General features: G+C 48.5%; 7 protein-coding genes and 1 long non-coding RNA gene across 11 annotated transcripts; 5 read left to right on the top strand and 3 right to left on the bottom strand.

The window, feature by feature from the left end:
• The first annotated feature begins 480 nt into the window (after positions 1–480).
• On the top strand, positions 481–3,277 carry LOC117003968. Its single transcript, XR_004419567.1, has 3 exons — positions 481–813; positions 1,293–1,442; positions 2,621–3,277. It is a non-coding gene; the product is annotated as an uncharacterized LOC117003968 (long non-coding RNA).
• Positions 3,278–10,086: 6,809 nt separating this feature from the next.
• ARPC1A (actin related protein 2/3 complex subunit 1A) lies at positions 10,087–25,569 on the top strand. Of its 2 annotated transcripts, none has more exons than XM_033074417.2 (10): positions 10,087–10,214; positions 13,288–13,392; positions 14,143–14,247; positions 16,690–16,912; positions 18,485–18,592; positions 21,387–21,599; positions 22,735–22,810; positions 22,973–23,166; positions 24,046–24,136; positions 25,179–25,569. In XM_033074417.2, exons 2-10 carry the CDS (start codon positions 13,329–13,331, stop codon positions 25,215–25,217), a joined length of 1,113 nt encoding a protein of 370 aa, XP_032930308.1. In that variant the 5' UTR covers positions 10,087–10,214; positions 13,288–13,328; the 3' UTR covers positions 25,218–25,569. The 2 variants fall into 2 exon arrangements, with proteins under 2 accessions (XP_032930308.1, XP_032930307.1); XM_033074416.2 differs by having other exon boundaries at positions 13,311–13,392.
• Positions 25,570–27,476: 1,907 nt separating this feature from the next.
• Positions 27,477–34,634, top strand: ARPC1B (actin related protein 2/3 complex subunit 1B). 2 transcript variants are annotated; one of them, XM_033074623.2, is made up of 10 exons: positions 27,477–27,606; positions 30,675–30,748; positions 31,335–31,439; positions 31,988–32,210; positions 32,459–32,566; positions 32,674–32,880; positions 33,342–33,417; positions 33,500–33,696; positions 34,149–34,239; positions 34,358–34,634. In XM_033074623.2, the coding sequence occupies exons 2-10, from the start codon at positions 30,685–30,687 to the stop codon at positions 34,394–34,396; spliced, it is 1,110 nt and encodes a 369-aa protein (XP_032930514.1). In that variant the 5' UTR covers positions 27,477–27,606; positions 30,675–30,684; the 3' UTR covers positions 34,397–34,634. The 2 variants fall into 2 exon arrangements, with proteins under 2 accessions (XP_032930514.1, XP_032930513.1); XM_033074622.1 differs by lacking the exon at positions 27,477–27,606 and adding an exon at positions 28,197–28,353.
• Positions 34,635–35,667: 1,033 nt separating this feature from the next.
• Positions 35,668–43,499, bottom strand: PDAP1 (PDGFA associated protein 1). Its single transcript, XM_033074511.2, has 6 exons — positions 43,433–43,499; positions 40,355–40,446; positions 38,494–38,601; positions 38,034–38,155; positions 37,127–37,278; positions 35,668–36,538 (listed from the first exon to the last, which is right to left on the bottom strand). The coding sequence occupies exons 1-6, from the start codon at positions 43,440–43,442 to the stop codon at positions 36,480–36,482; spliced, it is 543 nt and encodes a 180-aa protein (XP_032930402.1). The 5' UTR covers positions 43,443–43,499; the 3' UTR covers positions 35,668–36,479.
• A 165-nt stretch (positions 43,500–43,664) lies between these two features.
• BUD31 (BUD31 homolog) lies at positions 43,665–46,525 on the top strand. 2 transcript variants are annotated; one of them, XM_033074205.1, is made up of 5 exons: positions 43,665–43,748; positions 44,164–44,316; positions 44,756–44,878; positions 45,074–45,240; positions 46,265–46,525. In XM_033074205.1, the coding sequence occupies exons 2-5, from the start codon at positions 44,223–44,225 to the stop codon at positions 46,313–46,315; spliced, it is 435 nt and encodes a 144-aa protein (XP_032930096.1). In that variant the 5' UTR covers positions 43,665–43,748; positions 44,164–44,222; the 3' UTR covers positions 46,316–46,525. The 2 variants fall into 2 exon arrangements, with proteins under 2 accessions (XP_032930096.1, XP_032930097.1); XM_033074206.2 differs by lacking the exon at positions 43,665–43,748 and adding an exon at positions 43,839–44,064.
• Positions 46,526–51,679: 5,154 nt separating this feature from the next.
• PTCD1 (pentatricopeptide repeat domain 1) lies at positions 51,680–56,151 on the bottom strand. Its single transcript, XM_033074281.2, has 8 exons — positions 55,582–56,151; positions 54,913–55,053; positions 54,499–54,717; positions 54,108–54,209; positions 53,054–53,806; positions 52,699–52,815; positions 52,216–52,398; positions 51,680–51,992 (listed from the first exon to the last, which is right to left on the bottom strand). Exons 1-8 carry the CDS (start codon positions 56,038–56,040, stop codon positions 51,813–51,815), a joined length of 2,154 nt encoding a protein of 717 aa, XP_032930172.1. The 5' UTR covers positions 56,041–56,151; the 3' UTR covers positions 51,680–51,812.
• A 175-nt stretch (positions 56,152–56,326) lies between these two features.
• On the top strand, positions 56,327–62,951 carry CPSF4 (cleavage and polyadenylation specific factor 4). The gene is made up of 8 exons (XM_033074282.1): positions 56,327–56,602; positions 57,477–57,527; positions 58,011–58,163; positions 58,909–59,004; positions 59,141–59,234; positions 59,920–59,992; positions 60,546–60,638; positions 61,733–62,951. The coding sequence occupies exons 1-8, from the start codon at positions 56,500–56,502 to the stop codon at positions 61,799–61,801; spliced, it is 732 nt and encodes a 243-aa protein (XP_032930173.1). The 5' UTR covers positions 56,327–56,499; the 3' UTR covers positions 61,802–62,951.
• An 896-nt stretch (positions 62,952–63,847) lies between these two features.
• Positions 63,848–65,528, bottom strand: ATP5MF (ATP synthase membrane subunit f). The gene is made up of 4 exons (XM_033074283.1): positions 65,441–65,528; positions 65,240–65,347; positions 64,326–64,442; positions 63,848–64,002 (listed from the first exon to the last, which is right to left on the bottom strand). The coding sequence occupies exons 1-4, from the start codon at positions 65,454–65,456 to the stop codon at positions 63,974–63,976; spliced, it is 270 nt and encodes an 89-aa protein (XP_032930174.1). The 5' UTR covers positions 65,457–65,528; the 3' UTR covers positions 63,848–63,973.
• Positions 65,529–112,734: the final 47,206 nt, after the last annotated feature.

Genomic DNA, 112,734 nt, shown 5'->3' on the forward strand with positions numbered 1-112,734 from the left:
CAAGTCACTCAGACTCCTCTCAACCTCCCTCTTTGCATCCCTTCTCCCTGCTGGCTCCTCAGTGATACCAGTTCACTCCCCCTCCCCTCTTTTTTTTTTTTACACTTCTGTAAATTACAGAAATTGATCTCTTACAGCAGGCTGGAAGATTGTAAACATTCAGAAGATGCCACAGTCTGCTGTGCTGGTGGCCAAGAGAAAACAGTGATGGACACTCTGGCACACAATCAGCATTTCCTGGGCTCTCCCCCCAGCCCTTTGCTCCAGCCTCCATCAGCTGGCAGAGAGCCCCTCTCTGCTGCAGGGAGGTGATGTGGTGTCCTGTTCCCATTTTGTGAAAGCAACCATCTGAAAGGGGGAAAGGGGAAGGCTGGATGAAAACTGGGAAAAAATCCTCTTTATTTAGTGAGCTTCATTCTTCCACCTCTGTGAACAGCAGGGCTCATTCAGAAATCCAGGATAATATTTAGCAATGAAAGAAAAGGGCAGGTGACATAAAGTGAGTGAAACCATTTCATGCTATTTCCAGTCAAAGGATCTGTCTGGTGCACTCAGTAAAACTCACAGTCCTGAAATAAACCTATCACATGAAATATCTGTTTTCTTCCCTAGAGGAAATGAAGGATCTAATCAATCAGAGGAAGGGAGGGAAGAACAGTCAGGAGCTGCAAAGGCTGAGGCTGGAGAATGAGAAGGACGAACTGCAGGTGGCACTGGAGGAAGCAGAGTCTTCCTTGGAGGTATCAATGCTGCAGATGTGAGAGATTCCTGCCAGCCTGGAGCCTGCTGCCCACATCCCACCAGATGGATTTGGTATGTGTAACTGGATGGATTTTGTATGTATAACCATAATGACATTATGTACAGAATAAGGCTGCAGCATGGAGGTTTTGAGTTAGACATTAGGGAAAGTTTGATAATCGTTAAGGGAAATTGCTGCTTGGAGCAGATTGTCTGGAGGTTACAGTCTGTGTTATTGGAAGTTAAATGCAGTCTGGTCTCACATTAAGTGGGACTGGTGAGGCAGGAGGTGATCCAGATTTTAAGCAGTACATTTTTAAGATGACCTCTTGAAAACTCTCCTGTTTTAAAAGAAGGTATTTGTGAATGGCTCAGTACAAAGTCCGGGTATCTCACTTTTAACAGATTTGAAAAGCTGCTATATTTTTATTACTTGGTGGGCAATAATTTGATACAAGGGCTGGATCACACTCAAGATAACAGACTGCTGTACCATATGCTTCACTGGAGTCCACAGAAACACTCACCAGCATGCAATTGAGTCTCTGCAGGAGAGTCTGGAGACTGAAGGGGAGTGCTGAAGATCTCTGCCTGGAAATGATGGACACTGACCTGAGCAGAATGGAAATGCAGCTGGATTGTGCTAGCAGGAACAACAGTGAGCTTGTCCTGACCTGAACAAACTGCAACAGCATGGCCAGGTAAACTGGAGGGGCTGGATGCAGCTCCTGGAAAATAATTCCAGTTATATTTTATACTTAAGCAACAAAGCAGTAGATTATGTGCTCTTGTTTAGACAGAAATCTTGAACACACTGAGAATTTACATTCAAAAGCCCTGGTTCTCCCACTCACACCAATTTCAATCTGCAGCAGTTTCAACAAATCTTATACAAGACAAGCATTACTATCAGTTTTTGTCAAACTGAAAAACCAAGAACTATTTACATGTAATTTAAACCAAAAAAGTTCTGTGTTTAAGAGAAGTTGTGATTGCAGTTTGGATAGCCAAGAACTGGACTGGAAACTAAGAGAGATGTAAAACTAGAGACTTCTTCAGCTCTTCATTGCTAAAATAAAACTAAGTAAGCAAATTAGGAAAAAGCTGTCTTTTTGTTGGAATAAAGTGATACAATTGCTGCCAAAAATCCAATTCTAGTAACTTAAAGACTAACAACAAAGACTCTATCTCCCTATACACACACACAGACTCAAACTCAACTTGTGCTCAGTTACATCAGCCTCAATCAGAAACAATTCTCTTAAAGTCAGTGTGGTGACAATGAGAGAAAAACATGTACTGAGAGAGCTGGGGTTTTCATGGAGTTTGGTTTTAAGATTTGCTTTTTAAAAAAAAAATTTCTGGCATCACCTTAAAGAGCTTTGCAGAGAGACCTCCTAAAACTTTCAGCATCCTCTCCCTTCATTATTTACATTAATCTTTCACCTGCTTTCAGGACCTTTGGACCCAAAGGGATGAGGATGCTCCCAGCATGAGGAGCTGCAGGAGCTGTAAATGCTCCCTCTCCCCACCTCAGAGAGAACTGAAGAAGTGCAGGCTGACCTGGAGGGCACTGAGCACTCTGGAAAACTCTAGGAGCAGGCAGAGGTCATGGAAAAGGCATGATGAACTCAGTGTCCAGGCACAGAGAAAATAAAACTATTCATGCAACAGCTACCTCATCAGAGAGTTTGTGTGTGTGTGGTTTAACATTAACTCTTAACTCTGGGTAAGAAATGCAGGATTAGGTAAATAATGGATAAATATCAGTGGTCTATAAGGCAAGTCTGATAACTATCAGTCTGATAACTGATAGCTCTGTTTTTAAAAATATTACACTCATAGCAAGATTTTCACAAAAGCTCTGTCTTTGCTCCAGCTTTACTCCTAGCAAGGCTTAAGAAGAGACTTTTAACAAGTTTGGTGGAACAGTTAAGACCCTGCTGAGGGAAAAGCCACCCTGAAATGGACAGCATAAAATTCTGCCTCCACTGAAACCAGAGTTTTACAGTTGTTTCCATGGTGCTCAGATTTCTCCCATGGACTGCAGCCCCCCAGTGAGATCCATTGTAGTGAAATTTGAAGCCTCCTTGCATTACAGAGTGCAGAATGAAATAACATACCTGCCACTTCAGCTTGTGCACAGATTTATGAAGCCACTTTAGCATCCACCATTAGAGTCTGCAGCACTTTTCCATCAAGACCACCCATGATAACATTTCCAAGGAGAAGAGTGTGACTTCTGGAAAGGACTGATAACCCAAGAAGCACTTCTCAGCAGCAATTATGGGACATTGCTTATAAAAACTGAGTTGTAAATGTGGCTTTTATTCAAACAGGATAAAAAATACAACCAATACATTCCCCTCCAATTGACCTATAATAAAAGATACATTTTAAGCAGGTGAGCTGCTATCTCCATACTAAATTGGGGGTTTAAAACTTATTTGTTGTATAAAACCCACATAGCACTGAAGCTGTGCAGCATTGTGGAACACTGTGGCACATTTACATGATGTTGTTTTGCTGAAGAGCAGCCTTTGTTACTAGAATGCCATTTTTCTATTAAAGCCTTTGGAACTCTCCTTCCATAGAGTGTTTTTATTATCATTATTATTATTATTTTTACAGCAGCAACAACAACAGTCCTCCAATGATTCATATCAGTAAACAGTAAGCACTAAATGAGCTGTGGGGCTCATATTTTCCATGAGATAGAAAGACACATCCATATCATAAACTGTGAAGCAGAGACTATGTTTGTTGAGAAAGCAATCAAATACAGCTTCAGTCAGGTCTAAAGCCAGCTGCTGCTACTGCAGCAGAGCTTTGAAATAAATAATATTGGTATATAAACTCAAATCCAGCAGAAATTCAGAAAAATGGATGCGGATTTCAGGCCTTGGTAAACAACAGGGTCTGTTTCTGCCTCAGAGGTGTATCATTGCATCATTCACAAATCATCTCTGGCAGCTGAATTGAAGAGAGGAGCAGATAAGGATGATGTTTTGGGTCTCTAAGACTTCTTTCTGCCCTCTAAAATCAGTTTGTTTACTATTAAATGAAAGCTGGGGCCTGACCTTCAACACTTTGCTAACGAGCACGAGGAAATCATCAGCGACCACCGAGGAGGTGATGAGGGAGCAAAGAAAGCTGTGGCTGATGGAAGTCACCTCCCCACCTTTCTGCCCTTTATGGTGGTAGCTGGAAACTTTCAGGTATACATTCCATTATTTCCCTCCAGTGCTGATTTGAAAGCAGTGTTAATAATAGATGTCAGCACTTGCTCTGTTTTTCATGATCCTGAAAGGCAGGATGCATGTTAGCTCACTGATTGCAGCCTGGCAGAATTAATCCACAAAAGAAGAAATTCACTTTCACTCTGCCTCCCTGGTAATCTGCATCACAGATGGCACCCTGAGGAATTCCTCCATTTCCTCTTGATTTGTCCTTTCTTTCACTTATTACACAACTCCACTCCTCACACCTATCAGCCCTCCAACAAAGAGTAGGCTGGGTTCCCTCTCCAGCGACTCAGTGGCATTTGGAATTGGCAGAGGGGAGCAGAGCTGCCAGCACTGAGCAGATTGCTCCTTTGGCACTGTGCTGACAACTGGCACTTCCCAAATATCACAGCTAGCTGGGGATTTAATGCACAGCATTTCCTCCCAGACTGACACTGAGCCTTCTGCCACCTTTGTGCTTTCTGCATGCTCAGACAATGTCTTCACCCCCCACCTACAGCACACACTCAGCCACCCTCTTTCCACTGGAAATAAAAGCCTGAAGTGTCATTAGAATCAAAACTTCTGATTTAATAACAGGTGGGGATAACATTTAACTAGTCCAATGGTTCAAAACAAGCACCCCATCACCTGGTTTATGGTCTGATCTAGAGTCATCCAAAATGTCAGGGATTACTTCCAATGATTTCAGGGAACTCTGGATCCAGCCTTGAGAAAGGCAGCCTGTGATACACAATGAAATTAAAGATATGGCAAAGTTTCTCAGAAAGTAACACACATTTCAAATCTACATATCCTAGCTTTCCATGATCTGTATAAATAGCTGTGCTCCCAATCTGTTTCATACTTTCCTCACAGGCTTCCTGTGTGGCAAAAGATCTGTGTCAAGAGCAGGATCATTATGTGCACCTGGAAAAGATTAAGAACAACTATTAAATTGCAATAAAAGACCTGTAAGTCAAGATGGAATAGGCAGAAGGGTTAGCCCTGAGAGGAGGGGGAAAAAAACCACCAGTATGAAACTCCAGGGTAAGAAAAACATGTACAAATATATTAAAAAGATTATTTCAACAGAGCAGCTATTAAACTCTTTCCTCCACCTGAGCTTCCACATTCAGCACAAATACCTGAAAAGGAACATTTTCATTTAACAACCCATATGTCCCAAAGGGAATGCACTAATTCAAGGAAATCCAGGCTAGGCAGAAAAGCTGCATGTGGGATACTCTGAACCCACTGGAGCACAAGGGAATTTCAGCACTTTGCACCCCTTGCAGAACTCATCCATCAGAATCTTTATGGTGCCTGAATGCAGCAGTAACAAGCCACTGGTCTCAGCAACTGAACTACACCCACAAAGGAGAATTTGGAAGGTGTGCTGTCATCAGCAGCATGACTTTCATTTTTCAACTGCAACAAAACTCTGAAGCACAAACAACTTCAAATTCCTGGGGTAGGTACCACTGTCCTGTATCTGACCCTCAAAATGACACATCAATTGTGCTTCTGCTCCTCTTCACATGAAGGAACTGCAAACAGAAACACTGTGTGGAGACCAAAAATTCTGCAGAACAACAAGAGGTCTCCAAAGGAGCTGGTCTTCCACAAAAAATGGCTGTAAAACCAAGCAGATGGGACAGATGCAGAATAAACTGTAAATGAGGAGGCTGCAGAGCTCACTGTTCCATCACCTGGGAGTTTGATTGGATGGTTCTTACAGGTCCCTTCCAGCTTGATGTGTTCTGTGATCACACCAGGGGAGTTTTCCCTCTCCAAAACACGTGCTGCAGGAAGAACACATTCCCTGACAGCATCCATAGACATGTGGACCTTTGTAGACTTGGATGCACCTTTTGAGACAGTCACTGGAATGTGTGCATCACTCTCTACAAAGGATTGCTCTCCTCTGCCTTCTGTGCAGCCATTTCCTGCTTTCAATCACAGTCTCTGATATGACAGGCATGAGCACACAATTTATAAAATAATTATTAACTACCACTCTTCAGGGTCATGCCTGTTCTCCTCACCTTGATGTCACTGTGCACGAATATCAGACAAGTTCCAGGTCACTTTTTCCCAGAGCAAAGATTTCTCTGGCTAAATCAAACCATTTCTGGCACAGGAACAGAGCCTGGCCAATTAAAGGGAGTCCATACACAAAGTGGAAGATGTGGAGGAGAGAGAAAGATGGGATGGCTCCACTGAACAAACTTCCACTGTGTCTCAGCCTTTCCTTCCTGGGAGGTTATCCAAGGCCTCAATCCTCTTCCTCTGTGCTCAGGGAAGCTGGAGCTTGCGTGTTTGAATCCACCTGCCATGAATTTATTGGAGCAGAAAAGGGTGTGGGATGGAGATGAGGAAAACATAGGTGTGTTCTCAACACCAGCTGACTCATGCAGTTCCCTGCAAAAGGAAACAGAGATATTCCACAAGTCTCTCTAGGCACAGAGGTGCTCCTGGAACAGCTAATGGATAGTACAGATGTTTTCACTAATGGTAAAACAGAAAGGGAAAAGGAGAAGCATCCTTCTACTCCCCAAATGGATGCACAGTAAAGGCTAAATCCTTTTTTAAAAGAATGCAAGACAGAAAAAGTGAAAGAATCTGCAGACAAAAGAATTACCCGTGTGTCAGACTCAAAATCTTGCAAATAATACATCCCTGGAATGATGGAACACCTCCAACACTATGTGAAGGATCTGTGCTAACAGAGATTTAAGATTTTTCAAGTCAAGGATCCAGGTCATGCAAATAATTCCTCTCATCAATAGCCTTTATTCATAGTCTAATTAAGGTTTATTGTATGGGGAAAAACTTGTCTTTTTCACAGTGAGAAGGTAGAACATCATATTCTGCTCAAACTCAAGATGTGAGGCATCACTACAGGAGGGTAGAGAGCACAGAAAGAGCAAATTCAAATGAGCTGAGAGGCAAAAACAGCTCCTGTGACAATGCACACCTAGAATGCACTCAAAGCATGATTTCTCATCACCAAGTACCTGTTTGTGTATCTAACAGCCTGCTTCCAGAAGGTCTCTTTTTGAATAGCTGCTACCCTGTAGCTGGATGAGGATGTCCCAGCTTTAATCTTTTTTCATATATACCTTAAGGTCAGATTGCATCTAAACCACTTTCACTAAAATCAGTTCAGCCTTGCTTGTGAGGCTTTAATCTCCAAAACATCATTCCTGGATTAGCACAGTGCAATTGTATCAGCACTAGAGCAGGAGCAGTGGTGGAAAATTCTTGGGGAAGTTTCATTGGACACAGGGTCTTAGCTTTTAATGCTTAAAACCTCTGCACAGCTCCTCATTTAGATGCCCTCCCTCCATCTGGTGAAAGTCATTTTGTAAACATAAAACCGTACTTAAAATGTAATTTTGTTGCTGTTACATAACTCTACTCGGCCTAGTTGCATGTCTTTAATCCCTGCAGCTGAGGCAGTTTTGTTGTGAAATCAATGAGGGCTGCACTGATTCCACATCTCACAGCCACAGAGCCACAGGACCACTGACAGAGGCCATCACCTCTCACCTGAACACAAGACCTTGCATTGCCCTTTTGCCATCCTGACAAATATTTCAGATCCATTCCTAAAAACTTCTCAGAACAGCCCTACATCCTGTCAAATCAGTTCCTAACACAGGGCTTCACTACTTCAAAGTAGTGGCTGGCAATTTTGTACCCAGATCTGCCTTGTTGTAATCTTAGCTTATGACTTCTCACCCTACCCTGTGGACATAAGAGAACAAATTGTTCCTTTCCTCAGAGCAGCAGCCTTTCATCTATTCAAAGACTGCACACATCTTCCCTCAGTTTTCTGTGCTCTCAACAGGCTCAGCTGAAGTTATGTGTTCACAGACCCTGATCATTACTGCCACCTTTTTCTCCAAATCATCCACATTTCTCTGGTGCACAGGACTCTAATGCTCATTTAAAGCAGCTTTAGGATTCCTCTGTGTGTGCTATTTGGATGTTCTTACCCACGTGGGCCTGTGTGGTGTTCAGCTCATCTGCAAAAAGATATTTTTTGTTCCTGTTCAGCTTTTGACCCTCCACCCTCCCCTGCAGCACAGCCTTATTCCCAGTAGTGTAAATCTGAAGCTGATGGTGTTGAAGTGAACAGCAGTGCACCTGCTGCTCAACCACATCCCATTTTTACCACAGAGCTCCCATTTTAAATCCTGGTTCTGCCACTGTGTTTATTCTGAACCTGATCTCAGCTTCAGATGCAGTAATTGCATTATTGCATCACAGGTGAGTAATGCACAGGTAATTCTGTACAAGCACTGATATTAAGTACTTCTTCCCTCAACCAGTTTTGCAACTCCTTTAGAGCAGTATCATCTAGACTGGTTTCCCAGTTTATTATTAGAATATCCTGCAAGCCAGTGTCAGAAACTCTACTAAAAATCAAGATATATGACATACATTGCTTTGCCCTTATCTGCAATCCTTGTTATGCTGCCAGAAGAGGAAATTAGATTGGCTCAATTCATTCCTGACAAAGCCATACTGGCCAGCATTCACCTCTTTTTTTCCTTTGAGATGCTTATAAATTGTTTATTTTCTCTTAGAGTCAAAATTAAACTCACTACTCTATTGCTTCTCAGTATATCAGAGAGTCACTTATCTGTCCCCATTCTCCCAGACTTTTTTGTTCATTGTTGTTGTACTTGAGCTCACAAAATCTCACAAGTTTGAAGGAGACAAACAATGAGACCCCCAAAGAGGAGGCAATTCCTCAAGAGGATTAAGAGCAGGGCAAATTATTGCTTGTGAACTTATTTTTGATATTCCAACCCTCAATCACAGCATCATGGAATGGTTTTGGTTGGAAGGTTTCTTAAAGATCATCCAGTTCCATCCTCTGACATGGGCAGGGACACCTTCCACTAGCCCAGGTTGCTCCAAGCCCCATCCAGCCTGGCCTTGGACACTTCCAGGGATGAAGGGGCAGCCACAGCTTCTCTGGGCAACCTGTGCCAGGGCCTCCCCACCCTCACAGGGAAGAATTTCTCTCCAATATCTCATCTAACCCTGCTCTCTGGCAGTTTGAAGCCATTCCCACTTGCCCTTTTCCTCCAGGTCCTTGTCCAAAGCTCCTCTCCAGCTGTTTTGGAGCCCTTTTATGCCCTGGAAGGGGCTCTAATGTGTCTGCCTGGATCTTCCCTTCTCCAGGCTGAACATCCCCAGCTGTCCCAGCCTGGCTCCAGAGCAGCCCTGTCCCCTCCAGTGCCACCTTTCCCTGTATCAGGGACAGTGTGGCCAGCAGGACCAGGGCAGTGATTGTCCCCTGTACTCAGCATTGGTGACACCACACCGTGAGTGCTGTGTGCAGATTTGGGTCCCTCATTTCAAAAATGACATTGAGGTGCTGCAGCGTGTCCAGAGGAGGGCAAAAGGTTCATGAAAGGTTTGGAAAACCTTATGAGCCATGGCTGAGGGAACTGGGTTTGGTTAGTCCTGAGGAGACTCAGTGTGGATTATTTGCTCTCATATTTATGGAATTATCTCCATTACACCGGTGATACCTCACCTGCAGTACAGACTCTGTGGTGTATTCTGTAGGATTGTTGGTACCTAATTTCATATACGTGTGCAGCACTGTGGCATCTTTGTATTTTGGGAACAATAAATAATCACACCTTTGTTTTTTCTCCTCACAAAAATAACCGGGAAAGGGGGAAATACCTTCCTTTTATTTTTTTTTTTTCTTTGTCCTCCCGGCTGCCTACAGTAGTAGATCTAAAAGGAGAATGTATTGAGATGGGATCCAGCCTCTTCCACTGTGCCTGACTGAAGGAAATGGCCTTGAGACACTTCAGAGTCACGTTACACGTTATAAATCTTTTTTTTTCACTGTTTGTGTGCTCAGACATTGGACCAGCTCCAGCTACGTGGTGGACTCACCACTGCAGGCATTTCAAAGGCGGCCGGGCGATGCGGCTGAGGGCTCACAGCAGCACAGGGGCTGCACTGACAATACCATTTTATGACTTTAAATCCCTCTCCTCACCTCGCCAGCTCCGCTCGCAGGGGCCGCCCCGCCCTGAGGGGCCGCGCAGGCGCCGCTCCGCCCTTTGTGAGGGCCAGGCCGCGCAGGCGCCGTGCGCGTTTCCTGCCGCCCGTGTCCGAGCCGGGCCCGCTCGGCCTCTGCCGCCGCCGGAGCGGAGTCGCGTTGACTGCCCAGAGTCCGCGAGTCCCGCTCCGCCCCCGCCGCCTCAGGTGAGTCCCGGCCACGGCAGCGGTGAGCAGTGAGCGATGTGGCCCCGCCGGTGTGAGGGGAGGGCAGGGGGAGGCACCGCAGCATCGCTGCGCTGAGGGGACGCCCTGCTGAGGGTGAGGCGATGGGCGCTGCGCCCTGAGGGGCCGGAGAGGCGGGGTTGTGGAGGTGCTCCCCATTTTCCTCGCTGTGCACCCCAGTTTTCCCCGCTGTGCCCCTCACGGCCGTGCCCCTGTGTTGGCAGGGCCGCAGCCCGCAATCCGTGCCCATCCCCAGGTTTTATCCTGTTAATGGTGTCTTGTGTCAGGAGTGACCCCCCTGGGAAATCCGCGCTGGGTGGCTCGGGAGGGAGTGACAGTGCTGGGGCTGTCCTTCATCGCAGGTGTTCGGGAATTGTGTAGGTGCTCCGAGAACAGGCAAGGATTCCAAAGATCCTTTTCTCGCTGTCACACACCTTCCATCTCCATTCTGAGTCCCTATCCAGGCTGTTGTTTGTTCAGGGATGGGCTCTCACCACGTATTTCTCACCCCACTGGGAACTGACATCCCAACCTCGATCCTTTCAGGCCTTGTACTGAAAGAACTCCTCTTCGAACGTGCAAGATTTTTTTTCCTCCGTTTTAAAATATTTTGTTGAAAATCAGTTGCTTTCCATTTGAATTAAATCTCAGGGAGGGCTGCATTAAGTGCTTGGTAACAAAGTCATAGCAGCATCTTCCCCATGTGAGATTCTGAGGTTGGATGGAAGGAAGGCATTGAGGTTGTTAATTTGTGAAGAATCATAAAGCCAGCAGCATTTTTCTCAGTGAAATGTGAGTTGGATTTTGTCTGTGTATTACTAAGGAATAAATATATCTGGAAAACTTCTTTAAGATTTGTCTTCCCAAAGAAAAATATCACTGTACCTATCAGGAGACAGAAATAGCACTGCTTTTTGAGGTTGTCATCATTGTTGTGTTTTATGGGTTTGTAACCAAACCAAAATGAAAAAAGGTCACTTGCAGCCAGTTATGGAGCTCAAGCAACTCAATCAATGGGAAGGGATGGACCATACAACTTTGGGTTAGTTTTGGGAACAACAAAGTAAAAATAACTGAGCTAGGAGGCAGGGTCAGACCATATTTTATATGTAATGCCAATCTGTGAATAAAATACTACAGTTGTATTAGAAAGTACTTCAAAATAGCTGCATTCCTTGGGGAGAGGAGTGTGGATATTTTTACATTTTATTTCGGAAAGAGTAGCAAAGGCTGAGCATTCCTTGGTGGTGGAACAGCTCTTGAACTTTTTCTGTATATGGAAATGTGCTGCTACTGAACGTTGGCAGGAGCTGAAGCAAGATCCTGGAAAAAGCACTTTGCAGTTGTGTTTTGCTTATGTTCACACGTGGGTTCTCAAGTGATGGGTGTCCAAGGGCAGAGTTAACCCAGATTATGGCAACATTTTCACATTAACAAAAAATAATTAATTATTCTGCCTAGGACTGTGTGTATTTAATACTTCAGTTGGTTGGTAGAATGTGATTTTTGTAAGAACCATGAAAATCATGCTGGTTAAAATTGTGAGATGGACTAAAAGCTCAAATTGTTAGAAGCTGTGTTTCAAGTACATTTGAAATGCACGCATAATTTGCATGTTTTTAGAATAACAGTGCTCAATTTCCTTAAACAAAATACTAAATAAAATAAAATACCTCTCCAATTACTTGCATTGGTGAAATACTATCTCACCTCTGCTCCAAGATCCAGCACTTCCAAGGTGTTTGGTAGTGTGGTAGTCATTCCTGGGGCTCTGTAAGAGCATTCTCATCCTTCTTTCACTCCTAAGTTTCTGTTGGATTACCATTCATTTCCTGTTTGCTTCCAAATTCCTACCTTGTCCTGAAGTCTCCACCCTCTGCTAACATGGCCATACTTGGGTATGTTGTAATTCCAGGCTCTGATGGGTGTGGATGTCTTGGAATGACATCAGGGAGATAGTTCTTTTAAGATGGATATGTGGGGGTAAAAATGCTTTGATCCATCAGGCAGTGATGAATTGCTGTGGAAATTAGTGGCACATACAAAAGGAATTGACAAATCCAAGTTGGTTCTATTGAGCTGTGCACATTTTTATTATTACAGGTGACCTTGGGTTTTTGTGGTGTTATCCTCCATCCATTCATGCTGCTCTGGTTAATACAGCACATAGAATATTGTATTTTAATACTTAAAATATTTGGATGTCTAAAATATTTAAATTTCAAAAATACACTCTTCCATGTCCTGTATTAACCAAAGGCAGCATAAATGGATGGGAGATAATGAAATAAAAACATTTTAAACAACTTTGTGTCTGCTGATGGATTTGCCTCCAATTGCAGATTTTCAGCACTGTCTCTTGTAGTAGCCATTAGTTTAAAAAGTAGGTATTTTGCCTTTTTTTAAACAAAATACTCACAAACTACAACCATTCAACTTGTTTTAGTATTTGAATTTCATGGGGCAGAACCTGATTATTGAACAGTTCAATGCTGGAATTAATTTGATGAAATTGCTAATTAGTTAATTACTAATCTTAGTAATTTTTCCCTAGGATGCATATAAAGGGTTTTATCAAATAATATATCAGCAGATCACAGTTACACATCAGTTTGGCTTCCTGAAAAAAAGATTTTGTTGTAGTGCTGCCTTTGAGCCTGGATACAAGTCAGGCTTTAGAACCAGTTCACTGAGCTATGTCCCAGATATTAATTTTTCTAATTATTCTATTTCCATAGTAAAATTAATAGGTTTATTAGATTCCTTGAGGACCTGCTGTCTTGTCTGTGATGATACACAAAGAAACAAGTGTATCTGGCTTTTAGGGCAACTGCAATGAGCTGGCATGAGCAGGACAATGAAAATCCATCATCCTGCTGAAAATATCTGGGGGTGTGACACAGGCAGCTCTTCAGCAGCCTTATCATATTTATTAAATTGTGATCTGTAAATAAATTGTAACACTGCACTGAAAGATGGTAAATGTTGAAGGTTAACTTTGTTTTATTAATTCTGTGATTTTGAAGCGGTTTATTTTCAATTTTACACCTTTCAGCCTTTTCACTTTTTACAACATAGGAATCTCCTTAGCTCGGAATGTCTCTGCACCAGTTCCTGCTGGAGCCAATCACCTGCCATGCCTGGAACAGAGACCGGACTCGTAAGGAATTCATTCATTTTTATTTTTATTTTTATTTTTATTTTATTGCTGTTTTCTTTCTGCTCTCAGTTTATGATCTTGTGATGTTCTGGGTCACATTTATGGAAGGGGTGATCAGATACATAGTTCTACCTGTTAAATGTTCTGTTTATGATCCAAAAAGCTCATGTCTTCCAAATCTGAGCTTTTCTAAACCTGTTGTTGGAACTCTGGCATGGGAGGTAATTGAGTCTTGCTGGTGTTCCACAAAGCTTTGCCTCTTGGCCAAGTTTTCTGTATAATGTGGATTGTTGTGTTCCTGTGCAGAGTGACCATGATATGAGCACCAATATCAACCTGACAGAGGGCAGGGTTAGATGGGATTTTGGGAAGAAATTCCTCCCTGTGAGGGTGGGGAGGCCCTGGCACAGGTTACCCAGAGAAGCTGTGGCTGCCCCTGCATCCCTGGAAGTGTCCAAGGCCAGGCTGGACGGGGCTTGGAGCAACCTGGGACAGTGGAAGGTGTCCCTGCCCATGGCAGAGGATGGAACTGGATGATCTTTAAGATGCCTTCCCACCCAAACCATTCCATGATTCTCTGTCCATAATTATTGGAGATTTTCCAGGGATTTTGGCCCTTCATTTACAAAGCCCATGTAACCCTCTCAAAGTTGTGAGTAGAGGTTTTAGGTGGGAAAAATCTTTCCAAATACAGCATTTGCTATTAAAAAGCCTTCTGTACAACTGGATTGTTTTATTTCTTCTTTCAAGAGATTGCCATTAGCCCTAACAACCATGAAGTGCACATCTACAAGAAGAGTGGGAACCAGTGGGTGAAGGCTCATGAGCTGAAGGAACACAATGGACACATTACAGGTGAGATTGGGCTGAGCCAGACATGAAGTTTTCCAGCCCCTCCTGTTTTCCCCAGTTGAGATTCTGAGCAGGAAATCTGCAAGTGTTGAGTAAATAGATCTTTTTATAGGTTGGCATTCCCACTTAGAGAGAGCCTTGCAGCAGTTTTCTGAACTGCATGCAGTGAATGTTAGGAAGAAAAGCCCTATCTTATTTCCAGACATTTCAGTGGAGTTACTGAGCCATTTGTTCTTATCTCTGGCTTATTTTTCATCCCTAATGACATAATGAGAACACATTCTCAGTCTACTGAAGTAATCTGCTTGTGTCACAGTGATGCATGCTGCTCCTTTTCAAGTGCTAGTACTAAAATTTCATCAAGTATACGACTGTAGCATTGCTTTGTGTTTCCAACAACAATAAATAGCCTTTTTTAGGACTGTGTAAACATTTGAAGTGGTCAGTCCTGGACTTGGACCATCAGTGAGCACATTGATTTCAGGCTCAGTGTATCTGTATACATCCACAATGAAAATTAACAGGAGCTGCCATGTTGAGTCACAAGGTGTTATTTAAAAAAATGTGGTTGTCCTGTGGCAGTCTTTTATATTACAAGATTTTTTTTCCATGGTGATATTTTTAAAAGGGCTTTATTCTCTTAAGGAAATGAAAATAATTTATACAATCACTTGCCCAAAGCAGCAAATTCTGTTCTCACCTCACTAATGGGCAGAAGTATCTGTCCAACAGCATTCTGCAGGATCTTTATTCAATTTTTCCAATTCTTGCTGTCCCAGAGCACAACTGTATGTGCTTCTTTATGAAGAGTCACTTGGGCTGCATTTCCAAATGAACTCTGTCCCCCCAAGACATTTTACTTGTACCTGTTAGTGTTAGAAGCCAAATATTCATGACTTGGGAGAAGAGCTCTCCCTGCTTTCCTGCACAGTGTGTACCTTTGGAATACAAAGTGGTGGCTGTAAAGAGTGGAGTTGAGCTGTGCTTACACACAGGAGATCCACTGATCAAACTGCTTGTAACCCTGACAGGAGTGAGTCAGCTCCTGATCACAGGGGACAAGGTCCTTCCCTTGACTCAGGTTTGTGGTCAGCTGTGTCTGCTCACTCACAGGAAGAGCTTTCTTCACTCTCTTGGCTTGGTTTTCTGCTAAGCTAAAAATCTGAACTTGGCATAAGTCAGAACAGCACCAGGGCTGGTGAGAGGAGGTGGTGAGCAGGAGAAGGAAAGAGAGGGAGGATGGTCCCTCTTTCAAAGGCAGTGCTAGAACTGTAACTGTAGTTTCAGACTACCAAGCTCTTTACTTTTTAACCTATCTTGAAGTAAACAATGTATTAATAATATGGTAACATTAGTACAAATTATGCTTTTATCCCACTTTCAGTTTGTGAGCTTAAGAGATGTTTTTAATGCTGAATGTAATAATGGAAAACCTGATGTAATATTTGTGGCAGGAGAGTTGAGGACTGCATCCCAAAGGATGCTAGAGAAAAGATGAAAAATAATGTTCCCATAAGACTTTCCAGTTGGGAAAATCCTTCATTGCCTTGGAGGGTAAAGAAGCAATGGCAACCTTATCAAAGGTTTTATTTTATTCTTTGAATTTGTCATTTTTTTATTGGTAAACCTTTCTTGTGGCACTGCTTAAATGGGCATGGAAAAATGTAAGGATTGTGTCAGTGCATAAAAATTGATAATGTCTAACCAAAAAGCCCTGTTATCTAAACTTTAGATCATGGCTGCAGTCTGGCTGCAAGCACAAAATGTTGTTAGAGGTTGTGCAGTTTTAGAATTGCTGAGTTTCAGCTGTTGAGAGGGATCTTGCAGAAGTCAGAGGTTTGGAGGGTGCTGGTGGACAGGCCGTGGCCGCTCTGCAGAGCTCCACCTGTTGGCCAGCCCTCGGAGCAAATCCCTGGGATCTGGGAATTTGGAATCTGCACTTTTGGTTAAAGCTAGAGGGAGAAACAAGTATCCCTAACAGCTTGAAATAGCTCCTGCAGAATAAGGGATGAAGGAGAATGACATAACAGTAATGACTGTCTTGGTGATCAGTTGTTAGGAACTGCAGTGACAGGGCAAGGAGGAATGGCAGAGGGGAAGTTTAGGTTAGATACATGGCAAAATTCTTCCTTGTGAGGGTGGTGAGGTCCTGGCTTAGATCCTGAATCCCTGAAAGTGTCCAAGGCCAGGCTGGACAGGGCTTGGAGCAGCCTGGGAGTTAGCAGAGTTGTGAGGGTGATGATCCTGGATCCCTGGAAGTGTCCAAGGCCAGGCTGGACAGGGCTTGGAGCAGCCTGGGATAGCGAATGGGAGTTGGCAGAGCTGAAACCGGATGATCTCTAAGGTGCTTTCCTGTAACAGAGTGCTGTGAGGTGATCTCTGTTTTACTTTTTAAAGCAAACAGCACGAGGGGAAAATGAATTCCTGTGAACTCCTCACTTGCAGGTATCGACTGGGCTCCCAAAAGCGACCGCATCGTGACGTGCGGCGCCGACCGCAACGCCTACGTGTGGAGCCAGAAGGACGGCGTGTGGAAACCCACCCTCGTCATCCTCCGCATCAACCGCGCCGCCACCTTCGTCAAGTGGTCTCCCTTGGAGAACAAATTCGCTGTGGGAAGTGGAGCTCGACTCATATCTGTGTGCTACTTTGAGTCTGAAAATGACTGGTGAGCTGGTTTTGTATCTTTAAGGTTTGCATGGGAAAGCTGAAGCTGTTTAGTGTTTTACTCACAGAAAATGTAGAGCCTCATCAGTTCTTCTGTGGACTTCAATGTTTGGGGAAAAAGGTTTTCTCTCTTCTTCACTCTGCTGTAAAGGCCTTTGACTTTGCCTATTTTCACACAGTACAAGTTGGTATGGATGTGTTCTGCCTGACTGCCATAAACATATGTTGCTTTTCTAAAAGTGCAAGAATTTCTGCAGAGTAAAGCTTTCATTACTACAACTATATGGTTGAAAAAAGAGAAATATTTCCTTCCCCTTTTTTGTGCCAGAATGAATTAAGAAGTCTTCACTCGAGTCTTTCTTCCATGGACAATTTTTTGTCATTGAAGGTTTGAGTGTCACATCTCCAGGGTGATGTTAGAAGATGTTTGAGCTTGTTATCAACCTCTTCTGCATTTTGTCATGTACTTCTATCACAATTTACAGATTTCACATAGGAATATCACAAAGATATTTCCACCATTAACATTTTTTCTCATTTTAGCATCTAAACTTAGTGCTTCTGATCTTCTCCCTTGATAGCTGTTGGAGCTACATGTGCTGTCTCATCTGTAGCTGAAATTAGTGTGTGAAATATCTCTTACTTTGAGTTGCATAAACAGGCACAAAAACACAGGTGTCCTGTGTGCAGTCTGCCATGTGGAGATGAAAAACAACGACACCATCTGCAGAATACATTTTAAAGATGTTTTGAACTTTTATGCTTTCCAGCATGTTCACTTACCAATATTTTTTCTCTGCCTCATTTGTCTGTAAAAGAATCAAGACTCCATATGCTAAAGAAATGTAATTTGTAAATTGTGAGCCTTAAAACTTGTGCCTGATGGAAGTAAAATCAAAGAAAAAGCACCATCATCTCAAAGGCCATCAAGTGAATAATAGATTTCATTACTAGTTCATAAATAGTTCAGATAAACCAAATCTGCTGAGACATATTTAGGCCACTATTGATGCATTCAGCAGCAGGACCACTTTGCACTGCACTGCAGATAATTGAGATGAATGCACTGGTTGGGTCATTGGCAGTCCCCCCATTTTTTTGTGGTGTTTTATAGTTATTGTATTTTTAAACAGTAGAAAAGTCAATAGGCAAGAGATGTGACTATAAAACTTGTTGGTAGGACTGGAGAAGGACTTGTCCTTGGTGATCCATGGGAACAGAGCTGATTAGCTCAGTGTTCACTGGGGGAAGAGACCTGGCAATTCCTGTGCAGAATTCACATCAGGAGTTCCATTATAAAAATTAGTTTGAAGGGGAATAGGACTTAGCTGAGGAGATACATATTTAATGAGTTTGTTCATAATATTTGAAAGTTTAATTAAGCTAACCATAAAGTTCCCAGATTGCACAAGAGAATGTGAAAGATTTGGACATGAATTTTTTTTCCAAAACTGATGTGTTTAGTCACTGACAAGGAGTGATCTTTTTGAGGAGTGCTTAATGGATTTGTGGGAATCAGGTAAAATGTATTAATGTAAATTTTATGGCTTATTTTGGTTTGGTTTTATTTTAGGTGGGTGAGCAAACACATTAAAAAGCCCATTCGTTCCACTGTCCTGAGCCTGGACTGGCACCCCAACAATGTCCTGCTGGCTGCAGGATCCTGTGACTTCAAGTGCAGGTGAGAAACTAAAACCTCTATCTACAGGTTGGGTTACTGGATCAAATCAGTAGCTTGAGCATGTTGATCAGGTGTTTGCACTTGCTATTAGAATAAAAGGTGGCTCATTGTGTACTGTTGTTGGTACCAAAATAAAATATCCAGTTTGACAAACATTGGCTTTGGTGCTGCTGTGTCCTGACTTTGGACAGGCAGCATGGATGTGCTGAGGGACACACCTGAATTTGGGGAATTGGTCACAGAGGCTGTGAGCTGGTCATTAGGCTGAAGTTGGATTAACAGGTGTCATTTTGTAGAATACCAACACTGCTAGTTAAGAGTTTAAAAAGCAATATCCTAATGGTGCAGTTCCAAAATTCAAAGTAACTGGCCATTTCCAAAGATGTTATCCCATCTTTTTGTTACCTGAGTTTCCTTGTTTCCTCCCCTTTGCCTGTGGGGAGCAGAGTCAAGGAATTGATCCACCTGCAACTCCACACAATAGAAGAGATTTAGAGATTTTTTTTTTAAGACCATAAAAAAAAAAAGGCTGTTAAAGGCAGATTGGCTGAGAGATGGATGGGAGAGACTTTGCAGCTGATTGTGAAATTACAGGGTGAGGGATGGGCCCTGCAAACTGCTCTGTGCTGAGTGATTGGGGTCACTGCAGGGAAGTCTGCAAGGCCTGACTTGAATCCACATTGACTTAATCACTTGTACCTTGAATGATAATGAAAGCTTCTTTTCTTAAATTCTTTATGTAATAGGGTAATTTTTAAGCTTCAAAGTGTGTACTAAAAATGACTAAGGAGGAGTGGGAGGGGGAGGTGGGACTGGGTATTATATTCCTTATTTCAGAATGAAACCCTTGCATCTAAACCCCATCCTTTGAAGGCTTTTCATGTAAGGAGAAATGTTAAATGGAAGCTGGGAAAGAGAGGGGAGAGTTGTTTCTCCTTTCCTGCTTTATTTCCAGTTGTAATTAGATAAACTGAATGTATTCACTTCCTGTCACAAAACAAGTGATGTGAAACAGAAGCAGCTACTTTTCATATGTGGAATTTTAAAAATTTTGGTTTCATAAAGGACCTCAGGACTTTGACAAAAGTCACCTGAAATTTGTGTGCATGTGTGTGTCCAACCCAAACCATTCTGGGATTCTAGGATTCTGTTTCTTCCCCAAATCTCTTTTGTAAATGATGAGTACAGATCTCTAGAATTCCAGTTCTCCCTTCAGTTCCATATTAAAAAAAATAAAGATACCTGTAGTGTGAACCTGTTCTGATGGAAATTAGGAAACATCTGCCAGAGCCACTGCCACATAATAAGCAGCTAAGTGGGAAACATTTTGGGGAAGGAATGGAGAGCAGGAGGCTGCAAATTGCTGAGTATTCAGCAGAGTTTTTTGGTGCTTGGCCAAGATAAATGAGCTTCTCTTATATTTATCTGAAATATGTATGTATATATATATCACATTAGTATGATTTGATGTTCTTGCTGAGGGAATGAAAGCAATTTCCCATCATTCTTTGAAGGTTGGGGATTTAAGCTGAGGTGATTTTGGTTTTAAAAGACAGGGAGACTTTAATAAGGTTAAAAGACTTCTTATATTTTTAACTAACAGTTAAATTCAAGGTCTTCCCTACTTAGGTGTGATTTTCCTGCCTTGTGTCAAAGGCTGTTGCTTTAAACATCTTGTCCTACTTCCATACATTAAGGGACCATCCTTTTAGGTGGCTCTATAAAAATCGGTTTTTTAAAGGATTATCATTAGATTCTATTTAAACTGATAGAGCCAAATATATATCCATACTTAATTCCCTGAAAATCTGTACCTAATATAGCTGCAGTTAAACCCTTCTCATTCCAAATGAGCAGCTTTATTGAAATAAGCTGAGTATAGATACCTTTGGAAGCGCTTACCCCACACATACAAAAGATATAAAAAACAGGGAAGGGGGAGCTACATTTCCTTAAACTCACTATAAAATAATTCCTCTTTGTTTGTGACTGCAACCATGAATATTTGATCACAGTTTTTCATTTATACTGATTTTTTTTCCCTCTGGTAGTAGCATGGTGTAGCTGCCTTGCCCCTCCTGTTCAATGGACTCAAATCCTATGGTTGTGACGTCCCATTAAATTCCATGGTAACAGTCAAGAACACCATACTGTGGCATGTCTGAATCATGCAGAAGGAATTTGAGGAAAGGGGGAGGCTTTCTATTTAAACATATCTTGAAAATTGTAGTGCTGGGAGATAAAAAAAACCTATGAAAACATTGCAGTATTTCAGGTTTTCAAGGCATTTTTGCAATAATGAGCCGGAAGAAGGTGGCTCAGAGCTCTTTTGGTGGCATTAGAACATCACATTTCTTTCTTTGAAATCCTGCTAAAACAGGAATGTTCTTAAAAAGTGGGTAATTTTGTAGGTGTTTGTATTAGCTTCTAATTATACAGTGCCATTCCTGGGTTTTCTCTAGCTGAAGGATTGACTCAGGAGAGCTGTTAGCACTGCAAAAGGATGAAAGGGAAATCTTGGCACGGGGAAAAAATGCACTGACAACGTGTATTTTTGTGCCATCTTCTGGAAAAAAGGGAGAGGGCTACAAGAACAGCATTTATGAGAAACCTGTGTGCTTTACACCCTTTGTAGTGCTGCTTTCTCCCTGCACACTGCTGCTTCCAGGCTTGTTTAAAAACACCAAAATATTTTATTTTGGGAGAACCGCGACACATCTCAACTTCCAACACGAAACACGCTCCCAGGAGCTTTGTCCTCTCTTTGTTCACACCAAAATCTTTTTATTTGCAGGGTGTTCTCTGCTTACATTAAGGAAGTGGATGAAAAGCCAGCCAGCACACCCTGGGGCTCCAAGATGCCTTTTGGGCAGCTGATGTCAGAGTTTGGGGGCGCAGGCAGCGGAGGGTGGGTGCACAGCGTCAGCTTCTCCGCCAGCGGCAACCGCCTGGCCTGGGTCAGCCATGACAGCACCGTGTCAGTGGCTGATGCCTCCAAAAACATGATGTGAGTATCCCCTTGCCTCCAAAACCATGATTTGAGTATCCCCTTGATGATCCTAAAAGGTCTTTTCCAACCTTAATGATGACATGATTCTGGGTGGAATGTTGGGCTCGCAAGCTGTGTTGCTGTTTTACTGTAGGTTCCAGGAGTCTCTTCGAGGCTTGTATAAATATTTTATAAATAAGGTTGTTTCTGTGAATTTTAGATTGTGTAATTTAAATTCTTGGTAAGAATCCTTTGGTGAGGGTATAGCACATTTATTTTTGGGGAAAAAATAGGCATTTGGGAAAAAAAAGGTATGTTCCACTGAGTAACCAGGGAAACAATATTTCCTTTTCCAAAACAATATTTGGAGTCCAAAATACTCCAAACAATATTCCCAACTCAAAGAAAATCCAGAAACATGCTTACTCCATAACTAAGACCCCATCCCCAACCAGGATCTGGAAGATAAGTTGTCCATGAAATATTAATTCCAACCTCTGTCCTTAAGATGATGCTGATGCAAGGTTTCAACTTCCAATCCAACAAAATACTTTACTAACAATTGCTCCTTCTGCTCCTCCTCTTGATCTGCATAACTTTGCAGTGTCCTTGGCATTCCAACCAGGAAGGATGAGATTCTCCATATGTTTTGGTGGCAGAAGTCTCTGAGGTGATCCAGGCATTGCTGGGATTCATTTTGAATAGTTGCACAAGTACCTGGCAGGGAATACCATTCATTATGAAGTGTTTAAAAATTATCTTTGTCATTAAATGGCAAATGAACATTAAGGTTTTTTCCCCAGATGTCAAGCATCAAAACTTGAAGTGTTTTTAATATTCAAATGAAATTAATATCTTCATCAATCCAGACATTTTTGGGGGTATTCCTTTTAAGCTCTTGGCCCTGTTTACACACAATTTGGTCAACATTAGCCTTTCACCTGGAATACTTGATTTTGTCATAAATCCTCCAGCACACTTTCATTAGGCTGTAACTTTTCATTACAAATTCCAACCCTCTGTTGTCACCACAGGACAACCAAGCCACCCTGACTTTTCCAACCATCCTTGTGTGGGAACGGTGCCTATTTTTTGTTAGAGCCGAAAACGAGCGGTTTCACTGAATCCCTCTAACAATTGTCCTTGTGCTCAGGGTTTCACAGCTGAAAACAGAGTTCCTCCCACTCCTGAGCGTGTCCTTTGTCTCCGAGAACAGCGTGGTGGCAGCTGTAAGTGTTTGCTATTCCTCCTTGTCGTGTTTTGGAGGGGGAGGAAACCCCATGTTTTGCACATAATAATAACCGAGCTGTGCCCTGGTGTCAGGGTTTGCATGGTGGAAGGGCAGGGTGGGAATGCTGATGTGATATTTCCTGATGGGTTTTTACTTGCAGGGCCACGACTGCTGCCCGATGCTCTTCAACTGTGACGACCGTGGCTTGCTGAGCTTCGTTTCCAAACTCGACATTCCCAAACAGAGCATCCAGCGCAACATCTCAGCCATGGAGCGCTTCAGGAACATGGATAAAAGAGCCACCACAGAGGATCGTAACACCACCCTGGAGACCCTGCACCAAAACAGTATAACGTGAGTGTCCTGCTGCCAGCAGGGCAGGCAGTGTTCTCCCTGCTCACTGCATTTCCCAGGCTGTTCTGCAAATCCTCAGAAGGGTGGAGCTGGTGTCGCTTTTTCCTTGTGGTTTTTCTCTAGCAGCTCTCTGTTTCTGGGATTTATGTGCTGGTGAGGTTAATTATTGACATCAATGCTCATGGTTAATGTGTTGTGTACCTTGGACACAGCTTATCTTATCAAATATGTGGGTAGTTCTCAAGAGGCTGGTAGCACTGTGCAAAATCCCCTCAGCAAAATCCACCTGAAGTTCACATCCCAAGCTTCCTGTTTTGGATGTTACTGCCATGTGTATTTATTTATTATGTATCACTGTTTTCAGACTGGAAGAAGGGAGATTTGGCTTAAACATACAGAAAAATCCTTCCCTGTGAGGGTGAGGAGGCCCTGACACAGGTTGCCCAGAGAAGCTGTGGCTGCTCCATCCTGGAAGCTTCCAAGGCCAGGTTGGAGCAACCTGGGGTAGTAGAAAGTGTAGGAGTGGGACTGGATGAGCTTTAAGGTCTCTTCCACCCCAAACCATTCCACCATTCTGTTAATTAAAAGGATTCATTCAGGTTAATTGGGTAAAATATCTTTGCATTAAAAAAAAAATTTTTATCCCAGGGGATGTAGAGCAATTTCTCTTTATTCAACATTAAGTCTCACCAAGCCATTAAAGAGCTTTCAGTATCTTTTTCTTGGCTTATTTCTCTGAGGCATTCTACCAAGAATCTAGTGTAGGCTCTGGTTATAGTCATGTCTCCATCTGAAAGAGTAGGAGTAGAATTCAACCCAAATTTCCCAGTTTTCTGGCTCTGTGGAATGGGTGTTGGAGCTCTCACTCTCTGTTTGCAGCCAAGTGTCTATTTATGAGATAGACAAACGGGATTGTCGGAAATTCTGCACCACCGGCATCGATGGAGCAATGACCATCTGGGATTTTAAGGTAAAAATGTGCTTTCACTACCATGTTTATGTGAGCTAGCTGGGGAGGTGGGGTTTTTTATTTTTTTAATCTCTAGTATCAACTCCTAGGGCTGAGCCTCAAGCCAGGATTTAGTAGCAGCAGGAAATCCAAACTGGAATATCCAAAACCATTAGTGAAGTCCATAAAAAAACTGATCCAAGAATCTGCATAAATGCAGATGCAGTTTGTTAAGCAGATGGTGCTAATACAGACTTTTTTTTAAAATAATTACTTAATGTCTCTGTAGGAATCTGTAATTCTTTCACTCTCCAACCTCAGCTTGAACAATTCATACAACACAACCCCTGCCTCTTCCTTCTCCCGTCCCTCATTGTGCTGCTGCACAACATGGTCCTGTTCTCTCAGAATTAACTTACCCAACTAGTAAGAAGCTGTCTCTAATAGCTGGAAAATACAATATTGAAAATCCTAGAAGGTTGTATCAATGCCCATGCTTGCTTTGCTCAACCTGGCCAACAGAGGTCCCTGTTGGTCTTCCCAAAACGGATATGGGATCTGATTTAGGGAAAGAATACACTGTGGGTGTTCTGGTGGGGACAGGAGTCAAACAAGAAGTTGAGGTGCTCTCTAAGCTGCTTTAGTGCAGTTTCAGGTCTGTATCATTAGCCTGTACATGCCTGAGTTTGAAAGGAATGACTGCTGTGGTCCCTGCCTCTTGCATTAGGAAGAAATCCTTTACTTACAGGAGAAATTCTTCCCTATGAAAGTGGTGAGGCACAGGTAGCCCAGAGAAGCTGTGGCTATGCCTGGAGGTGTCCCAGGCCAGGTTGGACAGGACTTGCAGCAGCCTGGGACAGTGGAAGGTGTCCCTGGCCATGGCAGGGGCTGGAACTGGATGATCTTTAAGGTCTCTTCCAACCCAAACCATTCTGGGATTCTATGGCTGTTTCTGATTTCAAATATTCATGTTTTTTACTTGATTTTGTTAGCATTTACAATGAATTATTCAACCCAAGCTACAGCAGCAGATTGTAATTATGTTTTTTTTCTCTCCTTCAAGACTTTAGAGTCCTCCATCCAAGGGCTACGAATCATGTAAAGATGGATTTCCATGATCTAGCAGGACAAACTGCTTGACAGAATGCAGCTCCCACATCTGCACAAACCTGAAAAGGGAGGAGGAGGAAGGTGAAATATTTGGAAACACTGAGAAAATACAGCTTGGCAGATTTTCTTTTGAATCTAAATTTGGTGAATTGTGTTGGTTTCAAAATCAGCTGTGATTGTTCTTTTTTTTTTTTTTCGGTTGGTTGTTTCATTCCATTCTTTACCAAAGCTGCTCCTTAAGTAGTTTATTGCAGGAAGTTATGAATCACTAACTTAAAAGGGGAATTTTATGTAAATTGTCTGCTAGAAATAATAATAATAATAATAAAAAAGAGAAAAACTGATTCTTTGGTTTGATGCTTATTGATTTAAAAAGGGCTATTAAGGAAATTGGGAAAGAGAATGGGGAAAGCCCTGCACTGGTATTTTACAGCCTTAAAACAGGAGGAGTTCATCTTAACTGAAAGATTCCAAAATTGACAGATCTGGAGTTTTCATAATTTGGATGTGAAGATTCAGATGAGCTTCTTCCAGGGGAATTCTCCCCTTGAGGTGATGATTTTGGAGGATGAATGAATTTATCCTACTTCTCTTCATTCTGTCTGCCTTGCATTTAATCTATAACAACAGCAAATTAACCTGAATATCATTTTTGTTATCTGCTCAGTGGGTCACATTTTTCCTAAGGTGAGTGACCAGAATTATTTGTAGTTGCCTTTGGGACTGGTCCCAGGGCAGTGCCCAGGGGACGGGATGGAAAGCTCTGTGTGGAAGGTGAGCCAAAAATCTGCTGAGCCTCATCTGAGGAAGACAAATTAAAAGCAAACTACTTGGTAAGTCTGGGAACTTCAAGGCTGGGGAGTCACCACCCCTGGAGGTGTTCAGGGAACAGCTGGACGTGGCACTCAGGGCTCTGAGCTGGTTGGCAAGGTTGGGGATTGGACTTGATGAACCTTGGAGGTTTTTTCCACCTTCAATGGTTCTGGGATTGTGTCCTGTTAGAGCTGAGCTCTCAGCCTGTAAAATCCTGTATTTATAACAACTGGTGGGCAAATGAAGCTCCAGCCAGAGGTGTCAGTGTGGTCTGGCTTCTGTGCCTGATCTTTTGTTCCCAGGAACCTTTTGCAGTTCAGCTCCAGCCCCAGGAGCTCCTGGAGGCATTTGCACACAATGTATTTGCAGGGTGTAGCTCCTCCCTGTGCTGCTGCCTTGCTGTGGGATTAGCTGACTCGTGGCATTGCTTTGCAAAGTTTAAATGATCATTTCTGCAAAAAATGCAGAAGTGTCTTTAAAAAAATCTCGCTGACTAAATTTACCACTTCCTCTGGAACCTGAGTTGTTTCATACCCTGCTCGTTTCTCAGCTCTGGGGGTGAAAGGGGAGGGTGGAAGATCAGCTCTGAGTGGCAGCCCCTGTTCTCCATCACAGAGCTGGATCTTTCTCTGGTTCCCTTGTGTCTCCCACCTTCTCCCCTGGCAATCGGGCTTGGCTTTGCGATTTCCTCTCCCTTCTAAACATCAAATAATGAGTGTTTTATTTCTTGCAGTCAGGGGATCTGGGGGATAGCATGGCTGGGATGGATGGGTGGGAAGCAGGGAATGCTGACTGGAACCTGCCTGCAGCACTCCCCAAACCCAGAATTGCTGCTGCTCATTGTCTGCACTGCCCCAACCCCAGAGAAAACCCCACCAGAAGTGTCCCCAAGTCCCCAGTGTCTGTGCAGTGGGACAGTTCCTCTACAGCATCTTTGAGGATGTGACGTGCTGTGGGGGCAGGAGGATCTTCCCACTTGAGAAACGGAAGAAAAAGCAGGTAAAGGGTTTGGGCAAACATGAACGGGGTCTGGCAGAGGCCCAGCAGGGCAGAGCCCCCATCCCTGACTTTTACAGAGCCAGATTTTCCCCCCGTGGAGCCTTTGGAGAGCAGGGTTCACAAGCATGGAGGCAGCTCATGGCACTCCAAGCAGAAGCAGCCTGGGGGAAAAAGGGGTAAAGGGCATGGCAGGCACAGAGCAGGGATCACACTGTCCTCTCCCTTCCCTTGGAAATGTACCCCAAATCTTCCTGCAGAAGTTAAAACTGACCCACAGCTCAATCCCATCCCTGCCTGGGAGACATCTGGGATGTCCCTGTGATCACGGCAACACACAGGACATTAACCCCAGCTCTGGATGAGGATCAGGAGCAGGGGCTGCCTGCTCTGTGCCCCTCTTTTACCTACAGGGGATCGATTCTGCAGCTCAGCCAATGCCAGGTTATTGTATCCCTGAATTCCAGGATATTCTATCCAAATCCTGCAGCTGAGAAGAGCTCCTGCCCTCCCTGCACAGAACCCCAGCGTGCTGCTGTCCCAGTGCTGCGACAATCACTGAGAGGGAAGGGGTGAGTGCATCCAGGCGGGAATGGGATACAAATGAGTTGCTCTGAAGCAGGAGGTGATAAAAGCAGAGGGCTGGGTGTCTGGTGCGTGGGGACACAGGCACGGTGCCCGCAGCCAGCCTGGGCCCGGGTCCCGCCGGGCTCTGTGGGATGCAGGAACCAGCAGCAGCTGCTGCCGAGGGCGGCCGGATCCAGGCTCCGCGGGGTCCTGCGGATCTCCCCGGCCGTGGGAGGCGATGCCGAGGGCGTCTCGCCCCGGGTGGGCTCCAGGCTCGGCTGTTCCCTGCTGGGGGCCAGCAGAGACATCGGGGAGTCCCCAGTCCTCCAAAACGCATCGGGGGCCGGGGGTGCGCAACACTCTGCCAGGGGGAGACGGCGGGGATCCCTCCCTTCTGCTTTCCCGGCTGTGTCCTTCTCTGGAGCACCCAGGGCGAGTTCCCCCCGTCCCACCGAGCTGCCGGGAGCATCCCGGGGCCGGGGTCCGTCCACGTGCGGCGGGGCTGGAGCGGCCCGGCCCGCAGGCACAGGGGCAGGGCGGCCGCAGAGCTGCTCTGCGCTCCCCCAACGCCCACGTAAGGAAGTGGTTGCATTTCTCGGAGAGGAAAAGGGAAGTCAGGCTGCCTCGGCGGGGCAGGCACAGCTCCAGCCGCTCGCTCCGGGCTCCGTTCGTGTTGACTGCCCAGAGTCCATGAACGAGCCCCGCCGTCCAGGAACCGAGCCCAGCCCGTCCTGCCCGCGCTGCCCGGCAAGGTAAGGACGGGCAGGCAGCTCTGCCACCCTGCCAGGACCTGGGGCTGTGCTGTGGGGCTGTGGCTGTCACCGCTGCTGGGCTCACACCCCGCTCCAGGGCTCGGGGGATCCCCCGGGCTGGGTCAGGGGGGTGCAGGCAGCCCCTTCCCCTCCGAGTTTCGCTCTCGCTGCTTTCGGGTGTTCGGGGGTTTTCTCCCAGCTTTGGCAGCAAGTTTGAGGTTTTTTTTTTTTCTCTAGCCGGCGGTCTGATAGCTCTGGGGGGTGGCAAGAGTCCTTCTGGGGGGGGTCCCGTCGGGGTTGGTGCCGGCAGAGGCAGAGCTGCCGCAATCTGCCCTCTCCTCCTCGGCATCAGCAGCTTCCCGCTTTGCCCGGGGCGAGGAAGAGGAGGGACAGAGCCGCCCTCCTCTGCCCTGGGACCGGGGCTGTCCCCTCAGGGCCAGGCTGGCTCATGGGGCACCCCCACCAGCCCCGGGGTGTGAGGACGGGTGTCCCCAAGCTGGCTGGCAGGAGCACGGGGGTGACACCTTCAGGGAGCAGAGGGGCTCCCTGGGGTCGGAATTGGGATCTTGGTGGTGCAGGGGAGAATTTCAGGGGCTCGCAGCTCCCAGCAGGATCCTCACTGGGTGCAAACCCTCCTCCGGCCACCTCGCCACGCTCGTAAAAACCCAAAGTGCAGCTCCTCTGGTGCGCCGCTTCCTCCCGGGACTGGGAGGAGCCGCCGGCGCTCGGCTCTGCCAAGCTTTGGTTATCTCCTCCGAGGATGTTTCCGAACTGCTTGGACTGGCCGCGGAGATAACGGAGCTGTTCCAGCTCCCAATCCCGCCCTGTCTGGCCTTCGGAAAATTCCCGTTTTTCTCCCTCGAGAGCCCCTGGGTTGTGGGAGGGGTTGGGGAGATGTAACCACAGCTCCTCTGGTGCTGTTCCCGGCTGGGGAAGGGGCGGCCGAGCCCCCGTGGGTCACTCCCGGACCTGGCTGCGGAGGGGCTGTGGGGGAAATCAAATCCCACCCTGCAGGGAGCGGCCGAGGCTCTCGCAGCCCTCACTCCTGGCCGTGCCTGGCAAAGGTTTCCGTCCCTGGCACGGCTCTGAACTCATCCCTTCGGGATGGCGCTCAGCAAGGGACCCCAGGAAGGGGGGTTTAAGCCTCTGAGCTCCCAAACCACCTGGAAAAAGAAAAAGTATTGCTGTTTTCTTAGTGTTGAAGCCAGAAAGCACCTCGGGGTGTCCTTCCTTCCTCCCATCCCTCCTCCAGGGAGCCCTTTCAGCCGTGTACCCATTTCAGCCAAATCCCTTTCGCACACATTTTTCCTTCTCCTGATCTCTTGCCATGCCGACAGCAGTGTCCCTGTGGCTGATGATTTTATCACAGCACCTCGGGGTGCTGCTCCATCCCCAGGGCTCGAGGGAGGAGCTGCTGGTGGCAGCAGCTTTGTACCGTCCTTGGGACACGCTGTGCTGTGTCTCGGGGGGATCGGTGGGGCTGGAGAGGGCAGCTGCCTCCTCATCCATGGCCACGTCCCTGGCCAGGGCGTGTGGGACAGCAGGGCTCTGCATCAAGAAATCAGAGATTCACTGGGATTTCTCCACATGCAGAAGGCAGGTCATGGACCGCCTCAGATTTTCTTTTCCCCAGCCCAGGGATGGAGCTTTGCTAAGAGAGACTTTTTTCCTTCCCCTGTAACGTTTTTAGCTGCCAAAGAAAACGGGACGTGTTCAGGGAGTTCCCAAAATAGCCGAGAGCAGGCTGTGAGTAATTCCCCGGTCTGCCACGCCCTGGCGAGGTGTTTCCCTACATCCCTGAGGATGGCCAAGGGGCTGTGACGCTGCTGGAGCCCTTCCCAGTCCCGTGGCACCTTTGGGACAAACTGCTCCATCCCATGACAACTGGGGACCGGCAGGAATGTGGGAGTTCAGCCAGGAGAAGGGATTGGTCCTGAGGGCTGAGATGGATGGGATGGAAGTGCCTCCATAGGGGTTTTTGGCTCTTCCTAAATGAGAGGTGTGAAGGAGTGAGTGGATCTGGCCCTGTTGGGGTGGAGAGAGGAGGTGCTGCCCGTGGTGGGACTCCAGGGCTGCACATGGGGCTGCTGGCACCAGGGTCCCTGTGTCCCAGCCAGCTCCTGCCCAGAAAGATCCAGCCAGCAGGGTTTAGAAATTCAGGGAAATGGAAAAAACTCTCCCCGCAGAGGAGAGGCATGGTGGGCAGCAACACGGGGCTGATCCCAGTGGGAGGGATCATTCTGTGGAATGGGAGCTGGGATCTCATCCCTGTGGCTGCAGCAGCGTGTCCTGACAGCCTGGGGGTCTCTCCCTGTCCCCAGCCCGTGAGCCATGGCCTACCACAGCTTCCTGCTGGAGCCCATCAGCTGCCACGCCTGGAACAAGGACCGCACCCGTGAGTACCCCCGGGGCACCCGAAATTGCCAAGGACATCCCTCCGTGGTGGGGGATGCTCTGGGCAGAGCTGGGCTGGGTTTGGGGGAGCAGATCTGGGGGCTGGGACAGCACATCCCCCGTGTCCCCGGTCCCCCTGCAGTGACAGAGCCCGGCACAGCGGTGCCAGCGCAGCGCCCGGCCCCGAGGCACCGGCGGGAAGGGTCGGGCACGGGGCAGAGCCGGGTGATTCACGGGCGATGGCATTTCCCGACCGCGGCCCGGGGGACGTGGGAGAACAAAAAGGGCTTTCTCTGCCTCCGCCGGGCAGGCGGGGCGGGATGGGGCTGGATTTGGGAGCTGTGCACCCGCAGCCGTCCCGTCCCATCCCATCCCATCCCATCCCATCCTGTCTCATCCCTGCAGGGATGGGAGGACCCTGGGCTGTGGGGTGCGGGGTTCTCCCTTCCCATAGGGACAATTTGCAGCATCAGGGCAGTGCAGGACCAGGGCTGGGGGGCTTGGTGGGGAGCTGGAGATAGGAAGGGGTGTGTGGGTGCTGGTTGTGACCCTGGGGAGGGCTCTGCCCTGGCCACTGTCACCCCCAGAGATCGCCCTGTGCCCCAACAACCACGAGGTTCACATCTACCGCAAGGACGGGGCCAAGTGGAGCAAAGTCCACGAGCTGAAGGAGCACAACGGGCAGGTGACAGGTGAGGGGACAGGGACATGGAGGAGGAGGGGTGGGCCTGTCCCAGAGCTCCTTGTGGCACTGGCACCCAGTGGATGGGGGTTATGCAGAGGGGGATGAGAATGGAGCAGCTTGTGTCAGCTGAAGGCAGCCAGGGGTGGGATGGATGGGTGGGAGAGATGGAGAGGGATGAGGTGGGATGAGGTAGAGGGAAGGAGGGAGGGAGGGAGAGTGGGAAGGGACATGGATGGATGGGAGAAACGGGGTGAGATGGATTGGGATGATGTGGGATGGATGGATGATGGATATATAGGAGAGATGGGTTTGGGTTGGGATGGAATGGAATGGGGTGGGAGGCATGGGAAGGGATGGGATGGAATGACAGGGATGGGCTGGGATGGGTTAACACGGAATGCTTTGAGGTGGGAAGGATGGGAATGGATGATGTGGGGAACTGCAGAGCAGAGACCACCCAGAACAACCTTCAGCCATCCCCCAGCCCTGAGTGCCACCTCCCCATTGCCATTCCTGTGGCTCCCTGGGCCACCATCCTCCCTCTCTCCCTTCCAGGCATCGACTGGGCCCCTGAGAGCAACCGGCTGGTGACGTGCGGCACCGACCGCAACGCCTACGTGTGGACCCTCAAGGGCAACGTCTGGAAGCCCACCCTGGTGATCCTGCGCATCAACCGCGCCGCCCGCTGCGTCAAGTGGTCCCCCAAGGAGAACAAATTCGCTGTGGGCAGCGGCTCCCGCCTCATCTCCATCTGCTACTTTGAGCAGGAGAACGACTGGTGAGGCTCTGGCACAGCCCTGGTGGGTCTGTCCTGGGGGAATAGAGGGGGGATGGATGGGTGGGAGTTTTATTGGAAATAAAAGACTGGAGGATCTGGAGATGGAGACAGATGGCAAAACAGAGGGATGGACTCCCCACGCCCAAGCTGCTCCTGCAGGATGGTGACCCAGGGCAGCTCCCCAAAATCCCAGGGGGGCTCTGGGGATGGTGGTGCTGCCCCTCTGCTGCCACCCCCTCTCCACACAGGTGGGTTTGCAAGCACATCAAGAAGCCCATCCGCTCCACAGTGCTCAGCCTTGACTGGCACCCCAACAACGTTCTCCTGGCTGCTGGCTCCTGTGACTTCAAGTGCAGGTGAGGAGCAGGGGTTGGGTGACTGGGGGGCCTCATGAAGGTGGCAGCAATGAAGGTGGCACAGGTCCTGCATCCAGGGACACATGGCACGGTTTTCCCCCTCACAGGATCTTCTCAGCCTACATCAAGGAGGTGGAGGAGAGGCCCAGCCCCACACCCTGGGGCTCCAAGATGCCCTTTGGGGAGCTGATGTTCGAGTCCAGCAGCAGCTGTGGGTGGGTGCACAGCATCTGCTTCTCAGCCAGTGGCTCCCGTGTGGCCTGGGTGAGCCATGACAGCACCCTGTGCCTCGCTGATGCTGGCAAGAAGATGGCGTAAGCAGGGCTGGGGACAGGAGGGGCTGGGGGGACAGGGGAGGCTGTGCTGGGGGTGGCAGCAGGGGGGTTGACCCCCAAACCAACACGGGGATGGAGGTATCTGGGATGGGTTGGGCCAAGAGCAATCCCAGAGTGTGGGAGATGGAAGGGTTCAGCCCTAGAGCATCCCCTGAGCATCTCTAAGCATCTGTAGTATCCCCTGAGCATCTCTATATTTGGGTGGGGGAGGTAGAGGGGCTCAGCCTCAGGAGCTGAAATAGCCCTGGAGCAGCCCTGGGTATCCCTGAGCATCCCTGAAGTATCTCTGCCCATCTCTGAGTATCCCATGTGTGGTACATAGAGGGCTCAGCTCCAGGAGCTGGGACACCCCTGGAACATCCCCAGATCACCAGGGGTGGAGGAGCTGTGCCAGTCTCAGCCCTGAGGCTGAAGCTCAGCTCGTTGTTCACTCCTGGCAGCGTTGCCTCCCTGTGCACCGAGACGCTGCCCCTGCTGGCTGTCACCTTCATCACCGAGAACAGCCTGGTGGCCGCGGTGAGTCTGGGGGGAGGCACGGGCTGCCTGCTGTGGCTGGAGCTGCCTGCAGGGTGCTGAGCAGGCCAGGTTTGTTCCCCAGGGCCACGACTGCTGCCCCATGCTGTTCACCTACGAGGAGAGCCAGGGCACCCTGACCTTTGGGGGGAAGCTGGATGTCCCCAAGCAGAGCTCCCAGCGTGGCCTCACCGCCCGCGAGCGCTTCCAGAACCTGGACAAGAAGGCGAGCTCGGACACGGCCAACGCCACCCTGGACACCCTGCACAAGAACAGCATCAGGTGTGGGCTGGGGAGGGACAGGCTTGGGGGTGATGATCCCTGAGCATCCCCTGGGTGTGCTGCTGTCCAGCCCAGGAGCTGGGACAGCTCTGGAGAATTCTTGGATGTCCCCAGAATGTCCCTGAGCATCCAGGCAAGTGGGAGGGAGAGACTGAGGCTCCAGCACCACGAGCTGTGACAGCACTGGCTGTCCCTGAGCTTCCCAGGGTATTCCCAAGCATCCCTGGGTATCCCCAGAGCATCCTTGCATGTGGGGAGGGGAGGCAGACAGGTCTAGTCCCAAAAGCTGGGATGGTCCTGGAGCATCCTTGGAGCATCCCTGGGTATCCCCAAGCATCCCTGTCTATCCCAGTGCCTTCCTGGTGGGGGGGATGAAGGGTCCAGCCCCACTCCCAGCCCTGGCTGCCAGAGAGCTCCAAGGGCTGATTCCTGCTCCCTCTTTGCACCCACAGCCAGATCTCAGTGCTGACAGGAGGGAAGGACAAGTGCTCCCAGTTCTGTACCACGGGGATGGACGGGGGCATGAGCATCTGGGATGTCAAGGTAAGGAATCCCCATGGACTCCCAGCATTGAACCATCTTCCCTCTCAGCTCCCAGCCACCTCCAGTTTCTTTGGGAAGCAAAGAGGTGATGAACACCCTCCCTCCTGTTTCATTTCAGAGCCTGGAGTCAGCGCTGAAGGATCTCAAGATCAAATGAAGGAGCCATCCAGGAAGGGCATCCCGGCTTCCAGCTGTCCCTGCTCTGCCCCCTGCCTGCTGCCCTCTGCCACCCCCTGCCACCCATGATGCCACCAGTGCCTGTCCCCGCTGCCAGCCAGCCCTGGTGGCTGCTTCCAGACAAAGAAAACCATTTTTCTTATTTTTCTTACTATTTTTGTTACCATCCTTCCTGATGCTGGTCATACATTGCTTGGAGAAATTGCAAATAAAGGATTTTCCTGGATAAATAAATTTTTTTTTTTTTGGCTTAGGGAAAAAGGAGGGCAGAGGAGGGAAGTGGCCAGGGAAGCACAGGTTTCCCATTCTCTGAGTTCCCTGGTGAAGTCCCAGCAGGTGGGCAATTCCCAAACCTGGAGCCAGCTCAGAGACCTTGGGCTGCCCAACTAATCCTGGGCCTGGGAGGGGAGCACTGGCTGCCAGAGGGACAGTGACATTGGAGTTCTGCTCCAGCCCTCACTTAGAGGGAGGTGCTACCTGGAGAAGATTTTTCCACCTGTTTCAGGTGTCTCAAACCTCAACCCTGCTCCATCTCAGGCATCCACCCAACACCTCCCCCTGTCCTGCCCCCTCCAGCTCCCTGGGATCACCCAAACTTCCCTTGGCTGTCCCCAGCACATCAGTCCCTCCCTCTTGGAGCTGACAGCACAGGCACCACTCCTGGCAGCACCTGCTCACCTTCCACAGCTCCCTGAGGATATTTCCTATCCCAATCTTGGCTTGGTCTGAGCTGTGGTTTGAGCCAGCAGCTGTGACATTCCCTGGGGGCACAGTCCTGTGTCACAGCTCTGTGCCCAAGTCCCTGCAGCCAGGCCTGGCCAGGGTGACAGGGAACAAATCCCATTTGTCACCCTTCATCTCCACAGCTGCAACCCCTCTCCCAGTGCTCCAAGCCCTGGGGCTGGATCTCCTCCAACCTTTGGGAATCGAGTCTGGGAAGCACTGGTGTCCCTGAACAGAACTCCCAGCCCCCCTGGGGCACAGCAGAGAGGTGACAGAGAGGTGACTGCCCTTCTGACAGGGGACTAGGCCAGACAGTGGCCTGAGGGTTATTGTTTCCTGCACCGTGGTAAACAGATTGTGCAAGACATCCATCAGAATCAGCAGGAAAAGCTTTTTCCCTGCAGGCTGTGTGTGAGCTGCTGAACCCAGAGCCAAACTCCACACCAGAACCAGCAGCCTCCAGCTGCAGCTGTGCCTCCCCCAGGACCCCCCAGCTGTGCCCTTCCCACACACACAAGGCCACAGCAGTTCTGATAACTTACAGTTTAATCAGCCAAATATACAAGTTCTCTTGGTGGTTTTTAAACTTGATCAAGTTTTTTTTTCTTTTTTTTTGCTTTTTGGTTTTTTTTTTTTTACTTTTCCAACTGGATCTGACACAATAAATGTTGTTTGTTTTTCTCCTTTAAACAAAGGATGATGTGGTTAAAAACTGGCACTATCCCTAATAAGGAGGAGAAAAAATAAAATGAAGAGGAGGGAAAAGGGGAGACTGGCTGCAAGAAAGGAGGGATGAATCTGGGAAGGAACAGCACTCCAGATGTCCATGAAGTCAGGCTCCCAGCTTATACTGCAACGCCCTGCAGCAAAATTTGATGGGCTCTTTGCCAACTGGATTCCTCAGATACATTATCCTTTGGGATTTCAAACCAAGTCAGTTCCCCACCCCATGCCCCACCCCAAAACGACCCCACAATCTATTTCCTTGCAATCTAGTATTTGAAGCACCTCCCCTCCCACACAGCTCCCTCCCCCCCTGCCCCCCTCCCACCATCTACGAGTTCTTGATCCTAAAAACAGCAAAAACATTCATGTTTCCAAACTGTTACAGGGAATTGCTGTCCAGCACAGCTCTGCACTGCAGAGAGCAGCTGCCCCTAACCCCAAATGGAAATCTGTGCCAGGATGAGGACAAACACAGCATCAGTGTCTCTTGGAGGTGGAGGTGAGGTCAATGCTGCAGGGTGCCCTGCGTGGCATCGATGGAAGGCGACACGGCAGAGCTGCCAGCAGGACCAGGCACAGTTCCCTGGTGTTTCCTCCTCTTGCATGGCCTGTGCTTACTTGTTAAGGGATAGTGACTGCAGTCTTTTACCTGCCATGGCCGCTTCGTCTTTTGCTGGGGAGGAAAACAACAGAGTTTGATCATTGCATGGGGCAGATCAGGGACTGGGGGTGGGTTTGGTAGTGCCAGCAATCAGAATCCTGCTAGCTGGGTAATGGAAAAAATCCCACCCTTCCCACCAGTTTCTCAGAGGTAAGAGGCAGAGCTCCAGGTGTCCACAAATCACCCTGATGCCCAAATTTCTGTGTGGCAGCCACGTTCAGAGTGCTGGTTCATACCTTCCAGGAAGGGAAGGAGTGCTGTCAACTCCCTTGGCAGGAGTGCTGTCCACTCCCTTGGCAGTTCAGATCCCCACATGCAAAGCAGATAAATCACCCAGCACAAGCCCTCAAACTGGAGGCAGCCCTGCCTTGGAGGCAGGGGACAAGGTGGGTATCAAGGACAGTTCCCTCCTCTCTTTTCCTGCTCATCCAAGCTCTTGTTTATAAAGCAAGAACTTTATGAGAGGGAAACAGCTGAGCCTGGCTTTGAGCCTGAGGAGAGTTGATGACACTCAGCAACACCACCCAGGCTCAGATGAGGGATGTGTGACTCTCAGCACTGCATGGAGAGGTAGAAGAATATGATTAATTATTCTCTAACCTTTTCTTTCTTCTTCCTTCTTTCTGGCAGCTTCTTCCCTTTGCTTCCGGATGATGGCTAATCGGGCAAGGTCTGCCTTGGCTTGCTCTGTTTTCCCAGCTAGGTGCATTTTCATGTATCTTTCTTTTGCCTTTTGCTTCTCTATTTCCTCTCTACCCAAAGGAAACACACCAGTCACCAGAAAATCCAGGCAAGCCCACAGGAACAGGAAGAGTGGGGCTTTCCAGCCAGAAAAAAAACCCCAAAACTGGGGGCCCTTCATCACTTTTCAAGCACAGGTTCTGTCTGTTGGCAGGGTTTGAACAGGGGTGAGGTGAGAGATTCCTTCTACCCTCCTTCAGCTAAGTAAGGACACAGACACACAAGGAGGTCACATGAATTAGCCCCACACCACAAGAACTGTGACATCTTTTTCCCAGCCTTACCCTCAAGGGTGTCCTTCTGCTGAAGCAATCTATCCTGAATAAAAAAGATTAAACCTTCCCTTCCAAACCTCACCATGGCTAAATGAAACCAGAAGATTAAACTTTGGTTTTCAAGTTATTCAGCTGCCCAGATAAATATTTCACCACAGTACCTGGAATCTGGGAAACTGCTACCTGTCACCAGGACACCTTCTGAAGCCAGATTAAAGTGGATCCAAGGTGACCTCTGGTTAATGGACTTCTGTTCTGAATTCTGACATAAAACTTCAGAAAAGGAATGGCCTAAATCCCTTTCTGTCAGAGCACCAGGCCTGACTCCAGGAGAGCCACAGCTGCTCCCAGAGGACACACAGCTCCTGTGAAGTTTCTAAGGAATCACATTTTGAAGCACAGTGAGCCCAGTTTGCTGCTCAGGGCCTCCCTGAAACACTGACACTGAGCAGGGGAAACACCTGGAAATCCAGGGTGCAGCAGGAACTCACCTCTCTCGCCGTGAGAGCTCCTTGGGTCCATCCAGGTCCAGCTGAGTGACCTTTTTGGTTGTCTGAATGACACGGTTGGGGTTCTCTATGTCTATCAACCCCTCCACTCCTTTGCGCTTTTGCTGCGGGTCAACAACAAGAGGAGGAACCTCAGAGGTTGAGGAGCTCCCCAAACACACTGCAAAGCACCCCAAAAGCACAAACCAACATTTTACTACTAGCCAGTAAAACCATTTATGAATCAAGGCACCTTCAGACTTTTTAAAAAATCTTGTTGCCTTTGTATTTCATTTGTAAATATTCACAAGTTTTCATTCTGAGGGCAAAATGCTGTCAAGTGAGTTTTCGGCTTCTGTAAAAAATAAAGAATGCACTCTAGGTAGCTCTGCCTAGAATCAGAGTGTGCATCTTCCCCCCAGCCCAAGTATTAGGTGCACAAAGTGCCCTGAGAATGCAGTACCTGATAATCCTCATCATCTTCATCACTCTCATCCGAATCTAAAGATTTCTTCTCCTTTTTAGGGTCCCCTGTTGCTCCTTCCCCTCCTTCTTCTTGCTCTTCCTCTTCCTACAAAATCAGAGGAAATTAGAGGAAATGGATGCCACTAAAAATCCCAAACCCAGCTCCCAAATAAGATTTTGGAGGGATGAGAGACAACTCTGAGCACTTGTGGCCTTGTGGCACCAAGGGGGTGTGGCTGTCACAGAATGAGAGCTCCTCCTCAGCAACAGCATCCCCTCCAAACAACTCTGCTGCTCCCTCTAACAGGAAAATTACTCTAAAAGACACCACTGGCACTTTATTTTGCCCAAATGAAAGCTCTCCAGAAGAATTTTGGCTTGAGTTTCCAGTGCACACCACCTCAGACACTACATGGATGCAGCTTAGAGCTGGATCCCATCCTGGGTCTGGATAAATAAAAACAGAAAATGAACAACCATCAACCAGAATTATCATCCAAGGAATTACAGCCTTTTAAGCTTCCAGCCACAAACCTGGGAATTAATTTCTGAATCATAAGAAGAAGTAGCATAGGTGTGAACAGCTTGTTTCACATTACCAACATCTCTCATCAAGCAACCCACAAAGGGGATGAGCAAGGAACAGCAAGAGGAGTCATTTTGTTAATTGTGGGGGGCTTTTTTAAGTTTTCCTTAATAAATCAGTGTTAGATATAACCACCACTATGTGATATGGATTATCAGAAAAAAGAAATCCTTCTCAAAGAGCAGTTCCCTGGTTTGCTGTGAAACAAGACACACATTTCAAGTGGGTCCTGCTCTTCTGCTCCATTTCCAGCCAGTATTTTTATTACAAACATGGAAGCAGAGAACACTTACACAGTTTGTGAATGACATCACATTAGTAGGAGTTGGAATTATTTTGGAAAACAGGATGAGACTCATAAGTGGTTTCAGAGTGTGGAAATATGGCATGAAACCAAGAAGGTGGAATCAGAAACTAAGAGTTACACTTTGGAAGAAGAAATCCAACACAAAGCTGGAATATGTGGCTAAGCAGCAAACCAAACAATCATCTTGAGTTCCAGCTGGGCAAAACATTAAAAAGAACTCAACACTATGGCTCAGAACTGCTTGAGAGAGTCATCTCAGAGGTATTCACCAGCATTTCCTACACAGGGTGTAATTATCCTCCTGTGGTCAGTGCTGGGAGGCCTCAGCTGGAATTGTGTATTTGGGCTGAGGCAGCACTTTCAGAGAGTCACAGAAAAATATTTAAGAGTATCACCAGAGCTGTGATAAGTTGGGAATAAAGAGAGAAAGAGCCCCAAAAAGCAGCCAAGGCTTTTATGACAGGAGTCAGGTTCTGGTGGAAGTGGGGGGAGCTGTTACAGTCCAGTGCTGGGACACAGAAATACACCCAAAAGAGGCCCCACACCACAAAACTCTGTTATCTCCCCCTACAAGTCAGAGGCAAAGAAAATCGTGTGCAGGAAGAAGTCAAAGGAGTTTGGTCCATAAATCTACAATCGGAAGAGGGCAAATACAGTAATTCCAACACACAGTAACATGTCAAAATGTGGCCCTTGTTCTCCAAAGCCAAGATGCAGAACAAATGAGCTGACACTGGAAACTGGAATGATGAAATATGAGAGAAAAGATCTGCTGTGTAAGCCTCAGGAACCAGACTGGGTGACACCCTGGAGTCTCCCTAGCTGGAGATATTTGGGATCCATACTGTGATCAGTGCTGGAATGATCTGCAGCACTTGGCTAAGCTGCCATTGCTCCAGAACAGAGAACAGCCAGGCTGGATAAGACAGGAATTAGGACAGAAAGTACACAGAGGAGTAAACATACCCTTGCCTTTTGCTTTTCTGCTTGGAGCTGGGCATCAATCTCCTCAGGACTCGTGTACTGCCTTGCTCGGCCTTTGTGGCCTCCTTTTCTACCTGCACAAAATAATAAAAATAACAAATGGTTATTGGTAACTTCCAGAAAGGTCTGTTCCTCCTGCAGCACTCTGTGAATTTTAGGTGTAGATAGGATAAATCAAAACAGCTTCTCTGATAGACCCCAAGCAACAAAACCCCCCCACTGAACTGGTGAAATGCTCCAAGGTTTTTTGGTGAAACACAGAGAGAATTGGGATTATTGATGTCACCCTTCCCTGCCTGTGCTTGTGGCCTCTCCAATTCCCTTCCCAGGCTGGCAAGGGACAGTCCCACAGCAGATCCCAGTTCCCTGCACAGGAGGAATCACAGTGTGTTCCTGTGGTTACAACCAACATTCCAACTTGGCTCCTTAACCCTTCCCACTGTGCCAGGAAAAAATAGGAAGCTAATTGGAGAAAAGCTTTGGGAATTACAATGGGAGCTGAAGTACCACTAAAAGGAGTCTCCATGTTTTACTGCTTTATGAGGAAAAATAAAAATAAGCTCCAGGAACCAAGAAGGGGAGTTGCTGTGGTTGGCACTGCCCCAAGTTCCAAATTCTGTTGATTAATGAACTGCTGAAGCCATTAATGCTTCCCCCAGGCCACTGCTCTGGTTATGTTCTTCCACCCCAAAGAATTGGGAAGCAAGTTGGACAGAGCCAATCCACAGCCCTGAGTGAGAGAGACTGGCAAAAAGCAAACAACTCTGGCAAGGCAGCTCTCTGCCACTGAGAGAAGCTCCATGGAAGGAGCAGGAAACTCTGGATGTCTCTCATCCTCCCTGAGAAGCTCACAGTGATGGGGAGGGATGAGGAATCATCCCTCCCTCCTTGGCATGGTGTGGGATCCCTGGGAGATCTGCCACTGCTCTCTGTGTGCTGCGGGAGCTGTAGAGATCCAACATCTTCTGACCAATTCTCCTGGCTCAGCACAAATTCTCACAATGCCCCAAACCCCCCTGTGAAACCTTACAAAAACCCCTGAGATATTTTTCCAAAAGAAATGGGAAAGAGAGACCAAATTTTTCTCCCTGGATTCAGCTGGGGAAGCTCTCAAACCCTAAGCACAACCGAAAGCTTTGGTGCAGCCAGACAGGTGTTTGCTGTTTGCTCCCAGCCATCCCACGTGGGAACACTGACACCCTCTGGAAAATCTGCCATGGGAATGCTCCTGAGAAGACATTACCTCACTGCCCAGCACATGACATCACCCCAAAGGGACCAACAGTGACATCTGTGACACACCAAGCCCCAAATAACCAAACTGTGCTCTCAGCCTGGCTCCTCATCCAGCTGCTCCAGAATCCCACACTGGGCTCAGGACCAAGGAACACAAACTGCTCATTACTGCAAATAAACAGTGGTGATAAGGGGGGGTGAAGCAACTAAAGAGAAATTATTTTACATGAAAAGCCTAAAAAGAAGCAAATGGAAGAATGAAGCCCATGGGAACTCAGCACAGTGCAGGGATGGGGCTCTGCTCCCACAGGGAGATCAAACCTCACATCAGACACAGGGAATTCATCCAACACCTGCCACTGACCAGCCCTGTGCCTCAGTTTCCCCACCTGAAAACAGGAATAACACTTCTTTTCCACCTGTTTAAAACAGAATCACCTGCAGACTTCACCTGCAGCAAAGCCCAGTGGTGCCCAGGCAGGCCCAGGTTCACACATCTTCAGCTTTAAACAGCCTAACTAAGGAGTTTAGATGGAAGAGAATGGAATGATATTGATGGAATCTCTTCTTTTTAAAATCAAAGTATTAGGGAAAAAAAAAAAGGAAATGAATCTGAAATACTCCTGCAAAAATTTATTAGTAGCTGGTTACTGCCCCTCCCTTTTATATTAACAGTGAGTGCCAAAATCCACTCTTCTGCCAACAATCCAGCAACTCCCACTGACTCGGGGGAAAACGACCAAGGACTTCTCCCAAAAAGCAAAAGGTTTGAATCAAACATTTAAATCTGTACAATGAAATAAAGAGCAGGAAATCCTGAAATTACATGGCATTTAAATATGAAAAATGAGGTTCTTTGCCTTCACAAAAACCATGTAAAAGCTTCAGCCCCATCTCCCTATCACTGTGCAAATGGACCCAAAATGAAGCAGTTAAATAAAATCCAAGAAAGGAATCGGTTTGGTGCTAAAGGCTGGGAAATGCTGATGAAATAAAGCGCAGCAAACTGCAGGGAAGAGGAATGAGGAGGGCTGGTGTGTGACCGGGGTTTGCAAGAGCCAATTATGCAGATGGTGCATGTGGAGAAGGTTCTGGGTGGATCCTGCAGAGCCGTGACAGCCCGGCAGAGCCTCATCCCCGCTCCTGAATCACACGAGGAGCAAGTCGGTGCCCGCTCCGGAACACCCAAAACGCGGCGCTGCCGGAGCCACATCAAAGCAGCCGCGTGTGGAGCCCCTGAACCCCTCGGGCCGGGCCCCTCCGCGCCCGCTCGGCTCCCCCAGGCCCGCCAGCCCCCGCTGCGGCTGCACCCACCTCCCCCGGGGCTCCCACAGCCCCACTGCCCGTCCCGGGGGAACCGGCCGCGGTTCCCGTTCCAGTGGGAGCACATGGAGCCCAGCCCGGCCCCACAGGGGCCCGCACACCCCCGGGGGTTGCTGCGCTGCCGCGGAGGGGGCACAGAACGGGCCCCGGCTCGGTGAAGGGCGGGGGGAACGCGCCGTCTCTCGAGGGGCGGGGAGGGGGCGAGGCACCCTCGGAACCCGGTGGGGGGAAAGAGAACCCGAGACCCCCCCAAGCCCAAACACAAGCGCGGGGGCCGCCGGTGAGGGGGAAAGGGATCCCCGCAGGCTCCCGCAAGGCCGCGGAGAGCGGCGAGAACGGACCCGCCGCGGCATCTTCACAGCCGGGGGCGAACACGAGCCCTGCCCGCGCCGGGGCCGGGCGGCCCACACACCCCCTCAGCCCCCTCCTCTCTCTCTCTCCCGTTTCCCCCCGCCGCCGCTCCCCGCGGGGGAACCCTCGGCCCGGCCCGGCCCCCACCACCTTTCGGCATCGCGGCGATGGCGGCACGGCCCCCCCGGCCCGAGCGGCGCCCGGAACCGGAACCGCCCCCCCGCCAGGCCCCCGCCCCGGGGCTGCCCACAGCGCCGCCGGTCCCGGCGCTCCCGCGGGGGCAGCGAGGGCAGCGCGGAGCGGGGCCGGTTCCCCCGGGGGGTTTCTCTGTTCTCTGGGGACGGCAGCGCGGGCGGTGGGCAGCGTTTTGGTCAGGCAGTATTCTGGACAGCTCGGGGGCGGGGCTACAGGCGGCGCGACTGCGTGAGGTCCCCGCGTGACGGCGGCGGCGCGACCGGAGCGGGCGGTGAGCGGGGCCGGGGTCGGTATCGGGACCGGGACAGGGTCGGGAGCAGGACGGGGACCGGGACCAGGATCGGGATTTGGGTCGGGATCAGGATCGGGACCCAGGACAAGAATCGGAACCAGGACCTGCGGTCTCCCCTCACCCCGCCAGCCCCGGCTTCCGCTGTGGGGCGGTCGGGGCCGGGCCGGGCGGCCTCTCTATCAGCGGGATCTGACTGGAGTTGTCACCTCGGAGGAGTGGCTGCTGTGCTTTGCTGAGGAGAAGAATTGATTTATCGTACAGCAGTCACAGAGTTTTCATCTCTTTCACGAGCTCCGTAAAGCTCATTTTTATCCTTGAAGTTGAAAACGGGAAGGAGGCACAGAAACCTGAGGAGAAATATATCTGACAGCTGTTTTCCTTTCGTTTCTCCCAGTGATTCTGAGGGAGTGCTGGCAGTTCCCTTGGCCTTTTGCCCCTCTCGTTCCCGAGGCAATGCCCAAAGTGAAAAGGAGCAGGAAGCCTCCCCCAGATGGCTGGGAGCTGATTGAGCCCACACTGGACGAGCTGGATCAGAAGATGAGAGAAGGTGAGTGGTGTTCTCAGGGATGGGACCCCAAAACGAGCTCACAAGAGCTGCTTCACACATTCAGGTGGACATTGTTTGTGTCTGTGCCTCCAGTGGTGCTGCAGGATGATCCTGGGCCATGCTAATTTTGGGGTTATGGAGCACAGAGCTTTGGTTACAGCTGGTTTAGGAATGAAGCTCATTGGTGTGTGGAAGAACTGGTAGTTCCTGTCCATGTTGTTGCTGTGGGCATGAAGTCACCCCCAATCCCATTTGTGGGTTGTCATCCCATTACCACTGGTTTTGTATCGTGAAGGAGCTGTTCCAGGTCAGGTCCCTCTTTCATTAATCTCAGTTTTACCCCTGTCACATATTAAATTTAGAAAAGTTCTTGGAACAGCTCATTGCAAAGTGATTGAGGGAAGCACTTGGTCACCTGGTTGTTTGTGTTCCCTCCCAGCGGAGACGGAGCCACACGAAGGGAAGAGGAAAGTGGAGTCGCTCTGGCCCATCTTCAGGATCCACCACCAGAAAACACGTTATATCTTTGATCTCTTCTACAAGAGGAAAGCAATCAGCAGAGGTGAGGAGGGCAGGGGAAAACTGGAGTGAGTGAGGTGTTCATCTGTGGATGCCACTGAACTGGGAGTTGGTGGGATCAGGTTCCTGGGGAAGGAGGGTGGAGGGAATGCTTGGCAGCTGCCTGGCTTTACCTGCTGGTTATTACAGCTGGTAACTCCTGATAGTGAGATTTGTGACAGTGTCTGCTCCTCCCCAGAGCTCTATGAGTACTGCATCAAGGAGGGCTATGCTGACAAAAACCTGATTGCCAAGTGGAAGAAGCAGGGCTATGAGAACCTCTGCTGCCTGCGCTGCATCCAGACCCGGGACACCAACTTTGGGACAAACTGCATCTGCAGGGTTCCCAAAAGCAAGCTGGAAGTGGTGAGTGTCCAGCTTGTTCCTCTGCTCTGCAGTAGCTCTTCTGGGTTCTCCCAGCTCATAGACAGCTGAGGGAGTAATGCTGTCCTTCCTGGTAGTTTCCTGTGCCTTTGCTGGTAAATTGGTGTCCAGTTGGTACTAAAGTTACTGTCAGCTTTGGCATTCATTTAAAGTTGTTAGAAGTATGGGAAATAACACCAAACTGTGGAAACCTTTCCCACCCAGGGCCATTCCCTGCCTCGAGGTCTGAGCTTGCTGCTCTGGCTGTGGCTTGGCTCTGTGTCCTAGTTTGGAGGACAGGTGTCTGCTAAGAAAGGCAGGAGCCTCTCTTTGAAATGGAGAATGTAAACCTCCTCCCTCCAAATTATTATAATTTTGAAATTAAGAGGCTTTTAGGCAAAGATATGGGAATTAGGAATAACAGTTCTTTTCTAGGGAAATTAAAATAGAAATACAGTACTACAAGAGACAAACCCCAAACCCTGACACAGTCAGAGTACAGCCTGACACCCCATCAGGCAGGGTGTTGGCAGCAGTCCCATTCCATGGTGGCTGCATCCTCCTGCAGTGACAGATGTGGCTCAGTTGAAGCAGTGGTTCTGTAGAAAGTGCAGTTTCCCTCTGGAGGTTTAGTGGTGATGAGGAGAAGTTCAGTTTCCCTCTGGAGTCCAGTGGAGAAAGGGCTACTTTAGTGTCTTAAAATCTCTGGTTTTATCTTGGTAAGAAATGTTGGGCTTGTCCCTCTGGCTGGAGCAACTTTTAATGGGATGAAGTAATTTTATCAGTCCCACAGTGGGACTCAATGGCCATTAGCAGAAAATGACTGGCTGGAGGAAGGATGGGTTATGAAAAGATAAAGAACAATGCCCTGCCTGGTTTCAGTGGATGGCCCATTAGCAGAATATCACCAGCAGAGATAAGGATCACTGCCCCACCCTCAACAGATGGTGATAGAACAGATACCTTTTATCACACTCTCTATTGTAACCCAAGACACTCTAACACCCTCCTCATGTTTGTTTTTCAGGGCAGAATAATCGAGTGCACTCACTGTGGATGCAGAGGCTGCTCTGGGTGAAGCCTTTTGCCATCAAACTTGTATTTTGAACTCTGAGGGATATCCTCCTTAATGGACTATCAGTGCAATTACAGCCACTTTTGTTGATGGGATGTTTCTGTATTATAATTAAAGCAACAGCATGATCACCTGGATCGTGCATAAATGGGGGGCTTTGGAGTAGGGTTTTGTGTAGCCATTTATTTTAAAATAAAGCTTGACTACCTGAGAGTGGTGTGATCTACTGGTGAAACATTCCTGTGCCCCTCTTCTTTTTCCTGTGGAAAAATCTCACGTGGAAAAAACACGTGTGGAATAATCTCACATGGAAAAAACACGCGAGGAAAAATCACGCGTGGAAAAAACACGCGTGGAATAATCTCACGTGGAAAAAACACGTGTGGAATAATCCCGCGTGGAAAAAACATGCGTGAAAAAAACACGCGTGGAAAAAACACACGTGGAATAATCTCACATGGAAAAAACACGCGTGGAAAAAGTCTCGTGTGGAAAAAACACGCGTGGAAAAAAACACGTGTGGAATAATCTCACATGGAAAAAACGCGTGGAAAAAACACGTGTGGAAAAAACACGCGTAAAAAGAACACGTGTGGAAAAAAACTCGTGTGGAAAAAACACGCGTGGAATAATCCCGCGTGGAAAAAACACGTGTGGAAAAAAAGCGTGAAAAAAACACGTGTGGAAAAAACACGTTTAAAAAAAACACGCATGAAAAAAACACGCGTGGAATAATCTCACATGGAAAAAACACACAAGGAAAAATCGCGTGGAAAAAACACGTGGAAAAACACACGTGCAAAAAAACACGCGTGGAAAAAACGCGTGAAAAAAACACGCTTAAAAAAATGCGTGGAAAAATCTCGCGTGAAAAAATCTCGCATGGAAAAAACTCACGTGGAAAAAACATACTTGAAAAAAACACGCTTGAAAAAACCACGCATGAATAAAACACGCGTGGAATAATCTCACATGGAAAAAACACGCGAGGAAAAATCACACGTGGAAAAAACTCACGTGGAGAAAACACGCGTGGAAAAAACACGCGTGGAAAAAACTCGCGTGGAAAAAACACGCGTTAAAAAGAACACGTGTGGAAAAAAACTCGTGTGGAAAAAACACGCGTGGAAAAAACACGTGTGGAAAAAAGCGTGAAAAAAACACGTGTGGAAAAAACACGTTTAAAAAAAACACGCATGAAAAAAACACGCGTGGAATAATCTCACATGGAAAAAACACACAAGGAAAAATCGCGTGGAAAAAACACGTGGAAAAACACACGTGCAAAAAAACACGCGTGGAAAAAACGCGTGAAAAAAACACGCTTAAAAAAACACGCGTGGAAAAAGTCTCGTGTGGAAAAAACACGCGTGGAAAAAACACGCGTGGAATAATCTCACATGGAAAAAACACGCGTGGAAAAATTTCGCGTGGAAAAATCTCGCGTGGAAAAATCTCGCGTGGAAAAAACTCACGTGGAGAAAAAACATGCTTGAAAAAACACGCTTGAAAAAACCACGCATGAATAAAACACGCGTGGAATAATCTCACATGGAAAAAACACGCGAGGAAAAATCACACGTGGAAAAAACTCACGTGGAAAAAACACGCGTGGAAAAATCTCGCGTGGAAAAAACACGCGTGGAAAAAACACGCGTAAAAAGAACACGTGTGGAAAAAAACTCGTGTGGAAAAAACACGCGTGGAATAATCCCGCGTGGAAAAAACACGTGTGGAAAAAAAGCGTGAAAAAAACACGTGTGGAAAAAACACGCTTGAAAAAAACACGCATAAAAAAACACGCGTGGAATAATCTCACATGGAAAAAACACGCAAGGAAAAATCGCGTGGAAAAAACACGTGGAAAAACACGCATGAAAAAAACACGCTTGAAAAAAACACGCGTGGAAAAAGTCTCGTGTGGAAAAAACACGCGTGGAAAAAACACGTGTGAAAAACACGCTTGAATAAAACACGCATAAAAAACTCGCGTGGAAAAATCTCGCGTGGAAAAAACTCGCGTGGAAAAAACACGCGTGGAAAAAACTCGCGTGGAAAAAACACGCGTGGAAAAAACTCGCGTGGAAAAATCTCGCGTGGAAAAACTCGCGTGAAAAAAAACACGCGTGGAAAAAACTCGCGTGGAAAAAACTCGCGTGGAAAAAACTCGCGTGAAAAAACTCGCGTGAAAAAACTCGCGTGTCAGTCGCGTGCCGGTCGCGTGGCGGTCGCGTGCCGGTCGCGTGTCAGTCGCGTGCCGGGCACGTGCCGGTCGCGTGTCGGGCACGTGCCGGTCGCGTGGCGGTCGCGTGCCGGGCACGTGTCAGTCGCGTGGCGGTCGCGTGCCCGGCACGTGCCGGTCGCGTGTCGGGCACGTGCCGGTCGCGTGCCGGTCGCGTGGCGGTCGCGTGCCGGGCACGTGTCAGTCGCGTGGCGGTCGCGTGCCGGTCGCGTGGCGGTCGCGTGCCAGTCGCGTGCCGGTCGCGTGTCAGTCGCGTGCCGGTCGCGTGCCGGTCGCGTGTCAGTCGCGTGGCGGTCGCGTGCCGGGCACGTGCCGGGCACGTGTCAGTCGCGTGGCGGTCGCGTGCCGGGCACGTGTCGGTCGCGTGTCGGTCGCGTGCCGGTCGCGTGTCGGTCGCGTGTCAGTCGCGTGGCGGTCGCGTGCCGGGCACGTGCCGGGCGCGTGGCGGTCGCGTGCCGGTCGCGTGCCGGTCGCGTGTCAGTCGCGTGCCGGTCGCGTGCCGGTCGCGTGTCAGTCGCGTGTCGGTCGCGTGCCGGGCGCGTGCCGGGCGCGTGGCGGTCGCGTGGCGGTCGCGTGGCGGTCGCGTGCCGGTCGCGTGTCAGTCGCGTGTCGGTCGCGTGCCGGGCGCGTGTCAGCCCGCGGGACCCCGCGGTGACACCCCCCGCCCCCCCCCCCCCCCGTGTGTCCCGGTCGCTGCTGGAGACCCACGACGAGAACCACGAGCAGACAAACGTGTGTTTGTTGTCTTACACTCGTGTTGTGGGCTGGGAGGTTTAGAAGTTTTTCCCATTATTATGTTAAGCTGCCCAGGGTGGCTCCCCTATTAGCCGTGAAGTGCTCAAGACAAAGGAATGCCTGGAGCACCCTGATCGCTCCATTAGGGAAAGGTGGGGTTCTGCTTTGTCCTTCACTCCACCTGGGGCGCTGCCCTCTCGCCGCGCTGCTCCTGCAGCCACTGAGAGCCTGCCCTGCCCTGCCCTGCTCCACCGGACTGTAAAAAAAAAGGGGACTGGGACTGAGTTCCGTTCTGTTCTGTCACTGTTTTTTTTTTTTTCTTTCATATAGCTGATGCTGTTTTTGTTTGTCTTATAAATATATCAGTAAAGAACTGTTATTCCCAACCCATACTTTTTTGCCTGAGAGTTCCTGAATTTCCTTTTCCTGGCAATACTGCCCCTTTAAACCAGGACAACTCCCCCTAAGAATGAAAACCCAAAGCAGCTGCACCGACCTGCCCGAGGCTGGAAGGCGATGGGCAGAGCCCGGCTGGGATGAGGATTCCCGAGTGCAGCGTCTCCACCCGCTCCCTGTCCGTGGGCAGCACGCGGTACTCACGGACCAGCTGGAACACAACATCCCTGTCAGTGTGCTGGGATCTGGGGCTGACCAGCTAGAGAGGTAAAACCCCCCAAAAAGTGAAGCTGTTGGAAAAGAAAGAGTGTAAAAGTGAAAAGTTGTTTTCAACACAGCTCCAGATCTGGTTTATTTCCTATGGAAAGGTGGGACCTCAGTAAATAATTCATGTGAACGTCTGGAAATGCAAAGAGAGATTCAGACAAAGTCCTGCTCACCTGGTTCATGAGAGATACTCCACAGGGTCGAAGCAGCTGATTTTTGGGAGTATATTACAGTTTCTTTGGAAAATTAATTAGAAGCCTGAATTAATGCTTTTATATCATGATTCATTTAAAATAAATATTTAGTTAGATATAAGCTTTAATGGCCTTTTTGTGAAGTTACAGCTTGGCTTTTTGGCCCTTTTTGCGATTCATCACTTATTCCATACATGCTACCTTGGCCAAGAGCCGGACAATGGGGCTCGCTGTGTCAGGTTTTGTTATGGAGCAGCCGGAATGGCTTTTAACTAAAACAACGTATCTGAAGGAGAAAAATGTATTCACCTTGAATTCCCAACGGCTTCGACTTACTGAAGGCAGCTCTGCAGACACTGGTGTGTGCAATCAATGAAATCAAAACTGCAGCCGTGTAAGGATGGCAGAAAGGAGTAAGAATGTAAATGTATATGCCTTTGCATGTATAAAATAGGAGGGAGGAAATGCAGAGGGAGGGAGGAAGGAAGCAGCTGTCCTTGCAGCTAGGTCTGGAAAAGAGCATTTTTCTGATATGAAATTTTTCATGATCAAATATAAAGGTGTATGAGATTGTTAGGGAAGGACTGTGTAACAGTCCTGAAAACAGCTGGGGGTCTTCAAAAATAATGTCTCTTCTGGTACAGATCAATCCTAGAATCCATTTGTCAGTTCCCTTTTGAATGGGAGCTGAAAAGAGTGTAAAATTGATGCCCTCCACCAGACTTCCAATGCTGCTGCACAAAGAACACACGGTTTGCTTTGGAACATGTAAGCCCAGGGTATTGTGGTGGCAAAACAGGGCCAGCTCAAACCTGCTGAGACTTGGAGTACATCAAAATAAACCTGCTTAACTCTCCCAGTGCAGCACTTCCAGGTACAGAGGGAAGAGGTGGATACCTTTATTTGGGGGGAAAGGGGAAGGACTCCTCTAGGCACCAGGAAGTGGGGGATTGCATTCTAGCACTGCTGTCAACCCTTCATAGATCAGTAATCCTCTATCACAGAATGGTCTGGGTTGGAAGGGACCTTAAAGATCCTCCAGTTCCATCCCCCTGCCGTGGGCACGGGACCTTCCACCAGCCCAGGTTGTTCAGAGTTCCACCCATTCCTTGACAGAAGTCCTTGGCTGCAGGAGGGAAAATCCACTTGTGATCCTTCACATGCTTCCTCTTTCCAGGGTGCTGGCTATGTGAATCCAGTGGGAGCAGGGACACTTGGTATGGGGAAGGATTGGGCTTCAGCGTCGTGGAGGGACAGCGGTATCCATATTATCACCTTTTGGCTCAGGTAGCCTGGGGATTTGTCACTTCAAGGGGGACCAGTTGGCAAAGGGTAATCTTTATTTTCCCTCCAGAGGCACGCCCGGGTCCCGTGGGGGCGGCACGGAGGGGTGGCGGCCACAGCCCGGCCCCTGCCGGGTACAGGCGGGTCCCGGGGCCAATGGCTGCCGGCTTGAGGCGGAACCTCGGCCAGCAACCACGCGGAGGGAGCTGGGGGTGGAGCCTCGCTGCAAAAAAATAGTGCGCCCTATGGTCGTGAAATTACTGTACTTTATTATGTAACTACTGCAAGAACTGGGGGTTGGGGATACACAAAGCAGCTTTACTTCAAGCCAGCTTCAAGAAGCAAGTCATGCATCTTCCTTGTGCTGGAAGAACTTGAAACTTCAGCATCCTGCTCCCTTTTCCTGCACAGCCTCTGCCTCACTGTCCTGCCCCTGAGGCTTTGCTGTCCTGTACTTGGCCCAGGGGTGGGGGGTCTCCTCTCCAGCCATAACTTTTAACCAGCGGTAGTAGTAGCCACGGAAACCATCAATCTTCTCCAGGTATGGGTTTTTGTACTTATACTGCAAAGAGAAAAGCAACAGAACAAGTTTCCCTTAGATGAGAGCTCACTTCAGCACCGGCCTGCAGGAGCTACGAGAGAAGAAACCAATCAAGTAATCATCAGCCAGACCAGACAAACCCAAAGGAAACTCAGGCAGACATTAAATCATCATATTTATGATGCCCCTCCCTTATTGGTGTCCTTTGTGATGCCTTCACAGCCTGGCAGTCCTGGCTCCTTACCCTGTCGAATTTGGGAGGGTACCGTGCTGCGAACTCCAGCTGCCGAATGATCACTTCATTGGGAGGCACCTGGTTATTCCTCATGTCCCGCAGGATCTCTGTCAGGTAACTGTAATCCAGCTGCCTCACAGCAGCAGCAATGAGGGTGCTGTAGATGTGCTTGTTTGGAGTTATTCCAGACCTCTGGAAAGAAAAAATGCTACAGTTAAACAAGTTTATCTGCTCACTAGCGCAGGATTTGCAGAAGGCAGAGGCACTTTTTACACAAGGAGCACAGCTCTCATCAGAGGAGCTGTGAAGCAGCTTGTGCAGTGCCAGCACACGTGCAGGACAGACCACCAGCTACTCTGGAGCTGCATGTTTTTGGGAAGACAAAACCACTCATCAGAAAAACCTCAGCAGGTCTTTAAAAAGCATCAACACTTCACTTTGCCTCTTCCAGCAGCTCAGAGCCCAAGCAGCAGAGGATTTTTGTTTGATTACCTTCAAATCTGAGAGCAGCTGCAGTCCATCCTGCTGTTTGTGGCAGGCAATTGCCAAGTTACAAAATGTCTGGAGGTTAGGTGACAGTCCCCTCTTCACCAGAGCTGGCAGCACGCTCTGCAAGATACAAGTGCTGGCATCACTTCCCAAAAATTCTTACTGCAGCTTTTCAGACCAGGAGCTGGATGTGCTAGAACAGAATCCGTAAATACTCAGAAATCAACCCAAACACCACCTTGTGGGAAACAGTGTGAGATCCCAGTTTCTACTGTGGACAGAGAAATGGGTCTCAGCAAAAGAGAGGCCTGAGAACAAGGAGGTGCTGATGGGGCTGGTTCTGCGGTTTTTCTCTCACCTTTGCTCCCTCCAGGTCTCCCTGTTTACTTCTCTTCCTCATTAAAGTGTTAAAGAAGGTCACGTCCACTTTTACTTTATGATCATCCAGCAGTGCCAGCAAAGAGGACTCTGAGGGGCTTTGGGGTTCCACCAGCTCAGCCAGTAATGTGAATGTTTTAATGTTGGGCTCTGCATTGTCCTCCTTCATTTTGTTCAAGAATCCCTCCACATCCCCCATCAGAGCCAGTCTATGGGATGGAGTGGCCACTGTCCCCAGGGAAACCACGGCTGTGTCAGCCATCCTGGAATCCAACAAGTTGGGCAGGTTGCAGAAAGGCAGCTTTTGGCTTAGGTGTGGCTGTTTCCATTCCATCTCACTCTGGGCTCTCCTCATCAAGGCTCCAGCCCTGCTGTGAGGGACACTGGGGCTGTCAGGAGCAGCTGGTTCTCTCTCAGCCTGAGCCATGTCTTTATTTTGTTGCTGGATTTGTTCCTCAGGCTGCAGCAAACTCTCCTGAAATAATTGCTTCTCCATAGCTTCCACATCAAACTGGACAGCAGCACTCTTTGATCCCTTCTTCCTCTGATTGTTCACCTTTTCCTTCTGCCTGCCAGGTGGCAGCTTTAGCTGAGGTGAGCTCTCAGGAGGATTGAGCAGGAGTTGAGAGGCCACAGCAGGATTGCCGATCCCACAGTCTCTGGCTGCGCGCAGCATCAGGTTGTAGGTGTGGCTGTCTGCCTTGATTCCCAGCTTGTTCATTTGCTGCCAGACCTGAAGAGGGGAACATGGATATTAAATAACAGGAGCATCTCCAGCAGCCTCTAAGCACATCTGTTAATGGGATCTGTGTGAGGAGTGAATTTACAGCATGACAAGGACAGTGACCTTGAGCTGGAGATGATCCAGGGTTATTTATCAGTGTATGAGATATCCTGAGCAGTCTGGTTTTCAGAACTTGTGCTAGGAGGAGCTGAGCTCCTCCCATTTCACCACCCCACTCCTTTCCATGTGTAACAAGGTGATGAGTTACAATGCAGCACAACTTTCCCCCTCTCAGAACACCAGGACAAACCTGCAAGGCAAATCGGAAGCCGTTTTCGCTGTCTTTTATGCAGCTCATGAGAAGGAAGCTGAAGGTCTCAGCTGTGAGGACATGGCCCTTCTGCACAATTTCCTGAAAAGAGCAGAGAGAGCATTAAACTTCCAGGTTACGCTGTGTGGTGAAGCTCAAATATCACTGTCATCAAGTTTTGGACAAATTAAAGCCAAAGCTGCCTCTTTTCAGAAAAATTAAGCTTAGAGTTTGGCACATACAATTTCACTGTATAACAATAAGGATCAATGAAATATAAACACATGATCTGTAATTATCTCTGCTGGAAATTAAATTAAAGCCCGACAACTTGCAGGAGATTTAACCACAGCACAGAATATATTTAATAGGAGAAAAGCAACCAATTTACCTTGAGTACATCCAAGCACATCCTGAGGTCTGAGCAGAGGGCACAGACCTTGAGCAGGGCGTGGTAGGTGATGAGGTTCAGCTCCTGGTTTTTGCTCTGCAGCTGCTGCCGCAGTTTCAGGGCGCTCTGCAGCCCCGAGTCCTTCCAGGGAGACTCAGCACAGGCATTGAACAGGGCTGTGTAAGTGGCCTCTGTGGGGATTAACCCTCGTTTTTTCATCTATAGGAAGAGAAAAAGGATCTGAACTGGCATTTTTGCAAAAGGACAGCTTGAATTTTTTAACTGTTTCTTAAGAGTTTCGGGCTAAAAAGCTGTCAACACTAATGCAAAGGCGTTTTGGAGACAAAGTAACATGACTGAATGCTTGAAATGCTTTTAGCTTAGGAAAAGCTTTGAGGGAGAATTCAAACTTACATCATTGTAGAGCCTGAATGCCTTTTTCACGTAGCCAACCCTGCCACAGCCACCAATGAGAACGGTGTAATTGCTTTCTTCTGGCTGGACACGCTCCTCCTTCAGCATCTGCACCTCAAACAGCTCCAGAGCCTCTGCCAGCTACAGGATGAGAAAAACCCATCATGAGGCAGCAAAAGAATCAACTACAACAGATATTAATACATGCAGCTGTAGGCAGATTGTAGTGCAAGTCCTGCAAAGTGTGGGGTTCCTCACAGGAAGGCTGGAGAGGGTCCTTACAGGAGGAGGTGGCAACAGGATGGGAGGGAATGGTTTTAAGCTGACAGAGGGGAGATTTAGGTTGGATATTGGGAAGAAATCCTTTACTGCAAGGGAAGTGAAGCATTAGCACAGATTACCCAGAGAAGCTGTGGCTGCCCATCCCTGGAAGTGTTCAAGGCCAGGTTGGACAGGGCTTGGAGCAACCCGGGGTAGGAGAAGCTGTCCCTGCCCATGGCAGAGAACTGGATGATCTTTACGGTCACTTCCAACCCAAACTATTTTATTCTGATTCTACAAGAAACCCTTATTTTAATTCTTTTTGTAAAGATACCAAGTGATAGAGACTGGTCAGAGCTGCATCTTTCATCAGTTCTATTAAAAACAAGAGAAGAGCTGGGCTCAAACCTTGTCCTCTTTGATGAGGGCCTTGCACCGTAGGAAGTACCAGTATGGAGTGTTCTTAGGGCCACGTCGAGGTTTTCTTTCTGGTTCTTCTTCGCCTTCTCCTTGAAGCTTTAAATCCCGAAAGCGTGCTCTGGTTTTGTGGTAATATTTTCTAGAGGAAAATTTATCAGACAGCGTCCCGAACTCCACACCTTCATCATCATCTTCATCATCCTTCTGCTCCTCGGTAGCTGCAGCCGAGCTGCCAGCACTGTTCTCTCTCGGGTCGCTGCCGGGCAGTTTGCAGGAGGCCTGGGAGGAGCTGCACGTTCTCCAGCCCGGCAGCGAGCCCTGACCTGAGGGTCGGGACAGGAGCGGCGCCGGCCCGGATCCAACCCCGGGGGCTGCGCACCGCGCCCGCAGCAAAGCAGGGGAGGCGTAGCGGCACCAGCGGGGGACGAGGAGCCGCAGCGAGCCCATGATGTGCCCGCTGTCCCTGGAAGCGAGCGGGCGCGGAGGGGAAACAGGACTGGGATCGGAACCGGGATCGGAACCCACTCCCAGCCCCACTCGCACCGTCCCTCACGCCGCCCCTGCCCCGCGGCGCCTGCGCGCACGGAAGGGCCGTGACCCGGGAGGTCTCTGATTGGCCGGAGCCCGCGCGCTGCCCGCCGGGCGGCGAATCCCCGGCCGCTGATTGGCCGGAGCGCGCGCGCTGCCCGCCGGGCGGCCGTGCCCGCCCTGGGTCCCGTCATTCCGCGGGCGGGCGGCGCGGGGCGGCCACGGGGCTGCCGCCGCCGCCTCCCCTCACTGCAGGCGCTGCCGGCACGGAGCGGAGCGGGCCGGGCCGGGCCCGCCCGGGCCCGCCCGGCCGCCGCCACCAACACCGCCACCATTCCGCCCCTACCTTCCCGTTGCCGGCGGCCCCCAGCTGCCACCATGCAAGAGCTCATCGCCAGCGTGGACCACATCACGTTCGACCTGGAGCTGGCCGTGGAGCAGCAGCTGGGGGCACAGCCGCTCCCCTTCCCTGGCATGGACAGTGCGTGTGGGCTCTTCCTCCGCGGGGTGCTCGGGCCGGGGTCGTGGGGCCGAGGAGGGTGGGCTGGGCTGGGCCTGGCCGGGTGTCTGAGAGGTTTCCAGGGATCTGAGCGTCTTTCTCAGGTCTTATCCACCCAACTTCTGCTTTCCCCGTGAGGTGTCTGTCATAACCCAGGTGATTTTCTTTTCTGCTTAGTGAAATCCGTAGTTACTGCCAGCCAGGCTGAAAAACTAAAGTTGTTACCGTGAATAAAGATCACTCTCCTGCACAGTGCTTTATATTTCCTATTCCCTTTCCTTTTACTAGATGAGGCATTTTGATGGGAAGAGTCACCATCTTTAGGTATATCCATGGCTGACTCACTAAATCTTTTCCTTCATTCTGGCACAGACTCAGGACACTCATAGTTTCTGATTTTTTCTGGCTGGGCTACTGAACTTGTGTTTAAATCCCTTGAATGTTCCTCTTCATCAGGATCAGCCAGGGATAGCATGCTAATGTTTCAGGCAGTTGTGAAGGAATAGAAGACTTTAAATGCCGTGGTTACAAATACAAGGTTCAGGAGTTGGACTTTTGTTGATGATATGACTGATTTAACAGCAGAAAATAACCCAGTTAAAAACTTAAATAGCTGAAAAGCAAAACAAGCACCTCCAAATCTGCAAATTCCCCTTGGTGTCATTTAAGAACTAAACAGATATTTTTGAGTGCCTGGCTTTAACAAGGAGCTCCTGCAGGAAAGCAAATTCCCCAAACCAAAGTGTTACTTTCTTCTTGATGCTGGAGATGAGATTTCTTCCTAGGGCAGGAAATATTGTAAAAGTTGTCATGAAGCTTTGTTAAAATAATTAATGTTTCCCTGTTCTCTCCACAGAATCAGGCGCAGCTGTCTGTGAGTTTTTTTTAAAGGCGGCATGTGGAAAAGGCAAGTTGTGGGAATATTGGAAAAGGCAATTATTTGCACAGGATGGAGAGGTGAAAACAGATTTTCCAGCATTGTTTACAGTGCTTTTGTTTTACAAGGCTGATAGATAGAAGACTGAAGGATTGTTGGAATATCTGCAGCAATTGGGAAATAATTGTATTTTTTAAGAGAGCTGAGAAGTAAATAAGTAAAGCTACTGTTAAAGGAAGGTGTGAACTCACCACAAGCAGACTTTGCTGTGGATCTGCCTCTTACTTGCTGTGGTTTGTAGTTGCCAGGATTAAGAGCTGGAGACTTTGTTGTGAAGCTCATTAGAGGGTATCACAAAACTATTTTGGAACTCCCTATTTTGCTGTTGCCCCTTAGGGCTGAAATCATAGATGATATCTTCTGAAACCCCTCTTGCAGAGGGGCTGCTGTTGCCCTGTGTGACACATTTTAATTGTTCTTTTTTCCCTTCTTGCCCCACCCACCCCTCCACAGGAGGCATGTGTCCATTCAGACACATCAGTGGGGAAAAGACAGTTGTTTGTAAACACTGGCTACGAGGACTGTGCAAAAAGGGAGACCAGTGCGAGTTCCTGCACGAGTATGACATGACCAAGATGCCTGAGTGTTACTTCTACTCCAAATTTGGTAAGCAGCTCCTGCTTAACCTTGCAGGTGTGGGAGTCTGAAGGAGATCCCTCCTCAGAGCATTACATTCTTCTGTATCTGATGTTAGATTGACATTTTTCCAGATCTACTTCACCTTATTATCCACATAAATTTGTGATGTATTGTAGATGGCTTCACTTGACTGCTTGTCCCTTGCAGGAAGAGGGGGGAGACTGCTGTTTTTACTGCTTTTTTTTTTTGCCTTGAGTTTATTTTTTGGGGTATGAGATGAATAGGCTGAGCAGCTGATCTTTGCATGACTCTGATTTTGGGGAGCTGATGAGCAGCAGAGGGCATGGGGGTGCAAAACTTTTGTGCACTTGCTTTCCAGCTCTGGAGATCTGGACATAATGAGGCAACTTGGTGCCAGAAACTTACAGTCTTGTAGTTTTCCTTGGATTGAGGTTAGTGTGCAATTTGTAGTTTCTCCACACTTCTGGTGCACTAAATATTTGGGTTTTGTTACCATGACTGCTCTTTCAAATTTAGTTCCCCCATTGTTTTTGAAAACATAAATAATCCAGACTGGTAGAACTTGGCTCAGCAGGGGTGAGTCCTTGGAGCTCTTCATGGAGGTTAAGGCAGGCAGTGAGACTGTTGTGCCTGAACTTAAAAATATTGGTAACAGCTCTATGGGAGCTACATGATCCAGGTAATGTTTTGAAAGTCATTTTGATCTCAGTCCTGCATAATTGACTGAGAAGTGTGTTTGCCTTTGGTACAGGGGAATGCAGTAACAAGGAATGTCCATTCTTGCACATTGACCCGGAGTCCAAGATCAAAGACTGTCCCTGGTATGACAGAGGCTTCTGCAAACACGGTATGTGCTCCCCACAGTTGCTGTTCTGTGGCTGGGGATCAAGGGGGGAATGTTGCTGTTCCATCCTTGCATGATGTGATGGGGTCTGCTGGGATTTGGATGGATGGAGTGTGAACTGCTGAGCTTTGTGTTGCAGGTCCCCTCTGCAGACATCGGCACACCCGGAGAGTCATTTGTGTGAATTACCTGGTAGGATTCTGTCCAGAGGGGCCTGCCTGTAAATTCATGCAGTGAGTATGCTCCAGGCCTGCCCTGCAGCTTTGTGGTCTGGTACATGTCAATTGAGGGTGCTCCTGTGCTTTCCAATGCTTTGGAGATTTGCCAGTGCTTAGTTAGGCCAAAGTTTTACAGATTTGAGGATGGGGAAAGTATTTACAAGAGCATGTAGTGATAGGACTGGGGGGAATGGTTCCAAGCTGAAAGTGAGTAGGTTTAGATTAGGCATTAGGAAAAAATCCTTCCCTGTGAGGATGGAGAGGCCCTGGCACAGGCTGCCCACAGAAGCTGTGGCTGCTCCATCCCTGAAGTGTCCAAGGCCGGGTTGGATGGAGCTTGGAACAACCTGGCATAGTGCAAAGTGTTCCTGCCTGTGGCTGGGGGGTTGGAACTGTATGAGCTTTGAGATCCCTTCCCACCCAAACCAGTCTATGGTAAGGGGCAGGGCCTCTCAGGGAGTTCCAGTAAGACTGGCACAGTGATTAGGTGCCATCAGTGCAATGGAATCACATGGATTTATATTCCAGGAGACAGAGGGATATGCTACACATATGTAAAGAGAAGTGGGGAAGGGGAGGTTTCCTGTGAGCCAGATTTAACTGGCTTAATGTTTTGTTGTTTGGAGCTACTTGACTGAGATGATGATAAAATGTTGGCATATGATTTGAAAATCAATTTTCTTGTTTCCATCTAAACCAGCCCTCGGTTTGAACTGCCAATGGGAACCACAGAGCAACCACCACTGCCTCAGCCAACACAAACACAGCAAAAGGTACCCAGATCCCCTGCCTCCCCACACAGCCACCCTCAAACTCCTCCCACAGTGCTTTAAAATAGAATAGATTGTCAAGTGGTCAAAACTGGGCACCCAGGCTCTTGGGTCTGGAAGGGAGAATTAAGCAGTGAGCAACTCTGAGTGCCATTATAGTGATGAAACCCCACAATTGTTCCAGCTTCACATGGAGATCATGTCACAGAACACTCCCACACTAGACAGAAGCACATCATATGTGCTTGTGCAGCAGTCTGCCAGCCTTTGTAATCAGAGTGACATCCCTCTGTGATGGCAGTGATATTTTAGCAGCCTAAACCTACTCTCCAAATCTGCTTTCCAGAGAAAAACAGGATCACTGGGCTTTGTAAGGCTCAGTGCTTGATTTCTTCTCTCTGGTGCTCCAGCTGGCAGAGCACCCACACACAGATTTGGAGGAAAATTGATCATTTGACATATGGGGTACTCTTTTCCCTTCTCAACAAAACAACAGCCACAAAGATCTTTATCCTGGATGCACTTAACGAGTCAGAACTCTTCTCCTACCCAACAGAGAACACCCCAAGTCATTGGAGTCATGCAATCTCAAAATAACAACAGTGGGAACAGAGGACCCCGGCCGTTGGAGCAGGTCACCTGCTACAAGGTAATGCTGAGGAGGGAAAGCAAAAGGTTTTTTCACAGTGTAAAAAGGTTCATGAATTCTGAGCTCTGCTCAGTAGACATTGTGTGGTGCCTGGATACAGCTGTGGGAATTGCCCTTGACTCTGAGGTCGCTGCCTTGCCAGTCCTGGACTTGCTGGGACAATGACAAATTCTGTAGGACTTTGCTGTCTGCTAATAAACAGGAAAACCCTGCCCCAAAGACAGCAAGGAGACTGCCAAACTGCACATTTCAAAATAAGAGTTAATAGTCATTTTTTGTCTCATAAGCTGATTTGCTTACACTGGTGGGTGTAGATTCTCTTTTCCTGTTTCCTGGAAGGTCATTGAAAGTAACAGAAATTAGGTTTGCAAAGCTTGCTCAGTATGTGAGCTGTAAATGCACCCTGTGGTGTCAAACCAAGGAATGAGTTGTTCACCTTGATTGCTCATTGAGGAGCATCAGGAAAATTTGGATACAATCAAATTTCCATCCCCTTATTTTTCCACAAAAGCCCCAGTCACTAGAAAAGGACAAAGAATGTTCCTGTCTCTTTAGCCCTGACAGTTACAACATTTTACATGTCAACTCTGAGCCTTAGGTGCTTGTTTGGCTGAAAACCACTGTGATTGGGCAGGGATATTAAATAGCTGAATCCATTTTACTGAAAAACTCTATTTTATCTGCAAGTAAATTACAGTTCTGGAGAAGGCTGTTGCACCAATACTGGCATTTCTCTGTGTTTGAGTAGCTTTAAGATGCAAAGTCACAAATCTGTGACTTTCTCAAGTTCAGAGGTGCTTTTCTATGTTTATTCATGAAGATCAGGAGAGTCCCCATGGATGTGGTGCATATCAGATGGGGTTCTCTCCTTTGAAATGCCTTAGACTAACATGGCATCAGGTTACTCCCAGCATAGAAGCAGCTTTTGCTCCAAGGAGCCCATAAATCCTGTCCCTCCTGACACCCTGTTTCACTTCACCTTCCATGTGTGGAAAAGCTTCCAAATGGCAGCAGTTGCTGTGTGCCTTAACAAAGGCAGCTAGGAGGGAAAAGCTGGAGCTCTGCAATAATTCCTGTCTCTTTTTCTCTTTCAGTGTGGTGAAAAAGGTCACTATGCCAACAGATGCACCAAAGGACACCTGGCCTTTCTCAGTGGACAGTGAAGGAGCAGCAGGAGGGTGCAAGGGAGCTGTTCCCACTGAGGAAAGGTTTCTGCCTAGCACAATGTCTGGAGCTATTAATCAGGTTGTTTTTTTAATGCCATTACTGAAAGAACTGGTCAGAGGCTGGCTGCTGCTAAGCAACATTTTTGTAATTGTCCCCAACTTTTTTAAGTTTTAACCTTTTTAAAATCGATTTTGGCCTCCGCCTGTTTTCATTGAGCCCTTATGAAAGGTAGATCTAAAAGCCAGGAGATAAACCAAGCCTTACTGGTGCAGCACTCCATGTAAACACATCTTAGGCCAGTGTTTCTTTAAAGTATTTTCCTTCTGCCACTTCTCTTTGGAGAATTTGCAGCGTTTCAGCCCTCCCTGTGGAAGCAGGAAGACTGACTGGGAAAACTTAAACACTTGCAATGCCTTCTCCTCAGTGAGGAAGCAGGGATTCTGCTGTCCTGTAGCTCTTGAAAAGCAAAATCCTGTTTCCAGGTCAGCCTGGTGAGCTTGTCCTGGTGGCTGACACAACCCCTCACGCACATCAGGCAGTAAAACCCGTGTCCACTTGGTTTGTTTCTGTGCTTCTTGCTGTACTGAAGGTTAGAAACCAATCTTCTGGGAGAGAACTGATCAAGGGGAGAATAAATTAGCATCTCTGGTTAGCCAGACAGTAAGGAACAATGATTATAGGAAAGCTGCATCTGTGCCCAGTTCCCACTTGCAGAAAGGAGGGAAATGAGCACGGCTTGGAGTAGGAATAGAAGAGCTTTGTCTGAGCCCCCATCACCCAGCTCACACTGAGCAGGTATTCCCACTCTAGAGACCAGCAAGTGGAGCTGTACATTCTTATGGAACACTGCTTTTAAAGTGTTGGTAGATATTCTTTCTGAGAGCAGGGTTGTTGTTTTTTTTTTCAACCCAAACCCCATTTATTTTGAGATGACTATTTCAAAAGGGCCAATGACAAAATATGAATTAAAAGAAAAAAAGTATCCACAATGTGAGCCTTATTGATTCTACCCTATCTCTTCATTTGCTGCCTGCCTTTATACTTTGTTTTTATTGAAATGTACTGATGGCAAAAGCTGGCTGTGAATTTATTTTTCTTTAAGAGCAAGGTAAATGTGGCTGGATTAAGAGAATTGACTAGAGCCTGTGTTGGTGTCAATGACTGCAGTTATTTCACTGTGGAAGTTTCAAGTCTGAAGTGACAAACCAGAACATTCTGTGCCCCCCTGAGACTGAGCTGTGTGATCTGTGTGTAACTGGGCCTGTAAAAAGGGAACTAAAACACTCATGTCTGATCACCTTCCCCAGTGAGTTCAGTTTTTGGACTTCAGTCAGTAGCAGTGAAAGCCTTCCTGTAACCACCAGAGCTCTTGGGAGTTTCTTCATGTCCCTCAAGGAGTGGTTTTCACTCTCCCTGCTGCTCAGACAAGGATGGTTCAGGTGGGCAGCAGTGCCCAGCTCCAGGTGTGACTGTGGGACATGAGGAAACTCAGACCTGGGGCCAAATTCACAGATGCTCCTTTAAATTGCATGTAAGTCAAGAAGGAAAGTTTTCTTTATTTGGGTGGATTAAAAGTCTGAAACTTACTCCCACTCAGAATGACTTCCCAGCTTTGGCAGTGAAAGAAGGTAAGAGTTTTGATGGAAATTCTGGGTTATCTGAGGCAGTGACAGAGGAGAGTTGCAGACCTGTGTCCTCTCAGTGCTCTGCAATGACGGAAAACTGCCCAAAACACCTCCAGTCCCTGGTGACAGCCTGACTGAGAACCAGAAACACCAACAGGGCACACACAGCTCAGATATTCTTTCAAATCAAAGCACATCCTCTCAGCCCCTTGTCCAGCCTGTCCATAATGGCCAGGAAGAAGCAATCCAATGCTGTCATTTTTATCAAACAGGAATCAGTTGCCAACAGTTTCCCCAATTCAAATACAACCCAAGGAGCAGCTGCTTTCCCTCTGAACTTACCCTGAGGGGTGAAACTCTCAGGAGACAGATTTATTTGCACAGTACAATTACCAACTCAATTAGGAGAGTGTCAGCTCAGGAAATGTAAAGTGTATGCACTTTATTATTGGTCACAAGAGTACAGATTTAATATCCATAGTTCTGATGTCTTCTGTCAGGGTAGCTGTGCCAGGAGCTGCACCTTCCCCTTCTGATGGTGTTTCAGTGGTACTTCCTCCTGCGGTCGTGCTCTGCAGCAAAGCACAGCAAGTTAATTCTGTTCAACTCACAAGAAAAAATCCCACCACACCTGAAATTACAGGCAAGAAAGCACTCTGGAAAACCCCACAGTATGTATTTTCTGAGTGCTGTCAAGTCAGACAGGCACCAAGGTCTAAATATTCCTCATTGCCAAGAAAATATTCAGTAAGCATTTGAGTTTTCTACAGCTAAAAAAAGTTTGTTTGCCAAGAACTTTTCATTTTATTTTTAAAAGCAGCAGCAGGTAAGGTTTTTATTCCCCAGGCAACCTTCCAAGCTGCCCTGCACACACTGAGCCATGGTTTTTACTTACTGATGTGACTGTAGCTCCACATGTAGCTGAGGGCAATGTACCCAGCCAGCAGCATGGAGATACCCCCGAGGCCCCCCTTCCTCACATTGATGTATTTGTTGTAGTATCTGGTGTAACCTGTGGAGGAGGAAAATTTTTCAGAGGAGCAGATGATTTGTGTGTTACCCTGTGAGCAGTCTGGATTCACAAAACTTTAGGAAATTGGTTCTGATGAAACATCTGAAGGTCTCAGAAGCAAATCTGAGAGGAGGCAACCTGTGTTAGTTGATTGAGCAAGGTGATCCCAAGTTAATACACCTCAGCCTTATAAAAAAAAAAAAAGGAGGAAAAACCCCAATTTTTCATTTTTTTCCTAAATATTATTGTGACTTTCACGAGCTCAGGCTGCTTTGGAATTATCTAACTCTTCCATATATTATATACATGCACACGTATTATCAAAGGCAGACACTTGCATTTCACATTTTGTGTTTAAATCTACCTGAATGACATTTATATCTGCAGCAAAGGACATTGATCCAAAGTGATCCATAAGAGCTCTATTTCCTCTTTTACCATCTAATGCCTTTTAATTTTTTGTTTACTTCTGATGTGAAACCCCAAGATTTTCAGCCAACGGGTTCAGGACTAAGGGCACCCCATTTTCCCTTTATACAAAAAGGAGTACTGAGAACAAACATCAGGTGGATAAAGCCCACACGAAAAATAAATCTACAGATAGAAAAACGAGATGTTACAGGGGAAACTACTCAGGGAAGGCAAAGCTCGCCACGGAACAGCTCCTGCGCTGCCAGACACCCCCCCCAAGCAACATCGACTGCGGCAGCCAAGGATTCTCGAGCGTTACTCCCTGGCTCGGTCAGGAGAAGGAATCAGGGACCCGCACCCTCCGGGCCTCCCCGCAGCGCCCTCACCTCTCTTCACGGCCCCCAAGATGCCGCCGGGGGTGAAGTCTCTCATGGCCAGCCAGGTGCCCAGCTGGCCCAGCTTCACGTCCATCAGCTTGGTGTCCTTGAGGAGAACTGCGGCAGGGAGAGGGAGAGAGCCCGGTCAGCGCGGGGCTGAGGGAAGGCGGGAAGGGGGCACCGCGGTCACCTTGATCCCCCCACACTCACCCGGCGGCTGCGCCATCTTGATGTGCCGGAAGGGACGGGCCGCGGGGGCTCATGGGAGGAGGGAAGGGCGGGAATCCGGGCGGTGGGAGGGGCGGGGCTGACGCCATGTTGGGTGTGTCACGGCGCCATGTTGGGTGTGTCACTGCACCCTGTTGGGTGTGTCACGGCGCCATGTTGGGTGTGTCATGGCGCCATGTTGGGTGTGTCATGGCGCCATGTTGGGTGTGTCACTGCCCCCTCAGGAGGGACCATGGCTGTCCCGATCTCTCCTTGAGCCCGTCCAGCCTGTCCTGGGGACAGGACAAGGAGTAATGAATACTAATTGGGAGTGGGGGAAATTTGGATTAGATATACAGAAGTAATTCCGCCCTGTGAGGATGGGGATGCCCTGGCAGAGGTTGCCCAGAGAAGCTGTGGCTGTCCCATCCCTGGCAGTGTCTAAGGCCAGGTTGGACAGCGATTGGAGCGACGTGATCTAGTGGAAGGATCCTTACCCATGGCAGAGGGTTGATCTTTAAGGTCTTCCCAATCCCTTAACCTTCCACGGTTCTGTGATCTCTCTCTGGGGGCCAATTCCCCAGTGGGGGCTGCACACGCTGCCCCAGGTGCCACAGGCACTGCCAGCCTGGTGGAGGGCTGGGCCACCTGAGGGATTTTCCCTCCATTTCCAGTCCAACATGTTCCCTTCATCAGCTGTGCCTTTCCTCAGGGGATGGTAAACAACTCCTGAGATGTCCTGCAATCCCCCAGGGCAGTGCCTCGCACCGTCCCACGTTACAGGATGTCAGGTGCCCTCCTTGCAGTGCTTCAGATGGTGAGAAAATATAGAAAAATTCACAAGTTGTCATCAGCATCTTCACACGTCTCCATCAGCAATCTTGCCGATGTCCCACAAATGAACCTTTCCCAACTGTGGTGCTCCAAGCTGCAGCTCTAACACGGTAAATGTGTGCTCACAGACAGTATATACTGCAACATACATTGAAATTGTTGCTTATTGTACTGTAAGAAGTCCCTTTTCAGTGCCCACTGAGGACTTTTCCCTGTGGGAATATGCTATGTTCTACTCCAGCTCCACTGGGAGGGTGTCAAAGGCAAAAGAGGAGGCTGGGTTGGGGTATACAGTGTAAATAAACCTTCAAAACCAGAGTGGTGGAGCAGTTAATGTGCAGATAAAGAAAAAATTTACCTTCCTGAAACAGGAATTGCAGAATATTCTGAGCTGGAAGGGACTCACGAGGATCAGAGTCAAACTCCTGGCCCTGCATGGAACAGCCTGTGCATCCCTGAGAGCATTGTCCAAGCACTCCTGGAGCTCTGGCAGCCTTGGGGCTGTGACCATTTCCTGGGGAGCCTGGTGAGTGCCCCACTATCCTCTGATATTCCCCCTGACATCCCAGCCTTTCCTGTCCCTGGTCACAGAGAGCAGAGGTTGGAGCTGCAGCCCCTGATGAATCTCCCCTCAGTCTCCTCCAGCAGAACAAACCAAGTGACCTCAACCACTCCTTGTTTTACTTCTGCCCTAGACCTTTCCCTATCTTTGTAGCCCTAATTTTAATTGCTTTTATCTTGTATTGTAGTGCCCAAAGCTGCATTCAGAACTTGAGTTGAGACTGCACCAGCTCAGAGTGATAAAAAAAGAGCCACCCATATTTATTTCCCTTTCTCCAGAGCCTTTCTGGGGGGTTTGGCCCACCCTGAGCACACCTGCAGCCCTGGGTGGTGGCACCAGGTGTGACTCCAGCAGGTGTCACTCGCAGGCAGTGGCTGCGGCTGATGGTCCCCGTGTAGTGACCTCTAGAGGCTTCAAATCCTCTCGTGCAGGTTCACAGCAGTGTCAGGGTTTGTTGTTGTTTATTGTGCTGAAGATGAAAAGCAAAGTGCTGCAGCGCTAAACCGGGAGCAGCCGTTCTCCCGCTGCTCCTGACAGGTCAAACAGCGCCCCGGGATTCCTGGATATGAAATCTCCATCCCACAGAGGACTGGTAGAGCAGATCAGAGATGAAAACTGAATTAAGGACGCTGAAAGGAGCCCACAGGACTCCTACATAAACACTAATCTCTGCAGCTTTTACTTCTCTTAGCTCACAGAGTCTTAGTCCATACTCCTCCCTCCTGCCACTGCAGGATTCTTGGAGTCTGCAGGGTTGTGTTACCTGGTATTAAATGAGGCGAGGGACTCGTGCTGTCTGAAGATACATGGAACTGTGTCACACATCCATGTCTAGCTTCACCTTCAATTTTACCAAAATTAATTTATTTATATTGAGTACTTCTATAGCATAGCATAACATAACAAACATAACACAACATCAACATAAAATAACATACATAGCACAACATCAACATAAAATAAACATAACATTAACATAACATAACATAACATAACATAACACAACATTAACATAAACATAACGTAACATTAACATAAACATAACATTAAAATAACATAACATTAGCATAACATAACATTAACACATAACATGACATAATATTATATAACATTAAAAACAAGGCAGAAGGAATACATTGCTGCCTGATTTTTAATTTTTTTTTTCTTCCTTATTAAAAGAAAGATTAGGAAAGTATAGTGTGTCTGATCACCTGAAGAAAGGGTTCCAAATTTAGACCCTGCTAAATGGGTTTAAAATACTCTTATTAAATTATCCTTTATTTTATTATTGGACTTTACCGGTAACTGTCATTTTATGGCTGAAGTGTCCCCTGATGAACTCCTATGTGCCCTTTTTACTGTACTTGCAGAAAAACATGCTCCAAACTTGCTTCCCTCATTCTTGCACGGCAACCTATTGTTTTAAATAGGATTACTCATGCAAGGCAGATTAATTCACCTGCAGGAAGAAAGCCAGTGGCGGGGGCCTTGTTTTAAGGAGTTCCCTGCAGAGTAGAAGAGCACATAAAGCTGCTCCAACTGCTTATTGCAAGATCTGAGGAAATTTGGATTGTTAGGGTAAGAATGGAAATCCTTAATGAGGATCCAGTTCCAATTCAATTAGAGGCAGCAGTGACTCAAGCCTTGGCCTGAGCTGCCCGTGCTGGCAGGGTGAGAGGAACAGGGCTGTTCTCTTTATGCCACCTTAACCTGACCCAGCAGGAAGAGTGGAATGGTACAGATGTGCAGGAGGTTTTGCTGCACATTTCCTGCTTTTGGCCTCTGCTGCTGGCCAAAAATCAAGGTCTTGTTGGTTGATCCAGATGATATCTGTGACAAAGAAAGATGTTTCTGATGTGTTTCTGTTTGCTTATAAGAATTCTCTCAGCCCTTCTTTCCTGACCACAGAAGAGCTCACACACCAAGAGCCTTCCTTAGAGCTGCAGACCTGCTCCAGGCAGCAATGTGACCCCAAATCCCTGTATTTAGTCCAGATTTTATATCAATGATTGTTCAGGCTCTTCGAAGTTTCCGTTCTCTGCTTGTTTCCATACTCTGCCTTTCTGTCTCTTCCTCCACCTGAACTGTAGCATCCACATGTAACCTTTTTTCCTTTTAATATCCTACTCCAAGCTGTCCTCCCAGAGCCTTCAGGTTCTTGAGCAATCTTGTATTGTGGGTGGCAACAGACTTAATGTCTCCTTCAGCTACCCTAAATAAAGGAATGCAGTTAAACCCACCAATTTCAAGAAGGTTTAGCCCAGCCTCTAAATATAAAAGCCTAATGGAGTGTTGCCCTGAGGTTTTCATCTTAGTGAAGACCTCTCTAGAAAATGCTGTGAAGTTTGTAAATAATGGCATAGAAATAATAGAAGTAGAAATAGAAATAAATTCAAAAAACACAGAGTATTTTTCAAAATACATCAATGGATACAAAAGAGATTTCCTTTCTCCACTAACAAGGGTAACACATAATATTGCAGATTTTGGTCCAAAGATTCAATTGTGGCCCAAAAAGTTAAGCTCACACTTCAGCTGAGCTGCTGAAAAGGAGAAGTAAAAAGCAGAACAGCCTCCCCTGGAAGTTGGGATCATTTTTCCTGTTCTGTGTGCCACCATTTGAAGACTCAGGGTCTCACCTGGGTGGTCAGTGGTCCTGTAGGAATATACAGACACAGTGTCTGCAGGTGTGTGAGGTAGAACAGAGTGGCCTTCAAGAAGGTCAAGAAACGAGGATTTACCTAAATGATCCCGTGCCCACTGAAACTGATGACAAAGCACCCAGTGCTTTTAATAAAGGATCAAACCTTCAGTGGTTTGTGGACCAGATACGGTTCTGAAACGTGTGGTTTGGCACAGGATGCCTCTTGGCTCCAAAGCACTCATTTCAATCTGATGAATTCCCACCAGCACAGGTTAAGGAGCTGCAGCCATCAAGGAGAAAGAGAAATCACAGGCTACCAGCTCTTGCAGAAGCTCAACAGAGAGATGCACATTCTATCAGCCAGTAATTTGGAGAGAAGTTATGGCCCCAGGTTGCTTCATCCAGTCAATTATTTTTTAATTGTATGAACAGTCTGGTGTGGTGAGAGCAGAGCAGCTGCTGAAGTCTCAGCATCGTTCATCTAAAATTGTGCTTGCAGTGGAAACCAGACTCCAGCGTTGAATAGGATAAGAAAAGGGTGTGGAGTTTGAAATCTCTTCCATGGCCAGACTTCCTCAGGAAAATGGTGAATTGCCTTGCAGAGATAATAATACCTAGGGATTGACATGGCAAAAGCAGTTGAGAGAATGAACCTGTGATTACAAGCAGATTGCTTGTTCTGTGTTATTACAGAGCCATTTTCCTTCATCAACCTCAAAACACTTTGCAGAGGAGATCACTTACCAATGATTAATAGTTTAGCATGTACATAGTTCTTTTCTCCTTCGCAGCACTGGAGTGTTGATGCATCTTCATGCTCCTCGGATAAAATGTATACGTTAATGTTATGATCATCTTTTTAAGTGGTGAAATTTGAGCCCTGGGTTTAGGAGTGGGGAGGGGGAATTCCTCCCTCCTCCTTTGGTCCTGTCTTGCTGGTCTTTGCTTGTATCTGGTGTCAGTTGCAAAAGTACCTTATTTTATAAGTCCTTGATCAGCCTGGTGGTTAGCTAAATATATACCTGTGGGGAGATAATTACATGCTATCAGTAGTAAAGTGTACTAAAATAATGTACGTTAATTAAAACACTTGCAAAACCAAAGCAGGAATTTTCACAGAGATAAATCTGCTGCAGCAACAGCTGTATTTGAGGCTGCTTCCCAGAGACAAACATGAGAATAAAACCAGGGACCAGTAAAACAGTTTCTTCATGCTAAAAAGAGGAAAGACAGTGGGAATGGCGTGGTGGTATCAGTCTAGGAGGGCAGGGTGATCTGCCTTCATTAGTGGGGGAAGATTGGTGTGATAAATTCTATCTTATCCATGTGTCTGTTTGGCTAAGTGTGAGTGGCCCAGCAGGAGGGATGTACAAATGGGCCTCATATTATCAGGGGAGGATTTGGAGACTAATTAAATGATGTGACAGAGGCTTAAAATGAATCACCTTGTTACCATCTCTGAACCACTGTCAGGTCCTCCAGCACAATCTTTGTACTTCTCTCTTCCCATATTTATGTCTGATGAAAATAAATGTAAAAATTGTCTCTCTGACCTTCCCAGCTGAAGCAGCTGATGGCTGTTCTCCCTCTCCTACCCTGTTTCTTGGAAGAACCTCAGCTGCTGACACTGAGCCTTACTCAGACCAGACACTTTGGGACATTTTTTCTGTTTAAACAACCTGTTGATGTTGTTTCCTGCAGATCCCAGACCACAGCCAGTTTCAACCCAGCACATTTTCCTATTGAGAGCTGGAAGGGTTTGTGTCCCAGGCTTTCTCTTCCTGAAAGCTGAAGTAATTTCCCATGGGACAGCAAGGAAACACGAGGCTGAAGCAAGTGCCAAGGAGCCAAGAACAGCTGTGCCAGTGAGATCTCAGGCTTGTACCCATGGGTGAGCTGAGAATCTTCTTGGAAGACACAGAGGGATCAGAAGGTTTGTAGGGCTGCAGTGGGAGAGCCACAGCTCAGCTCCCACTGGCCAGTTGTGTCTCACCACAGGTAGCCCAGGCCTTCCAGTGTGGTCCTTGCACATCTGGAGGGTTAGATGAAGGCAGTTTCTCTAATCCATACATGCAGTTTCCATTGGATTCATGGCTGTGTTGGTCACTGCTGAATGAGTTGGTGCTGCTCTTTCTATCCTCCCCATGTGTTTGTTTGCATCATTCTCTCCTGGCACCTATCCCTGTGGTTTTGTTGTCACACCTTCTTACAAAAGTGATCTTTTGCATTCCCTCCCCAACCTGCACCTAGCAGTTTACTAGGTAGTGAAAGTAGCATAACAGATTTGTCTGATCAGGCTTGCCCCATGGCCATGTTCCCTATGTGCTCCTAAAGCTGGGGTGAGAGGGAGATTCCTCTCTAAAGATCACCTAAGAGTTGAGTGGGATTGCAGCCATGAGACTCTGACATTCAAACAGGGCACGTGGGCACCCCCCTTCCCTCTGCTCCACAGTGTGGACTAGGAGGGATCACAGGGGACCAGGACAGGGGAGCCAAGCAGCAGCAGGAAGCATTTAAATGTATTTCATTTCAGGGTGACCTTTAACAGGTGTGGATTTGCGGATGGGGAGGGGAGAGGGAAGTAAGCGAGGGATTAAAGGGACTTTACCCTCCCTCCACTTTAAGCCCCAGCTTGCACAACATTCCAGGACTGTGAGATGCAATTTCTGGCTGTGAGGCTTTATATCTTCTGCCTCCTGGGCTCCAGGCAGAGGTCCTGGCTGCCCCTGGGCTTTAGAACTGCTGGGGATTCAGTGGAAGGCATTGTGCTGCCAGGTGCCTCAGATACAAACCTGGGGAGCAGGGAGGGGGTGAAAAATCCCCCTCTTCTCTGCAAGAATTGGCATTTGACCTTTAGTGGAAGTGCACAGTTTAGGCAAACACAAGGTGTGCGGTATATTCCCTGGGTGACTTTGCCTGGAGATGTTCTCTCCTTGATCCTGTGCTGCTGTGTGCTGTTGAAAAGCTGCTTTCCTCTAGCCCAGCGCCTGCTGCAGTTCAGTGATGGATTAAAGCAACTCTCCATTTTCCTTATCCCTCTCCGGGGGGAGTTGTAAAGTTTAATTAATTACATTTTGTAAAACATGATGAGATTCTTGGATGATAAATGCTACACAAATGTAGAGTATTTTTTAATGAGCACTGTATGACGGCTGCAACAAAATGCTTGTTTAATCAAACTGATCTGAGCTGCAAAAAAATCCTCACCCTGCTGCTATCAAACAGAAATCAAGTACTCTGTCTTCCATGGGCTATTGGTTTTGAGGATCCCAAGGCATTTTTCAAAACTTTAGCAAAATAAAAAAGGCAAGGAGCATATTTGTCTCTCTATATTTTATAGATCCTTCCCTTTATGTGTGCAGTTTAGATTATATAACAAACCACTTGGCAACAGGGAAGGGAAAGCTCAGAATGGTGTGGTTGGATGTCATGGCTGTGTGACAGGAGCCTGATGTGGCCCAGTAAGAGTGGAGCAGGTACACACATCCTGGCACTGTATATTTTATGTCTTAAATATTTTCCAGTTGTAGTCATGTGAGATCATCCAGGCTGCAGCATCTCTGGTTCTCTTTCCTAAGCAAACCAGGATAAAATGAAGCCTGGAAATGTTGGTCTTCACTGCACACACAATGTAAACCTGCCCAGGGAACCAGTAGTTGCCATGCTGGAAACTGCAGCCTGGTGTAAGGACAAGCAGGGTGCCATTTCATTTTCTGGAATTCAGTCAGGAAAAGAGAGAATAACTTCTCAAGCTGAAAGACCAGCCTTGGGCCATTCAGTGGGTAGAACTTCAGCCATACACTTCTTGTGGAAAGGACCTTCTGTTACTGAAACGCTGAAGGTCAGATCACCAGTGAACAGAGGAGATATGACTTGAAGCAGCCCTTAGAGCACAGCCTGGAAGGAGCAATCTAAGATTTCCGTCTAAGATGACCAGCCCAATCCCACAGCCTCTGGGATCCAGGGATGCTCCCAGCAGAGGTTATTATGATTTCTGGCACTGGTGTTGTGGGACTGAAGTGATGGCAGCAGCTAGGCCCTCTGTACTTCATCCTCACTGCAGTTTCCTTAAAGTTGCTGCTTTCCAAAATTTGCCTTTTCTGGACCTTTTATAATCTCTGCTGCTTTTGACCAGATGGATTTTTCCTTAAGGGGAAAAGAACAGGAGGAGAATGGCCTTGATATAGATATTGTCTGGCTGTGCTGGGAAGGAAAACGAAGACAGAAGAAATGAGCTGTTGAACCCATGGTGTTATGAGAGGGATGAGTGAGACATTTTAGGGAATAACCAACCAATCAGCCAATCTAACAAGCAATTTGTCTTTCCTCATTAAAAGGCAACACCATAGTGGGAGAAATGTAGAGCCATTCTTCAGAAGATTTATTGCCCTGTAGCATCTGCGCGAGAAAACTCTAAGTGCTGAGCAGAGCAGGAAATTGGAAGTAGATTGCACAACTTGCAATTCAACAAAGTTCTTGGATCTTCTGTGGAAAGAAAGTACTGGGATTTCAGAGCTGTTTCTAGCTTGCAAGGCTTGTTCAGTCCTGGGAGAGGAACCAGTGCACGTTTGGTTAAAGCTGATGGAAGCTTTCTTATTTACTGGTCTAGCTAATAAGAGCATCCTGGAGTGCTGCTTTAACCAGAACAGATGGAAATACTTCCCAGTGCTGTGATGGATCTAACTGTGCCTATGATTAGTGAACCAAATACACTGATATGAGCTACTGGAGTTTGCTGGACCTCTGACAAGAGAGGGGTGCCTGTGTTCCCTGCTGTGAACATATCTCTTTACAGCCCTCTGTATGTACAGCATTTTCTCAGAAACCAGCCTCAGGGACAATTATACATTAATAGCTACTTCTTTCAGAAGCAGCCAGCCCTGCTCCTGAGAAACAGCTATTTTCAGGCAGTCTTGTTCCTGTGGAACTGCTATTTTTAGTGAGTTCTATTTCTGAGGCCAAAAAAAGAAGAAGAAGCCATTTCTGTATCCCTCCACCATGGCCCAGACCCACTGGCTGTGGTTGACTTGCATTTTGCAATAAACATTTCCTCTTTACATCTCAGTAGCCTGAAGAAAGTGGTTCTCCAGCCATTACAGAAAGCAGCAATCTGAGCTGGGGATAATTATGCAGGGAGGGCTTGTGGGAGGCAAAGCCGTGCTCACATACTATAGATTCCATTAGAAGGAGTAGGGAGATGTAATGGGGCTCTCCTGGGAGATGCAGGACTTTTAGATACCTAATTTGGAAGTCCGTTCTGGTATCCATTTTCAACATCCCAAGAGTAATGATTAATCCTGTACTCCAGGTTTCTCTGAATCAGTTTGTAGCTGTAGTAAATATGGGCTGAACACGATAACGTCACTGGTGCTCTGGGTAAACGACTTGAGGCAAGAGGAGCTCAGGGTCCGTGGCCATTAACTCACTGTGCACCCTCATCTGGCAGCAACTGCAACTCAGGAATCTGCCACGGAGATAAAAGAGGCTCTGTCAGAGCTGAGGAATGCGGTGTTTTGCAATAAAAGTATCTCATGTGCTGAAGGCCCCATAAATGCACCCCAGCAGTGCTGTGTTCTCATTCCTGCAGCATCCCAAGAGCTGGGAGCCGGAGATCTTCCGTATGTTCTTGTGGCCGTGGCCTTTTGAGGGGCATTTCGTAGATGCAACCGCATGAAAATTCCAGTAATACCTTTTTGTTATTTGTGGGTTTAATGCAAATGCTGGTGTCCTGACACAAGGGTGAAGTGAGTCTCACAATGCTGAATCTGTCCTGAATTTCAGCAGTGCAAAGTTCATTTCAGGTGCGTTGTGATCTCTTCCCTACAGCTGCTTCTGCCTCTGATCAGTGTGTGGCTGAAGGTAAAAGGTTTAGATTAATTTTGTTGCCCAGCATGGCTGCCCCAGGCTTGGAAGTGTTCAAGGCCAGGTTTGGCTTGGAGCAACCTGGGATAGTGGAAGGTGTCCTCACCCATGGCAGGGGCTGGAACAAGGTGAGCTTAAGGTCCCTCCCAACCCAAACCATTCTATGATTCTGTGAACAGTGACATCAGCAGAGAACATAGACTGGAACCACAGCTTGCAGGATTGTATACACTGGTAGATCTTTTCCTGGCAGGGTGTTGCTTTCTGGATTCAGCAGAATCAGCAGCTTTAGTCTTTGCACAGGGTCACAGCAGTACTGAAAAAACCCCGCCCGTCCTTGCTCCAGCACCGTTCGCTCAGGGGCTGCTCTCAGAAGACACCGGGGGTGTGTGTGTGGTCTGAAGGTCACTCTTCTCGGGAAGAGGCTCTTCTTTCCTGTCTCAATGAGAAGGGGAGGCTGTTGGCAGTTCAGCCTTGTAAGCAGTTTCCCTTCTCTTTTGTGCAGGCAATACTGATGAACTTGGTCTCTAAGCGAAGAATATTTATCTTGTTTTTAACCCTCTGCAGGACAGGAACTTGGCTGTGTTTGTTCTGCAAAACCAGACACTTCTCCCGCCTCTCTTTTTATAAAATATTCCTCCTATCCTCCCATCTACAGGAAAAGTCATTATCTCTGGACAGTTTCTTGAAACCCAATTGCCTTTATATTCTGGTCATAAGCAGAGCATTGTTCAAAGCGTGAGCGAGTCGTGGCTGCTTTTATCACAACGAGAGCCCATTATTGGCACTTTTCCCTTTTTACTGCTTCACTAGAGAAAGGCAGGCAAAAAATGGGACAGAAATCTAGGAAATGAAGGGTAATTTACAGTTCACAAAGGAGCAGTAAAAATTAATTAGCTGTCTGAGGATCCGTTCCGACCTGGGCCACGGAGTTTGTGCCAGTTCTTTGCGTTGCATAAACTGGCTGTGCTGTGCTGGGCTGCTGAGATCAGGCTTGTGCTGTGAAATTAAGGCTCGTTGCTGAGGTAGAAGTCCTTCAGGGCATGCAAAATGTGTATGCACACCTAATTTGGTGTGCCAAAGAGACATGATGGTGCATATAACTCAGGTCATTACATGCTCAACTGGCTACTTAAGTTGTTCACTATTAGTTGTCACAGTAACTGCTCATGTAAATTACTGATGCAGTTATTCACATAATTTAGCGCTGAGCTCCTTTGGAAATCCAGGCCTAATTCCTCCTCTTTTTTCCAAGATGGTGTCTGCACAAATGAAACACACTTTACACACCATATCCATATGGTCCAAGTCCAACAAGGGACAGAGCCCCAGAAGGATCAGAGAAGTGACAAGACACTGTCCCAGCTGGGCTCTGGGCCAGTCTGGTCCTGCTGTGGGATGCAAGAACTGAGCAACTCCAGCATCTTGCCAATCATGTTGCCAGCCCTCCAGTCAAGCCTGAGATCCCCACCTGGAGAAAGAACTTCACAAATCAGAAATGTCCTAATTTGGATCCTTTTTTGGTACATAATTTTCAAAACTGTAATTTCCATTTGAGAACTATTTGTCCTGATCCTGAGCGTCAGCTGAACTCTTTTTTTTTTTTTCCCTGTAGTTTAATTTAGGCAGCAGATGCCATCAGAATGTTAATGCCTTCTTAATTCTCACCTACATGCTTTTATTCTTATTAATTTGTTATCTGGGGCTTTAATATTCTATTTTTTTCCCTGCTTTGATCAGTTGAAATAATTTGATGGCAGCATTTCAACAGGGCTTGCACTGGGGAAGTGTGTAATGGTGCATCACCAATGTGTGTTCTGTGTATCCTGCAGCGTGCTCAGCTGTTGTACTGCCAGAGCAGGAATCATGTGATGGTTTTAGGTGATTATGGATGAGGCCTTACTTATCCCTGCTGTGAACAACTAGAGAGGGAACAAGCTTTAAGGGCAGTTTCTCTGCTTTAGGATTTTGCCCGCTGCAGTCGGGGTTGGCGATCCAGGAGCTGGTGATCCCTGTGGAAGTGCAACTGAGCTTGGATCCAACGTGCTTGGACAGCTGCCCGGCCACAGCGGATGCTTTCAGTCAGCACCCTTAAACCACTGCTATGGGGAGGCCACAGAGGTGTCCCCACAGCATTCCCTGTGCCCCTGTGAGGCAGGGATCATTCCCAGCTGGAGGATGGCACCTCCCAGATCCAGGGGGCAGAGAAATGGAGCTGGGTGGGTTCTTTGGTGCTCCCCAGGTGATGCCAGATCGTGTCTCTGTCACTTGGGTGCAGGTTTGGCTTCTGAGACAGATTTAGTGAATGTTACCTAGGAAAGGGTGTTCCAAGCTGTCTAGAAGTAACAAAAATAAATTTGAGGAGTGATAGAGAGAATGAATGGTTTTACTAGTTTAATCAAAACACTTCTGAGAGGAAGAGGAAGGGAAGTGCCCAAGTCCCAGACAGTTTCTCAGTCAGTGTGGTTCCCTCCCTCCTAGCAGAGGACAAACTTTACTGGCTGCTTTGTTCAGCCTCAATAGGCAGAGAAGCCCTTGTGCCCATTAGAGGTTGGGAACGACCCAAATTTACCTACCATGGGGTAAATGAGTAAAGGGAAGGAGGAACTATTTGGCTCTTTACCTTATGACAAAACTCTGCTCTTAAAGCACTCAGACATGGGTTTGGGGTGGGCAGCAAGGTTCTTTTATCAGGACTGAAAGATTCAGTGAAGTTTTTCTAAAGAGACTACTCCCATCATGAGAAAAAAGACAGAAGAGAAGGAAAGGGGTGAGGATGAATCAACATTTAACTGTGGGGCTTTTCAAGCCCAGTTTTTACAGTGTTTTCCCACATGTGCTCCCAGCTGGCTTGTTTACCCTTTTAACTCTTCAATGTGTCCTAACAAATCTAATTTCTGTGGGTTTGCAAATGCACCTTTTCCTAATGCCCCTGCCTCAGTTTTGGGAGACAGGAATAAGGATGTGACTTTGTGTTCTTGTTGTTGCTTGTTATTTGGGGAATGAAATACAGAATGATAGAATTGGGGAATGATGTGGACTGGAAGGTGCTTTAACCTCATCTTATTCCAATCCCTGCCGTGGACAGGGACACCTTCCACTATCCCAGGATGCTCCAACCTGATCTTGGACAATTCCAGGAATGGAGCAGCCACAGCTTCTCTGGGCAGCTTGTGCCAGTGCCTCACATATATCTTGGGTTTTCCCTTTTCTGGGAAAAGCATGGGACCAGGTTCCATTTTATCTCTCCAATGCTCTTTTCAGGTACCAGAGGGTCAGAGCAAACATGTCTTTTCATTGAATATTACCCTACAGCATGAGGGGTGTGTGAATTTGCCAAAATCACAGGGTTGGCTTTTAAAAGGATTTTAAGTAAGTTTTTAAAGTTGATGTTTGTGTTCAAGCAAGCAGTGGCTGCTTTTCCAGCCAGTGCTGTGTGCTGGAAGTGCTGATGGAATTTATTGGAGCACAGTGACTGCAGACCAGAGCTCCCTCATGTCCAGGCAGCTTCAAGGGTGACTGCAATGGTAACTATCTTGTGCAGGAAAACCTCTGCATTCAGAGCAAGGGCTGCATAAGGCAGGGGCCTGGGTAACAGCTGCATCCAGCAGTTTGGTGGGAAAACTCTGAGCAGGGTGAAGCTTTCATTTGGGCAGATGGAGTCCATCTGTTGATGGGATCAGGGATGGGACAGCATCCTCTGGAAAGCTGGGATTAGGATACACAAGCAGTACATGCAAATTAGGCATCAGATTATGCACATGAGAAGCACAACGATCTTCTGGTATTTTGGTTGGCTTCCAGGTTCGGATTTGGAGTCCTTTATTTGTGGTGCATGAAGGCAGCAGCTGAGTGCTGAGCCTCAAGAGATGCCTCTGCCCGCAATGTCCGGATTCCAGCAGGACCCGCTGAAATGGCAGCACACACCCTGCTCAAGCTGTTCCCTTCCCTCTCTCCTCCTTCCATGGGACACTGGATCCTTCTGCAAACCATTCCCAGCTTGGACAGAGGTGCCAAAGGACCTTGCACAGGCTTTGCCCTGCCCATCAGGCTGGCAAGGCAGGCCATTAAGAGGTGACAGCTTTCTGGCTGCTGTGAGGTGCTGCATGACACATCAGGTATTGTGTGTAGGACTCAAATGGGTCGGTGAGAGCTGTCTGAGTCATTTATTACCCACCAGAGTAGGTGAGTGACTGCTGTTGTCCTTATCCTTTTAGAGAAGGATGCTCAGGCACAAACAGGTTGGGATATTTAGTGAAAGTCCCAAAGAAGGAAGTATCACAGCTCAGAAATAATGCTTGGTGCCATGCTCAGACAATTATTCTTCACTTGTTTCTCTCTGAAAGTCATGTACTAAGCATTAGTGTTATTAAGGCTGGTCAGCTCATGCTGCATAAACACCATTATGTGAATTTAGTGTTTTCTGCTGGTTTTGGGCTGTCCATGAATCAATCCCAGTTCACCAAGCAGCTCCTGCTGTGTCTGCATGATGAGCTTCCTCTCTTGGTGTTCTGTGTGCTTGGTTCATCCAATTCACATGGGGCTTTTTTCTGATTCCTGTTCAGAGGAACAAGCCTTGATTTAAAAACAAAGAAACCCTAAATATTTGCTGCTAGCATTCCCTAGGGCTGCATTGGAAGGATTTGTTCTTTAGGCTTCCTGAATGGTTTCTTTGGTTTGCAGAAGCACACCAGTCCTGAACAATGTTGTTATTTGTGTCATTATTGCATCCAGACATTGGCTTGGGCACCAGTGGTGCAGGTGCTGGATAAACACCAAGCACCTGGGTGGTCCTTGTCCCAAGGAACTTAGGAGATCAAGATTTGCAATGTGCTGCAAGTCAGATCTGTCTTCATCCTTCTGACTCCAGTGCCTTGTAAGAGGTGAAAATCAGAAAGAATTGAGTGAGAGGGTCTGAGATGTGTGTCTGGGTAATCCCAGGATAATAGGGAATAGAGGAATTCATATACATACACTGGAAATATGTGTAAATGAGGAATTTGAAGGGACCTTCTGTCTGTTTGGGAGCAACTAAAATTCCTGCTAAATAAGACTCAGTAAATTGTGTGACAGCTAGGGTGGTATTGATTTTTAACCAATAAAAGAACCAGCCTCTTGATCCTCAGCTTTTCTGCAGTATATTTCTTTTTCTCCTTCCTTTTCCCAGCCAAATCCTCCAACATACCCAGAAAAGCCTGTTCTTTTCCCAGCTGGCTGCATCTCAGCGGGCAGAATCTGTGGCCCTCTCCATTTCAGGCCCGTTTGACCTTGCCTTGTAACCAGATGTTTCACTGGAGAACGTTCACTTGGGAGAGCCTGGGTTGCACTCAGCTGCTGGTGAACTCTCTGCCTCGGTCAAGCAGCTGTAAACAAAACCAGCCCAAGAAAAACAAAATCTTTTCTAAACTGAGTTGGCCAAGGATGGAGCTGAATCCAGAGATGCAGATGGCCATTAGCATGTTGATGAGGCTGCAGAGAGAAGCTCATCTGCCATTCCTCTTCTTCCACCATGGGTTTCACTCAGCTAAGGAGTTCTTTTTTTGGAGCTTACAGGTATTGTTCCCCTGATTCCCAGGAGTTTGGAGGTACCTGACACACAGACCCTTTCCAATGATGCCCAAGCCACATTGTACTGTCTGCAGCTGTGCATTCATTTGAGTGAGTTTGGGCCAAGAGTGTTTCAAAAGTGGTGGCTTGGTGGCCTGAAAGTCTCAGAAGAAGGACTCACAAGAACACCATAGTAAAATGATGCATTAGGGATATCCTTTCTTTTAGAGGTGTGTTGGGATTATTCCCCTGGCATTTTTAGACAGGTTCTCTGCAGAAGTGGTTCTGTCTTCTTCACTTAATCAGGAGAACACGTGAGGAATGTCTTTTGGGGTTTAAACAGGAGTTTAGATTGTCAGAATGTTCAAATTCTTCAAAACTGTGAAGTAGCCAACTCTTGGAGCTGCCATTTTGCACAAGAGACAGTGGGATGCTCATTAGCTGAAATGTGGGGAGAGCCTCACTTGCAAAGGGGCCTCTAGAACAGCATGGGGTCCCCTCATCCTGTAGTGAGAAGTTACAGGGGTTGGGGGCAGCTTTGTTTGGACCTGGGGTTCAGATCTGAGGTGGCTTTTTCCATTTGAGTTGTGCTTGGCCAGGTTAGGGGATGCAGGCAAGATTTGCCCCATCATCTCTGAAAGGACTCAGCTGAGCCAGAGCCATTCTCCAGTGAAAGGGTGAATTATCCTGAGCTGAGATCTCTCAAGAGGGATTGTTTGGCACACAGATCCCTGCTGTACCAGGGGGATGGATGCCTGTGACTGAGCACTGTACACACAGAATTCTGTTGATATCCACATCAGTGATTTCTCCTCCACAAGGGTCAGGCTTGCCTGTCCCTGAACATCTGCTACCACTCAGCAGACATCCACCACTGTGTTATTTATCCAATATTCAATCTTTTTTCAGAGGAAAATTTGCCATCTCCTGCTCCTATTTGTATACTACTCCACTTTCTACAGCCAAGTACCAGATTGCTGTAGGAAATGTCAAGGTTATGTGCCTACAGCCCATGGACGGTTTCTCCTCTGATCCATCTCTGGACCCACAAATAATTTTTAATAACCAGAATGCTCTTAATCCACTTCTAAAGTGGGCTAGATCTGTTTAACCTAATCTGACTATTTAAACTGGTCACAGTGATATCTGAGCACCTGTGACTTCCTCAGACCAGCTAGAATTCAGGACTCAGGTGCCAATGGCTTTTCCTGTCCATGCTGTACTGACACATCCCTTCTGGGGTGATTGATGCCTTCCAGAGATGGCATTAGGGTCAGTTACACCAAGCTAAGAAGTGATGAATGGGGCCACAGGGCCAATATTCCCTTCAGATTCCCAAATAAAAGGGTTTTCAGACTCTCAGACCTTGGCTTCAGCATCTCAGGGAGCCATTGTTTTGTAAGAGGCTCTGGGAATTGCATTGCTCAGCCAGCTGGGAACAAGGAGAGAGTGGAAAGAGGAAGGGATCTGCTAACAGTGTTTTGCCCTCTGTGCTTAGATCGACACTTTGCTATGTTTCAAACATCCGCTCCATCATTCCTGCTGTCCAACATCCCACTATGGCCCCAGCAAGAGCTATTTTAATCCCTCATCATTCATCAGGAGGCCCCTTCCTGTTCCCTTTCTATCTGCTCCTGCATGCATGTGTGTGCATCTCTCCACCAAGAAATCCCCTGGGGTGGCTGTTGTCGGAAAGGTCACTCAGGGATATTCACAAACAGCAGGTGTAAAATTAACAACTGGTGCAATTCCAATCATCTGGCAGGAAGGAAAACATTGGACAATAGGTAGAGCCAGGGTAAAGTTTCCAGCTGAGGGCTCATTGCCTGATATAGGATGGCAGATTGGTGGGCTGGGAACTCTCCTAGGAATGTGAAACTGATAGGGTATTAGCAGCCCCCCTGCCCCTCCAACACAATTGTTTTCAGCTTGCTCAAAAATATTTGGAAATGTTACCGAGTGGGACGTGTGGGCGAGAAGGCATCCTCCAGCCAATCAGCCAGGGAGATTCCAGCCCTCCCCTTGCATTTCAAGCTTTTGTTTTCCCTCATGGAAGGGAAGGTGAATCCTCCATGGTTAATTTAGGGATCTTAAAGCATTTCGGATGAGTTCCTGCAGTGCACTAGCGAGTGGTGCTCTCCAGGATTGCGGAAATTGCGGAGAGATGGCAAGAGAGATGGGTGGATATGGGATCGATACGGATTCTGACACCTTATCATTTTTGTTAGTGGAACTGATTTCAGCTGCATGAAACAATGGGAGTTTCACTCAGTGAGGACATCTGGATTGCATAAATCTTCTGGAGGCGTGAATGGAATGGTAGATCCTGTTAGACCTTGACTAATGCCAGCAACCAGAACGGTGGCTTGAGTCAAGGAGCACGGGAGGAAGATTTACTGTGCTGTGGGTGTGTTCAAGAAAAGCTGGCAGCACTGAACACAGGGAAGACAATGGGGAATGGCAAAGTTTATTGAGAAGTTTGGTTTAAACCATGGTGAGAAGAGTTGTTCTGCAAGTATTGAAATGAGTGTTACAGCCATTCCCTGCATTGGAGGAAGTTTGGATGGAGGTTTTACCCAACACATGGCATTTCCTCTGCTGGAATTCAGCATGGAGTTCTGGCCTACATGGTGTAAAAGTAAATGTACAAGGTTGCTGCAGCTCACAAGCTCATGCCTACAGCTCTGTGGCTTCTTCAGTCTCCTCTGCCCCTCTCCTTCCCCACCCTCAAAGCTCTCAGCATGACGTGACACCAGGAATCCTTTGGCAAAATGCTACCACACCACAACCAGAACTTCTAGGCTCCTGTCTGGCTCCCACAGTGTCCATCCTCTGTGTAAATGGTTTGGTACAAGCTCTGTCCACACAACACAATCAGTGCTGGGAAAGTTCTCTGGTGGCTCTCTGAGCCTACGTTGGGATCCCGTTGCTCTGGCTTAGCTGGGATGGCGCACGTGGACTGTGCTGACGAAGGGTGCTGGGCTCAGAGGGGCCTGATGAGGCACTGTGACCCTGACATACGTTGTCAGCAGCGCTGCCATCGCCAGCGAGAGCAGGGGGAGGACTGAAATTCTCCCGTTCAATTGGGCGAATTTGATACCTTCTCGTTCTTGTGTCCTCGTGGCTCGGCCACTTGACATTTCTAAACATTCTCAAGCAAGTTCACTGGAAAACTATCCCATGTCAGGAACCGGTGATGTCAAGGCTAATAACAGTCCTGGGGTCAAATCCTTCTGATCCTTCAGGCAAGGACCTCAAGATTTGGCTCCGAGTCAACAACAAGGTCTGTCACGTCAATGATGGCTTATTATGAATCCCAGCGCAAGCCTTTCCCAAACAAAGTGCTCTCGTTTGGTTTTCCATGCAGGAAAAGGTTAGCAGTTTCCAAAGGCGGGTTCTTGCTTCCTTCTGTGGAGTGGAGAGCAAAGCCAGTGAGCTTGGAACGGGCCTTAGAGCAGGAGACAGGTAAATCTTTATCTGGGAAATTCTCTTCCCATATGGAATGGCACAAGATTATTGTTTTCATCTCTAGAGGTGCTGGGAGCTTTTTCTCTGTCTCTGTCCGTCATTTGGATGTAACAATATCACTGGGCTGCCTTTGTTAATGTTACAATGGGCCTCAGAGAGCGGAATGAGCCGTACGGGGAAATGCACGGCTGGATGTCGGGGAAGGAGATAGCAGGGATCGTACTGGCTCACACTCGTGCTGCACTGAAAAAAGAAATGGTAAATTGACATTCCCTTGGCTATTACTTTATAATCCTGGCACTGTGTTGAGAACGATGCCACTGGAATGGTGTCCAAAATGATAATTATAACCACTTCCTATTTTTAATTTCCTCTTAATAAGGGACACAGTGGTCACCATCCGAACAATAACGATTCTGCTCTGCCCTTCCAGATGTCAGAACATTACAAAGCATGGATTAACCAACACTGATGTCTCTCTGCAGACCTTCCTTGTGAACTGAAAACTCTGGTGCTCCCCAGCTGACACACACACACCACCAGGTACAAACCATAGCTGGACCTGCTTTGCTGTTGGCCTCATTTTGCAAGGGGGTATTTGAATCATGGAAAAATAAAGTGATTTGCTCCATGTCCCTTGGTGAGTCAGTGGCAGAGAACAGATTCAGCTGTTCACATCTCTCCATTTTTCTCTGTCAAATGGCCTTTTCTTTTTTTTTTTTTTTCTGTATTTTAGGATGCATTTGACATGAGGTTCCTAAATATGTAGGCTGGTGCTCAGAATTGCTGAGTTCTCACTAGTTGCCCTCCAGGCAGTACCCAAACAAGATATCCATGGGGAAATCTGTCTTGTCTTGAATATCAGCAACTACTAATAGTTATTTCTCTTTATAGAGTCATCTGTGTTTTTCAGGTGGCCTCCAGCTCTGCACACTCATTCAAGGTGATGCACACAGAATAAGCACAAGGCAATGAGCACAGCAGATAGACCCAATTTCCTAAAGGTGACTATTTCACAGCTATTTCCCTCCTAAAAACATACCTGGTGATAAGAAGTGTGTTGGCTGGGAGGGTTTGAGCTCTGGTTGTCAAAACTCTTAGCTAAGGGAAAGCTGGTCCATGTGGTTGGCTGAGTGACCCTGTGCTTCCAAAAAACTCCTGACTCCAAAGAAGGTGTGTTGCTCATTTTGCAAAGCACTTTTCTCCTGCTGGCTTCTAGGAAGTGTAAGTAGGATCTTTTTCCACTGAAGGTCAGATTTCACGTATCTCCTGAGATCTTAGAACCAGGGTGCTTCTGAAGGAGAAGCAGAAAGGAGAAGACTATCTGGGGTTAGGAACATCTGAGCAAAACTGCCTTTTATGGCTCAGACAGCAATTCCAATTATCCAGCACTTAGGCATTGGGAAGATTCAGATAAGAGGTCTCAGATTTAGCTCCTTTCTTCTCTTTGCAAGTTAATGTGCCACTTTTCTTCTTCTTCTTCTCTCTCTTTTTTTTTTTTTTTTTTTTTTTAAGCAGACAATCAAGTCTATGATAGCAAATTTAAAGTTAAAAGGAAAAAATTGTCTCTACAGAGAATGGAAAGAACCATTTTGGTTCTAGGGTGAAGTATGGGTAGCTGTCATTGCACACACTTTAAACAGAAGCTGGTGAGCTTCTTGCAGGAGTAACTGGATAGAATTCTGTGGATTTTTTTGTAAAATTATTTGAGTGCACGATACATACCAAATTAAGCTGCTGTTATGTTTCCATCAGGCTATTTATACACTGTGACAGGAACCTCGTTTTTGACTTCTGCCTTAAATTTGAAAAGAGTCATTTGAAAATCATATAGTTCCTTCAATCCTATGAAATCCTTCACAAAACATCTGCTCCAGAGCCCCATCCATTTCTTCTCCACTGCAAGGGGCCAGGTTTCCAAAGAAAGAGGTGCCATCACCAAGCTGTGAGGAGCTGTCTCCCTTCCTTCCCTGGAGTATTTGTACAGGTCAATCCTTCTCATCTCCTGACAGATTTCTCAAAAGAGAGCTTCCCAATTTTCCATCTCTCCTCACTGCACAGTCACTCACAAACAGCTTCTGAGTGCTCGTAGGTCAGTAGCATATAGCAAAGATTTATGGAGCATGTGCAACCTATACTCTAATCCAACAGCACTGTGTGAAGCTTGTATTTGTTTTCTGAGGTGGATAATCACCAACTTTTGAAGAGCTTCTTCATGAACACCTTGCTCCTAGAAGGCCATCAGTCCAACCCAGCCCTGATTCTACCAAAAACTATGGAACCCTGTTATCCTTCTGTGTGGTGTCTGTGTCTTTCTCACCCCTTCTGGCTACTTCTGGTCACCTGGATATGTCAGCAAAATCTGCAGAGTCCCGACAGCTGCTGTGAGGGTGAGACAGCAGGAAAGCTCTGCTTCTCAGAGCCTTTTCTATCTACCCCAGAGCTGATTGAATCTCTCCCCCTGTTTGCCCTTTGTGTCACACCATGGACTGGAGAGAAGCAAGCCTCTGGATCCAACACTCTCCCTTCCCTTCTTTTCCTGCACAAGTTAACTCCCAGCCCTTGCTGCTTCTGCTCCAGCCCCCTTCTGAGCGTGCTCTCATTAAGACCCCAGAGGGAGGAGGTGATGCTCTGAAATTGTCTTAATTGCTCTTGTTTATGCTGGTTACGATGGCAATAAGTTGCCATGCAGAGGAGGCTTTATTCAGATGTGCAGGTTCTCCATTGTTCTGCACTCTGAAGGATTGTCTGTAGGCAGCTCCAAGTCATTTACAACAATAGATTAATGTGAAGATCAGTAATCCTGGGTGACTCACAGTCACACACATGCCAGACCCGCCAATCGCTGTGACCTGCCACTGGATTTGAGGGGAGGTTGAATGTTGCTGGCATGTTCTTGCAGGATGCTGAGGAGATAATGTTCTGTACTTGCACAGCTTCTGCTCTCCAGGAGCTTCCCAAACATGAATGGAGAATGCACTCTTTCTAGGGCAAGCAAGGACTCTTACACTTGCTAGAAAGCAGGGAACTGGGGCAGAGTGTGTCTTTTGTCCAGTGTAAGTTAACATGTGCCAAAGTTTAGTCATGGGTCAGGAATCCTGACTTTTAGTCCCTGATCTATCATCCAGGCACTCTATCACCCAGGTCCTGAGGAGCTTCTTTTATGCATGTTGTGTGTTGCTTGTGCTATGTCCCATTTATCACCCCTGGACTCCTCTGTCTCACTGGTTCCTCTCCAGACCTCTGCAGTTCATTTGGCAGAGACTCACTGGAGACAATGCTGAGACACCTCAGCTGTGGGTTTGTCCCTTCTGTCACACTGTTCACACTCAGAGCTTGTGCTGGGACTGACTGCACTGGACTAGGAGCACTTTGCTTTCCATTCTTACTTTTCTGGATAATCCCAGCCTGCATCCCACTCTACCTCCCTGATCCACCCCTTGACTCAAGACATGTGTGCCAATTCCCCCACTAAACCCTTCTCTCAGGGATATTTGTCCTCAGTATTCTGTAACTCCCCCTGGACCCACCATTCTCCCTCCATGTGCCAGGCACTCCACACATCCCCTGTCTCCCTCATCCATCACTCTCCCTGCTGTCAGGGTCACATCATTCCCCATCTTTCCTTTCCCCCATGCTGGGTGAAACAGGAGATGCCCGTTCCTATTTTTTCCCTGTTTGGGAGATAACATTATTTAACAGCAGGGAACACAGGCAGAGCTGTGAGGGAGGCTTGTGCTAGAAGGGATTAACAGCTGTCATCAACCTGCTCTTGACTCTAAAGTCCATTACAGAGCCAGGTCAAGCTGTTGAAACTCCTCACCAGATTCCTATTTGCTGCCTATTTTCAGTCCTTGGATGCTGACAACAGCCCCATAATTTCCAGTGTCAGGTTTGGTTCTCTGTGTTACCATATTGCATGAACTCCAGCAGACAGACAAGTGCAGAAATTCTTTCCAGCTGAGTGTGAAAAATTGCCTTGCTCAGTCCATAAGTAATGTGCCTTGTTGAGCTGGGCTAATTTTCCTCCCTGTACAAAACAGTGAGGTTTCTGCATAATTTTGTGCATTACAAAAACACCAGATCTCAAGGGCTCCATGGTGGGCCAGGCCCCAAGTGTGCTACTGAGCAATTACTGAGTCTTCACCTCTTTCAAGCTGAATAAAACCTTGAGGGAGCAGCTGAGGACCTGACCCCTGCTTTTCCATATTCATACAAAAAGGAGTGAGTTACACTGGGTCAGCAAAGGGCTGATTCAGGATCATGTCCTGTGACACCTAAAGAAGATACCTAGCATAGACTAGGAAACCTTTTCTTCCATAAGTATGTATTTCATGTAGAAATATAACTTATATAAATGGTTGGAAGTTCTGTGTAATTAGTAACCCTCACTGGATTTCTCTTCCACAAACTTTTCCAGGTTCTTAAGTTCATATATATTTTTAGCCTTTTCAGCATCCTGTGGCAAGGAGTTCTTTAGCTTAACCACATCTCCTTTCTTTTGAACCTGAGATCCTCCCATTCCTGGGAGGTTTTGAACCACCCACCTTTCACAGTGGTACACATTCCCAAAGATCCTGAATTAGTCATATATTTAGTGTTAATTTGTTTTCTAATATCTCCTTCCCTTTGAATCCACCATCTGCTCTAAATCTGCCCTGCAGCATCATTCTGGAAGGAGAAACACGAAATAACTTGAAGCTCTTGGATTCAAATAGTGCAAAGCACCTGCATGAGGTACCAGTGGCCACTTCTGAAACAGTTCCCCTGGAGTCACCACGTGTTGCCATCACTGAGCAGTGACATCTCCCAAGCTTTGGAGCAGGCTTGGCTGTGGATCCAGAAGAGGGCAATGGTGACACATCCTCACCGAGGCTCTGAGCACCAAATCCTCTGAGGGCAGCCACTGCAGGAGTGGAGCCAATAGCCAGAGCACCTTGGCTAGTGGATCTGCCTGTTCCTGGCTGTTCCATGGCAAGCAGATTGAAGTGGGAGGCAGCTTTCAGCTACTGTCTCAGGTCAGATGGGACTGTCAGTCAATTGTTAATTATGACTCTTCTTCTTACTAATTTCTCTAACTTCTATCACCATGGCAGCTAACTGCCGTGGAAAGACTCAGCCAGAAAAAGGAGAAGACAACCAAACTTTTCATAGCAAGGGAACAGGAACGAGCTACAGAGGAAAGGGGGTGGAGGAAGAGATCTGTAAATTGTTTTCCATGAGAGTCTAACACAATGTTCTGAATCCTAAAATGGCTTTTATTGAAGGAACCTTAAAGATCATCCTGTTCCAATCTCCCTTCCATGGGCAGGGACACCTCCCACTATCCCAGGTTGCTCCAAGCCCTGTCCAAGCTGGCCCTGGACACTTCCAGGGATGGGGCAGCTACAGCTTCTCTGGCCAGCCTGTGCCAGGGCCTCCCCAGCCTCACAGGGAATAATTTCTTCACAATATCCCATCCAACCCTGCCCTCTGATAGTTTGAAGTCATTCCCTTTTTTCCTATTATCACATCTGCTCTGCCCTGACCTGGTCAGTCGATCAGTTTTAATCTTTGTTGATGGCTGTGTGTCCAGAAAGGGCAAGAGGAGGAAAAAATTGACAGCACTTTAAGATCTGATTAATTTTTAAACTTCCTCCCTTTCTGCTTATTTGGTAGCTTTTGTCCTGGTGCTGAATGTGTTCTTTTCCCCATGTGTCACTTCCCGAGGAATACTGTGGAGATGAAATGCCAGTTGGTCATCACAGGGCATTTCACCTGTGGGGGCTGGATGGAAACTCAGGCTGGGGCCCAGGGACAAGTGGTGACTTCTGTCACTGCAGCAGCTCTCAGGAAAGCAGTGACACAGTGCCTGAGTACATCAGAGAATGGGCAGAGCAGGTTGTGTGGGATCAATAAAACAACAGCCATTTTGTTGCTGTTTTGCAGCAACACCACATAATAGTCGCTGAAATTACTGGCTGGTCCATTCAGCAACTTTCATTTCTGATTAAGCTTTCCAGCCTGTGGGTATCTTCTCTCACACCTGTCTTACCATTTCCATTTACAAGGGCTTAATTTAGAAACCCATTGTACCTGGGCCTGCACAGACCAAGCTAATTTATTTTACATAATGCCTCAGCACTTTAGGAAACAGTCTTGTTTTAAGTCCATCCTGGAGGGAAGGATGGACTTCTGCTTCAGGTTTTGGATTGAGTTTTGAGAGAAGTAGACCCTGTCCTAACAGTGTTCACAGATTTTCCTAGACCTTTTTCAAATCACTTACCCTGCTTTGAACCTTACCTTTGAGTCTGGAAAATAATCAATATAACACTTTCCTTAGCTCTGGTTTTAGGATAAACATCGTATTTAGATGGCATCAAAGCCCTTTTGTCCTGTGCAGAATAAAAATCTGATTTCCATGCTGGGGGACTTCGGTGCATAAGTGCAAGACGAGGACAACAGGCAGGTGCAAATCTGCTGAGAGGGAATGAAACAAGGCAGAGCTGACAGGCAAATAGACCCTGGGCATTGCTGCTGTCAGCTTTTCCATCAGCATCTCACCAGGGACGTGCAGGGAGAGAACGAATCTCTCCGTGGGCGTTGGCAGGAAGCGGCCCCCGAGCGCGAGGGAGAGGCACGGGACAAGGGCGGCTCTGGAATCCACGTGGGTGATCCTCCAGCAAACCTGGGTGACAGGAGACTCCGTGATGTGTCTGAAGGAGGCACAAACACCCCCCTCCTCTTGGCAGAGGACTCAGCTGGCAAGATCCCATCTTTTTGTTCGCTTGAGGCTTTTGTTTGTTCACTAAATGCCCCTGGACTTTGCTTTTCAAGTCTCTTCCTTCTCTGTCATCACTGCCACAGCAACAGGTGAGTTTGAGAAGTTACACGTGGGGAAGATGAGCTGCACTGAGGAAATAAATGACTCAAATCCTCCTCAGATCCCACTGCAGCCAGTAGATCAGAAGACAGGTGCCCTCCATCCACAGAGCTGTGAGCATGGATGAACCACCCAGTGCCCTCCAGAGCTCTCATCACCATCAGTCGAGCTCTTCCCCACAGAGCAGCAGTGGAGGAAGCTCCAGAAGTATCATTTCTTTATTTCAGTGCTGCCACACTCACTGACGTCCTCGCTGAGCCTCTTGCGGCAGCAGGCTGCTAATCAAAAACTCTGCTGCTGCTGCTAATCAAAACCTCTTTGCTCGCCACTTTGGCATCATTCTGGGAAGCCAGCAGAGCGCAGAGATGCTCAATTCCTCCCCCTCCACACACCTTCCATTGTCTTCAGGACTGACAGCTCTGATGTGGAGCAGTGATAAAAGCCAGCTGATGCTGTCAGGGCCTGGTACAATTGCACTGCAGGGAAAAAGGCGACTGGCTCTGAGTCATCGTAGCCGCCTGGAGCTCAGGATGCCTCGCACACGTGCTGTCTCCTGGCACGGCTCATCACACAGCAAGGCACCTCTGGATGCTCCCTCTGAGGAGGGATTGACCAGAGGACTTGAGAAGGGCCAGGACTGGTGGCCAACTGCATGGCCAGCCATCCTTTGAGATGCTAAGAAAACTCAGGGATTTAAAAAAACACTTTTTTTGTAGAATCATAGAGTATCCTGAGTTGGAAGGGACTCACAAGGATTGTCAGTCCAACTCCTGGCCCTGCACAGATATTACAACAATTCCACCCTATCCCTGAAAGAATTGTCCAAACATTCCTGGAGCTCTGGCAGCCTTGAGGCTGTGAGCATTCTCTGGGGAGCCTGGGCAGTGAATCTTTTCCTAATATCCAACTGGGTCCTGTCCCTGCTCCCAGAGAGCAGAGAGTGGAGCTGCCCCTGTGCTGCCCCTTGGGAGGAGCTGCAGCCCTGATGAGATCTGGCCTCTGCTGAAACTTTTGTGTGTAAGGAGCAATAAAGGTGGTTGGTTGGATGTTCTTCTACTTGACCTGTGTTCAGGGATGTTTAGCAAAGCATTTGTGCAACTCCTGAGTGGCAATCTATGAAACAACACCTCTCCTTCAGCTTCTCACATTCCCATCCTTATGGAATGGGCTGAGTTGCCGTTGAATTTCTGGAAGGTTCCAAAATGCAAGGGATCCAGACTTGAAAATGGATCAGGAATGCCAAGCTAAGTCAGGAAGGACATTCAAAGAGGAGAAATTGGAATGTGATGTGAACTTCTCAGTGACCTTGAGTAAACTGGCTCAGTGCTGCTCATCCTGCCCAGGTCAGCAGCTGAAATTTCCATTACTGAAAGTAGAAACTCAGGGGTCATTTCTGTTTCATTTCTCACTTTTTCCCAAACATGACATTGAATGAGAGGCATTAGGAGCTCCTCCTATAAATAGGATCACCCCTGTCAAAGCTGGTTAAGTCATACCCAGTGTCAAGCCCATAAACAAGGTGCCTCTCATGCACTGTCTGGAGGGTGCAGAGGGGGCAAAGGGAAGTTTGACAGCTCCTTGTTTGACCACTTTGCACAGGGACATTGCTGTTCGCAAACATAATCATCCCCAGCTCCCATCTGGAGGATTTTTGGAAGTGATGCAGAGGCAGAGTGCTTGAGGACCACTGCTCTGTGTTGTAGCAGAAGTGAACCCTCCCAGCTCCCAACCTCACAGGTGCTGGGCCCTCCATGGCTGCTGGCATGGCAAGGGTTAAACACCCTGATTTCATCTCTTCCTTCAAGGTCTTTCCCCAGTTTTGCCTGGAATGGGCATGGGGGTCATCCTGGGATGACCTGGAAACTCTGCACTGCCACGTGTCTCTGTTTGCCCTGGAGGGAGCTGCAGTTTCCTCCTCCTTTAGAACTTCCCAGTTCCTCTTTAGCTGCACAAGGAGCAGCAGTTCCAGTGACATCCATGAGAAGCAGCAGTTCCAGTGACATCCGTGACAAAGCTGCTTTGCCTCGTGGGAAGTCAGCTGGGGCATGGCAGTGAAGCCAGAGACACAAAGCAAAGAAGCATCTTTGAAACAAGAGAGTTGTAAGTGTCCCCTGTGCCAGCTGCAGGGACATCTGGATGGAGCTGGCTTGGCAGAGCTGCAGGGTCAGCAGGGTTGTGTGTGGCCGTGGTGGCTCCAGAGCAGAGCACCTCAGGATAGCAGGAGCTGATGGAGGCACCTGAAGCTCCTGGGAGCTTCTTTCCACCTCTTCACCAAACTTTGTGTTGCTCTGAGACTGGGGGTTGCTCTGCTGAAGTGATGCAAGTGAATATGTCTTAAAAAAACAAAAAAGAATAATTAAAAAAAAATAGATAATTTCTGTGGTCTCATTTCCCCATAGATCCACAAGCAGTTGCATCACTACAGCTGAGGGGGTGGAAAACTGAAGTGGGGGCAGAAAAGAACAAAAAACTTTCTAAGTCAGCTTTGAAAATGTTCAGTAACTATATGGAGACCTCCAGCCCCTCGTCCCCTCCAGACGTGAAGAGCTGTCTGGTGCTCGTGTGTGGAGACACAGCCAGGGAGCAGAGATGATTTGTTTGAAGCTGAACTGAGAGCAGCTTAGCAGGGGAGGAATTGCTACTTGTTCTGAGATAGGCTAATTATATTCTGTGTCCTTGGAAGCCAACCCTTTCCTACTCTGCTTGCATAATAGAGATCCTATAGCTTTGTACAGAAGCACCAGGGTTCCCTCCCATCCCCACTGCACACAGCAGCCGGTCCCACTGCCAGCCTCCACCCCAGAAGGATCTGGATGTCAGTCCTGCATTCCCTGGAGGGCTGCTGAAGCACTTTGGATTCCTGGGAGATGGAAACCCTTCTAAAAACGCAGGGTAGAGTTACTCTAATTCCTTGCTGTTGGGGATCAAGCTGAAGCCTGCTGCTTAATGGGGGATAAGTGGATGTAATGCAGTCAGTCAATAACTTTATGCACACATGCAGAGCCCTTTGGATTACTGATTTCCAAAAGGCAGAGTCTCCCTCACAAACCCTGCACCACACTGAGTCAGCCCTGAGTCTTTTGACTTTGTATTTCCTTCTTCACCTGCGCTTTTATTCTTCCTCCCCTTATTCATTTTTTTTCCCCACTTATTCATTTCCCAACCCCAGAGAAGTTTTCAGCTTGTCAAACGACTCTCCCTCTCCCTGTCTTTTTTTCTCTTTGCCTTTTGCAGTGGGAGGAAATATAATAATAAAAGGAGCAGTTTTCAAATAAGAAGCCCCACGTGTTACCTGGGAACTGTCTCTGAGCATCCGAATACCTGCTGGGGCAAAGAGCAATGAGATCCTGCTGCTGTTTTGTACCCACCAGACACTGTTTGTATTTTGTCACATGTTCCTGTCAGGTCTGTCACTGGGCCCTTGTAAAGTAGGATTTCCCTTTACACCTCCCTGCTAAGCACTCCTCACTCCTTCCCTTCCTCCTCACAGGGGAAATTGCTGCTCCAGCTGCTGCCATGGCAGTTCCCAGGCTGGGGGAATGGGTTTGGGACTGTTTGTGCTCTTTGCCTTGTTACTCCAAAATTCTCATCTTTGGGAACCCTTTAGTCCTGGCTTGTGTCTCTGTGGGGAGGGAAGGCTGAGATGAAGGAGTTGCTGAACCTCTCTCTGTCCTCAGTCCCTGCTCAGCTTCAGGCTGAGCCCTTCACAGGTCCAGCCCTTTTTATGGCCTTACAGAACTGCTCCTAAAAGGAGAAATTTGCAGGGGAAGGAGCTCCAGACCAAGGAATTCCTGTAAGACCAAAGGACCTGAAATGGCTCCCTTGGGCCCCCCCAGATGGGGAAGTGCAGGAGGGAATGGCCCACACTGCTGCACTTATCCCAGACCTCTCTGTTCCTCCCCAGGCTCCTGGCTAAAAGGCTCATCTGACTTTTATAGGGCTGGAGAGACCAAGCAAACAAAGCCTGAGGGTTTAGTCAGCGCCGGCGGGTACAGCACGTGCCTTTTCCTCCTCTCCCTCCTTTCTTTCCTGCTTTCCCCAACTCCTGCGGCGCCTGCTCGGCTCGGGAGCCTCTCCTCAGGAATGAGCCCCAGCACTGAGAGCATTTCTCACCACCCCGAGTGGAGGCTGCTCTCTCTTTCACCTCCAGGACTTCTCAATGCCTTCTGAGGAAGCTGAGAAAGGCAGGAAAGAAGGGGAGAGGTCCTGGAGGTATCTTGGAGCATGAAGATGCTCTGTTGGATGGAGAAGGGACTCAGGCATGAGCCCAAAGGCTTACAGGCAGAAGGACAGGACACTTTCCCTCCCTGCTCTTCCCAGAGCTCTGACTTACAGCCTGTTCCTTCCACACCACCAGTGCTGGGGGTCACAGGGATTCACAGACCTCAACTTGTGATCCCCACACCCTCAGGGTCGCCCTGAGCTGAGGAGCTGCAGCAGAAAAGCTGCTTTCCCTACACACTGCTGGGTTTGTTGACACTAATAAACCTCTCCCTTTGCTGCTGGGACTTGTGCTCTGGGTCTGGGAATGAAACATTGCTCATCCTGCTCATCCGTTCCTTACAGGAGTTTTGGGAATCTTTGTAAATAAGCCAAGAACACGAGAAAGAGAAATTCCTCCCGTTCCAGGCCCTGCCTGACACTGCACAGATCCTTTGTTCTTGGCTTCTTTCTCCCTCCCCAGGCCTCAGAGAAGTTCTTCCAACAGCACAGCCCCCCTGCTCTGCCTCTTCCACCAATTAGCTGCTATCCATTAACCGACCAGGAATAATTCCATCAATTAGCCCATCTCTTGAGGATCTCTTTCCCCAAGTGCTGGCAATGCCACTTAAGCACCAACAGGAAAGGAGCATTCAGGAGCTATAAATATATAGAGATGTTTGTATAGAACCTCTTTGTTCTTCTTAACTTTGTGGTACTCCTGGTTTCAGCTGGTTCACAGAGAGCTCAGGCTCAGCCCTTATCCCCTATTCCTTGGAATCCTGAATTCTGGGCTGTGCTCCCAGAGTGGAATCAGACCTTTCTGGCATCCATTTTCTGACTTTTTTTTTTTTCCCCCTGAGGAATTGTGTGAAGATGCCCAGGAGGCTTTGAAGCCACCCATGGTATCCTGTGATCAGGCCAGGCGTGATGGATCCAGGATGGGAAGAAATGGGCTGCATGTGTTGCAAAGGAGACTGTTCAATAAAATAAATATCTTCAAAGGAGAAGGAAAGTAGCAGGAACAAGTAGAAGAAAGGATGTTTTCAACCCTTGAAGGGGAATCTGGAGAAAGAGAGATCCTTTTTAAGGTGTAAAATGGTGTCAGTAGGAACATAGTACTGTTACTCCTTTGAAGAGAGTAGTTAGCTGAAAATGGGAGGATGTGCAGGTTATCCCAGGAAGAGCAGAAAGTGTGATGGAGCTGAGGGAGGTTCCTTTGAAGTTTTCTGATCCTACAAAGGAAGGACACGCTCCTGCCCCCCTAAACCCAGCAGGAATCAAAGCATAGAATCCTAGAATGGAAGTGGCCTTAAAGCTCATCTGTTTCCAACCCCTGCCATGAGCAGGGACACCTTCCATTAGAGCAGGGTGCAGGGAATGTGACCATGCTCTGCCCCATCTCTTATCTGGGCCATATTCTCACAGCCCTGCCCAGCTGAGCCTTGCTGCAGGGGAAATGATGGAAATTTGGAAATTAGGGATATCCAAACCTAGCCTAAAGTGGAGGACAGTGAAGGGAAAAGGATGTGATTTTCTACTGACATCTACTTTTTTGCTGTGGTCCAGGGACTGAAAGCTGGAGGGTTCAAGCTGTGCAGCCCCAGGTGGTCTGAGGGGAGCTGCTTCCATCAGTCAGGGAAGGAGTGTGATTTGGTGCAGAGCTTTTAGTGCCCAGATACCTTTTGAAAGCTTTTCTGTCCTTTCCCTCTTGACATGGCCAGTTATTTCCTCATTCCCTAAGGGAAATGCTAAAGAGAGACCCAAAATCTGGTGAGGGAGCTGCTGGCTCAGTGACGCCGTGCTCGGTTCTGCTCAGGTAGCACCGTGGCTGCAAATTAATTACTGTTAACAATGCCACCTTCCTGCAGAGAACAGCAATTCCTACAGTGGCTTGGTTTTGCCAAGGCCTTCTGGCATCCCTGCACTGCCCATGAGCCCATCTGTTCCCAGTGGGAGCCACGGGGCCATCAGGCAGTGCCGGATGGAAGCTTGTTTTGACTCATGGCTCAGAGAAGTCTATCGTTCCCAGTCGCTTCTTTAATTGACACAGTGAAAGAAGCCACATCTTCCTGCCTGATTCTGACCAGGTCTGTAATTGAATTCAGCTCAACATCTCCGTTTCAGCCCCTCAGGGACTTGTCAATTAATGATGGAATTTTTTTTTCTCGCCTTGGGAATTTCTTCTTGCTCCCATTCTTTTTAGTTAATAGGATCTGGTGCTAAACCCAGTAGTAGTAAATCTCCATCCCCCATTTCCTACCTTTCCTGAAGGTGCCTCGAGAAGAAAAGGGCTTGGGCATGAAAAGAGAGATGAGTGAACTTCAGGGACTGAAAACACGTGCAGCCTTCCTGTCTTTTGTTCATTCATCCTTCCTCTCGCTCCTCTCAGGTCTTTTGTTTCTCCTTGCCAAAACTGCTTGCGCACTCTTCACTGAGGATCTCGTGAGACTGTTTTAGAAACTGCAAAGCTGAATTGGATCCTTCTTTTCCCCCTCTTGGAGCACAATGTCTGTTTAACCTTTCTCCCTTGGCATCTGTCTCTCTCAGCAATCTATTTGCAACTCCTGGTTGCAGAGGAATCCCAGTGCTGGCTGGGTTTGAACTGGGGGTTGCTGGGGGCATGGGCAGGAGTTTGTGACGTGCTGTAGGGTACAATTTCAGGCTGGCTGCAGGAGTTATTCCATGGATCTGCCTCAGCCTCATCTCTCCCAGCCCTGCCAAGACATCGAGGTTTCTCATTGCTCTTAGAAAGGCAAATTTGATTTGCATGTCAAAGGGTGAGAAAGGACAGGGGTCCTCAGTTCTCCAGCTTCTTTCTCCTCCCCTATCCCTCTGCCTCTCCCCACACTCCCTCCCCAGCCTTCCTTTTGGCATTCCTAACGCGTGGTCGCTGCACTAACGCACCCAGTCACCATGGCAGAGATCTTGGGGTTTCTGGAGCTGTTGCATCCCCTTGAACATCCTCGTTAAACTTCGCCCTTGCTGCTGCGTGCGGGAGCTGCCCACGCAGACCAAAGTTCGGTCCCCAGCCCCCGGGTTCTCCCCCACAGGCGCTGACGTTCGAGGCTCTGCAGGAGGCGTTGAGGGAGGGAGGCTGTTTGGGAGAACGTGTCTCTGAGCAGTGACTGCTTGGTGAATGTGCACAGACAACTGGGGTTGGCAGGGAACCAGGTGAGAGCACAGCGTGTCCCCACTCTCAAGGGAAGCCCACTGACCCTGCTCCTCATCCTCACCAGCTGCTGATGGGTGGGAGGAAGGAGTGCAGGGGGAAATCCCTGCCTGACCTCCCCTTGGATGGATGGACCTCTTGTGCTGCTTTTTTGTGGGAAAGGATGAAGTTGCCCAGGTTTAGAGGAGATCTGAATCAGTTGGGCTTGAGGCCTGTCTGAAGAACTAGAAGGCAAAGAGCTTTTTCCTCTCCTTCCTATTACTCTGTGATTCTTTCTCAGTTTCTAAAAGCTTTTCTGGTTTGTTATTAGGCTTGTTTAGTTCTTTGATGGTTTTTTCACATGTGGGTCAGACCACACTTGTCTGTGGGGATCCACATTGGCTGCCTGGATCTTCTGGAGTGGGAGAATGAGGAAGATGCTCATACAAAACTGGGAGGAGTGTATAATAAACACATCAGGGTGTTGCTTCCAGCCACCTGCTCCTGACACCATCAGGACAGTACCTTCACCTGCTGCTGAGGCTGGTTACACCAAGAGCTCACAGGAGAGTTCAGCTCTGCAGAGACTCCAGTGCCTGCCACACTGGCCAGAGGAACAGAATCACTGACTGGTTTGGGTTGGAAGGGACCCTAAAGCTCCTCTCATTCCTACCCCTGCCATGGGCAGGGACACCTTCCACCAGACAAATTGCTCCAAGGCCCATCTAATACCCTCCTCTCTGTGTCTGAGACCCTCTTTTAGCTGGAAACAACAGTCCTGCATGCAGGGACAGTCATTCCACCATGTGCTTGTGTCCTGCCTCCACCAGCTGTGAGGAGGAGGAGATCCTCGTTGTTAGGGTGTGCTGAGACATCACTGGGATCACTGGCTTAGGGACATTTAAGCCTTTGTTTTCTATTCACAGTGTCTCACTTTCCCAGGGCTGGCAGAGAGCAGGGAAGAGTCATCTGCAGCCCAGGCTGAGATCAGTGGGAGCAGGGCTGTCATCCTGCTCCTGTCCAGGGCTGTTCTCACGCCCCATTTCCTTTGTGGACAGAAAGAAGAGTTATCAGGAGCCTGCACCTGCTTCCAGCTGAGGAGAGGAAACACTTCTGGAGGGAGCAGAGGATGGTGGTGGTATCCCAGGAATCCAGGAAGGATCAGGGCTCTGTTTGGCTCAGCACAGCAGAGGTTGATGCTGTGAGCTTGTGGTCAGGGTGGTTGGAAAAATCATTGCTGTGTGCAGGAGAGGACTGGAATTAAAGTCATCCCCTGATGGTTTGTAACACTGAGCTGCTGGTGTGAGTGAGAGCTGCCCCAGGCCACAGAGGACACGTTCCCCAGCCCATGGGTCAGTGAGGGCTGTACCTTCCCTCCTGCTCTCTCTGTGCCTGCCTGTTCATGGGTGAGGAGCAACTCGGGTGCTCAGCTGCCCCATCACCCTCCTGGCTGGGGCTCTCTGCTCCATCCCACAGCACTGATTTAGTCCTGGGGACTCACAGTTCTGTCCTGGCTGTGTCCCAAAGGCCCTGGAGAGCCAAAGATGTCCAGGCAGCTAAGCCTGATGGAAGGAAGAGCAAATACATCCGAGTTAAGGAGTGATCATGTTAATGTGGTGCATTAATGAGGAAATTGGAATAAAGGACTTCATCAGAGATGTAAAGTGGATTGGTGGCAGGCTGGAAGTCTCCTAATGAGTGTTGTCCCCTGAGTTTTCTACCCTTTTGTGAAGCCAGGACAAGCTGTTTTGAAATAGCACATTAACTCAAGGCACTAAGAGGCTTCCAAGAGGTGGGAGGGGAGGAAGGAGCCCGGAGATGGGAAGGAAGGAGCCAGGAGATGGGAAGGAAGGAGCCCGGAGATGGGAAGGAAGGAGCCAGGAGATGGGAAGGAAGGAGCCAGGAGATGGAGGGAGGCACTAGAAACAGAGATGCTGAGAGATGCAGCTCAGAGCTTATCTGGGATCTGAACTCCCCTGTGACTTTGGGCAGGACCAGGAGCCTCTACACCCCAGCACAACGAGATGTTCACTCAGTTCTGGACACAAGTCCAGCCCTTCCCTAACACCAACATGTCCTTGGAGGCTCCTTCCCACATTAGGAGCTGGGCAACAGCACCACCAGGTCCCCTCCAGCTCCACTTACCTTTGTGAAATGAGGTTAAATCACTGCCTCATTAGAGCCCTCAAATTAAGTCCCCACCTTGGTGGATCGATAGCATTTTCCATGATGTGCTTGTGACACTCAGCCCAGCAGATGGATTGATGCTGAGAGCCTGGAGGGGAGCAGAGTCAGACCCAGAGCTGGGCAGGGATTGTTGTCAGGGGGGAAAAAGGGCAAATTTCCATGGAGAGCAGCAGCTGATGGCAGGGGCAGGAGGTGTGGGGGAGTGGGGGCACAAGGACAGTGCTCATGTCCCTGGCACCTCGTGGGCTTGGTGCTGGTTCCCAGTTTAGACTCCCAGGGCTGTTACAGGAAAAAGGTTCTTGTCTGTGAGAAGCCTGTGGCAGAAATGGTCTCCTCCAGATGTGTCTGCACTGGGATTATGCTCTAAAATAGACTCTTATTTCTACTCCCCATTCTCCTTCCCTCTGAGCAGGGTCTGGGAGAGGAAAGGCTGAAGGAGCAACCCCCATGGGATGGTTGCAGTGACTTGGGGGTGCCTGGGGGTGCCCAGTGCCAGGCTGACCCTTCTGCACAGGGGCACAGCCTTCCCAGCCCAGCAGCCACATCACACTGACTCCCTGTCCCACTGTCCCCAGGAACTGCCACCATGCACTGACTGGGATGGGACCAGAAGGACCCTCCAGCTGCCTTGAGCCTTCTGGAAAAATCTTAACAGGTGTCTCCAGTAGCTCAGCTAGGACTGGATCCAAGAGAGAGTCCCCAGGGCTGGGTGTGAGGTGAGGTGAGGTGAGCTGGGGCAGTTTGGGATCCCAGGTGCCAGATCACTTTTCTCTGAGCTCCAGCCAGGCCAGGAAAATCTGTGGCCAAAGGTGAATCCTGGCAGTCCCAAATCCCAGCTCTGGGATGTTTGTAGTTCTGCCAGCTCCCCACACATGGAGGCAGAGAAGCCTCTGATGAGGATCAGAGACCACCCAGCCCATCCCAGCCACCTGCCCCTCTCCAGGTGCCAGGGTTAAGGTCACCCCTTCATCTCTCATCCCCATCTCCCTCACCCAGTGCCTTTCCCACCTCTCTCACCCCTCCTTGCCCCTCAGGACCACCAAGCTCACAATCCCCCAGTGCTGGGTGCTTGTTCAGCTGGCTGGAGGGGCAGGCAGGGCAGCTGCTGGGTGGTCAGAGCAGGGACTTCAACCCCTTCTTGCTGCTGCTGCAGCTGGACACCACAGGGCTGGGTGATGGGGAGGGGAGTGGGACCAGTCTGCTGCATGAACTGGGTGAATTTAACCCTTCCAGGTCAAGCCTGACTCTCTAGAATAGCTCTGTGCAAAATCAGAGCCAGCCTTTCCCAGCCCCCTCCCTGGGAGCAGGGGGTAATTCAGAGGAGAAATCACAGCCCTAAAACCATTCCTCACCCTCCAAACCCAAACACCTCCTGCCTGCAGGATGCCCACATTGCTGCCAAACCAGAACTCCTGGGTGCTGGCTGTATTTCCTTTCTAAATCTGTAACAGCACAATTTATTCAGTATATTTGGCATTTAAAAAGTGGGATTCCTCCTGTTAATCCCTGTGCAGACAGGCCTGGAGGTGACAGGGGGCTGTACTCAGGCAGAGGTGGAGGAGTGGGTTCCAGGCAGAGGCTGCTGCCCACCCCAAGGTGTGAGGGGTGAGTGGGTGCCTCAGAATAAAACACAAAAGCAACAGGAGGAGGGCAAAGCTGATAAAAATGCCCAGAGCAGCTGTGGCAATGTGGGCAATGTGGTGACACCGCAGTTGGCTGTCACTTATTTTGTAAGAAACCTTTTTTTTCTGTCCTGAGAGCCCTCTGAGGAGCTGAGGTATTTGTGCAGCCCAAAAGCCTCTGAGCTGCTTCCAGCAGGATGCAGGAGGAATCCCAGGGAGCAGGACAGACCCCTTGTGAGGAGTGGGGGCTGCTGGCCATTTGGGCTAAAAACTCTGATTTAAAGGTGAGAGGAAGGAAGAGACTTTCCTGTGTCTCTGGCTCATACAGGGAGCAGTTCATGAGCTGATCCCCACTCTTGGGAGCTCATCCCTGGCCTGGAGAGCAGGGAGAGGAGAGGAGAGGGCACACAGCTCGTGTGGGTGCTGCCAGGGCAGTGGGGCTGTCTCTGAGCAGGCAGAGCTGAGCTCTTTGTTCATCCCTGCTACGAAGCAAGAGAAAAACACTCCTGCCGAGTGCATCCAGAAATAACCCAGGCCTCCAGCAGCCAAAAAGCTTCCAAGGGGGAATTTTAAAGTGCTGGGAATTTGGCCTCTCAGCCTTGTGCTTGGGGCTCCTCTGCTGTTACAGCGTCCCAGGCAGGGAAAGGCAGATCCTGAACAGAGCCCTGTTCCTGAGGAACCCTCATCTCAACAGGGAACAGAGAATATTTCACTCCTGGATCACCCCTCTCAAGGTCCTCCTTTCACCCCAGGCTTTTCCAGCACCACCATCACAGCTCCTGCCTTGAAAGGACACTGGTGATGGGCACTTTGCAAAATTCCTCAAGAGCCCCCACTTTGTATCCCTGAAATGAGAACTCCTTGCAGGGACAGCCCTCTTGCTGGTGTGGCCAGGATTTGGGAATCTGAAAAGGGAATGTAATAAGGATGAGAGGTTCCATTGCCTGCAGAAGGGAGGAGCTGGGGGCATTTAAAAACAGGCCTTTCCCTGCCTCTGGAAAGGACAGCAGACTCCTGCACTATCCATATGGGATTCGAGTCACCTCGTGAAGAGAGCCGTCCCTCCCGTGACACATGTCAGAGGCTGCAGGGAAGATAATGTTGCTTCATTGCTCTGGCCCCACTGTTTGTTCACCCACAGGGATCTCCTGGCCAGCTTTTCCATGTGTCAGCATCTCCTCAGCACCCCAGAGCAAGGACATCATGTGGCAGATGCTCCACGGAGGGACAGACACCTTGTGACAGAGCAGCAGCTCCTGGGGCGGCTCAGGGCTGCTCCATCCCTTCATCTGGGGCTGTCACACAGCACATCACTCAGCTTCCAGCCTCCACGGGCAGGCTGCAACTTCTGGAAACCTCCTGATCTGCTCCTGCATCCCCAACTGCCCCTCTGGGGTAGAGCACCCACAGGGGGTGACCTGAGTGGTCTGGGCACACGCAGGAGGTCGCTGAAGATGCATTGGCTGTGCAGGGCAGATCCCATGATGGATACAGGATCATCTGTTTATTTTAAGTTTTACAGGGGGCATTTTCCCTTGCCAGGAGTTGGAGAATAGAGGGCCCGGGTACCATCTGCCCAGGGGACTGGTGAATCATCCTATTTTCCAGTTAACAGCACTTGTTTGCTTTGGGAGATCTCCAAGTTAAGGGGGAAGAAAAAGAAAACCCAGCCCATGGATCTTTTCCCACACAATAAGAAAAATGCCTTGTTTTCTTTTTTTTTTCATCTTTTTTTTTTTGTTTCTTTCCAAAAAACCAGTGTCAACTCTGCTTTTACTTAGCAGTGGGCTGGATATAAATAGACAGTGAAATCATGACGCCTTCGGAAGAACCAGGTATGGCCTGGGGAGAGGGGATGAGAGGAGACAGGCTTTGGGGACAGGGACAAAATCCAGCATGATGCAGGCAGGCAGGGTCTGTCCCCAGAGAGCTGCTGGTTACCCCAGAGTCTTGTGATTTCCCTGGCACGTTGCTGGGAGGAGCAGGAGCCTGTTTGGTGGATGCTCCAGAGTTCAAGCTGCTGCGGATGGGGCTGCAGCCCAGAGAACACCAGGAGATCAGCTCTGTGCAAAGCCGAGGCATTCAGAGCTGGAGGCACTCTGGGCAGCAAGGGGAAGCAGCAGGCAGTGGAAGCCAAGGGGTTGTGCTCCTGCTTGCTCCAGGACCATATTGCTGCTGCCTTCTCTCTTAGTTTTCTGCTCAGATCTATCTTTTCCTCCTGTTTGATCGCCTTGCCAGGCTGAGAGCACGCTGGGCTCCTTGGAAGGAGCGTGCCTGGGAGAGACTTTGATGTCTCCTGCTCAGGGCTGGAAGCCACCTGGAGCACAAGGAGATGCAGCTGGTGCCCATATTTTGGTTCTGCTGGTGGGTTCTCCTGTGGCAAAACCTTCCTGGGGCTGCTTATGCAGAGCTGGGGCACGTCCTGAGCTTGGCCAGGCTCAGGGCTGGAGTGGCTGCAAGTAAAGATCCTCTGAGGCAGAGTCTGGTATTTCTGCACCACAGGACAAATCAGGGGTGTGAGGGAAACTTTCCAGCCATACAAATGGATGTGAAAGCCCAGGACACAGCACAGAAATGTTGAGTCCCTCCACAGTCCTGCTTTGTCTCACTGTGTCTTGGCTGAGTGCTGATGCAGACCCCGAATCGCTGACTGTGGTGTTCCCTCTGTCACCACAGCTCCAGTGCTGTCCTGCCAAAGCCACTGCCCCAGCTTTGGACCTTTCCAACCAAGCACCTGCTTAGGTCACGACTGAAATGAGTTTGGCTGGCCCCAGCAAACCCTTCCACAGGTATTTCTGCACATGCCTGGAAGCTCCATGGAAGCTGCAAGAAGATGCCAATTTTACAGAGCAAAAGGCTGCTGCCCAGCAGGAGCACTGGGCCCTGCCAGGACCGGGGGAGCTGGAGCTTTAGGCTTTATATTTTCAGGATATAATGTGAGGGGACTTTTTTTCCCTCTTTCTTAAACAAATTAAAACTTCCAAGGGAAAAAAAGTAATTCCGTGGAAACTTTAGGATAGAACCTTCTATCAACAAGAAAATTTACATGATGGGGAAAAAACAAAACATGTCCTTTCTCTTCCACCTGCTCCTGAGCCATGGTTTCTGTGCAGCAGGAGGCTGGAGAGGCGGATATCCCCCTGGAGAGGGGAATATCTGCATTTCTCGGGGATCAGTCCCTGGAACCAGCATCATCACTGGAACAATGGGCTCAGCCCGGGCTGCCCGTGCCAGGGCGGCTCCACTGCAGCGCTCCCGGGTTTATTTTTGTCCGGGCTTGGAGCGGGGGTGGCGGAGATCAGGTGACAGTGCCCGAGGAGCGCTGGCATCGCCTGTCCTGCCACCGAGAGTGCACATGGCAGAGGGAGCAGGGAGCGGGCACGGATGGGGGAGCGGGGCTGGGCGGGCAGGGTGGGATCCTCCTCATGGGATCCCTGCTCTTGGATGCCCTGGAGACCCCTGGATACCCTGCAGACCTGGGAGAGGGGATGTTCTCTCAGTCTGGAAACCACCTGACCTGGTTAGAGCTTTGCAGTCCAGTCTGGGGGATCAAAACAGTGACTGTGCTTTGGTGCTGGGATTAGGAGCTGGAAACCAGTTTTGTTAGAATTGAGTCATGGGCATGCAGGAGGTGACCAAGGAGACACAGAGAGCACCGTGGTGGAGCCAGGGAAGCCCAGCTTCCCAAGAACCACTTCAATATTTCCATCTCTGAGCTTGCCTCTTTTTCCATAAGGTTTCCATACTGGGTTGTGTTTGAACAGTACCAGAGACCCCAGCCCATTCCTGGTGCCCCCATGCTGTCCCAGGAGAACAGTCAGCCCAGCAGATGTGGCTGTGATAAACTTTGAGTTAACTAATCAAATCTGCCAGCATCCTTGGCCACCCAGGAACACCTTCCTGACAAGAATCCACCCTGGATCCATCCCCAGCCTCAGCAGAGATGAGTGCGAGGGTTCAGCCCCTGCTTTCTCCATCACCTGAAAACAATCTGCAGCACTGGAGAGTTTTATTTCCCAAGGGGCTGAGAAAGGAGCCTGGAGTGAATCAAAGTCTGGGAAGTGGATGGGAGCAGCTGTGAGTGGAGGAAGCTCCAGCTCTGTGCTGGAGAGGGAGCAGAGCTGCCCTGGGGTCTGGGACAGGGGGTGCAGAGGGATGGGGTCTGTTCAGTGAGTGGCCCTGTGGGAACACAGGAACAGGACATTAATTTCTCAGGAATGGGATGAGGAAGAGGGCCCAGGGTGCTGTGCCCCATCTGGGGGTGCAGGGATGTGTGGATCACTGTTCAGAGGCCTGAGCAGCATCACACAGCCCAGAGCTCTGTGCTGTGACTCAACACACAAGTCCAGCCTGACCTTAACAGGAGCCAAGTGCTCTGTGGCAGAGGCTGGGGCTCTCCCTGATCCCAGAGGTGTTCCAGCTGTGTTCCAGCGAGCATTCCCCTCCATGGGTCAGGCTGTCCTGCAAAGAATCCCCTTTTATATAAATCCCAGCACATGATGTGAGAGTGGAAGGAGCCTACCCTGCCCCAGCAGGTCATTTCAGGCTTGGCTGAGCTCCTTTCCTCTCGAGGGGACGTTTGCCAGCATCTCGGAAATGGCACTGGTGGGATCTGCAGCCCCAGCACTGTCAGACAGGGACCTGCTCTCTGCAGCTCAGAGCAGCAAATCCCTCTTGCAGCAGGATGGGGATGGGTGATGTGGGAGCATGTGGAAATCTGGCAGTGGATGCACTGAGCCTAACTCAGCTTCCAAGGCTCCGACCTTCTGTGCCTCCCAGCTGCGTCTCCCTGGATCTCTGTGTCTGGACATCTCTGATGTTGAGATCAAAGAGCCTGAGTTTGTCCACAAGGCTGGAAACACACCATGGAAGGGCTGCAGCTCAAAGCACCTCCCTCTCCTGCACTCTCTGCACAACCTTTACCTTGCTGTGTGGACAAAGGACACACACACACAGAGGATAGAGCCGTGGATATCGCCCATCCCTTTTCCTGAGGGGGAAAACTTCCAGACTGCTCTGCTGGATGATATTCTGCAGACATTTAGCCAACAGGAGCTAAATCCAGCTGGGATTTGTAGCGAGGTCTGATGCATCCCTCACTCTCTGGAATGTCACAGTCAAGGCAACCGTGTCCTTCTGGGCTGATTAGGGAAAGTGTCAGGGACCTCACAGCCAAGACTGACAGGCCAGGGCTTCTCCTCTCACTCTGCTGTTTCACTAATTGCAGCTCTCCCTAATTAAAAATCAGTGCAGTCAGCTGCAAGTCAGGTCCCCCAGGCGAGCCTGGGGCAGAGGTTGGGAGGTGGAGAAGGATGGAGCCATTCCTGGATCCTGGTACATTCCCTGCCATGCTCGGGGGCTGCAGAGGAGCAAAACATCCAGGAGATCCTCCAGAGGAAGAGCAAAATCAGAGCCCACCTTGCCAGAGCCATGGGGCAGCCAAGGGTGTCCTGGGCCCCGAGTTGTTGTTGAGCAGGAGTGAAATGCTCTGTGCCAGCTGCAAAGTCCCTTTCCAGGTGGCAGTGGTGGCTCCACATGGCACTGGGAGCTGGGGCTTTGCCACAGAGGTAGCAAATCCCAGGACACTCCGGAGAGCTGGCAGCACTCTGCCTCTCCCAAGGGACAGGAAGGGCCAACTCGCTGCCAGCCACTTAAAATAAGACAAAATAAAAGCTGGATGATCTATAGAAGTGCAGTTTCCTCTTGGCTTGTTGGTTGCTGATCTATCAGCTCTTTTTCCTTCCTTATTTCCACACGAGGAAACAAGTTTTGTTCCAGGTGTCTTCCCATGGGATAATAATCTCTCCAAGCAAACTCTGAGTGAAGGCAGGAGCACCCAGTCAGCAGCACGAGTGTGCAATGTCAGGGACTCCAGGGTGATTTCATTAAGGAGTTCTTGTGCTCTCACTGCATCAGTGCAGACTCACAGACACCAGTGAATGCTCCAATCCCCTGCCATGGGCAGGAACACCTTCCACTAGACCAGGCTGCTCCAAGCTCCATCCAACCTCCTTTTTCCCTCTTAAACTTGCCCTGTTTGGAAATCCGTGGGTGAAGGGGTGTTTGTCTATCAGGATGTGAGATAAGGACAGGATAGGTGATGCTTTTGTTGCCTGGAGAAGCTGTAGGTGGGATTGGAGACATAACTCATTTCACCTTAGAGGCTGCAGTGAGTTCTTGGGAGAGGGTGAACAGCACAGCAGCCATTTCAAAGGGGTGAAACAGGGAGGGGCCAGGAGAGGAGGGACACTCTGATCTCTCTGCTGAGCATGGACATCTTCCAGGAATTGGTGAGCAGACTTTGGAGAGTTGCTGGAAGCCTTTGGTGTGGTGGTCTACAAGAGAGCTGGAGAGGGACTTTGGAATGACAGGACAAGGGGGAATGGCTTCAAACTAACAATGGGCAGGGTCAGTTGGGATATTGGGGAGAAATTCTTGACTGTGAGGCCCTGGCACAAGTTACCCAGAGAAGCTGCCCCATGCCTGGAAGTGTCCAAGGTCAGGTTGGACAGGGCTTGGAACAACCTGGGAGAGTGGAAGGTGTCCCCATGGCAGGGGGTTGGAATGAGATGATCTTTAAGGCCCTTCCAAGCCAAATCTCTCTAGGGAACGGGGAGGATCATGCCCAGCTCCCCTCTCTGGCCCACAGCCAGGGAGGACTTGCAGATGGAAAGCTCGTGCCTGGGGCTGGCTGCTCTGGGCAGGCTAATAATACCCCTGGGAGAAGGTCAGGTGGGCAGCAGCACGAACAGCTCCCATTACAGCCTGTCACACATCACCCTCAGCTGCCAGAGCCTCCAGAAAATTTTGGGATCTCTTAGAGGAAACCTGACAGTGCCACCCTTCCTCCACTGGTGGATTTCCAGGGAGATGGCAGCAGGAGGCTGCACCATGGCACAGAGAATTTAACCCCCAGCACTAGTCCTGCCCTGCATCCCCCAGGTCACCACATCCTCCCTGGCTTCCCCATCCTAGCAGGACCTGGCTGCCACCGGGCAGGCCACCGTGCTGTCCCACGGCCACAAATGTCCCAGCAGAGAGGGTTTTTCTTGCTGAAAAGCTGCTTAGCAGCTTATGGAAACAATAAAAGTAGTATTATCTTCAATGGTGAGGCAGATGGTTTGGATGATTGGTTTGACTTTTAAGCTGGATTTGAGCTACGGATATTCTGATTTTTAACAATTTTTGGCTGGTCAGACCCTGGCGGCGTAATCCCCAGATTCCTGCTCCCATAAATCCAGTCTGCTCTGCACTGGGGGCTGTGGGATGGAGACCTGCCCTGAGAGGAGCCCTCAGAGACCTGCACTGGCAGCCACCAGCTGCCACCAGAGCTTGTCCCCCTGACCTTGGGGGGACAATTCCCCTCTCTGCTCCCGTCCCGCGTGGGCGGCTCTGCAAATCCACCGCTGGCAGGAGCCCAGCCTGAGCTTCTCCCCACAACATTGTCTTTTGCTGAGGGATTTATTTCGTTTTTCTCCTAATTATCAGGAGATGTGGACTTCCTGCCACCATCTGAGGCCTGGTACCAGCCCTCAGTGCTCCTGTTCCTGATGTCAGCCCTGCTCTCTGTGTCAGTGTGGAGCTCTCAGAGATGACATCCTGCTCACCATGACATGGCCAGGGGGCTTCTCCATCCTCCTGCCAGCCAGGAATCCCTCCAGGGCTAAGGGATCTGCCTTGCTCCAGGACACCTAAGCAGCCTCTGGGGTTGCCCTGTAGCCACAGGTTTGGGAAAGAAGGGATTTGGGAATGAAATCCATGTTCAGCTCTGTTGGGGAAGGCTCCTCTGAAGGCAGTTCCAGACAAATAAAAGCCAAGTCTGGGGGCTTGGGTTACCCCTTTGCTGAGGGACATGCACCAGTGTCTCAGGTGATGAATTACCTGCCCCAAACCCTGCAGCTGCCCCACCTGAGAAGAGCCACATCCAGAACATCCTGTGTATTAGAATGGTTTTTATTTAGCAAATTACCAGAGCATGAAAATAAAACTCCTGTAAACCAAGGGTCATCTTTGTGTGTACATTGAAATTGGAAACTGAGGAAAAGCGGAAGACTTCTACAGAGGTCAAAGGTCACCCAAAACACCCTTGGAGAGAAATCTCATCAGTTTTGTGCTCCCAATGTGAGCTCAGTGCTGGTCAGCAGGCACCGGTGAAACAGGGGACAGGGAGGGAAGGAGGGATGGGGATGAAGGGTTTGAGAAATCTTTACACAGCTTGGTACAATCCTGCAACCAAAACACTTCCCTGCCGCACCCACGAAATACCAGAAGGAAAAAAAAATATATATTGTGAAACAGCAGGGGTGATTTTAGGTCTGTTTGTGAGAGGCGAACCAGGGAAGGGCGGGCTGCGGGTCCCGGGGAGGTGACAGCACGGATGGCGATGGGATGCCCGATCCCCAGCAGCCTTTCCCCTGCCGGCTCCCTCGGGGCCTGGCAAAGCTCCGTCAGAGCTGCCAGGCTTATCTTTAGCTCTGTTCCCTCCCTCGCCCCCGCGCCCACCTCCTCGCCGCGCTCCGCGTCCCGGCCCCCGCCACAACACGCGTTATATAAGCGCTCACAGAACCATCTGGGGCTGAGTCAGGCAGAACCCGAACGGACAGCAAACCCCCGGGGCGGGGATGCCGACCCACGAGTGATGGGATTTTGGGGCCATCCCCCCTGCTAGTGACACTCCTGAGTGTCCGGCACCCCCACTCCGGAGCGGGGAGCTCGCAAAGGGACAAAACGCCCCAGCCCGGGGGGTGAGAGTGATGCTTGGGGTGGTCAGGCAGAGAGGAGAAGGTTTAATTATGTACTAATGAGGTGTTTCCAAAATAAATGTGCCAGCTGCAGGGGAAGAGGAGAGGGAGTGTCGGGGTGGGGAAGGGGAGCTGATCTGTCAGCTTGCACACATCCTCTCCATCCTTCTCACTTCTCCCCTTAAATCAGCACCACCAAGCCCAGTTTGATTCCAAATTTATTCATTTGGGGTTTCTCCCCAAAGCCCGGGGTCAAGACAGGTTATGTCCTTCACCTCCCCCTTAAAAATCACTGTTTTTCCCTGTGAGCAGCGTCTCTGGAGCGTTTGTGACCTGAACTTTGCAGTGTTGTGCTGATTCACAATGGCTTGTCACAAAAAAACTGCCTAAAAGTGACAGAAAAAGGGACGCTGACTCATGTGTTTGCCTTCCCCGAGCGAGGAGAAATGTGAAAGGTGAACAAAGTACTTAACGGGTGATAATTACATTCCGCACTGAAAAAAAAATCAATCCATATTAATAAGCCAGAGTGTTAGTGCTAGTAGAGGCATTTTACAATTAAAAAAAATTAAAGTATTTGAGGTTTTTAACCTTGACAGTGACCTGTTAACAACAAGTGTAAGGAAACCCCTAATTTTGTCCCACTCACAATTATAAATCTGTGTTAAGGAGAAATTCCAGCCTCTCCCTTCCTGGATTCCCTGCAGCATGCTGGGGGTTGGTTCCCTGGCAGGATCCTGTTTTTCAGTGGGATGAAACCTGGTGTGGGATGCAGTGGAAGAGCTGGCCCCTCTGGGAGAGCTCTTGGTATTGTCTTTATGGAGGGGGAGAAAGGAGTTGGAGAGGGTCCACCTTAATGTAGGATGAAGAAGCAAATTGCCAGCAGGAGAGCAGAGATGCTGCTCCGTTACTATGGTTACCCCAGAGACAGCCCAGCATCCCTGGGTATGGCCCTGAGGTACCCGAGCTCCTCCAGGACACCTGGGATGGCACTGGGGCAAACTGGGTGGGCACAGGACCAAATCTGGGGGGGTCTGTAGGGCCTGGGGCTCTTGGAGCAGCCTGGAGAGAGGATGGATCCAGGAGGATGGAGAAGCAGCATCTCCAGGGCAAAGTTCCTTGCCTTCATCCCTCTGAGATGAGGTCCTGGTGGGAATCTGGGGTTCCCAGCCCCTCTTGCCCGCTCTCTGCCTCTTGATGACAGACTGGCTCAACTGGTTTGAGCCAAACCCATCCAAGCTGATGAAAATACACCCTGCTTTTGGGGAGGCCAAAAAGCTCTGCAAGGGCACAGAGAGGTGCTCTGATCACTCCAGAGGAAAGGAGGCAGGAGGGCAGTCAGTGAGGGCTGATGCAATGCTGAGTTCAGAGAGGGTTTTAGCCCTTAAAGATATCTTGAATATTAGAAGTGGAGGTTGCCAGCTAAGAAACAACCCCAGACTCATTACACTGGTGCCCATCCCTGCTGAAAACTTCCCAGCCATGCCTGTGAGGTGTAAGCAAGTTCATTCCCCTCAGAGCCACCCACTGCCTTCCCATCCCTGCTGCTCCCACCCCTCAGTTCAGCTCTCGGAGATGAGGATGGCTGGAATGAAAACAAAGCAAGGAGCAAACACC

The sequence above is a fragment of the Catharus ustulatus genome, chromosome 16, assembly GCF_009819885.2.
Source record: "Catharus ustulatus isolate bCatUst1 chromosome 16, bCatUst1.pri.v2, whole genome shotgun sequence".
In the NCBI taxonomy this organism is placed as follows: Eukaryota; Metazoa; Chordata; class Aves; order Passeriformes; family Turdidae; genus Catharus; species Catharus ustulatus.

What these genes read in the sequence shown, in the direction of transcription:
- ARPC1A (XM_033074417.2), top strand. Translation starts at nt 13,329, where the DNA reads ATGTCTCTGCACCAGTTCCTGCTGGAGCCAATCACCTGCCATGCCTGG. An exon ending in CTGCACCAAAACAGTATAAC is followed by an intron (nt 23,167 to 24,045) that starts GTGAGTGTCCTG and finishes CTCTGTTTGCAG; the next exon opens with CCAAGTGTCTATTTATGAGA. An exon ending in TGACCATCTGGGATTTTAAG is followed by an intron (nt 24,137 to 25,178) that starts GTAAAAATGTGC and finishes CTCTCCTTCAAG; the next exon opens with ACTTTAGAGTCCTCCATCCA.
- ARPC1B (XM_033074623.2), top strand. Translation starts at nt 30,685, where the DNA reads ATGGCCTACCACAGCTTCCTGCTGGAGCCCATCAGCTGCCACGCCTGG. An exon ending in TTTGAGCAGGAGAACGACTG is followed by an intron (nt 32,211 to 32,458) that starts GTGAGGCTCTGG and finishes CTCTCCACACAG; the next exon opens with GTGGGTTTGCAAGCACATCA. An exon ending in AGAACAGCCTGGTGGCCGCG is followed by an intron (nt 33,418 to 33,499) that starts GTGAGTCTGGGG and finishes TTTGTTCCCCAG; the next exon opens with GGCCACGACTGCTGCCCCAT.
- PDAP1 (XM_033074511.2), bottom strand. An exon ending in CAGAAAAGCAAAAGGCAAGG is followed by an intron (nt 38,602 to 40,354) that starts GTATGTTTACTC and finishes CTGATTTTGTAG; the next exon opens with GAAGAGGAAGAGCAAGAAGA. An exon ending in GAAGGAAGAAGAAAGAAAAG is followed by an intron (nt 36,539 to 37,126) that starts GTTAGAGAATAA and finishes TTTCCTCCCCAG; the next exon opens with CAAAAGACGAAGCGGCCATG.
- BUD31 (XM_033074205.1), top strand. Translation starts at nt 44,223, where the DNA reads ATGCCCAAAGTGAAAAGGAGCAGGAAGCCTCCCCCAGATGGCTGGGAG. An exon ending in GGATCAGAAGATGAGAGAAG is followed by an intron (nt 44,317 to 44,755) that starts GTGAGTGGTGTT and finishes GTTCCCTCCCAG; the next exon opens with CGGAGACGGAGCCACACGAA. An exon ending in CCAAAAGCAAGCTGGAAGTG is followed by an intron (nt 45,241 to 46,264) that starts GTGAGTGTCCAG and finishes TTTGTTTTTCAG; the next exon opens with GGCAGAATAATCGAGTGCAC.
- PTCD1 (XM_033074281.2), bottom strand. Translation starts at nt 56,040, where the DNA reads ATGGGCTCGCTGCGGCTCCTCGTCCCCCGCTGGTGCCGCTACGCCTCC. An exon ending in CCCTCATCAAAGAGGACAAG is followed by an intron (nt 55,054 to 55,581) that starts GTTTGAGCCCAG and finishes CTCATCCTGTAG; the next exon opens with CTGGCAGAGGCTCTGGAGCT. An exon ending in CATTCAGGCTCTACAATGAT is followed by an intron (nt 54,718 to 54,912) that starts GTAAGTTTGAAT and finishes CTCTTCCTATAG; the next exon opens with ATGAAAAAACGAGGGTTAAT.
- CPSF4 (XM_033074282.1), top strand. Translation starts at nt 56,500, where the DNA reads ATGCAAGAGCTCATCGCCAGCGTGGACCACATCACGTTCGACCTGGAG. An exon ending in AAAGGCGGCATGTGGAAAAG is followed by an intron (nt 57,528 to 58,010) that starts GCAAGTTGTGGG and finishes ACCCCTCCACAG; the next exon opens with GAGGCATGTGTCCATTCAGA. An exon ending in AGCAGGTCACCTGCTACAAG is followed by an intron (nt 60,639 to 61,732) that starts GTAATGCTGAGG and finishes TTTCTCTTTCAG; the next exon opens with TGTGGTGAAAAAGGTCACTA.
- ATP5MF (XM_033074283.1), bottom strand. An exon ending in CTTGGGGGCCGTGAAGAGAG is followed by an intron (nt 64,443 to 65,239) that starts GTGAGGGCGCTG and finishes CCTCCTCCACAG; the next exon opens with GTTACACCAGATACTACAAC. An exon ending in GTGGAGCTACAGTCACATCA is followed by an intron (nt 64,003 to 64,325) that starts GTAAGTAAAAAC and finishes GCTTTGCTGCAG; the next exon opens with AGCACGACCGCAGGAGGAAG.